This window comes from Podarcis raffonei, chromosome 8 (genome assembly GCF_027172205.1).
Source record: "Podarcis raffonei isolate rPodRaf1 chromosome 8, rPodRaf1.pri, whole genome shotgun sequence".
NCBI classification, from domain to species: Eukaryota; Metazoa; Chordata; class Lepidosauria; order Squamata; family Lacertidae; genus Podarcis; species Podarcis raffonei.
The window spans coordinates 9890005-10032121 of record NC_070609.1 but is presented as its reverse complement, the minus strand read 5'-3'; the positions used below and the strand labels follow the sequence as shown (position 1 = coordinate 10032121).

Genomic DNA, 142117 nt, shown 5'->3' with positions numbered 1-142117 from the left:
CCCTAAGCCACAAAGGGCTTTAAAGGATGAGGAAGCATACATTTTACTTTAGATTTAGTGGAGACAGAGTACCGTACTTGTTGTTTTTTTCTGTCGCCCACCCGCAATCAAGATATACTGCTCTTTTTTGCCCCTTAAAAGCAATTCCTAAGAAAGCAACATGGGATTGGGCACCCGCTGTTGCAGCCCCCTCCCCAATTTGTATAACTCTCCCCCTGTGGCGATGAGGCTGCCCTACTCCCTGATGAGGCTGCCCTACTCCCTGATGATATTCAGACAAGAGCTTAAGACACATCTGTTCACACATCTGGGGGACATCAGTGACTTAACAAGGCAATTCTGGATGCTGCCGCCAAATTGTTTTGAATTGTGCTTACCGGTTTAATTGGATTTTAATGACATTGAAAATGGAGAGTGTTGTGGGTTTATTATGATTATATACAGTCATACCTCGGGTTACAGACACTTCAGGTTGCGTTCTTTTGGGTTGTGGACTGGTGAAACCCAGAAGTACCGGAACAGGTTACTTCCGGGTTTCAGCGTTTGCGCATGCGCAGAAGCGCCGAATCACAACCCGCACGTGCGCAGATGCGGGTTGTGAATGCTGCGGGTTGTGAACGTGCATCCCGCACAGATCACATTCGCAACCTGAGCGTCCACTGTAGAGCGAAGTAAGGGGCAGATGGAGCTCGTCCACCTGGGAAGATAGCCCATCTGGGAGAAGGAAAACTCTGATCCTGAAATATACTCGGAGTTGAGAGTGGATTTCATGCTCTTTATTCAGCTCATAGTGGTGAGGAGGAATGGAAGTTCCCCCAGAATTTCTGCTTTATATACATTATTTACACAATGGGCCCCACGTGATTGGCTCATTCCGGGATTCACCTGTAGGCCAATCAGGTTGCGGATTCACTTCCACCTGGAGCTGGATTGGGTGGCTCCTGTGGACCAATCAGACTGCTGCATTCTGGACCCTATTGTTCTAGGACCAATCAGACTGCTGCCTTTTGGATCCTATTCAACTCAGTACATAACAGATCCTAAACCTGCCTTGCAGGATATCTTCTGGAAAAGAAAAGGCTACAAAAATCCGGAATGGAGTCCTTAAGATGGTAGGATAGCGCCTTCTGGCAACTCCTGCAGCCCAGCTGGTGCCAAACGCCTTGTTCTGCTTTCCTTTGGACCACATCAGCAAGGCTAAGGGGGGGTCTTGTCGTCTGGGCCACTCAGGACCCCCACACACTCTGCCCAGGCTTGCACCCAGGGGAGGTCCCTTCGGTGCTGCTAATGCAGTGCTTTGACTTCACCCCTAAAGGCGAACTCCATTGTCTCTTGAGATGCAAACCACCACCAACAAAATGTTCACTGTCTTGTGGGATGAGGGGGAGTTTATAAATGTAAATGATAATAAATAAATCTGCACTGAACATATATCGTATCACATTTAATCGTATTAAGTATACAGGCTTTCCTTGGTCAGATTTCAAGAAGCTTTAATTTATACCCTTAAGAATTTGAGAAGAGTCTGTTGGATCTGGCAAATGGCCATCCCTTCCTCCTGTGGCAGTGAGTTCCATATGCCCAAAACACGCACACACACACACAGCCCTTCATGGACTATTTTCAGATTCCTCAGACAGAAAATGCACAGAAGCTGCTGGCAACGAAACCTGCCATTTCAAAACAAAACATTAGGCCCGTGCCAAGATATTTGGAAAAGGCTGATAACTCCGCATGGAAACAGAAGCTAATGGGCTGCTTGAAAGAGAAGCAAAACAAGGAAAGACTCAGCCGCTGGAAAGGGGGAAAGCTACTGCAGAGAGAGCATGCTTTCATTTTCCTCTGATGCAACTTGACTTTTGCAAGTTTGTGATCTATGCTCAAATGTATTTTGGAACCAATAAAATTTGCAACGAACTTCAGCTGATTAAAACCCACCCAAAAGGAGTGGCTTGTCTGTTGCTTTTGCTTTTTTGCCAGCAATGGGCTCCAAGCTGCTGGATTCATTCAGGTGATATCAATTTTCTGTATACAAAGCAGCTTTCCCAAAGTGCTCCAATGTCCCAGGCTGGGACATTTACCTACTTAACAATGTGTGAAGTTTGCTGAATGAAGGATTGCGGGGTTGGGGGTTGCAAAATTAGACTCTTTTGCAAAAGGGGGTCCTCAAAAGAGCCCCTCAGAAACTGGCACAAAACATCATCTGCGCTAGTTTGAAATTGCCACCCCAATGGCAACTGTGCATTTTATGTTTTGCACACTTAAATGAATGGATGTCCGTGGAAATTGGACAGCCATTACCTGAAACCCAATGCTCCCAAAAAGAGATTATTGGTGCTGCAAGTGCTCTGAATGGCTGCATGTGAAGAGCTGCCAACTCCAGATTTCTGAATCTCATGCGCAATTTGCTTTCTGATAATCTCTCCCCTCCACTTTTTATCACTCAGTTCCTTGTGCTTCTGACTGTAATATAAGTTTATAGCATCAGATTGGATGTCATGTCTTCCGGGCGTTAAAACAGGCAATCTGTCAGATGTGGCCACTTAGCTACCAGTCCTCTGCATCTCATATCCCTGCTGTGAAGTCATGGCATGCTCAAAAGCGGTCCAACTTCCGAGAAGCAAGGGAGCAGTTCACAGAATGGTGATTGAAACTATGAAGTAACCTTATGATGAGCTCTAGCTTAGTCTCTGCTGATTGAAGTACTACGACTCATGCAACACATTGGCGACGAATATGCACACAATAATTACCAAAATAATTATACATTCTTTATCAATCTTATGAGAAAAATACAAAGTCTTGTGCAAAGCCACAGAAACTTGTGAACTACCCAGTCTAAGACGAACTTATCTGATTTCAATAGATTTTTCAAATGCTTAACTCAGTCTTTTTGTTATGTACTGAAGTTCTCACCCTGGGCCAGCGGGGGGGGGATACTGTAGATAGTTTTCACTCAGGTCCGCATATGCAAATAAGGAATTGAAAGTGACATTCAGGGATTGGATAGTTACAGAAAGTTGTTACTGTTGCTTTGTAGTTGAGCTCTATATAAGCAGGTTGGCTGAATCCTTCGGTTCAGTTCTGTTCTGGCCTGTGAACAAACAAGAGCTGTCTGAAGAATCGCTGTGTCGTCTGATATGTTCACCCACAACTTAACACTTTTGTTTCTATGAAATTGAATATCAATATCCGTATCAAGGCTTTGAGATTAGACCACTGAAGAAGCCTGGAAAACTACTTTGGGAGTGTGCTACCTGCAAGCCCCAGTAAAAGGACCCCATCGGGCCCTTGGACTGCCAGGGCGAAACAGGTGCAAAACGTCGGCACCCTGCCTACAACTTCATTAACATCCATCTACAACTTCACTAACATCTCTCGGTATTGTGAACAACACCAAACTTATCTTTTGTTGGTATCTTCATGAAGAAAAAGAAAACAAAAGAGTGAGTTATGCATTTGAAAAATCTGTTGAAATCAGACATTATAAGTTCATCTTAGACTGGGTAGTTCACAAGTTTCTGTGGCTTTGCACAAGACTTTGTATTTTTCTCATAAGATTGATAAAGAATGTGTTAAGTTGTGGGTGAACATCAGACGACACAGCGATTCTTCAAACAGCTCTTGTTTATTCACAGGCCAGAACAGAACTGAACTGAACTGAAGGGTTCAGCCAACCTGCTTATATAGAGCTCCACTACAATGCAACAGTAACCACTTTCTGTAACTATCCAATCACTGAACGTCACTTTCAATTCCTTATTTGCATATGTGGACCTGAGTGAAAACTATCTACAGTATCCCTCTCCTGGAGCTCGGGTGGGATTCTTTCTCAGCTATATCCTGAGATGCTGGGGGCGGGGGACCTGGGACCTGCCTGCTGAGCACGTTCTCTGCAGCTCTTCCTCAGACAAATCCAGTTCAAATATTATCAAGAAGCCTAGAATGCACATGAACGACTTGTTCCTCCCTCCCTTGTTTTTACCACTGATGTCCGAAATGGGAGACCAGGATCAAAAGAACAGCACAATCTCTTTCTTTAGGCTCCAGAATCCGTGCCGTGCGGCAAGCCATTTTTGAAACCAAGGCCAGCTTCCCAAAATAGTTTTGCGATATGTCAGGGGAGAATACAGAACCCAAAAATGCAAGGGAATCCGACCTGCCGCTAAAGTAGATATTCAGATTCCAGCCGAGACTCTCGTCTTCTTCATAGTTTGTTGTAAGATAAACAGGAAGCTGAGGTGGCGGGGGAACCTGCCATGTAGCTTAGAACAGCCGTCCCCAACCAGGTGCCCTCCAGCTAGGAATACCAGCTGCTGGAAGCCCCAGGGTTGGGGGATGGGGAGGCTTGTGAGTTTCCAAAACGTATCTGGTTGGTCGCTGTGATAACAGGATGCTGGAGCCATTTGCCTGATCCAGTAGGCTCTTAGATTCTTTGTATGTTCTGCATATGGGGCCACATTTGAACCATAATACCTGTGTACTGGAAGAAGCAAAGATCACCAGCGTCAAAGCAATGATTCTTCAATATCAATTTCCTTGGACTGGTCATGTTGTGCGGATGCCTGATTATCGTCTTCCAAAGCAACTACTCTATTCTGAACTTCAAAATGGAAAGCGTAATGCTGGTGGTCAACAAAAGAGGTTTAAGGAGTGCCTCAAGGCAAATCTTAAAAAATGTAGTACAGTGGTACCTCGAGTTAAGTACTTAATTCGCTCTGGAGGTCCGTTCTTAACCTGAAACTGTTCTTAACCTGAAGCATCACTCTAGCTAATGGGGCCTCCCGCTGCCGCCGCACCGCTGGAGCACGATTTCTGTTCTCACCCTGAAGCAAAGTTCTTAAGCCAAGGTACTATTTCTGTGTTAGCGGAGTCTGTAACCTGAAGCATATGTAACCCGAGGTACCACTGTATAAACACTGACAACCAGTTGGAGAACAGCCTTTACCAAAGGTGTCATGGGCTTTGAAGACACTCGAACTCAGGACGCAAGGGAGAAACGTGCTAAGAGGAAGGCACAGTTTGGCAAATCCACACCGTGATCAACTCCTGCCCAGAAACCAATGTCCCCACTGTGAAAGGACGTGTGGATCCAGAACTGGCCTCCACAGTCGCTTACGGACTCACTGTTAAAACTGTGTTTATGGAAGACAATCTTACTTGGCTGTGAGGGATCACCAGAGAAGAAGATGATGATACATTTTAAAGCATGATAATGCCCCTTTAAGCAGTCATGGCTTCTCCCAGAGAATCCTGGGAGCTGTAGTTCGTTAAGGCCTCTGGAATTTGTCAGGTGACCCCTGTTCTCCTCCCCATACTACAATTTCCAGAGTGGTTTAACCATCAATCCCTTTTCACAGGCAAGGCTGGGAATTGTAGCTCTGTGAAGGGAATGGGGGTGGGCTCATCACATCTCCCAGGCCCCTTGACGCACTACAGCTCCCAGAATTCTTTGGGGAAGCCGGCAGTTTAAAGGGGCATCACAGCACTTTAAAGGTATGGTGTCTGAATGTGGACTATACATAGAGAACCCCCCACTTCACCAGGTGCGCAATATGGGTCCAGGCAGGAGCAGGGATGCGTGCCGTTGCCTTGTGGATTTTTTTAGTTTTTGCAGAGGAGGGGAAACACAGCTTCCCACCAACGTACTGTGGTTGGCAGAGGAAGGTTTCAGCCGAAAGGACCATCTTGATAGGGTTGCTACACATCCTGTGTTCAAAGGGATGTCCCTTCTTATCAGGAGAACACGCCGGCCCGGTCGACATTCCAGCTAAGGACACCGAATGCCAGTTATGCCGAACATACCAGGGACGTGGGTTGCGCTGTGGTCTAAACCACTGAGCCTCTTAGGCTTGCCGATCAGAAGGTCGGCTGTTCGAATCCCCACGACAGGGTGAGCTCCCATTGCTCTGTCCCTGCTCCTGCCAACCTAGCAGCTCGAAAGCACGCCAGTGCAAGTAGATAAACAGGTACCACTCCGGCGGGAAGGTAAACGGCGTTTCCGTGCACACTGGTTTCCGTCACGGTGTGCGCCAGAAGCAGTTTAGTCATGCTGGCCACATGACCCAGAAAGCTGTCTGTGGACAAACGTCAGCTCCCTCAGCCTGAAAGCGAGATGAGCGCCGCAACCCCTTTGTCACCTTTGACTGGACTTAACCGTCCGGGTGTCCTTTACCTTTTATCTATGCTGACCATACAGAATGGGGCAGGAGGGAACACGGCTTTCGTTGGGACAAGTGTAGGCTTTCGTGTCACATAAAGCTCTTCTTCAAGCGGAACGAAAAGGGGAACTTGTTCTGAGCTGCGTAATTGGTCGCAACTGAAAATTAGTGCAACGTTCGCGCGAGATAATGAAAGCGCTGTCATGCCACTTTAAACCGTCATGGCTTCCCTCAAAGAATTCTGGGAGCTGTGGTTTGCTAAAGGTGATGAGAGTTGCTATTCCTCTCCCGGAGCTACAATTTCCAGAGTGTTTTGACATTCATTCCCTCTTACCAGGGAACACATATATACACACACAGAAACATGTATTTGATGATGTGATTTGGAGGGGGGGCTATATACACTTTTTCTTTTTTTGAATTTAATTATTTATCAAAGTTCTTATGTTACATCGGTAAACATTATCATATTACATCACAAAGCTTATTATACTATAATTTTCAACATGTATACAAAGTTTATACTGTATACTAAAACAAAACAAAACAGAAACAGAAACAAGGACAAAAAGCTACTCCAAAATCATATATGTACCAACACTTTGGACTTCCTATCTATCCCATTGTATATTCCTTTTTTACAAATGAATGTACTCTTATTATTGTATATTTCTTTACATTTGATCTAATACATTCCTATATCAATATGTACCCTTGGTCTTATTTCTCAACTCAGTCTCTCTCCAACGTCAATCAAATGCTAGTACAGTGGTACCTCGGGTTGCAGACGCTTCAGGTTACAGACTCCGCTAACCCAGAAATAGTGCTTCAGGTTAAGAACTTTGCTTCAGGATGAGAACAGAAATCAGGCTCTGGCGACGCAGCAGCAGCAGGAGGCCCCATTAGCTAAAGTGGTATCTCAGGTTAAGAACAGTTTCAGGTTAAGAACGGACCTCCGGAATGAATTAAGTTCTTAACCTGAGGTACCACTGTAAGCATTTTCTAGTAAGTCTGTTTCCCATACTATTTGGTACCACTGGTCCATGCTTACTCCTGACAAGTTTCTCCAGTGTCTGGCTAATCTCTGACTGTACTGAGGACTCTGTGCCTCCCTGAGCATGAGCTGGCCTGATGACAGCTTATCTCCTCGCATCTGAATCATGGCAGGCCTTTGGTTTGCCATCGTGCCCAGTACCCGCTCTCTGTTGATGCTTTAGTGTAAAACAGGAAGTGGGAGCGGAGAGCAAGCTACAGGAAAAGGCGTATGACCTAACCCGAAGTTCCCATGCAAGAACTGCTTCTTCTCTGTGTCCAGTACCAGTCTGCACCTGCCCCTGACCCATCATAGTAAACAAACCGCTTGCAAACTCAGGAAGTGATGCTGTCACAAGCTTTGCAAATAAACCTCTATGCACCTCCATGAACAGGCTGGCTATGGGGTCAGTATTTATTAGCTGTTTCTGCTGAACATCTGGTCAACTGCAGCTTGCAAGTTAAAGGTGGCCAATATTGGAGTCCAGCATAATTTGGAGGGCGCCGGGTTGGCGTTCCCTGGTGGGAACAGAGGCGATATAAATAGCCGCTGATTAGTGAGTCAAAGAACTCGTGGATTTCCCCGCCGTTCGCTCTCTCTCCCCCTCCTCTGTGGAGCAGCAGTGACACCATGTGGCCAAAATCCAGACTGCACCCTGAGAAATAAAATCCATTCAGGAAGCTACCCTATTAACTGCTGGGTGACAGGAAAGTATTCAGCAGGTGTGCCTTCCTCCTTCCCCACCCTCAATGCATGACGACGAAGGAACAGGAGAGAAGCCGTCCCTGTGTAGTTGCCGCCTGTGGTGTGTTGCACAGGTGAGAACCAGATACTTTGATGTTTGTATAGTCTCCGCGTTTGGATAAAACACTGCAAATTATTGCGACTTGACTCCTGGATATTAATGGCCTGTACTCAGTTTTATATTACTTACAGGGAGGGGTCACGGTTTCCCCACCACTACCAATAAACTGCTTGGGCAAATTTTCAAAAACGTGTTCTTGCTTGAACTGAATCGATTCACGTGGGTCGCAGCGACGGCTGGTGTGGATTCTTGCTATTGCAACTTAATCGTGGCTGGTTTTATGAATATTGCTAGGGCCCTGTAGGCATATGTTAAGGTTACCAGATTTTTTTCAATGAATCCGGGGACACTTTTCAACTTTTGAAAAATGTTGTACGGGGACTGATTTGTAAATTCGGGGACTGTCCCCAGGAAACGGGGACGTCTGGTAGCCTTAGCATATGTGGGAATCTATGAAATTGCTGTGGAGGCCACAAAATATTCATTTCACAGAAGGACTGGCAAGATTCGGACACTCCGCCCTCCCTGCGCAGAAACCCCAGCAAAACACAGACACTCAAAAACACACTCAACAACACAGGCCAAAAAACCCTGGCAGCCAGTCCCCACCACACCTCCCCAAAAACTCAAATAAAAATGTAAAAACAAAAAAATATGGGGATAATTGGGAGGATCAGACAATGTCGTAGTGTAGCAGGAACCCCCCCACCCCAATCATTCTGTTTGTACAAACTTCACACACACACACACTCACACACTACATACGCCACATTTCTGTTATAAATTCATAGAAAAATCAACCATACATCGGATTTGCACTGTTCCATTTTATTTTACTCCATATGACAAGGACTATCAAAGGGGGGTGGCTTGGTCCTGGTCAGCCATAATCCCTTCACCATCCCAGCACATCCACAGGAGCACTGCCCAGTTGCTATGCCAACCCTGATGATCCCAGACAGAAGACAATCAAGATCACAAAGAACTTCCATATGAGAGTGGATTCAGCTTGGACTGGAACAAAGGACAATATTCAGATCTTCACTCAGGGGGCAGGAAACTGCGACTACATTTTGTCTTCAGAGAATAATTCCTGGGGAGGGGGAAAGGGGGAACCAGCCAGGTGACAGGACACTCAGGTTACCACCACAACTCCTCCCTCAACCCCTCCTTTCTGTAATGTATGCATGATGTTTCTGGGGGTGGGCTTGACCTAGGGGATGGGAATTTCAAAAGTTTTTATAAGACCTGGCACACCATTTTTCTGGGTCTTTCCTCTCTCTTGCAAGTGAGGGGAACACCCTGTTGCAACAGTTCAATAAAGGCCAAGCCTACAGGCTGCTGTTTTGCTCCAAGTTATCCTGGTTGGTGTCTTTACTTTTTGTCCAAGGGAGCCCTCGGATTTTTCTGGTAACAGTAGGGAGCCTGTAAGCACTGTGCTGAGGACCCTGGATGTATGTATGCTATAATGCTTGGTAATTTTTGCATGTCATGTATGAATTGAGAAGTTGCAGAATGCTTTGTCTTTGTGCAGTAAAGCCATTGTGCTGATCACCTGCGTATCATTTTTAAGTATTCAAAGCAGCTGAAAAGCAGTCGGCATTATTAGCAAACACACTCATGCTGCAGATGGTGGGAATTGAGGGAGGGAGAGAGAGAGAGAGAGAGAGAGAGAGAGAGAGAGAGAGAGAGAGAGAGAGAGAGACTAGCTGGAGATCAGCCAGTGAGTTCACAACAGAGCTTTAAACAGTCATGGCTTCCCCGAAGAATTCTGTGAGCTGTAGTTTGTGAAGGGAGCCGAGAGCTGTTAAACTCCAATATTCCCCTTCCAGAGCTACAAATCCCATAGTTCCCCGTGAAGGGGGATTGCTTGATAAACCACTTTGCGAATTGTAGCTCGGGGGGGGGGGGAGGTCTTAGCATCTTTCACAAACTACACATTCCAGAATTTGGGGGTAGCCGTGACTGTTGAAAATGATATCATATCACTTTAATTGTATGTCAGGAATGTGGCCAAGACTTTTGAAGACTTCCTGGACACTGCATTTCAACACTGAATTACATGTGCATGATACGAATGCCATATCGCAGCTCAACAACCAGGAGAGATGAGATTCTCATGGGGGCTGGGGGAGCTCATATTTCTGCAACTTTCACATTCTCTTCTTCAAATGGATACTTTCAGCGTGACCTGTTTTCTCGCTCCTCCTTCTCTTGCTTACCAAGAGAGCGGCAGCGTTAACCCTGGCTGCAGATGTGTGGTTCCCAAACTTTCTGGGGCCACTCCCTCCTTGGTTCCATAACCCCATCCCCATCCCACCTAAGAACAACATCATCAACAACAACAACAATAATAATTTATACCCCGCCCATCTGGCTGGGTTTCCCCAGCCACTCTGGGCAGCTTCCAACAAAATATTAAAAACATGATAAAATATCAAACCTTAAAAACTTCCCTAAACAGAGCTGCCTTCAGATGTCTTCTAAAAGTCAGATAGTTGTTTATTTCCTTGACATCTGATGGAAGGGTGTTCCACAGGGCGGGTGCCACCACCGAGAAGGCCCTCTGCCTGGTTCCCTGTAACTTCGCTTCTCGCAGTGAGGGAACTGCCAGAAGCCCCTTGGAGCTGGACCTCAGTGTCTGGGGTGAATGATAGGGGTGGAGACGCTCCTTCAGGTATACTGGGCTGAGGCTGTTTAGGGCTTTAAAGGTCAGCACCTACATTTTGAATTGTGTTCGGAAACGTACTGGGAGCCAATGTAGGTCTTTCAGGATGGTGTTATGTGGTCTCGGCGGCCGCTCCCAGTCACCAGTCTGGCTGCTGAATACTGGATTAGTTGTAGTTTCTGGGTCACATTCAAAGGCAGCTTCATGTAGAGCGCATTGCAGTAGTCTAATAACCAGAGCATGCACCACTCTGGCAAGACAGTCTGTGGGCAGGGAGGGTCTCAGCCTGCGTACCACATGGAGCCCTGCACACAGAATTGACCTGCGCCTCCATGGACAGCTGTGAATCCAAAACGTCTCCCAGGCTGCACACCTGGTCCTTCAGGGGCACAATTACCCCATTCAGGAACAGGGAGTCCTCCACACCTGCCTGTCCCGTTCCCCCAAAACAGTACCCTATACAAAAACATTGTTCATAATAGCCGTATGCATGACCCACTAAGGAGGATAATAACACAAGAAAATTCAGTAACAATTAATTGCACATTTTTTGCAAAAAGGAATTAAAACTATTAGTTCAATTAGTCCAACAGAACTGATGGATTTGATCCAATGATACCCACTTTTTAAAATCTGATTTAAAATCTCCAGCACCCCACTAGGCAAGCTCACCTCCTGCTTTGGGAACAACTAAAGGATCAAAGATGATTGCAGTGTGTCCTGCCATGTAATTAAAGGAAAGACGTGCTGTAATTTTTTGGTGGCATTTCATTGTAGCAGTTTGCATAGGAATTCGAAGCACAGATTTTGATAGCAAGCAAAACTCACCCCCTTCCCCTTTTCGGAGGTGGATACAGTTTCTGTGCCAGTTCCATCTCTTGGAATTCAACCGCAAGGCTACAAAGATCTTTAGACAGCCGTCCAGATCGAGTCTGCAAAGCACATGCAACATCTGATCTTTCTTACAAACAGTTTCAGGTACTGCAAAGCGTCACTGCAACTCCAGTGGTGCTCTAGGGAAATAAGGCCAGCTCTGGGGGTCCTTTGGGGGTGGTATACAGTGATTCGTGTGATGGGTGGAAACGGTGAAAGCCAGTGTGGTATAGTCAGAGAGTGTTGGCCTAACAGGGGTCAGCAAACTTTTTCAGCAGGGGCCCAGTCCACTATCCCTCAGACCTTGTGGGGGGCCAGACTATATTTTTAGGGGGGGAGTGTCATATATCATATATGACATATATACCATATGTCAGGAGTGCTCTGATGGTGTTTCCTGCTTGGCAGGGGGTTGGACTCGATGGCCCTTGTGGTCTCTTCCAACTCTATGTTTCTATGATTCTATGAAATGAACGAATTCCTACGCCCCACAAATAACTCAGAGATGCATTTTAAATAAAAGCACACATTCTACTCCTGTACAAACACGCTGATTCCTGGACCGTCCGCGGGCCGGATTGAGAAGGCGATTGGGCCGCATCCGGCCCCCGGGCCTTAGTTTGCCTACCTATGGCCTAGGACCTTCATGACTGTGCAGCCATGAAGCTCACTGGCCAACCTGGGTCCTGTTGCAGCCTCTCAGTCTGATCTACCTTAAAGGGTCGTTGTGAAGATAAAATGGGAAGACTTTTGGAGGTGCTGTTTGACCCTGGAAGGGCAGCGGAAGAACTTCAGGCCCAGGGATCAAATTGCATCTGTCCAGCCCTTGGCAATCTCTGCAAGCCACGCCCTCTCAGGCCACGCCCCTTCTCTTCAAGCCACACCCCTTGCTACCAGCTGCTCCGTGTCTAGGTGGAATGTGCCCTAGACACTGATAATGTCTTAGCCTGATGGATGGAGGATAGAGAAGAGGAATGTGTGAGTGTATGCAGAATCTAAGCTACTTTAGAAAAGTACGGTAAATATCTTATTCATTGCCCCGCCCACATTTGTCTCTGGCCCCGCCCACTGTAGGCATGTAACTCTCAGAAATGTTGAACATGGGCTCAAAAAGCTTCTTTCTCCCACTGCTATGGGAGTTATGGCCCAGGAGGCTTGAGCCTTGCTGTAACACCCCGGTTCTTGCTCTTTCTCCTTCCATTTAAACTGACATTCCTTAAAAAAAAATATTTTGCACATCCTGCCAAGGAAAATTAAGAATAGGTTTATGTATGCGACAATGGCAGCAAGAGTCTGAATAGCACAAGGCTGGAAGAATGAAGAAATCCCGACAAAAGAACAGTGGCAAGAGAAATTGACGGGCGATGCGGAATTGGCAAAACTGACGCACAAACTACGTCACAAGGATAACTGTGACTTTAAAGAAGAACGGGAACCTTTTACAAAGTATCTAAGGAATCAAAAAAATGAGCTGGACTCCTTGACAGGTTTTGAATAAACATACACAAATTTATTTGTTAACGTAATAGATAGCTTAGAGATTTTTGCACTTTTACAATATGCAGAGAACGATATGTGTTAATAAACCAAAAAGAGGAACTGAGGGGGGAGGGGGGAGGATATGGGGAGGGGAATGGGGAAAAATACAATTGTTGAAGTAATTTGTTATGTGAAAACTGTTAATAAAAATTATATATACATATATATATATATATATATATATATATATATATATATATATATATATATAAAACGTTGTCGTTTAGTCGTGTCCGACTCTTTGTGACCCCATGGACCAGAGCACGCCAGGCACTCCTGTCTTCCACTGCCTCCCGCAGTTTGGTCAAACTCATGTTTGTAGCTTCGAGAACACTGTCCAACCATCTCGTCCTCTGTCATCCCCTTCTCCTTGTGCCCTCCATCTTTCCCAACATCAGGGTCTTTTCCTGGGAGTCTTCTCTTCTCATGAGGTGGCCAAAGTATTGGAGCCTCAGCTTCAGGATCTGTCTTTCCAGTGAGCACTCAGGGATGATTTCCTTCAGAATGGAGAGGTTTGATCTTCTTGCAGTCCATGGGACTCTCAAGAGTCTCCTTCAGACCATAATTCAAAAGCATCAATTCTTCATATATATAGTACATGGACCTACTGTCAAAGCAAAATGCTGGCTGAACTCACCAGCCGCCGACCATCTTAATTCCTCAATGACCAGTGTGGCTCACTGGGTGCCCTTGAGCCAATCACAGTCTCTCACTCTAGCCTACCTCACAGGGTTGTTGTTGGAAATTAAATGAGAAGGGGGAGAAACATGATGTAGGCCTCTTGGAGCTCTTTGGGGAAAAGGGTGGCTTCTTGTTTTTTAGTCGTTTAGTCGTGTCCGACTCTTTGTGACCCCATGGACCAGAGCACGCCAGGCACTCCTGTCTTCCACTGCCTCCCGCAGTTTGGTCAGACTCATGTTTGTAGCTTCGAGAACACTGTCCAACCATCTCGTCCTCTGTCGTCCCCTTCTCCTTGTGCCCTCCATCTTTCCCAACATCAGGGTCTTTTCCAGGGAGTCTTCTCTTCTCATGAGGTTGCCAAAGTATTTGAGCCTCAGCTTCACAATCTGTCCTTCCTGTGAGCACTCAGGGCTGATTTCCTTAAGAATGGATACGTTTGATCTTCTTGCAGTCCATGGGACTCTCAAGAGTTTCCTCCAGCACCATAATTCAAAAGAATCAATTCTTCGGCAATCAGCCTTCTTCATGGTCCAGCTCTCACTTCCATACATCACTACTGGGGAAACTATGGCTTTAACTATACGGACCTTTGTCGGCAAGGTGATGTCTCTGCTTTTTAAGATGCTGTCTAGGTTTGTCATTGCTTTTCTCCCAAGAAGCAGGTGTCTTTTAATTTCGTGGCTGCTGTAACCATCTGCAGTGATCATGGAGCCCATGAAAGTAAAATCTCTCACTGCCTCCATTTCTTCCCCTTCTATTTGCCAGGAAGTGATGGGCCCAGTGGCCATGATCTTCTTTTTTTTGATGTTGAGCTTCAGACCATATTTTGCGCTCTCCTCTTTCACCCTCATTAAAAGGTTCTTTAATTCCTCCTCACTTTCTGCCATCAAGGTTGTGTCATCTGCATATCTGAGGTTGTTGATATTTCTTCCGGCGATCTTAATTCCGGCTTGGGATTCATCCAGCCCAGCCTTTCACATGATGAATTCTGCATATAAGTTAAATAAGCAGGGAGACAATATACAGCCTTGCCGTACTCCTTTCCCAATTTTGAACCAATCAGTTGTTCCATATCCAGTTCTGAATGGTGTCTTATAAACGGAATAAATAAGATATGCCTACAAATCAGCCTAAGTAGATATTTGTGCCATGGCTCCCGCTGCCTCGGTGCTTTTCATCCCCTGACATTGACCCTAACTTTGGAAAGAAAGACTTTTACGGCACTTCAAAAAAACTGCATAGATTTATTGTGGCACAAGCTTTTGTGACCCAGTGAAACCTGTCTGCTCCGCTTTTGTTACAAAGCGCAGTTATGTATCAATAGCATATAAATAAATGGGCTGTCAACTGATTAAAGAGATGATTAATCATCTGCTCCACAGGTGGAAATGCAGGAATTTAACCCCCGCTGTGCTGCTCCTCTGGAAGTCACTTCTAACACTGCATTTCTCAGTCCAAAGGTCAGTTGGCTATATATACATGTCTATAAATATCCCTGCAGTAGTTTTTTTTACGAAAGGAAATAAGATCCTTACACATAATTGGGCCTTTGGCCATTTAAAAAATATATATACTGGTGTTTATAGTTGGAGTGGAATAAAACTAAATTGCATGTTTGTATGTACTGTTTTTGAACAGGGTTTTTTTGTGGGCGCTCTGTTTTGGGGCAGGGAAGGTGAGAGGATTGCAAAAAAGGGTATTTCCATGAAAGTAGCAACCTACAGACCCATTTTTCAGTTTCATATATAGTTGACATGCTGTAGATATCATTCCAAAGACCATTTCCCAAAGTTTCATGATCTGCAAGCAGTTTTTCAAAAAGGGTATTTTTAGCTGTGAGTAAAATAACCAGAAGCATAACATGCAACACCTCTCTAAGGAAATAGGCAGTAGGTTAATGACCTTTTATTGTAGTTTTGCTTTCTCATTTGGGGAATGGGCAATAGGTTTTATGTTTGGAACAAAATCAGATGAGCTTAGGACCATAAAAGTTAATGTTGCTTGAGCATGTTACATTTGTCACAAAACACATACTTCCCTACCCTTCACCATATTAAGAGAAAAACCTATGTTTTAACTGTATTGTCTACCTTTAGGTTCATAAGGTAAAGGTAAAGGGACCCCTGACCATTAGGTCCAGCCGTGACTGACTCTGGGGTTGCGGCGCTCATCTCGCTTTATTGGCTTTTCTGATCAGCAAGTCCTAAGCTCTGTGGTTTAACCCACAGCGCCACCCGCGTTCTTAGCGTTCAGAAAATGTGGTGATATGTTATCTTAAGTGTGTTTCGCATACAGCTTTCTCGTAACACCACAACGTGCAACTTCCACAGCATAAAAAATATATTGTCATGTGTATCAATTAACCCTCTTTTTAGGACCGTTGTAATTCTTTCCTGAGAATTTAATAATTATCCAGCCTATTATTACTTGCGCCAAACCAGCAATACAGGGCATCTTACAGAGTTTTGCAAAAAACAACAACAGCTGCTTAACCTCCATGAAGTTTACAGTCTGAAAGACAAGTCACAACAAGGGTGGCGATGGGCATACAATATATTATTGCTCTTAGGAGAGAATATAATTATATGTTGATCTATTTAATAATTAGATGTCTTTTTTTTAGGTTAATTATAAGAATCTTCAGCCTTGGTATGGCTCAGAAAAGAGTAGGATTTATGTTCCTCTACCGCACTGCCCTTTCCTGAAGATGAACCTACAGATATTTTGCTGGCTCAGCTGATCACTCTCCTGAGCCTAGTGATCTGGTTACCTCTACAGCTTCCAACACACTCTTTCCCCAGTCTTCTCCCTCTGATCACTCAACCCACTACTACCGTAACCCTGGACTCTGATACTTCTTCTCTTGGGTTCCTGCCACCGTTCCTCTACATCCAACCCCTCTGCCACACTTGGCGGCACTGCAGGAGATGCCCCAACTATTATTTCGCCTGGCGCCTTCGTTATACACCTTTAAGTGCCAGGCAAAAATGTTCCTTATAACCAAGACTTTGGCTGATTGGATTGACATCCTATGCCCTTTTAAAATATGGTGGTAGGGTTTTTTGGGAGGGAGGGAGGGGAGGTGTTACTGGGTTGTTACTGCTTTTATTTTGATTGTGTATTTTGTAATAAAGGATTGTGATTTTGGTAAAGGGACGTGGGTGGCGCTGTGGTCTAAACCACTGAGCCTCTTGGGCTTGCCAATCAAAAGGTCAGCAGTTCAAATCTCCATGACGGGGTGAGTTCCCATTGCTCTGTCCCAGCTTCTGCCAACCTAGCAATTCGAAAGCATGCCAGTGCAAGTAGATAAATAGGTACCACTCTGGCAGGAAGGTAAACGGCGTTTCCGTGCGCTGTTCTGGTTCACCAGAAGCAGCTTAGTCATGCTGGCCACATGAGCCAGAAGCTGTCTGCAGACAAACGCCGGCTCCCTCGGCCTATAGAGCGAGATGAGCGCCGCAACCCCAGAGACGCTCCTTCAGGTATACTGGACCAAGGCCGTTTAGGGCTTTAAAGGTCAGCACCAACACTTTGAATTGTGCTTGGAAACGTACTGGGAGCCAATGTAGGTCTTTCAAGACCGGTGTTATATGGTCTCGGCGGCCGCTCCCAGTCACCAGTCTAGCTGTCGCATTCTGGATTAGTTGTAGTTTCCGGGTCACCTTCCAAGGTAGCCCCACGTAGAGCGCATTGCAGTAGTCCAAGCGGGAGATAATCAGAGCATGTACCACGCTGGCGAGACAGTCCGCAGGCAGATAGGGTCTCAGCCTACGTACCAGATGGAGCTGGTAAACAGCTGCCCTGGACACAGATTTGACCTGTGCCTCCATGGACAGCTGCGAGTCCAAAATGACTCCCAGGCTGCGCACCTGGTCCTTCAGGGGCACAGTTACCCCATTCAGGACCAGGGAATCTTCCACACCTGCCCGCCTCCTGTCCCCCAAAAACATTACTTCTGTCTTGTCAGGATTCAACCACAATCTGTTAGCTGCCATCCATCCTCCAACCGCTTCCAGACACTCACACAGGACCTTCACCGCCTTCACTGGTTCTGATTTAAAAGAGAGGTAGAGCTGGGTATCATCCGCATACTGATGAACACCCAGCCCAAACCTCCCGATGATCTCTCCCAGTGGCTGCATGTAAATGTTGAAAAGCATGGGGGAGAGGACCTTCTTAACCGTCCAGGGGTCCTTTACCTTTTTACCTTATTTTGATTTTATTTTGCGACGGTATATAAATTTGATATATTATTTAGAATGGAGCGTGAGAGGCGGGTGCGTGCGCCAAATTTTGATGTCGCACAGGGTGCCACTGAAATTTGACTTGCCAATCCCTGCTCCTCGACTGCTCTCCCCACCCCAGGACTGGGTACAAGTAAGAAGGGAGGCTAGTGGGGACTGGAAGAGCACACCGGCAGCGGGTCTCCCTGGTATCAGGCAGAGGACATTCCCAACCCTCCTTGGAGAGTCTAGAGATTGAAAACCTGTGTTCTTCTGCATGCAGAGCAGATGCTGTCCCACTCAGCCACATCCCCTTCGCACTTGAGAGTGGGACGTACTTCTGAGCAACCACAGCTAGATCTGGAATGCTCTGCAGTTTCCCTGCCTCACCCTGCATCAGAATTTAGTCTTTATAACTTCCCTCTCTTTGGAGCAAAATAGTAGCAACTAGTTTCTCTTCCTCATGGTTTTCTCCCCTGGTGCTCCGCAGGAACAATGGTCAGCAAGCACTGATAAGAGGTGGGAGGGTTTGGGAGTTGCCCCCTTAAAGAATGGCAGATTGTAAAGGATACAATAGACCACCCACTGCAACCTTCCATGGGAAAAATGCTATAAATCCATTTGGTCAAAGGAGCCTGGGGAGGTCTCATGGTTTCACCAATGTGTAACCTGAAACTCCAAAGGTCTCTGGTTGTGGTTCATGTTCATGCCCCCTATAAATCTTGCCTTTTTAATTCCGCCTTCCTACCAGGACCTGGAGAAGGTTCAGGAAATGCAGGGCGGCATTTCAAGTTTTTCAGGTCTGAGTAGAGATGACCAAGGGGTGCATGACTGAGGCGCAATATAATCTTGGACACTCTCCTTCATAGTGAACATCAGTGCTTGGAAAGGAACTGGATCCACTTCAGGTTCGCTCACTCTAAAAAGCAGCTAATTCCTTTCCAGTTCAATTTACAATTCATTTCCCACCCATCCCAGTTTTCAGAATTTTACAACCCACTCCTCTTAAGTATAAAATATACTTTAGGGAGACTGAGAAAACATTAGAACACACACAGTGTAATGTGAACAACTGTTTTTCTGCATTCCCACCCCCAAAATGATTATCGCTATGCGTAAATAGCATCAATCACTTTTCAGATAGTTAAAAATGATAAATGCAATAGACTTAAGTGTAATGACCCCCCTCCAACATATATATATGCCTACTCATAAGTAAGTCCTGTTGATTTCAGCGGGCCTGACTCCCAAGTAAGTGGGGATTGCAGCCTTCATTTTTTTTCGATTCTGCAAGCCTCAATTTTTTAAGAGAGAAAAATTATTTGCTCTTCCTCAACTCTATAGCAATGTTGACGCTTTTGTCAATCTGAAAACTTAGGCAATATTGGCCTATTTTTCTCCGTCTGGAAAATCATTTGCTCTTCCTCAACTCTATAGCAATGTTAACTGTTTTTTGTAGATCTGAAAACTGACAGTGCTGATGACTGGGAGCTGGGGAATCCCCACTTAAAATTTCAGTTCTGCTGCACACTCACTAGGCCAACTTAGCTGAGTCACTGTTCTTTTAGCCTTGGTATTCCCCGCCCCCGCCGTCACCAGTCTGTAATATGGGGAAATTGTTCTGGCCTAATTTGCAGGCCTGTAATAAAAGTATAACTGCTATAATGTACGTGGAACACTTTGAACACCTGAAATGTGCTACATTACTCTCAGCGTTAAATCATAGGTTTGTGATGGATGAAAAGAAAAACCTCTTTCAGCAGCTGATAATTAATTTATATTAATTTCCACAGCGTGGCTTGACAGACAAAAATATAATCTGGAGCTCATTTTTAGATGTAGTACTGTAAGATGCAGCAATATGGAGATGAACCCCCCAAGTTATTTGTGTGATTGCACGACAGCAACCACCAGGGGGTGAGCGACACTCACAAAAAATTGTCAAGAGGAGGTGTGTCTGTTTATAGCAGCGGTCAGACGGAGACCAAGCAAGGTTCAAGCAAGGTTCGGGTAGAGAGGCGACTGAGCTTCTGCACATTCAATAGGAAATAGTTCTCCTGAGACAACAGAACAGACGTTATCACTCCAGACTCCATGTTGGTAGATGGTCCCCATGTAAGACAACAGCATCCCTCCGTGCAAGTATAAAACTAGCTCCTCAGGGAGAAAGGCCACATTCCTGCTGGGAGAGCTTTCTACTTGCAGGGTTTTCTTTAAAATACACACACGGGAAGCACAACACATTAGCAGCACACAGCCTTCTCTGTTGACTTAATGCTGTTGAATGCGCAGCCGTTGCCTGTGGAAAACCCCCTTCAGTGTTAGGTTGGTGAGCACCCCACTGATCTCACACCGTGAGAATAGATGCCGTTTTTAGGCTATCCAGGAGAACAGGAAGACAGATGCTGTAAGAAGTGGGGACTTTTTAAAGTACCAGGAATGCGCTGGGATGTTCCTAACTGTCTTGAGATACCTCTAGAAATCCCCTGTGCTAACATTTCAGAGAAACCTCACCCATGGTCAACCTCATCCAGGAAATCAACAAGGGGTGAGATTATTGGGGGGGGGGGGGACTGTGAAGATTTGCAGGGCAACACTGAGCCACAGGTTTTTTCCTCCATAGCTCATTGGTGTCGTGCCTCCTCCTCCACCACCACCACAATCCCAAGGAGCTAAATGAGATTGCAGTGAGCGTAGCCCACAGAATCTGCAGTTCCAAGGAAAGTCATTTGCTCTGCAACATCTCACAGATAAGGAAGTACACCCAGTGAGAAGTGATTCCTCGAAATGATTGCTCACTTGTGCCATAGAAGTAGTACTGTATTTTTCGCTCTATAAGACGCACCAGACCATAAGATGCACCTAGTTTTTGGAGGAGGAAAATAAGAAAAAAATATTCTGAATCCCAGAAGCCAGAACAGCAAGAGGGATGGCTGCGCAGTGAAAGCAGCGATCCCTCTTGCTGTTCTGGCTTCTGGGATAGCTGCGCAGCCTGTATTCGCTCCATAAGATGCACACACATCCCCCCTTACTTTTTAGGAGGGAAAAAGTGAGTCTTATAGAGCATAAAATACGGTAATTCAGAGAAAAGCAGTGCTTGATTTCTAAGGGGCAGGAATGGGGGTAAGGTATCAGCACCAGGCTTTACTTGCAAGTAAACATCAGAGGATTGCCCTCTCTAAGGTATCATGGAAAGACAGAACAGGCAATGGTTATGGAGAGTTAAAAACATGGAAAGTTAAAAAAACAGAACACTGTAGGGCAGGACAAGGATTTAGCTTACAACCCCACCTACTTTTCTTAGTAAGCAAGCCCCATCACATTCCCTTTGCATTCAAGAGAGTGATATTATGGTGGCAATGTTTCATTAATTGATCAGATTAATCACTGGAGGCTGCAATCACATACGTACCCACTTTCCTCTGAGGAAGCTTCAGTGAATTCAGTAAAAAGAGATGTAAAAGAACTGCACGGTTTATAAAAAAAAAATCTAGTGGACCAAAAACTTGCCCCACAAATAATAGGGCAGGAAACATAAATGTATTTTAATACAAGTGTTTAGAAAACTGCACCTGGTCTTAGCTGTTGTGTTTTGTCACACACAGGTGGCATTTTAAAAGGCTACCATTAGCTACAAATGCAGGCGGGCAACTTCCAACCCCAAAATAACCCAGGTGCTTCTTGCTTCAAAAATATTGTTTCCCCAGATATACAACTTGGAATAACAGAAGTGTAGAGTTTGAAGGGACCACAAGGTTCAACCACATGCAGTATAGGAATCTTTTGTTCAAGGTGGGCTGGAACCCACCACCCTGAAATTAAGACTCTCATGCTGTGTACAAATTGAGCTATCCCTTGATTAAAAACTCATACAATCAATTGACTAAATTTGCTTTCACAGAGCTGCTGATATCAATAAAATATACATAAAAGTTAACAGAGCCACAGAAGGGTTCAGAGCAGGCATGGTTGCGACCATCCTTTAAAGTTGTACAGATACTTTTTATTCTTTTTGTAAACCGCTCGCTGAGGTTTTACTACAATCAAGTGGCAGAGAAATCTTGTTCGATGAAGAAATAAATTTGGACCCAGGGGCTGAGCCCCAAATGGACTGCCTAAATCTGCACAGGATCAGTTCCTGTGGGGTGCACATTCATGTGAACGCAGGGCGCTCTCCGCATCAAGCAAATCCTTTCCAAATGCGTGAGTAGGGGACCAAGCCTTCCTAAGAAAATAATGGCAACCAGCAAGACCTAAACCATGGGTAGACAAACTAAGGCCCAGGGGCTGGATCCGGCCCAATCACCTTCTAAATCTGGCCCACAAACGGTCCAGGAACCAGCGTGTTTTTACCGGAGTAGAATGTGTGCTTTTATTTAAAACGCATCTCGGGGTTATTTATGGGGCATAGGAATTCGTTCATTTCCCACCCCCCCAAAATATAGTCCGGCCCCCCACAAGGTCTGAGGGGCAGTGGACCAGCCCCCTGCTGAAAAAGTTTGCTGACCCCTGACCTAAACCCTCCCGAAGAGGAAGCAAGCTGCGTGCCCGAATCTCCCCAAAACGTGAAATCGATGGGATGATCTTCCCTCCTCTTGCCCAGATGTGATTCCACACACACATACATAATTTTATTTGTATGCCGCCTTTCCACAGTTCAAACCATGCTCAAGGCAGCTTACAATCTGAAAAAAATTCTGAACTACAACTTAACAAAAGTGGCCATGAACAATACATGAGAAATTAAACAAATACTCAACCAAACTGAACAATTTCCACATCAATCAAAATGAGATCTGTAATAAAGATACAAAAAACCCCAACAATAAATACTTCTAAGGCACAGAGAGGTCAAGATCCTGCACACACCTTTCCTTAAAGGGCGCGACCCATTCATCCCTGTGAGGTTCCCCATATAACGTGAGCTCCAAATGAGGGAAACCTCGGTAGTGCCAGCCAGACAGGTGCGCTTGCCCCGGGTTGAGGTGGGACGGGAGAAGGCGGGGGTTCGGTAAACCGGGGGCGAAACCCCGACTGGGCGTGGCCACCCCTTCCCTCCTCCCCTCGGGGGGCGGCGCCAAAGGCGCACCGGGCGATTGCAGCAGTAGCAACGCGCAAGCTGCGGAGACGCAGCAGTTGTCGCCACGGAGCGCGAGGAGCCGCTTCTTCCCCCGAAAGAGACGGGACTGATTCTAAGGCTGAAGCCGATCCAGCGCCGGACGGACGGACGGACGCCTCGAGGAGCCAGAGCGGAGTCCCAGCCGGCGCTTGATCTGCTGCCCGGACCCTCCACCGCCCCATGGGCGCGCCTCGGAGTTCGTGCGCCTTCGCGAGCCTCCTCTTCTGCCTGCTCTCCGGTAAGCCCGGCGCCGTCTCCAGCCGCCCAGTGCCCACCCGCTTCCCTCGCTCTCCTCCCGGCTGGACTCTCCTTCGGCTGCCCTGGATCCGCAGTGCCAGGATCTGGTCTCCTTGGGGATTCCTCCTCCCCAAAAGCGCAGGTCTGCGCCTCCTTCTCCAGCGCGGAGCGAACTCCCCGCTCGCCGGTTCCTTCCCGGCGCCGCCGCCGTCGCACCCTTTGCTTTCTCCCGATTCTGGCTGCTGGCGACCCTCCTCGCTCCGAATTCGATTTCTCCCTCCCGCCTCCGCCCCATGGCTCTCCCAAACCGCTTTCCTCCGCAGCAGCCCAGTTGCCGGATAAAGTTTCTTTCTCCGCCCCCTCCCTCCCAAGATGGCGAGGCCCAGGGAACCTGTTTCTCTGGCTGGGCGCCCTGGGAAAGGCGGAGCGGGAGGAGACGCCCCGGAACACTTCCTCACCTGGCCGGAGCCGGCGAGCTCTCTGCCTTGAGGATCCGCCAGCCCCACCACTCCCCCTTCCTCTGGGATCCTCCCTCGCCCCCTCCCCGCAGGAATCCGGAGAATTTCAGGGGCGGTGGGGAAAGCGAGGACCAGCCTTCCTTCTGCGCCCCCAGTCTCTCTCCCAAGCTCTCTTCCAGCTATTCCACAGCTGCAGCGCCCCGGAATGTTTAGTCTCCCAAGGAATCCATGGCGCTTAGTATTCGGTGTGATCTTGGTTGATTTAGCTCTGTTAGCTTGTTTTCTTTTTATGCTTGGGGTGGGAATAGCGGGAACCTTTGCTGAGTTTCTGATGGGCAGATCTGAATGAGCTCCTTGGGGACTTGCACGCATAATGTAACTGGTTGCATGATCATCACTGCAACCTGTAGATCTCACCCCTGAAATGATCAGTTGCCCAGATCTCCACCCAACCCTGGACTGTAATGTGTTTCTAGTAGGATCTGCTTGTGGCTAGTGTGCTATTTGTCAAATACAGACACACACACACACACCAGCATAGCTCTGTTGCTTATTATTTTGTATCCAGCAGTGATGCCTGGAAGCATTTGCTGTGCGCTCCCTGCTGTTCTCTGGTCTCGATGAAAGGCTGCCTTGCACAGCTTGGTGTAGCTGAGCTGAGCATCTGTGCAGGTAGTTGCTAGGGGGAAGTTCCCTTCTCACCTTCATAGGCTGCTTCTTGAAAGCAGCTTTGCGAAGGAACAGAGGACTCCCGTTTGCAAAGACAATTAAGAACTGCAATGTCTAGATGATAGATCACACGAAAAGGTACCATCTTCCTAACCCAGACCTCCACGTCTAGCAGGGGGGCCCTGGGATTCAGCCAAGGGGCTTGCCAGCGACAGGACAAGATGGTGGGTTCCATCGCTTGTTGTTTGTCCTTGGCGCTTGGTGATTAGAGACGTGTCGCTTTCCGAAAGAGGTCTTAAGGAGTAAGATGAGCCCTGATGGATCAGGCCACAGGGCCATCTTGTCCAGCATCCTGTGATCCCAGTGGCCAAGCAGATGCTGGTGGCAAACCCTTAAGCAGGACCTGAGCACAAGAGCACTGTTCTCTTTTATGGCTTCCGGCAGCTGGCATTCAGAAGCTTTACTGCCTCGGTCCCCCTGTTCCTAGCTGCTGTGACCGGAGTCCTTTGATGGAGAAGACGGTGCCTCAGGTGGTGCCTTGGATGCAGCAGGCATTGGGTTCAATGGCCAGTGATGGAGGAAGGACCTTCTCTGAGGAGCTTCTGCCAATCTTGAGGAGACAGTGGACAGCCTGAGCTGGCATAAGGCACCTTCTGATGTTCCATTGGCTTTTAAAACCCCGTTTCGTTTGGGGAACCTTGTCGACTGCCGATTCCTTGAGCATCGCAGAGGATTCCTCAGGTGCACAATTGGTTTGCAAGGGCAGAATACAAGCCCTCTTTTATTACACCAGGACACAATCTGTTGCTTTTCTGTGGCTGGGTGAGGAAGATGGGCACAAATCATGGCTAAGGGAATTTTGTCTGCCGTGACGCATCTTCTCATCGAGGAGGAAGTTCCATGGAACGACCGCAGTCTGACAAAACGTGAGAAAAAGACGACGGGGCACTTCTGCATTTGTTTGTTAGGAGCTGCTGTCAGATGTTTAGGGCAGGCAGGAGGTGGCTATTGCCATCATGTGGGTGCAGTGGTACCCTTGAGACCTTCTCCTGGCACCCACAAAGCCTCTGAACCGCCCCCCCTGCCACCTTGTGATGAGATGCCAAGCTGGGTTACCCTTTTCTACCTTGAAGAAAAAGGAAGACTTGGAAAATGCATAGCATTCTGGAGCAGGAAGCTGGAAGAGGGAATTTCTTCCCTACTTCCTCTTTCAGCTCTATGTGCTTTTTCAAGTCTGGTTGGATTAGTTGTGCTGAATCTAGCTTTTTATCTTTATCCCTTGGAAAAGCAGAGAAGGTGCATGTGAACATGCTCTTTCTGTCCCTCTTGGGGAACAGGAGAGTAGAGGAGTAGAGGAGACAAATGACCTACAGCACTTGCTCAAAAATCCAGACTTCCTCATGGGCCCAAAAAGCCCAGCTAAACAAATATTTCAATGGTGTCAAAAGAGGACTGGACATGAGTTCATGAGCAGAAGGCCATCAATGGCTACTAGCCATAATGGCTATACTCTGCCTTCAAGATTGCTTCTGAAGACCAGTTGCTGGAGGGGACGCGGGTGGCGCTGTGGGTTAAACCACAGAGCCTAGGACTTGGCGATCAGAAGGTCGGCGGTTCGAATCCCCACGACGGGGTGAGCTCCCGTTGCTTGGTCCCTGCTCCTGCCATCCTAGCAATTCGAAAGTGCGTCAAAGTGCAAGTAGATAAATAGGTACTGCTCTGGTGGGAAGGTAAACGGTGTTTCCGTGCGCTGCTCTGGTTCGCCAGAAGCGGCTTAGTCATGCTGGACACATGACCCGGAAGCTGTGCAACCCCAGAGTCGGCCACGACTGGACCTAATGGTCAGGGGTCCCTTTACCTTTACAGGAGGGGAGAGGGCTCATGTGCTCCAGTCTTGCTTGCTGGTTTCCTATTTGGGTGTGAGAACAGAGTGCTGGACTAGATGGGCCATTGGCCTGATTCAGTAGCCTCTTCTTATGTTCAAATGTTCTAAGTTCCTGGGCGACCTCAGTTTCCCTTTGTTACTCTGTGGTCTGACCTATTACCAGTATGGCTGACCTACTGCCGTGCTTTTTCGGGGATTTATACAGCAATCCATCTTTCCACATTCTTTGGGTGGGTCAGAACGAAATATTAGATAAAATAACGCAACCATCATGCAAAAGTGACAACAATCCATAGAAAAGTGTTGTTTGCATAGAGGCAGTGTGAAATGGTTCACAATCCTGATATAAAACAGTTAAAAAGCCGGGATGATAGCTGGGTAATGTTAACCCTTTCAGTAGGTGCATTATTGTAGGATTTTGGGGGATGAACTGTTGTTCGGCTGTTGGCCATGCCAGTGTTTCAAGCCTCTGGTTGTTGTTTTTTAAGGAATAATGCCCTGACCATTGTGTATTGGGTATTGAATGTGTTTCTCTGTGGAAAACTTTTCCTTTGCCCACAATTCCGTTGTACCATTTTGTTAGGTAGAAATACATCCTTGAGGGTTGGTTTTTAAAACAGGTAACTTAAATTGGCCAGAAAAAGGCCCAGTTCAAAACCATTCATTTAAACTAGCTTTCTCATCTTCTGATTCAGGCATACCCAGGGCAAGCATGCATATTAATTGGTTGCTATAACAAATAAAACCTATGTGCTTATGAAGCACATAAGAAATTTCTATATTTATGCAGAGGCATATTCCAAATCCTGGAGTCATGCAGCTCACATGTCTTTTGTGCTGTGCATGTATATGCAATTGCTTTAGAAGTGCAGTTGTGAATTAACAGTATCTGCTTTGAGTTTTCTGTGTGCATATAAGGATACTAAGCAACATCATTTCCTTGAAAATCGTTCTGCTTATCTTTGGGCCATGGAAATTAAATGTCCATTCATTTCTGGCTGGCAATCTGAAATCATAATTTGGACAAAAATAAACACAATATATCATTTCAGAATACTTCATGCTTTCCCCACCAATTTGTTTCCCACAGAAAAGCAGGCTTTCCTCTCGGTATGTTGAGTCATGGTTTCAACGTGTAGATTATGTAGTTCTTCTTGTAAGCCCCATTGAGTTCAATGGGACTTACTTGCAGGAAAGTATAAATAAAATGCACCCTGTGTTGATATGGATGCTCCATGAATTAACAGCCAGGGTTATTTTATAGCAGGGACAGATCTTCTATTTCATGGGTAGGCAAACTAAGGCCCGGGGGCTGGATCCGGCTCAGTTGCCTTCTAAATCCGGCCTGCAAGCGGTCCAGGAATCAGCGTGTTTTTACATGAGTAGAATGTGTCCTTTTATTTAAAATGCATTTCTGGGTTATTTGTGGGGCATAGGAATTCGTTCATTATTATTTTTTCCAAAATATAGTCCGGCCCCCCACAAGGTCTGAGGGACAGACCCCTGCTGAAAAAGTTGTGATCCCTCATAAGATTGTCTTCCAAGAACGTGGCATTAACGGTGTGTCTGTAAGTGACTGTGGAGGCCAATTCTGCGTCCACACGTCCTTCCGCTGTGGGGACATAGGTTTCTGGGCAGAAGTTGATCACGATGAGGGGTTTGCCAAAGGTGCCTTCCTTTTGGGTCGTTTCTCTCTGAGTTTGTGCTTCTTCAAAGTCCATGACGCCTTTGGTAAAGGCTATTTTCCAATTGGAGCGCTTGCAGGGACAGATAGAAAGATATTAATGGAAACATAACCGACGTTCTGTTTTCCAGAGATCTGATTTGAAATTTTAAAACCCGGCTTCAATCAGTTTTAAGTAGGGATTTGAATCTGCGTTTCCCTGTTCTTCTAAGCTGACTTCACTTAACCGCACCAGCTCTCCTACCTCTGAGGAAAGTAATAAATTTGCAGGCTGTGATGTAGACTTCCCTTTTCTCATTTCTCCCAAGTGCCCAAATACGTTGATTTGTGAGGCGGCGAGCATTTTCTGCTTGAGACAAGCCACTTCCCACTATCATGTGTGGATAAGGTACTGTGGGATCTACCCACAAACCAGCATGTGTCATATGAATGCAAACTTGGCTACTGGGTTTTTTTTGGGGTGTGTGTGTGTTATTTTTTGGAGGCTTTCTGGAGCTTGAGGCTCTTTCTCCACATCAAGATGCGCTTGGTTTGAGAGCACAGTTGTTATTTAGCAATTGTGTTTGTTGTGGGACATCCGGTGTGTCTGTACACGCCTTCCCTTGATGCTGAACTTGGGGTGGTAATCATGAGGTAATTGGTGAGGTAATCATGAGGTATTATTTGCCTTCCCTTTCCAAAGGCAAAGGAGTATCCTCAGGTTCTTCTGGAACCTTCCGGGAGGAAGGCCCTCGGTGGGCACCCCCCCCCCCAGAAACAATACCCTATTTCCGCAGGAGGAAAGTCCTCTGGTTGTTTTTAAGTTGGCAAAACTTGACAAAAGATCCTGATGCGGCTGCCCGTAAATAACAGCCTTCATTTCACCTGCCCGGCCCCTTGAGGAAACATTTACCTTTGCCTACGCCTTAGAAAGTGACGCGTCTGATAGTCATCACTCTGTTTTATGTTTTAGTGCCAAGCAGTGCTGCACCAAACAGTGACCATCGCTCTGGAGACTTTTCTCCTACACTTGTATGCCTTTTTTTGACTCTGGACTGCGGGCATCTGCACTATACATTTAAAGCAGTATGATACCACTTTAACAGCCATGGTTTCCCCCAAAGAATCCTGGGGTGCCGTTATGGGTGCCGAGAGTTGTTGTGGGACACCTTATTCCCCTCTCGGGGCTACAATTTCCCCAAGGTCCCTGGAGCGAGGCATTCAGACACTCTGGGAATTGTAGCTCAGGTTGAGGAATAGCGGTCTCCTAACAACTCTAAGAACCCTTAGCAAACTACAGTTCCCAGGTTTCTTTGAGGGAAGCCATGACTGTAAAAGCAGTGTAATAGTGCTGGACCATAGTGCTGGAAGTGAGAGCTGGACCATCAAGAAGGCTGATCGCCAAAGAATTGATGCTTTTGAACTATGGTGCTGGAGGAGACTCTTGAGAGTCCCATGGACTGCAAGAAGATCAAGCCTCTCCATTCTGAAGGAAATCAGCCCTGAGTGCTCACTGGAAGGACAGATCCTGAAGCTGAGGCTCCAATACTTTGGCCACCTCATGAGAAGAGAAGACTCCCTGGAAAAGACCCTGATGTTGGGAAAGATGGAGGGCACAAGGAGAAGGGGACGACAGAGGACGAGATAGTTGGATAGTGTTCTCGAAGCTAGCAACATGAGTTTGCCCAAACTGCAGGAGGCAGTGGAAGACAGGAGTGCCTGGCGTGCTCTGGTCCAGGGGGTCACAAAGAGTTGGACACGACTAAACAACAACAGTGCTCTAAATGTACAGTGCAGAGAAGGCCTCATATGCACATGCTTTTTATCTCCTGCTCACTTCAGCTGCTCTGAAGTGAATTTGCTTCAGCGTCTTTTGATGGAGGAGCGTCTTTCTGAGGGAAGACTAAGGCGTATTTCAAAGCTTTCCAAAAGGGGACTCTGTGCTCGGTACTTTCCCCTCAGTTCCTGTCCCCCAAAGAGCTTGATTTTTTACCGGAGAGGGGAACGCACTCTGCGCATGCTCAGAGGGTCTGAGTTAACAGAAGCTGTAACAGTAAAATGATAGCAATCCTATTGACAAGTACAAAAACGTAAACTGAGGGGGAAGGGCAGGCTTAAACTGGTGGGCTCCTTCCACAAAGGGGAATCAAAGTAGTAGTAACTTTTGTACAAAAATAGTGCTTTTGTAGAGGTATTTCTATAGCATCTTCAAGAGCCCTTCTAATCCCTCCCTGAAGACTCCTCCACAACGAGGCAAGCTTATAAAACTGTAAGACCAAAGAAGTGGAAATGCTTATTCCTTGAGCATTACCAGCTGGCTTTGTGTGTGCGTGTGTGAAAACTGTTATATGTGTACATAAAAGCGTCACCAATGTGCTTAGCTCACATACAGGGGTAATTCCAAATGCCCGTCATCTAATGGGTGTATAAAAAAGATATGCATGTTTCCTGTTCCTCACTTCCCTACCCCGCTGCCCTGGCCCAGCAGTAAAAGAGTTCGTGGCAACTTTTTACATGGCCTGTGTCCTTGCAAGTGTGCTGTGGATCCCTTTATGCAGTTTGGGTTAAATTTTTAAAATATGCAGGGCGAGCAGACAGGGCACAAGCCGTTCTAGTTTGGGTTTTAAACCTCTCAAGTCCTGCAAAACAGCAGCAGCACACCGTTGCATCTGTCCAAGGCTGCTGGTATAGGAATTGGGGCTTCTTTTTCTGGCTCTGTTCAAAACTGTTTTCACCAGCACTCTTAGGGTGTCATGCATATATTGGTAGCTTGGAGTAGGCGCCACCAGGCATCAAAGACATGCACCTTCTGCTAATGTGTACAGAAGCCTAGGAAGGAACCTTATCTCTTCATTCTGCACAATAAGGTCCTTATGTCCCATGAATTCGCAGCCTTCCATTTTGACTGCAGTCCTGTCTGCGCTCAGTATCTTGAGTTTGCTGCTGGAGGGGTGCAGACTTTTGAAATTGGGGTGGGGAGTGTTTCAATTACTACTTGGCTATGAACTTCCGTTGGATAAAAGGCCATTCTTTCAACCTGAAAGGGTTTGAGAGCAAAAGGAGACAGGTGGGACTTGCAACAGGTTATTATTTATTTATTATATTTGCATTAAGAGCCCTTCAGCCGCAGATCTCGGGGCAGTTCACAACATAAAAATGCAACATAAAAGCACAAAGTGCATGATTAACAACAACAAACCCACAAACACATTTAAAAGGGGGTGGTGGTATAAGATATTAGTCAGCCAAAGGTCCAGTTGAAGAGGAAGGATCTATAACAAAGGCACCAGGCGAGCCTCTCTGGGGTGAGCATTCTGCAAATGGGGAGCCACTGCAGAAAAGGCCCCTTTCTTGTGTTGCCACCCTCTGGGCCTCTCATGGAGGAGGCACACAAGGAAGGGCCTCAGATGATCATTGCAGGGCCTAGGTTGGTTCATATGGGGAGAGGCAGTCCTGGAGGTATTGTGGTCCTGAGTCACTGAAAGCTTTAGAGGTCCAAACCATCTCTTTGAATTGGGCCCGGAAACTAATGGGCAGCTGCTACAGCCAAAATCGGTGCCATATGCTCAAGCCGCCCCGTCCCAAACCAGGTTGCTTCTGTGCCCTCCTCAAGTTATGCCTTCCTCTAGGGTGCTGAGCCGTAAGGAATTGAAGCAGGGCATTCTGCTTCTCGCAACCCTTTTCTGTTTTATTTTCCCAGCTCATGGCCAACGTGCCATAGCTGCCAGAGCATACTCCATCTTCAGTGGACTGTGTTATTGCCTCTGTGTTTTTCTTTTTCGAAAGGTTTTTTTTTCCCCCCAGGGTGGTGGTGGGGCGCTACTTCAAATCTCAGAGCTCTCCCGATCACTCTCCTATTTTGGCTACAGTCCAGTCTGTACTCCATATTTTGTGTTTGCTGTTAGTGTTAAGGAAGTGCAGTAGTGTGTCACAGAGTATTGCGACATATTTCAGACTAAATAGCTTCTAGCAGTTCCTGTTATTTGGCGGGGAGAGGTCAGCAGTAAAAGTATGTGTGCAAAATTCACCTGTGACGAAGAAGTACATTTCCCAAATGGGGTGTTGGTGGGTGTACGTGCGCACGCGTGTACACAGACACACACACACAAACTTGCAAAGCACAGTGCTACTCGGTGAGGCTTTGGGTTCAGTGTTTTTCACTTTGTTCCCGCATTTTTCCTCTTCTTGCTCTTGAAAACTGGCATATGTGTGTGGGTGAGGTGACCTGACATTTGGACTTGAAATGTAGAAATAGTGTCCTGCACGTTGCACACCAGACGTCGTTCCTGTGTTGCAGTATTCAGTGGAGATGCCATCCTTCTAACAGAGACATTTTAAGCCAAAGGCATCACTTTGCTTACATGGTGAAAATGGACCATTGTTGTTGTTTAGTTGTGTCCGACTCTTCGTGACCCCCTGGACCAGAGCGCGCCAGGCACTCCTGTCTTCCATTGCCTCCTGCAGTTTGGTCAGACTCATGCTGATAGCTTCGAGAACACTATCCAACCATCTTGTCCTCTGTCGTCCCCTTCTCCTTGTGCCCTCCATCTTTCCCAACATCAGGGTCTTTTCCAGGGAGTCTTCTCTTCTCATGAGGTGGCCAAAGTATTGGAGCGTTGAACCTGGGACTTTTTGCATGTAAGACAGATGGATGCTCTTCCACTGTGCTAGCCCTTCCCCAAGTTCTCCAATGATGCCATACAGCGGCCACATTCACACATTCTTTTAAAGCACTGTGATACCACTTGTGGCTTCCCCCGGAGGATTCTGGGAGCTGTAGTTTGTTAAAGGGTCTGAGAGTTGACAGGAGACCCCCCCCTACAGTTCCCAGAGTGGTTTAACTATTGGGTCCCTCTTAACTGGGAATTGTAGCTCTGGGAGGGGAACTGGGGCCTTCTGACACATCTCAGCACCTTGGACAAATTATAGTTCTCAGGTTCTTTGGCGGGATAGCATGGTGTGAGTGTGGCTATAGTGAGGCCCAAGCAGACCAGTTCCTGATTAGTTTGTTCTAACCCATCTTGTTCCTTCGCAACAATGGAGAGAAAGACTTGCATGATGAAACTAATGGCACCTCTTTACTAGACTTGTGTGCCTCTTAAGCTGGGCAGAGACGCTGCTTTGCTTGTAATTAAGTTAAAACCATGTGCATCATTCGCCTTCCTCCTCTCATGTTGCAGAGAGCATCTTTTAATCACATACATGCACCCTCCTATAAATGCTCAAAACTATGACTGATGCAGAATTCTCTTTGCTGTCTCTCTTCCCCCGCAGTGCTGCGAGCTCACTCACAACCCCCCCTCCCCGCCCGCCCCCAGATAGGTCTGAAAATATTTCCCCTCTTTGCTCCCATCCTCCACCCATTTCTTCCTCCCTCTCCTTCCCTCCCTTGTCTGCCCAAGAGCCAGAACTCATCATTAGCATGAGAAAAGCGGACTGGGAGCCATGCCCCTGAGGAGGCAACTGCAGCAAGGACGGGGTTAACCCTCTCCTGCCTCTGCTGAGTTGAGGTTTGCTCACCCTGGGGAGAGTGCTGGTGGGGGGGTGTGGCTTTGGGGAGGATTTTTTATTTTAGAAGCCCGGTTGGCACCCACAGGGTAATTCTGGCCCCTCTCTGCCCTTGCCCACACCTCAACATCCCCACACCCTTGTGTTTCTTGAATCCGCTGTCTCCTGCTTGTTGACTCACCCTTGCCCCAAAGAGCTACGATATCTTGGCAGGCTTCCTTACGTATCTAACCCTCCTATGTACAAGAGTCTCAGTATGCCAGGACGTGGCTGACATGTTGTGCTGTGCAGCTTTGTGCATGAAATTTAGCAAGAGAGCTTCATCTTCCGTGTCCCCGTGGCTACCCAGAGGTTTTTTGGATATGCAGCTACCTTGGATAAACGTGCCGGGAACCTCCTTTAAAGCACATTTGGAGCACTAATTTAGCAGTCACGGCTTCCCCCTCCCCACAAAGAATCCCGGGAACTGTAGTTCACCCCTCACACAGCACACTTAACAAACTACAGCTCCCAGGTTCCTTTTTTTGGCGGGGAATAGTTTGAATATACAGTGGTGCCTTGGGTTACATATGCTTCAGGTTACAGACTCTGCTAACCCAGAAATAGTACCTCGGGTTAAGAGCTTTGCTTCAGGATGAGAACAGAAAATGTGCTCCCGCAGCGCAGTGGCAGCAGGAGACCCCATTAGCTAAAGTGGTGCTTCAGGTTACGAACAGTTTCAGGTTAAGAACGGACCTCCGGAACGAATTAAGTACTTAACCCGAGGTAACACTGTATTCTGTAGATGTGGCTTCAGTGATTTTTAACCTGCGCATAGGAATGGCGGCATTGACTTTCCTGGTTTTCCGAACCTTACTTTGGGGGTGTGGCAGGGGGGAGGACACACCTGGGACGTTTTGAAAGTATAGCTAGGGCTGCCATATGTCTGGATTTTTGGGGGGACATTACTGGGATTTCAAAGGCAGAATTGACGTCCAGGGGGAATTTCCGCTTTGTCAAATGAAAAAACAGCTCAACAATTTTGGGGGTTTCCTAGAAAAACTCAGCAACTGCCAGGGTGTCCTGGTTTTTACTTTTTGAAATAGGGCAGCCCTAGATAAAGCAGATCCTCTGGCACTGAACTGCAGCCCCTGTTCAGGTTTGGTGAGGGTCTCCACCTGTTGGTGTCCATTCTGCAGATGTTGCAGCTGCTGTTGTTGCAAAGGAGGCCACCAATTCACTCTGTACACGCCTGAGAGCACCCTCTTTATTTGTTCACATAGCCTCAATATGTCGGGACTTCCAGGACAGGTGCCTGTCGATGAGTTCAGGCTGGGATCCAACCCAGTCAGCCTTGTTCCAGCCCATCTCTTTGTTAGGCTGGGAGACAGACAAATGAGTTGTGTCAATTTTGTCCCAGGAGCCAAGCCGGCAGCGTCCAGCTCCCTATTGCTATGGCAACTGGAGTCTTTCTCGTTCGCCTTCTCCTTCCATACTTCTCTGTGAGGCAGAGACAAGCTCTTTTCTTCTTCTTCTAGCAGACCTACAGGGGATCTGAACACCCTGTGAGGTCTTCACGGGCGGACCCTGTTTTGGATGAAGGATATAAGATGCAAGTATTATTATTATTATTACAGTGGTACCTCACAAGACGAATGCCTCGCAAGACAAAAAACTCGCAAGACGAAAGGGTTTTTGGTTTTTTGAGTTGCTTCGCAAGACGATTTTCCCTATGGGCTTGCTTTGCAAGATGGAAACGTCTTGCAAGTTTTTTTTCCTTTTTCTTAACACCGTTAATACAGTTGCGACTTGACTTCGAGGAGCAACTCATAGCACACGGTGTGGTAGCCTTTTTTGAGGTTTTTGAAGACTTTGGTGATTTTTGAAGCTATTCCAAAGCTTTCCCGAAACCGTGCTTCACAAGACGAAAAAAATCGCAAGACGAAAAAACTCGCGGAACAAATTAATTTCGTCTTGCGAGGCACCACTGTATTATTATTATTGTTGTTGTTATTATTATTATTATTATTATTATTATTATCATTATTACAATTATATCCCACCTTTCATACAAGGAGCTCAAGGTAGCATATATGCCCCCCCATTTTAACTTCACAACAACCCTGTCAGGTAGCCTAGGAAAATCCAGAGCTATTACCCCCAGAATGTGTGTGTTTTTACATTCAAGGCATTAGTGGATGCTGAAGAAAGCCCCAAGCCAATTCTTGACACAGATATGATGCTGTTGATTGATTCACCTTGCTTCCTTCTCTCTCTCTCTCCCTCCCTCCCTCTTCCCCACCACTTATTTTTACTTTTTGTGCTGTTCTAAGTGATTGTGTAGCCTCCACAGAATTAGGCAAAGTACCAAGCGACGCATAAATTTGCTGTATATGAAGGAACCCCGCAATTTCCAGGAAGGATTATTATCTCCAGGTATTGTTTGGGGGCTCAAGTTGGGAAAGTGGGGATTGTGGGTTGCTATGCTTGCTGACCCATCTGTAAGCCAGGCAGTGTCCAGAGGTTTTCTGTTGTTCCATGTTTCGTAGATTACTGAACAGGCCCTTCTCCCACATATGGAAAAATGTGTGAGCTCACTGGGGTGTGTTTGCTAGGGGGTCCTTAGCCAACCCATCCACTGATCCTCACGTGCTTGAGATTTTGGGCCAATACACCTGACGTCTTTGCTTGCTTTCCTTTGCTCTGTTCTTTGCTTATTTAGCATGCTTTGGCCTTGCTTGGAACCAGACTGCCATTGGCTTTCCTCTTTCTTCCAGCTGTGATCGGGGGGGGGGGAATATGTGGTGTCAAGCCTGGACTTGAATGTAAACTGGCATCCCAAGATGTGGGGGAGCTCCCCCCCCCCCCGACCTGTGTATAGTGGTACCTCGGGTTAAGAACTTAATTCGTTCTGGAGGTCCGTTTTTAACCTGAAACTGTTCTTAACCTGAGGGTACCACTTCAGCTAATGGGGCCGCTACACCGCTGCCGCATGATTTCTGTTCTCATCCTGAAGCAAAGTTCTTAATCCGAGGTACTATTTCTGGGTTAGCGGAGTCTGTAACCTGAAGCATATGTAACCCGAGGTACCACTGTATTCAGTTCTTTCTGGTGCAGAGGTTCAGATTATCTGTGCTCCACAGGGCTGTCTTACCCATAGGTGCTAGGGGTGCGGGGAACCTGGGCGCCAGGCTCTCAGGGGCACCAGGCCAAGAGTCCAGGGCTGAGATTTGGAGTCCGGGGATTGGGAAGAACTGACAACCAGTTCTGATTGGAGCAGAGCCCATCGGAGCGCCGCAGCTCTTCTGCTGTGGGCAAGCAAGGCGCTGAGGCAGCCGGCCGGCTCCGCCCTCCCGCGCGCCTGGGATTGGCGGGCCGTCGAGAGGCCCGTCCAGCACACGATGCTCACATGAGGCACCCGGCTTCATTAAGCCGCTGGCTCGGGCTCGACTGTTGTTGTGCTGGGCTCTGCTTGCCCCCCCCCAAGTTGCCCCGGCCCCAGCCTTGCTCTGCTGCCTCCGCCTCGGGCTCCTCTGTTGCTGCTGAGGCAGCCAGCCAGGCCAGCTCTGCTGTGCATGTCTCTCTGGCCCGCCCTAAAAAAAAGTCAACAACTTTGGGGTCCCCCCCCTAAAGAAAAGTCGACAACTCTGGGCAACGGGGGTGGGCGCTGGGCGGATCTTTGCACCCTAGCGCCACATATGCTTAAGACGGCCCTGGTGATCTATCTGGAGTGACCAGTTTGGCATGCCTGTATGTGTATTCTTCAGTTTAAACAAGACCAGAGACATCTCTTTCCTCTGTCTACCCCATTACCAACAGACCTTAATGAATCTTTTGCTTATTCCTCCTTCACTGGCCTTCCCCTCAACTCTTCCCCTTCGCCACTGTTTTGCTTTTTCCACAAACCAAGCTTAATCCCAGCTCAGGCCATGGCTTTCTTTCAACTGCAGATAACATTCCTGAGCCAGTCTTCCATTTCTGTTTGATGGGCTCTGAGATATAAACAGAGGTGCGGCTCCAGTTGTCAGGCCTGACAAGAAGCGAGAGGGGAGGCTTTGGCTGAGTCCTGGAACGACTGTGTTCTGGCTGTGACTACAGAAGCCAGGCTTTTGCAGTAGAGACAAGAAGTGGGTTCGAGACTTCTGGATAACCAGACCACAGTGTCATCCTAATTTATGGGGAATTCGTCTCTGCATTCCTTGCGGCGGTGCTGTTTGGAATTGGCTGGCCATTGGGAAACACCAGAACTCGCCATGAGTGGCTGGTTAGACAAAATATGGGACATGGCTTTATCTGAACGTATATAGCATTATTAGTACAGTCATACCTTGGGTTACAGATGCTTCAGGTTGTGTTTTTTTGGGTTACGGACCCGCCAAAACCTGGAAGTACCAGAACAGGTTACTTCTGGGTTTTGGCGGTCGCGCATGCACAGAAGCGCTAAATCATGCTTTGCACATGCGCAGAAGCACTGAATTGCAACCTGCGCAGACGCGGCGCTGCTGGTTGTGAACGCGCCTCCCGCATGGATCACATTCGCAACCCAAGCGTCCACTGTATTGCGTACTTAGAGGAACTGCTAAAACAGTCAATTGTGAAAGCATATGGAGGACTTTTCTGTTGACCATAACTAGGGGTGGAATCCTGATACACCCACCACTGACTCAGATTTTTTTATGAAGAGGTTATATGCAGGCACTGCCCTTTTTAATTTTCCACTGAAATACTGCAAGGGCACAAATGACACAATGATTTTCGATATAAATTTATTTATTGTATGAGACTGATATGTTGATTTTACGTAACCCAAAGACTCTTGTTTAGTTGACATGTTTTCCCTGCCCGAAAACAAAAAAACATCTGCATCTGCCCTAGTTTAGGAATCAGGACTTGATTCTCACACTTCTACACAGCAAGCTGGCTTGCAAGGTTGAAAAAGTCCACAAAGCAGAGAGAGCTTTTTTGGGGGGGCTCCAAATACAGTGGTACCTTGCAAGACGAAAGGGTTTTTTGGTTTTTTGAGCTGCTTCGCAAGACGGTTTCCCCTATGGGCTTGCTTCGCAAGACGGAAACGTCTTGCAGGTTTGTTTCCTTTTTCTTAAAACCGTTAATACAGTTGCGACTTGACTTCGAGGAGCAACTCATAGCACGCGGTGTGGTAGCCTTTTTTGAGGTTTTTGAAGACTTTGGTGACTTTTGAAGCTTTTCCAAAACTTTCCCGACACCGTGCTTCGCAAGACGGAAAAATCGCAAGATGAAAAAACTCGCGGAACGAATTAATTTCGTCTTGCGAGGCACCACTGTATCCACTTCCTCGTATCACTTGCACTTTTACAGATGCTTTATGCAGCAAAACAACACCTTAAAAAGCATAAAAGTGCTATTAGTGGGTCAGGTGCAAGTAATCTTCAGCCCAGGTCAGGTGCAGCTAATCTTTAAGATGGGAGAGCATGTTTTGAGCTGAGCAGGGGCTGAAAAGCCAGGAGCATTGGCCCTCACTGCTAGTTCAGCAGAGGCTTTTCTGATTCACTTCTCCAGCAATGGGGGTTCTGTAAGAATCCTCCCTCTATGTACCTGAGCTGCACATTTGTATGCATGAGCAAATGCAGACAGGGATGGAGGCCTCTGTTTATGCTGGAGAAGAGGGGCTTACAGAGCCCTGTGTGCTTGTGTAGGAGAAAGTTGCTATGGTGCATGAAAAGGAATGGGAAAGTCAAACGAGGGCCCATCTGCTCAGTTCCTGTGAACTGGATTGCCGGCTCTACCATTAGGCAGAGTGGAGTGGCCACTTGACAGTGCGGGGGATGGGGAGGAGAGCAGCAAGATGTGTAAGGACAGAGTGGTTTGTGTCACATGGCCTGCCCTGTACCTCTTGCCTTCAGGTGCCATGGAGGATGCTATCCTATCACCAGTCTTGGAAGTAAGATTCAGTCTGAACTTCTTTTCACCTACGTCCAGTTTGAGATGATGAGGCCATTGAGAGGTTTGTGGAAGGTTCTATGCTTGGAGGCCTTCATGCCTGGAACTGAACTCTCCTCTCTAGGAATGTCATTGCCATTATCCTTTTGTAAAGGTAAAGGGACCCCTGACCATTAGGTCCAGTCGTGACCGACTCTGGGGTTGCGGTGCTCATCTCACTTTATTGGCCGAGGGAGCTGACATACAGCTTCCGGGTCATATAGCCAGCATGACTAAGCCGCTTCTGGCAAACCAGAGCAGCGCACGGAAACACCGTTTTCCTTCCCGCCGGAGCAGTACCTATTTATCTACTTGCACTGGCGTGCTTTCGAACTGCTAGGTTGGCAGGAGCAGGGACCGAGCAATGGGAGCTCACCCCGTCACAGGGATTCGAACCGCCGACCTTCTGATCAGCAAGTCCTAGGCTCTGTGGTTTAACCCACAGCGCCACCCGCGTCCTATCCTTTTGTACTGAGATGTTAAGGAATGGTTGAAAATGGACCTCTCCACATCCCTTCCCAGTTGTCTCTGTGTTTATGCAGCCAGCGGCTCCTCCCTGTGCAAAGTGTGTGGGGACAACAGGAGGTGAAATGACTGGTTTGCAATTCCTTGAGTCCCTACGCAGCAGATGACTTAGCTGATGGGGCAACTGGGCTTCCTATTCCTGTATTCTATTCTCAGTAGAGGTTATTGTGTTCCGAGTTCCTTGCTGGAAAAGGTGGAAATGCTGCTGCTTCATTCCTCCTAAGCTTTGCTTCTGTTTTCCCACAACTTTCAGACTTTGCCGGGTGGAAGAGGAGGGGAGGGGTGGTTGAAAGAGCAGAACACAAAGGACAGAGAAGGAGCTGGCTGCTCGATAGCGAGAGCTGAAAAGATGAGCTGTGAAGCGCTGTCTCTGCTTGTCGAAATCTCCCCGTGGACTCTGCATTGCCTTGGGCCCAGTGGGATTAGGAGAAGAGTAATCTTAATGGACGTGGATGAGCTAAGCTTCCTTTCCATTCCACACACTCCCTGCACTGAGCTAATGCTTGTTCCTCTTGGAGACTCGCTTGGGCTTCCATATTGGTGCCAAACCAAGAGGCAATGGCGCGAACCAACACAACTGGTGCCAGTTGTAGAGGCGACTGTGAATTGGCATGGTTCGATATTTGGCACTGACATAAGACCTGAACCCTGTTTACATCAGGATGGTGGTTATTATTTACCCCTAAAGTTACCAGAGGGGAGGCGGGTGGCGCTGTGGGTTAAACCACAGAGCCTAGGACTTGCCGATCAGAAGGTCGGTGGTTCGAATCCCCGTGACGGGGTGAGCTCCCGTTGCTCGGTCCCTGCTCCTGCCAACCTAGCACTTTGAAAGCATGTCAAAGTGCAAGTAGATAAATAGGTACCGCTCCAGCGGGAAGGTAAACGGCGTTTCCGTGCGCTGCTCTGGTTCGCCAGAAGCGGCTTAGTCCTGCTGGCCACATGACCTGGAAGCTGTACGCCAGCTCCCTCGGCCAATAAAGCGAGATGAGCACCACAACCCCAGAGTCGGCCACCACTGGACCTAATGGTCAGGGGTCCCTTTACCTTTAAAGTTACCAGGGCAGCTTACAACTATTAAAGCAAAATGTTAAAACAGCCCAAAACAACTCGCAACCACAGAAGCGATGTGGGTCCCAGAAATATACACCTCAGTTGTTAAAAGTCAGGATGAAGAAGTGTGTCATTAGCATTCAGCCCAAAGCTGTGTAAAGAAGGTGTCAGGTACACTTCAGTGAGGAAGGAGTTCCACAACGTATGGGCTGCCACAGACAATGCCCCTGTCCTGGGCAACCATCACTCCGAACCACTTGACCAATCGTGGCACCCAAGGGGGTCTTTAGGGAGGGAGACATTCTTTCAAGTATTTGGTGCCTGAGTCATTTAGGGCTTTAAACACCAGCATGTTATTACGGCATGGTGATTATTAATTAAATTTATATCCCTCCCTTCCCCCTGAAAGGGCCCAGGGCAGCAAACAACTAGTAATGAAGCATCTTAAAAACCATTCCAGCGCAGACAGGGAAGGGCCTCAACTTAAAAGGCTTGTTGTTGAAAGGGGAAAGTCTTCAGGAGGCACCCAAAAGACAACAGAGGTGGCGCTTGTTTTAATATCCAAGTTCATGAATGGGAGTCCACTTAGAGGCTTGCAAAAGCAGAAATGATGAATTTTGGCAGAACATAGGGAAGTATGGGAGGCCCTGCTACCGTGACCCTACTTTATTTTCTTCCCTTTCATGTGCTAAGTACAGTGGTACCTCGGGTTAAGTACTTAATTCGTTCCAGAGGTCCATTCTTAACCTGAAACTGTTCTTAACCTGAAGCACCACTTTAGCTAATGGGGCCTCCTGCTGCCGCCGCGCTGCCGAAGCACGATTTCTGTTCTCATCCTGAAGCAAAGTTCTTAACCCGAGGTACTATTTCTGGGTTAGCGGAGTCTGTAACCTGCAGCGTATGTAACCTGATGCGTATGTAACCCGAGGTACCACTGTATACTCTGTTTGTGATCTGAACGAGGTGCTAGCGGTAGTTCAGGAGTATTGGTATACATTTTCAAAAGCCTAAAGAAGGTGTTTCGGATTGTGTTCTCAGAATGTTGCCCCGCACAAGAGCCTCACTCCTTAAAGTATGCAGACTGCAGCTGACGTTGCTAAGCAAACAAGGAAACTTATTCTCATTCTCTCTGTATTTGTAACTCCATAAAGATGGGGCACATAGCTAAAGGTTTGGGGTGGTGGGCCTGTGACCCTTCAGGTGTTGTTGGGCTACAGATCCCACCCTCATTGGCCGAACGGATGCCTCTGTTCTCTTTGAAACAGTACGCCAGCTTATCTTTTAAATCCGAAAAAGGCATTTAATAAAGCAAAACGGCCTCAGGTTTTCCAGAAACGGCAGCTTATTCGTGCTCCGTGCGATTTGCAGAAAGATTGACTCGGGCGTTCTGGAGGCGTGACCTTGCGAAGCCTCTTTTCTTCCTCTGATCTGATCGGTTTCCTCTGCTCTTTTCCAGGGGGTCTGGGTGGATGGGTAGGAGGACTGGAGACAGAGAGGCACAAGCTTGAGAGCTCTGTGCATATTCCTTCCCAGACCCTGGAGGACACCTGCCCCGTCAGCCTCTTCCTCTCACCTGCCTAGTTCTTTGGGTTGTCATTTAAGATCTGCCTTGGCTGCTCCTTGCTTGGGTTGTTTACCATTTTTCCCTGGACGTGGGGCTTGATAGCTGGGAGGTTGTTCCGTGCTCCCGCCCTCTAAAATACCCTCCCTGCAGCTTGCTCCATTTAACCGCTTTGTTTGCATGCTGCTGAACATCAAACAGCACTTTAGGCTCTGCCCTTGGCTCCCTCCCTCCCTCCCTCCCTCCCTGCCCCCAGCTCGAGATTTCTCCTGTATATGTCTCCTGTTGTTTGTACACACGTGCACACACAGTCTTTCTTTATTTCAGCCTGCAACGGTAGTGGTGGTAGGGTGACCTAGTTAATTCTCCCAGATAATTTGCATGTATATTAAGATATGTAAAAATCCATCCCCTCAAGGGACGCTTGGTCTGTGGCTAAGCCGTATTGATCGTCTCTTGACGCCCGTGTTCTTCTTCGCAGCAGCATCTAGCCCGGTTTCTCTCCCATAAGCAAAAGGCCTGGTGAGCTGTTTCCCCGGCGGAATGGGGGTGATAAATCGCCAGCTCTTGTGTGGATGCAAATTGATTAAACCTGTGGTCTGCGAGGCCTTCCCCCGCGAAGGGGATTTGTGGCTGAAGAAATATTTCTTAATCCACAGACAAAAGCTGGAAGAGAGAGGGAAGATGGAGCTGGAGCAGGAATGAGATGGGGAGCTATCTGAAAAGGAAGGGGGGGTAAGGTGGAATTAGGCCTATGCCCTGAGAAGCTTACAGTATAAAGTTGGGGTAGACAGTGCCATTCCCTCCAGATTTTGTTGTTGTTGTTGGACTCCGTCTCCCATCATCCCTGATCACTGGCCGTGCTGGCTGGGGCTGATGGGAATTGGAGTCCAGCAACATCTGGAGGATGGGAGGTTGGTGTAGAGAGGTAGGAAGGACACTGATAACAGGATGAATGTGAGGAAATGTACCTTCATTTACTGAAGTTGAGCAGTCACCAAGCTGGTTCCCATTGACATCTTGGCACCTGTGAAGGCTTTTGGTACTTAGCAAGCCTTGGGTTAAGCTTTGCCTTGAGAGTTTAGTGCAACATGGGTGAAACCCAAAGCCCCACGCTGTTCCTTCGCAGTGAGAGGGCCAGTACCGCTGCTTATGTTCAGAGCAGCAGGAATCTTGTCTTGGCAGCACCTGCCAAGTTGGGGGGTCCTTTTCTCCTTTCTGGCAGAAGTGACAGCTGCCTCTGTCTTGGCAGCTGGGCAGGCATGTGTTGAAGCTGAAGGGGCTGGCATATTTGCCCTTCATGCATGTGTTAGCAGTTCCCTTCTGCAGAAGACGACTCTTTCAGATGCAGTAGCTTGCTGGGTGAGAACATTTGGCTTGGACACTTACTGCCATCAGGGGTAGTGGACCTTCTCAGGCACGAAGGCCTTGAGGGAGATCAGGTTGAAATTAACATAAAGACCTTTTCTGGCTCTGTATATGCTCTACAACAGGAGTGTCCAAACTTTTCAAAGAGGGCCAGATTTGATGAAGTGAACATACGTGATGGCCTTCCAAAGGGCCGACCGAAATAGTTGAGCTTTTTTTAGGATTTTATCTCAGGAAATAAACTGCCACAGGGGCTGGATTAAACCGACCGGCGGGCCGGATTAGGCCCCCAAGACGGATTTTGGACATGTCTGCCCTACAACAACTCTTGGAGTTTCCCTCTGCCTTTTCCTTTTCACCTTTCGGTGCAAGTCTTTGGTGCTTCAGCTAGCACGCCAGAGTAGATCAGCGTTGTCAGGCTGCCGTCTTCCACCCCCGTGACGTCTTCTGCGATTAGGACGCTGTTCTTGGATAACTCAGAATTGTTATTCATTTGACTTGTAGCTTCACACCATGCTCCTTTTACCTTCCCCAGCTTCTGGGCAAAGAAATGCATGGCAGTGATGGAGAAGAGCTGGCTCCATTTTTGACATTTACATACCACGTCCGCTTTCCTTCAAGCTGGGGAAACGGCTAGCATTGGTAAAAGTGTTGTGTTCTAATCTAAATGGGATGGCAAGCTGGTAGTTTCATCAAACTTGTTCTCTTTTATTCCCATTTTGTAAAGCCTAGACAATACCAATTGGAAATGGATAGGGGAGCCCATCTGTCAAAATCCCTTGTGTGGTTTTCCTGGTCTCACCCCCTCTCCTCTGTTTCAAGTTCTCATTCTTGGGGATTTAAAAGGGGAGTGCAGGTTTTAAGAGAGCCCTCTAGAGGCTGAAATGGGAGTGCAGGGGCTGCCTCAAAGCGCTTTGCAAAAGTGCAGTTTGAAACAGCTTGCTTTTCTCCTTTAAGTGAGTTGGCATGCTGGCTGCTGCCACTGCGCCCTTAAAGGAGAAGCGTCAGCTGCTTCAAACAGCACTTTTGCAAAGGGCTTTAATCCCTGCCCCTCCTACTGGGAACAGGGTTTGCAACCAATGCAGGATTAAACCCTCTCCTTCCACCAGTGATGTCAGCTGATGGGCAAGTGGACATGGTTTGGGGAAAATGGTCCTCCAGGCCAAATTGGACTCTGTGACAGGCCAGAAATGGCTCAGGGAGCAGAGATTCCCCACTCCTGATTTACACCGATTTACACCGATTGGAGACAAAAACATTTCCCACCTGGGAGAGATGGGTTCATATTTTTCTATTGCCTTAAAGGACACTGAAGCTTTGTGGTCATTCTGCAGAAAGAGTGATCCGCTACAGGAATTCCTGGCTGTTGTTGTTTTAAAGAATTATAAACTATTTAAAGCAATAACGATCTTGTGAGTTTGACGACCTTACAGTGTTTTGCACAGCCACTTAATGCGATACCCCATGTCTGCGCTGCGCGGCATGTAGAAAAATGCTGAATAATTTGGGTTTTTTCTTAAAAAAACAACACTTTCCTCCCTTGCCTTTTTGTCATGCTGAGGTATGGAGTCAAGAGACGGGGAGGAGGAGCTGCGTCCTGCTGTCAAGTGGTGAATTGGCAAAGGATTTTTGGAGACTGGGTGCAGAGCAGAACTAAGAACAAGTCTGGCAGCGCTTGGGTTTTGACAGCTTCCCTCCATTGTTGTTTTTTTGTTCCACCCATCTACTCTTCGTCTCTCTTGTTTCCAGTAGCTATGATCTTGACTTGTGCTAAAGCAGGGCTCCTGTTTCCTAGCTCAGTCCAGAGACTAGTCTGTCCCTGGCGTGCTTGAGCTCTTGATCCTGAACCAAGTTGCAGCCCTGTCTTCGCACCGGCCGTTCGTCTCCATCCTGCCCCGGGACATGAAGCGAGCCGCTCGCTGTCCGCTTGCCCGACGCTTGCAACTCCGTCAGGCTGCTGCCCTCATTCGCCACCCTCCGCCGCGCTCCCGTGGCAGCTGCCACATGCTGGCTTTGGGTGGGCGGTGGGGGCAGCAGCACCAAGGCGGCTGACTGCTGCTTTGCCGAGGCACTGTGGAACCCAGCTGGAAGTGGCTTGTTCACTTTGCAGCCATGGCTCCTGTCCTCTCCAGTCAGCTCATGAAGATCTGACTCCTCTGGGGAGGGGGAGATGCAGGCTTGATGCTTCGTGTTCCTGGGCATCTCCGCGCAGTCTTGGATGTGTCTGCTTGTCCTAGACTTGTGGGAACACTTAAGATTTTTGGGGGGGCCAGCATTGTGCTTAGAGTGGGCGCTATTGGCCCACTACAGTGGTACCTCAGGTTAAGTACTTAATTCGTTCCGGAGGTCCGTTCTTAACCTGAAACTGTTCTTAACCTGAAGCACCACTTTAGCTAATGGGGCCTCCCGCTGCTACTGTGCTGCCGGAACCCGATTTCTGTTCTTATCCTGAAGCAAAGTTCTTAACCTGAAGCACTTTTTCTGGGTTAGCGGAGTGTGTAACCTGAAGCGTATGTAACCTGAAGCGTATGTAACCCGAGGTACCACTGTATTTATTCATTTTCACTTGACTCATTGTTTTGCCGTGCAAAACAAATTGATCAGAATCGTTAAGTTTAAATAGGTTTGCATTTTAATTCTTTAGTAAGGTTTATAGAGAAAAATAAAAAACTTAATAACTTCCCTTTTTTAAACCAAACCAAGACTTTTATATATAAACACCATAAAAACACAAAAAAGGTGGGGGGAGAAAAATAATAGAAGGAAAGAGAAAGAAAGAATAGAAAAGAGGGGTGTTATATTAAATTGGATGAAGTGAATATTGTTTTTATACAGCGGACAGATGAAGAATTGGAAGTTCTTTACTTTCTGAATCTTATTTTTCTATCTTTCAAGTTTAAATGGGTTTGCACATCACCGATATATTCGCCTTTTCTGGGCACAATGAGGAAACAATTGAGATAAAACCCTGCTGTTCGTTCTAGGAGAGAGATAAGCTTTAACATTTCCTCAGTTCTCTTTATCGCTCCTTATTACAATAGAACGACATATGAAATGTCACCAAAAGATAAATAAATGTTCTCATTAGGAAAGACCATAGCTCAGTGGCAGAACCAATATACCTTGGTTGTCAAGCTTAAACCATTCCGGGAGTCTGTTCGACTCCTGAAACCGTTCGAAAACCAAGGCATGGCTTCCGATCAGCTGCAGGAGCTTCCTGCACTCAAGCAGAAGCCGCGTCGGATGTTCGGCTTCTGAAAAATGTTCGCAAACCAGAACACTTATTTCCAGGTTTGCAGTGTTCAGGAGCCAAAACATACAAGTATCAAGGTGTTCGAGAACCAAGGTACGACGTACTTAGCCTGCAAAATGCCCCAGGTGTAATCCCTGGGAAGGCTGGAAAGCTGCTGCCAGTCTGTGTTGACAGTACTGAGTTAGATGCACCAGTGACATGACTTGTTATAAGGCAGCTTCCTCTATTACACAAACCCGCCTATTAAATTTGGCCCCTGTGCAAATTTTGTGCGGCTGATATATTGACATATTGTGCAGCTTCTAAGGACATGAGTAGTGTGCGAGATCAGACTAAACGTCCGCCCAGTCCAGTGGCCGACCAGATGCCTTTGGGAAGCCCATAATAAGCAGTTCATGAGTATTCTCCCTGCTTGTGATTCACAGCAGCTGGCATTTAGAAGAGCATGATTTCTGACAGTAGAGGTATTGGTCTTGAATACCTCTTAAACAGCCTGATTAAATCTTTGAGTTAAGATAACCAGGGTAGTCTGGTGGGTGATGCTGGATTTGTATTTGGATTGAGCACCGTGGGGACTTGGGTTTTGCAGAAGATGCTGTCTCAGTGGGCTCTCTGGGCTCTGATGAACAGGCAGCTGTTGACCAGAGGCAGAGGACATTTCATAGCACATTGCTGTTCTGTGCAAGTGCAGAACGCATCTAGAATTCCACACGCTGAGAATATGAGCTAAGTTTGCAAGATACGCTTGGAAATGCTGTGTGTGTCGTGCCCTTTCCACACCCACCCCAATCGCTGGCAGTCTTATCTGGTTTCTGAGATTGCATCAGACGTTAGCTGCAATACTTTCAAGACCATCTTTTGTAGCCTTAAGGATTAAAACCTGATGCATTTCTAACATGAAGGTTTGGATTCTGTGGAAGACGTATTGTGTACCTAGCACTGTGTGTGTGTGTGTGTGTGTGTGTGTGTGTGTGTGTGTGTGTGTGTGTTTGAATTGCAGAATATGCATTGCCCAGTCTTGTAAGCAACTTCACCTTTTGGGGTGCCCCTGCTACTTCCAGCGTGGCATGCTGTGGCTTCACCCCACAGGGACAGATATTAGGTTAGTCTGCAAGATGGGAAAGGGAAGACAGAATCATAACTCTCACCCCACTTCCATACACATGATAACATGCTGTTGATCTGGATTCCTGAAATTGAGGGAATGTAGCTTGGAGACTCTTGAGAGTCCCATGGACTGCAAGAAGATCAAACGTATCCATTCTTAAGGAAATCAGCCCTGAGTGCTCACTGGAAGGACAGATCCTGAAGCTGAGACGCCAATACTTTGGCCACCTCATGAGAAGAGAAGACTCCCTGGGAAAGACCCTGATGTTGGGAAAGATTGAGGGCACAAGGAGAAAGGGATGACAGAGGACGAGGTGGTTGGACAGTGTTCTCGAAGCTGACAGGATGAATCATAGAATCATAGAGTTGGAAGAGACCACAAGGGCCATCAAGTCCAACCCCCTGCCAAGCAGGAAACACCATCAGAGCACTCCTGACATATGGTTGTCAAGCCTCTGCTTAAAGACCTCCAAAGAAGGAGACTCCACCACACTCCTTGGCAGCAAATTCCACTGTCAAACAGCTCTTACTGTCAGGAAGTTCTTCCTAATGTTTAGGTGGAATCTTCTTTCTTGTAGTTTGGATCCATTGCTCCGTGTCCGCTTCTCTGGAGCAGCAGAAAACAACCTTTCTCCCTCCTCTATGTGACATCCTTTTATATATTTGAACATGGCTATCATATCACCCCTTAACCTCCTCTTCTCCAGGCTAAACATGCCCAGCTCCCTTAGCCGTTCCTCATAAGGCATCGTTTCCAGGCCTTTGACCATTTTGGTTGCCCTCCTCTGGACACGTTCCAGTTTGTCAGTGTCCTTCTTGAACTGTGGTGCCCAGAACTGGACACAGTACTCCAGGTGAGGTCTGACCAGAGCAGAATACAGTGGCACTATTACTTCCCTTGATCTAGATGCTATACTCCTATTGGTGCAGCAATGAGTTTGACCAAACTGCGGGAGGCAGTGGAAGACAGGAGTGCCTGGCGTGCTCTGGTCCATGGGGTCACGAAGAGTCGGACACGACTAAACAACTAAACAACAACAAAGCTTGGATAGCTCAGTTGGTTAGAACGTGCCACTGATGATGCCAAGGTTGCAGGTTCGATCCCCGTACGGGACAGCTGCATATTCCTGCATAGCAGGGGGTTGGATTAGATGACCCTCAGCGTCCCTTCCAACTCTACAATTCTGTGATTTGAATAGCAAAACTGAGAAATATGGGCTGAGATGCCCAAGTATATTATGCGGTTAATCCTGCCAAATTCATCAAATGGTTGGTCTCAAAGTAGTTGCAAAGCAACGTTTGGCCGATTCAGGGTGTGTGGTGGGCGGTGGGGCATGGGGAGAAGGGACGAGGCTTGGAAAACTTTGCACAACTTTGAATGTAGTACTTTTCCTGTAGTTGCATGGCTTGGGCTGGGCTGGGTCTACTTCGTACCTTTAAAATTGGTTTTAAAAAGCCATATTGTGCAGCTTGGGTAAACGCATGCAGATTTATGCGCAGGTTTCTTCAACATCTGTCTCTGAACAACTTATTCCGGTTTGATTCATCCAGCAAGGAGCAGCGGAAAGCTATGCATAGTGCTGAACCCTGGCTTCGTCTTCGGAGAATCGCAGCACGTGTTGCCAACTCGCATAAGGCACGAGTTCGAGAAGCTTGCAGGGGTTCTCGTCACTGAAACTTGAACTCTGCGGCCAATATCCCCGTTCTCTGCTTCTGCAGAATTGTGGGAGGCTTGCGGCCCTGCTCTCTGAACTGCACCGAAAGTATCTGTGGCTTAAAATGTAGGACTGTCTATTTATAGCTGCTCGCGAAAAGTGCGTTCTTCGATATACCCACATCCTTCAGGGCTGCTTGTTCCCGCATCTCCCCTTTTTGCCCTCTTTTTAAAAACCCACCCACCCCCATGCGAAAGCTGAATTTTTAATGCTCCTGCCTTACGCTCGATCTGTTTTCTTATTAAATTAAGGGGAGCTTCATTCACGCTCTCCGAATTGCCCTGACTGCGGCGTGGGGCTACGGACGGGAATGTCGCTTCCCATTAGGGGCACAGGCCTGTGCGCTTGGCTCCCTGGGATAATTGTCCTAGGGTGGGATGGGCCTCTTAAAACAAAACACAGCGGAAAGGAAAGCCCCTTCAGAATGTGGAAGCTGCCAGCCGGGAGGAGAGCACGGAGGAGTGGGGGCTTTGTTACCCTGCAACTATTTTTATAAAAGCCGAACTGTGGCTTGTCTGTTTCCTTAGCAAAATCTTTCTTTCAGAGTGGAATTGTCTGGCGAAACCAGCCCGGAGCTTTCTTCTCTGGCTTTATACTGGAACACAGAGGAACATAATTACGGTCTATTTTTAAAACTATCCTTCGAGTAAGGACACAAGGGCTGCCACATTGGGGCAAAGCTTTGGTCCATCTCGTCTACCATTCTGCATTTGATTATGACTATCTATTTGCCAGAAGATGCACATAGTAGTGTTGCATGGAATATTTGCCAGGTTTGGCTCGTGTGTGTGTGTGTGTTGTGTACAGTCACCTAGTTCAATATCGCCCAGGGCTGTTGTAGCTGCTGCTTTCTCCTTCTTGAATCGGTTGTGTGGGCTATCCTGCTTAATTGGTGAGTGTGCCACACGTTTCACGAACAAGCTAGCTCAGTCAGTAGAGCACGAGACTCTCAGTCTCAAGGGTTGTGGGTTCGAGTCCCGTGTTGGGCGAAAGATTCCTACATTGCAGGGGGTTCAGCTAGATGACCCTCGGGGTCCCTTCTGACTCTATGATTCTAAGATGATACTTTGGGACTGCTCATGTGGCAGCTTGACCAGAATTCTTTTATTATTATTATTATTTGTGTGGTTCAACACATCCAATAAGGTTTGGCTATAGGGACAATTTTAAAATCAATAGGGAAACACTTTTTAAATTTTCTTTTAGCAAGGGGTGCCAAAAAGGAGATGTCCCTTTTTCAGCACTGCAGAAAAGTTCCCAAATAATGACGAATTTAGGTTCGGTCTTAGTTGCATCCCACCCCACCCCTTTCCCTCTCTGAGAAGCCTGAGAAGTCCACTTCGAACATGAGTGCATTGTGTACCCACCTCAACAAATCAAAGCTGTCTCTTAAAGAAGTTTGTGTTCCATGTACAGCAGAGATTTTTTTACGATTTGGCACAGCGTGTGACCTCTGGAAGATCGTTGCTTCGCTTCAGAAACCTAGCCAAGCTTGCAGAGATGTGAACTGATAGGCTAGGTGTGTATTTCAACATTTTGCAAAAATGAGGAATTTGGTTTCGAAAGGTATAATTTCAGTGGCCTTGAAAACGTGTTCCCTTTGGGGTATTTTTGAGGTGTGTGTGTTTGTGTGGAGAGTAGACACAACATGCCTGCTTGTTAAGATCTTTAGCAGAGATGCTTTGGTTTCATGTCACCCCAACATTAGAAGTACAGTTGTTGGCGACACAGAACCAGGAGTGCATTGACAGTATGGCTTATGGCACCGATACCCAATTTCCAGGCCACAACCTCGCTTTAACCCCAAAATGCTTGGCAACCCATCTCTCTCTCTCTCACTCTCTCACACCATGTGTTTGTATGGCAATGGTGTTGCTGTTGATGCCAGGCTTTAACCAGTGTTAGAAACTCGGATATATAAGCTACGTGCTAAATAGCTCCTTAAACCAAGGTTACAGTGGCTGAAACAGAATGTCTAGTTGCCATTTTGGGGCAAGACAGCTCTAGAGTCTTACTTTTCAAATGGTAGATTGACCATGATTGACTATCAGTTAAGCATCTGGCTAGTTCAGATGAGAACCTGGAGCTAGTTTAAGAACTTTGGGAACTTAAAGAAGAAAAGTCACTTCATCCAGGGACAGTCCACATATATATTGGCCTTTTCCGGCCTCCTTTTCTTAAAGGTGACCGTTCCTGCTCAGGAAAGGCATTTTGGTTCCAGAAACTCATTCCGATTGTGCAGATGAAATATAACTGATAGAATTCTACAGCATGGGGTATTAGTGTGTGAAAAAAGGCCAGATCCAATGATCCTCCAGACGGTGGACATGTCAGGCACCATCCATCCTGGCTCCCAGGCATCTTCACTTGGTTGCAAGTGGTCAAAAGCTAGGTGCAAAATGCGCCTGGCACCTGGCTAATTTCAAACACTGCTCTCTTCCCGTGTGTTTGCATGGTGGTAGCACTACTGTCAATACCAGGTCTGGTTGAACCCCAGTGGCTTAGGTCAGGGGTGTCCAACTTCCAAGAGTGATCTACTCCCACTATAAAAACACTGGCAGTAATCTATCCATTGGATTGACCAAAGTTGTTGAGCTTTTTTCTTCTTTTTCGGCGATCCATCAGGATCACACGATTGACCGGGAGCGCCCAGCAATCGACCGGTAGATCGCGATCAACTGGTTGGACATCCCTGGCTTAGGTTATTATTATTTCGCTGTGCGGTTACAATTATGTTATTCTGCCAGGCTTTTGGCTTTGACTTTTGTTTGTTCCTGGCTCTCTCTCTTCATTTTCACTTGAGGTTTGCTTTGTGCCGTGTTGTGCTCACTAATTCATCCTGTTCTTTATTGTTTCATGCTGTAGCGTATATATAAATTTTGCTACCTTGAAGGGCTGACAAGCAGAGGAGTGGTTCAGAAATGCTTGCAAAAGCTTTCCCTTTCTAAAAGTCTGCTTAAACAAAAACTCAAACCCAGAAGGAGGGCTTAGGAGGATGTGAAGGACCCCAGTAGCACATTGGCTCTGCCTGTGACTTGGGGGGGGAGTACTTATTTTGCATGAATTTATCCCACTTCAATGCAGAGTTACTTATTTGAATATTTAACTCAAGGTTTTGGGATTCAGATTTATGTGGCGCAGGTGCTGGATTAAAATCTGGATTTAATTAGGTGAAGACTTTTGGAAGGGCGGCTGCATATGAGCACAGCCTGCTTAGGGACCAAGGTGAGGTCAAGGTTTTGGGGTTGCCTGTAATTTTCCTGTTTGAAGCCAGAAATGTGTTCATCGCACAGCATTCTTAGTAATAGAATTGATCAAGTTGAACCATTGGAGCCATTTTGAACCTGCACTGACAGAGGGCCTTTTCCAAAGTTACCTCAGCGGCGAGGAAGTTGCTGATGAGAGAGCCAGTGTGGTGTGGTGGTTAAGAGTGGTGGACTCGTAATCTGGTGAACTGGGTTCGATTCCCCACTCCTCCACATGCAGCTGCTGGGTGACCTTGGGCCAGTCACACTTCTCTGAAGTCTCTCAGCCCCACTCACCTCACAGAGTGTTTGTTGTGGGGGAGGAAGGGAAAGGAGATTGTTAGCCGCTTTGAGACTCCTTCGGGTAGTGATAAAGCGGGGTATCAAATCCAAACTCCTCCTCCTCCTCTTCTTCTTCTTCTTCTTCTTCTTCTTCTTCTTCTTCTTCTGATTTTTCTTTTTAACACGGCTCTGGCATTTTAGGAACCCCAAAGTACAGTTAATGGCGCATGTCAGCACCACTTCTCCCCGGAGCTGGTGGAACAAACTCTTCAGGTGGAAGAGCCCTTTTTTTTGCAGGACAGCAACTACCTCATTTTTCACATTTTGGGTTCGGAAAGACCCCTTGTGTCAAACTATGCCACGCCGGAGCACTGGGGTGTGGCGGTGGTAAGATTTGATTTATGTGTTGAATTTATACACCAACCTTCCTCTCCAAATGTGGCCCAGGGCAGCAAACAACAAAAGAGGAACAACATCTTTAAAAACAAACAAAAAAAACACTTCTAGTACAGAATGCAGACTGCGAAAGACCTCAGCTTCTAAGGCTTGTTAATAGAGGAAGCTCTTGGCAGGCGCTGGAAAGACAACGGAGTCTGTCGAACATTCAAGGGGAAGGAGTTCCAGAGGGTTGGAATTCATGCGAAGTGCAAGAACAGACCTCCTGGTAAGATGGCCTTTGCAGGAGGCCATTGCCTGCAGAGAGCAGTGATCGACTGGGCACATAAAGGGAGAGGCGATCTTTCAGGTATCCTGGTCCCAAGCTGCATAGGTTTTATTTTATTTCATTTATTGAATTTATATCCCACACTTTTTCTCCTAGGAGCCCAAAGTGGTATGTACATGGTTCTCCCATTCACTTAATCCCCACTGCAAGCCTGAGAGGCAGTGATTTGCCCACAGTGTTAGAAACTCTCATATATCAGATAATCAACAAAAGGCACCTTAAAGGTTACGGGTCAACACAGGGGAATGTCTATGTGCCTTCCCGCCTGCAATGACTGCTGTTGTTGTTATTGTTATTTATATACTGCTTATATTTTAAATAAAAATTTCAAAGCAGTTTGTAACACGTTAAAGCATAAAATAAAACAATCCATCTTGCCTTCCCCATATATATTTACCTACTTAATTTAAAGATCTTCCCCATAGCAGAAGGGCTCTAGGGAGCCAGTGTAGGGTGGTGGATAGAGTGTTGAGCTCAGACCTGGGAGATCAGGGTTCAAACCCCCACTCAGTCCTGACGCTCACTGGGTGGTCTTGGAGTCAGACACAGCCTCTGAAGCTACCTCACAGGGCCGTTGTGGGGGTTAACTGAGGAAGGGGGCCTGAATCCTGTACTTCTTGGAAATAAAGGTGGAATATAAATGAGCTCTTCTGCCAGAGGGGCCAGCCAGGTGGAGATGGCTGTCACCAACCCGGCACCCAGAGATCTCCACATTGTGGTCGCAATTGTGGACCCACACCAGTCGCAAAATGCGCCGGGCTCATTTCTAACACGGCTCGCCTTGTGAGCTTTGCAGCCAAGTGGGTATTTGAACCCTGGTCTCACAGGTCAGCCAGTGTCCGGTGCTCTAACCACTGCACCGCCACAATTTCCCCCCACCCTAAATGAGCGACTCAGCCCATCAAAACTGAGGCAGTAAAGAGGCTTTCTTGGCCAGCTTGGGGGGGGGGGGAATTGCAGCACAGGCCCCTCCAAATTGAGGCAAGGCTCAGTTTAGCAGACAATGCTGTTCTGCGGGGATTCTGGGAATTGGAGGCCTGTTGTCAGGCAGCTGTGTGTGCTGCGTGTGACCTCTTGCCTCCCTTTTCTTTCTCTCGTTCGTCCTCCTTTCTCTTTTTAGAGCTTCCTTCCCTTCTGCTTAACTTGCTTGGCTAGGCAGGACAGTGTGGATGGAAAGATGAGAGAGAAAGAGCCAGGCAGATGGCAGTAGAGGTGGTGGTGACTAAGCTAAAATCCTGTTTTGATATATATTTATTTTTCGTCCCTGCCTTTTCCGTATGGGAAAAGCCTTTTAGTCATAGCCGGCATTTAGCGGCGGCGGCGGTCACCCGGAACCTCTCACCCCGCGTTTCTCACCACGAATGTGGTTAGGCTGAGAAATGGTGGCCGGCCAAAGGTCACACAGCAGGCTTTGTGGTTGAGCGGGGATTCGAACCCAGGACGTCCTGTCTCCTAGGGCGTTGCGCTCTCATCTGCTATACTTCATCGAGCTCTATGCGTTCCCAACTCCTTCCTTCACTGACTGCCTTTCCTTTCCTTAGACGAAGAAGAATTGCCAAACTAACGATGGCTGCCCACCTTCTCTCTCTCAGTGGGCCAGGAAAGACGACCATGGTATACTGACAACCAGGGTTAGAAACTGAGATATATAATCTAATTGCCAAACCTAGGTTCTGGTTGCCACAATGGAATGGCTAGGCACTCTTTTTCTCCCCAGTGGAATTTATTTCATTTTATTCATTTCATTTGTATACTGCTTTGTACTTCGGGTTACATACGCTTCAGGTTACAGACTCCGCTAACCCAGAAATAGTACCTTGGGTTAAGAACTTTGCTTCAGGATGAGAACAGAAGTCGTGCTCCGGCGGCGCAGCAGCAGCGGGAGGCCCCATTAGCTAAAGTGGTGCTTCAAGTTAAGAACAGTTTCAGGTTAAGTACGGACCTCCAGAACGAATTAAGTACTTAACCTGAGGTACCACTGTATTCAAAGAACAAATCTCAATGCGGTTTACAACGCATCAAAACATCAAATGAAGCAATCCAGAACAAAACAAATTTCAAGCTTCAAGGAAAAATATTTCAGATATTTCTCTAAGTGATGTTTTGCTTTCCCTAGTCACCAACCCGGCATCCAGAGCTCTCCATGTGGTTGCGATTGGACCCGTGCCAGTTGGAAAAAGCGCCTGGCGCCTGGCTAATTTCTAACACCGCTGGCAACGTTGATTTCCTTGCAGGTCCCGGGTTCAGAAGGCCCCACCTCTGCAGAACCTACCCCATGCCGATTCTTCCAATCCTTCCTTTTTTCCGCTTTGCCGTCTGTGAGCTTCTGCAACCGCTTGTTAGCGCCACAGCATGCTAAAGGCAGGTCAGGTTCGAGAGGAACTGGCACGCAATTACACAACCATCTCATTAATCCAAAAGGCCTTGGGAACATTTTTTTAAAAATGCTGGGCAAACAACCTTTAAAGAAGCAGGAGCGAAACTGGCATTGGGTTGCATGGGCGTTTGAGGCCGGATAGGGAGTCCAATAATTTGGGTTTCGTCTCGTGTCTCCCTGCACATATGTTCTGGGAATATGGTCTAAGGAAGTCTGAGCAGTGTGAAATACTTCATTTTGCAACTCTCCCCCGCCCCTTTATCGCAGCACAGTGAGCAAAACTGGTATCTTTCTCTCCCCTTGGTGCAATCTGCCATCATGTTTCTGATGTGGATTTGTATAAAACTTTAAAAGGTTATTTATTCTTAAGGCCAACTGTTAGCCGTGGGGGCATCTTTGACAAGGTTATGAATCCATATTACTTTGCACATGCATGCTTTTTTACACACAAAGACACACACACACACACTTAACACACTTCCTCCTGCAACCACCTCTTTGTGATGTTATCTCGTCTTGCCCCAGTCTCTCTTAGCTGTTTGGGCTGGGGGCTGAAACCTGCAAACTGCCAACCACACATCTGCGCAGCAGCCCTGCTTGCCATCTGGTTGGGTTGCCATGTCCTGTGGGGCTGGTGGACAGGCTTAGCTCCCAAGGCCTCTGCATGTAAAACCCGAGTGGATTTGATTTCGTTCAGAAAGGCTTGAGTTGACCATGGTACCGACTTGCTCCCCCCATCTTTTTAACTGTTCAAAGTGCTTTAACATGCACTATTTCGGTAATCCTTACAAAATCCTGCGTGCAAGACCAGCATTTGCATAATGCAGATGGGGCGATGGAAGTGAGAACACTGTGGCTTATCTCAAGGCCCACAAGTAATGCGGTTTGCGACAGAGGTGAGACTGGAACCAGGGATTTTGTCTTGCACATTCAAGGCTACCCTAATTTAAACGATGGTGGGATTTCTTTCTCTTTTTTAAAAGGTGCTGCAAAATGTTTATCTTCTGAATGCTGTCACTCTTCCTGGATTGGGAGATGCAGCCAAAGCACTGAATATGCAAACTGATTTTTATTCCCCCCCCCCCCCCTGCACAGAACCCCACCCTCCAACCAGCAGGGTTTAAGTGAGTTCTCAGAAAGAACAATCTCAGTAGGATATATCACGACACAGTTCATAGGTCAGCAATGGCTTCCCTTTTTCATTTGTCCCCATCTTAAAATTATGGAGGCTGGTGCTGCACCAGAGGAGCTGTCCTTGATGTGTGTCTGATTTCTCTCTGCCTGCTCCCATATTTTTTTTTTGTTAATAAAAAAAGCCTTTGCTTTTCACATTGTGTGCTCTCCCTCTCTCCCTCCCTCTTCTCTCTTTCCCTTCTGCTTTGAAAAGCATCTTCTAAGCCAAACAGGAAACCATCTGATATGGTTTGCGGGTAGCAGGGAGAAGAACAATAAATGTGTGTGTTTTTTAAAAAAAAGAAAGAAAAGAAGAAAGGACAGTCTGAATGGTGGGGGCAGACAGACTGTGGGAACCTCAGCAAGTTAACCTCTGAGCTTATCTGTTCTCTGGTACAGGTGTTTTCAGACCCTGAGCTCATTGTCTCTTGTCGCTGATTGATGGGGCTTCCTGACTTTCTGTGTCTGAATGTGCATGCAGGAAAAAGGAACTTCAAAACTGGGGTGGGTGGGTCTTGTGGTACTTCTATTTTTCTGCCACATCTCTCCCTCATTCCATGAGGCCTTGAACTTGTATCTTTCGCTTCTATGCCTCCCCTTCCAAAAAAAGCCCCCCCCCACCCAGGCTGTTCTTTTGCAGGTGCAAAAGCTGATAATTGAGTCTACAAGTAGCTACAGTATGTTCTGTTGTTGTTTCGTCGTTTAATCGTGTCCGACTCTTCATGACCCCATGGACCAGAGCACGCCAGGCACTCCTGTCTTCCACTGCCTCTCGCAATTTAGTCAAACTCATGCTGGTAGCTTCGAGAACACTGTCCAACCATCTCGTTCTCTGTCGTCCCCTTCTCCTTGTGCCCTCCATCTTTCCCAACATCAGGGTCTTTTCCAGGGAGTCTTCTCTTCTCATGAGGTGGCCAAAGTATTGGAGCCTCAGCTTCAGGATCTGTCCTTCCAGTGAGCACTCAGGGCTGATTTCCTTAAGAATTGATACGTTTGATCTTCTTGCAGTCCACGGGACTCTCAAGAGTCTCCTCCAGCATCAAAAGCATCAATTCTTCGGCGATCAGCCTTCTTTATGGTCCAGCTCTCACTTCCATACATCACTACTGGGAAAACCATAGCTTTAACTATACGGACCTTTGTCGGCAAGGTGATGTCTTCTTTTTAAGATGCTATCTAGGTTTGCCATTGCTTTTCTCCCAAGAAGCAGACGTTTTTTAATTTCGTGACTGCTGTCACCATCTGCAGTGATCATGGAGCCCAAGAAAGTAAAATCTCTCACTGCCTCCATTTCTTCCCCTTCTATTTGCCAGGAGGTGATGGGACCAGTATGTTCTGACTTGCCCCCAAATATCCTTTATCTTTCCCCAATCCCCATTGCTCTCCCATATCCACATCTCCCCTTGCATTATATTCGGTGGGGCAGCCAGAGCCTGGTTTGCACATCATTTTTTAAACCACCCTGAAACCAAATTATGGCTTAAATGTGAACGTTCAGCTTGCCAGGTGCTTGTTTGCGAAATCTCAGGTGCTGCCACACTGCTGGGAGCTAAGCCGCTGTCTGCCTTAGTATTACGCCCACAACCCCAAGCTCATGGTTTGTTTCCCTCTGAACAAACCATAAGGAGGAGCCAAGGTTAGTTCCCGGCTTACTGCTCATGGTTTGTTTGAAAGAAACCAAGCACAAGCCCAGGTTTGGAGGCAACACCAAGCTAGACTGTGGCTGGGCTCGCAGCATGGCAGGACTGCAGGAGGAGCAAAAATCGCCTGTGATTTCAGTGCTGCTTGTTCACATTTTTAACCTTAGTTTTCCCTTTGAAGTGATGTTTGAATAAGGCCAATTTGGTGGAGGTGGAGAGAAGGAACTGTTGCAGGTTTGTGTGCTGAATGAAGGACTTTCAAAACTTTCTCTCGCTCTTTTTTTAGCAGAGTAGCAACTCTGCGACTTTTTTCAAGTAACTCTCTGGATTCCAGCCACTATCTTTCAGCTAAAATGGAAAAACCAGGTTCTCTTGCTTCCTCCTAATTTTTGCCTTATTTTTTTTTTTTTTTTGCTGATGCTCAGGTTCTGGCCGGCAGGTTCTGGTGTGGTAACCCGTCTCCTGCCCCCTGCCCCGGTCTGTGTGGCTGTGAACTGTTCCATCGCCTGCCTTTCCTCTTGCTTCTCCCTCCATCCAGACTGCTTTGTAACAAAGCTCCATAATGCGAACCATTGTTCTAAACTGATAAAATATGACCCTGGTAAATGTACCGCGCCGGCAGCTTTTGTCAACAGGGGCTCTATGTGCCTCCCCACCCCCTGGCACAAAATGGAGCTGAAATCTTTTGGCTTGCAGCCTGTGGGGAGATGGATGGCTTTTGGACCCAGGACTGCGGGGTTCCGGTTGCAGCCTGCATTTAGAAGGGAAGCAATGGGGGATTAATAACAGCCGCACGACTGGGAAATGGCTTCCCTAACCTGTTTCTGCTGGGCTGTGAAGTGTGAAGAGCTTATTAGTTGAAATGTTCCATACCGAACTCCCCTTCTCCAACACACGCATCTTGTGCCGCCTCTGGGGTGAACACTTCCTTGTTGCTTGTCGCCCCCCCCCCACAGTCAAAAACGGGATGTGTGTTGCAACATACCTGAGCCACGTGGGACGTTGTAGTACAAGATGTAAGCAGAGTTCCCCAGGAGGCAGCCTGCGAGACGGGCAGAGTTCTGCACCCCTTGGATTTCAAGGACACACACCACTGATTTGGAGAGGGAGGGGATGGCTTTGTCGTCCTTCTCTATGCTGCTCTATTAGGTATTGGCAGCAGTGTTAGAAATTAGCCAGGCGCATTTTGTGGCTGGCGCAGGTCCAATTGTGACCACGTGGAGAACCCTGGGTGGGCCAGGCTGGCAACAGACATCTCCATCTGGCTGGCCCCTCCGGCTTTCTTAAGCAGGTCAGCAGAAGAGCTCATTTATTGCATCCGTATCCCACCTTTGTCTCCCAAGAAGCACATGATTCAGGCCCCCTTCCTCGGTTAATCCCCACAGCGACCCTGCAAGGTAGGTTAAGAGGCTGTAAGTAACTCCAAGGTCACCTCTTGAGTGTCACGACTGAGAGGGGATTTGAACCCTGATCTCCCAGGTCCGAGTCTGACACTCTAACCACTAGCCCACACTGCCTTCCTAGAATCCTTTTGCTATGAGGCAGCTCTATAAACTAAGGAGTTAAATAAATAGGGAGAAAGCAACATGGCACTTAGAGAAGGATCTGAAATGTTTTCCTTGAAGCTTCAATTTGTTTTATTCTTGATTGTTTTATTTTATGTTTTAATGTGTTGTGAGCCACTTTGCGATTTTTTCCCTTTAAAATATTAAGTAGTATAGTAAAGGTAAAGGGACCCCTGATCATTAGGTCCAGTCGTGGCCGACTCTGGGGTTGCGGCCCTCATCTCGCTTTATTGGCCAAGGGAGCTGGCGTACAGCTTCCGGGTCATGTGGCCAACATAACTAAGCCACTTGTGGTGAACCAGAGCAGAACACGGAAACGCTGTTTACCTTCCCGCCAGAGCGGTACCTATTTATCTACTTGCACTCTGATAAGAATAAACCTTGCTGGGGGGAATTGTTGCGTAAGCACCATAACCTACGTTTAGGGTGCCACATTCAGCAATTATGGTGCCCTTTAGCGATTACCTTCTATATCTATGAGTTTCCAGGGCTTATTTTCAGCCGGAAGTTGACGGAACTCTGTTCCGACACCTCTCAGGTGGGCACCACTGCCGTTATAAGAGAACAGGGAATCCATTCGTAGTGAGCTCCGGTATCTCTTTTTCTAGAAGAAGAAAAAAGTGCTGTGAGTTTCTAACACTGGTTTGAAGGATCCAGCCGATACCCTTGCTTAATCCTGCCAGTGCGCGATAGCTGAAGACATTTTGCTGTCTTGAGGCAGCAAACATAAAATGCCAAACAGCTTGCCGCTCTGAAACGGTCCCTTCCAAATCTGCTGCCCTGATGTGAATATGGCCATTACCGTATGTGGCGCAGGCCCCATCCCTGTTTTAGATTGCCCTAAAACTGGGTCACCTTAACTCTTCCCACCCCCCTCCACCTTTATCTGCAATGTGTGCCATGCTGTCCTTGTGGTTCGGCTGTAGCCAGACACTCTCCATCTGGCCTGTCGCTGCTTATGGTCTTTTGTGGGGGGCAGAGAAAGAAGTGTCAGGTCCGCTGCTGGGCATGTCGGTGGTGGTGGGGAGCGAGTGGCCGTGGCGGCAGGTGAAGCTTATAAAAATGGGTATTTTAGCATTTGCGGGCAGCAGGTGCAAACTGTTGAGTTGCACTTCGTTCCTGCCAGTATATTATTAAGGAAACACACAAAGCGTCCCGGTCAAATCCTTTCATAAACAATAACGCGAAGCACACCTAAGCTAAGCATTAGTTGGAGCCATAATGGTTATGAGCTGGAAGTCCCCGGTTGAAATCTCAGCCTGGCCATGAACTCTCTCTGGGAAACCTTAGGGAAGCTGCCATTTCTGGTCCTTGGTGTCCTCCACTCCGCTCCCTCCCCACTGCAATATGGGGATGATAGGTCAGTATTATCTACAGGCTTATTGTGAGGATTATGGAGATAATAATATATGCAAAGTGCTTTGAGCAATGTAAATACTAAATGCTTCTATTATTACTGCGAATGCAGCCTGGGTCTCTCCTCCCTAGCCTCCCTGGAATAGCTCATCTCACTCTTTTGAGACAAAAGGTTGTGCTGAGTAATTCAAGGGTAGCCAGTTTTATGGGATTAATTTTAGTTTGGGAGAGCTGTGTGCCTGGAAAGGGAATAAGCAGGGCTGTGTTGATCCCATGTCACCTGCCAGAGCTGGGTTTTGGCACCTGATGACGAACTTGGTATTCTTTGACTCTGCTTCATTATTATTTTTTTAAGTTTCTAGTCCCTGTGGCTGGGGGGGGGGGTGCGCGCACGCTGAGTTTTGAAAATGTGTAGACGCCGTCCGGTGGAATCTACTTTCCACTTGTGTTGGGAAGGTCTCGGCGATGTATCGATAGGTTGTCGAAAAACCTGTTTGAAATCCGTATCGTAATATCAGTTTCCTAATTTTTCGATCTGGCAATGTATTTCGACTTATGATGTGTGTGTGCGTGCTATGCAAAAATCACAATGTGGGGGAAACCGTGAAGTCAGCCAATGCTTCTACATAGCTCCATCCTTATTTCAGGCATTGTGATATACAGTGGTACCTCTGGTTACATACGCTTCAGGTTACAGACTCCACTAACCCAGAAATAGTACCTTGGGTTAAGAAATTTGCTTCTGGATGAGAACAGAAATCGTGCTCCGGTGGTGCGGCGGCAGCAGGAGGCCCCATTAGCTAAAGTGGTGCTTCAGGTTAAGAGCAGCTTCAGGTTAAGAACGGACCTCCGGAACGAATTAAGTACTTAACCCAAGGTACCACTGTATCAGTATATTGTGATGTTTAGCTGGTGATATGTCGCGATGTTGAAAACCAGATATCCAGGCCTACGGTTAGGACATTTTGTGATTTTGTGTGGTACGTGTGTTTTTACAGGGATTCGGAGCCTCGTACAGTGGTACCTTGGTACTCAAATGGCTTGGCTCCCAAACAAAGCAGCTCCTGAACGCCGCAAACCCAGAAGTAAGTGTTAGTGTTCCGGTTTGCAAACGTTTTTTGGAAGCTGAACGTCTGACACACTTCCGCTTGAGTGCAGGAAGCTCCGGCAGTTGATCAGAAGCTACGCCTTGGTTTTTGAATGGTTTCGGGAGTCGAACGGACTCCCGGGACTGATTAAGTTTGAGAACCAAGGTGCCACTGTATAGCTTTTTCGCTCCAGAAGCAGAATCAAAACATGAACAGCAAGATGCAGACTTCATTTGGTTGTGCATGGCTTTCTGTGAGAAGAGCGCTGGAGTTAGGTCTTTTGCAACAGGTGCTCTTGATGCAGATGTTTAGCTTTTTGGGTGAATTAGTGCAAAGTTCACATTCGTACACATCTACGCAGCACTCCCGGGGTGCAGAGGGCCGAAGCACAGATTGCTACCTTAAGGGTCTCTAAGTTTGCTTATATTTCTCTCTCTCTCTCTGGTGACTGCATCCTGGGGGAAGCATCCATTTTCGCCATTTAGCCAGTGAGTGCATTGAACAAAATGGGCGCAGGAGTGTGTGTTAAATGGAGCATGTCTCAATTTGCTATTGTAACCCAGGCAGCCCAAATGCTGGTGCTAAGAGTCCCCTCTCTGCGTGCATCTGCGGCTTGCTTGGCCTGTGTGTGTCATTTGACTGTGCTTCACCCTCCAGGGGCAGAGTGTGGCAGCACTTTGCAAACTGCACACTCTCCTCCCTTTACTTATTCATGGCCTGCCCGTCGGAAGAGATCCTCGTCTGCCGAGTGGTGCTTGGACAGCCTGGGATTCTCAAAAGGTTCCTGCTAACCTGAATCTGACAGTCAGTGATTCAGCAGCGCCGCTTCGGCACAGAGAACAGAAGAAAGCCCCTTTTGCTAGTTTTGCAGTGGTTTATAGAGTTGCCCCTTCTTGCAGAAGCATCCTTTCTCCATGCTTAATCCCCGTTTTGCTTCCTTCCTGGAGTCGGGATGGGGAGCCACCAACTCTCCATTGGTCAAGGATTGCAGAAGTTGTAATCAACCATGTCCGAAGGGGCGCAGGTTCCCGACCCCTGGCCTGCAGTGTTCCTGCTTTTTGGAGCTGTGTCGGAGCAGTGTATTGTGGGAGGATTCCATTTTGTCCAATCATGGATGTGCGTTGAGGCACTGTGGTGCAGCCACACAAGTTTGGGCCTTACAGCTGGGCTGTATATACACGGTCAAAGTGTTCCACTCCCTGTAATAATAATAGTAAAGGTAAAGGGACCCCTGACCATAAGGTCCAGTCGTGGCCGACTCTGGGGTTGTGGCACTCATCTCGCTTTATTGGCCGAGGGAGCCGGCGTACAGCTTCCGGGTCATGTGGCCAGCAAGACTAAGCCGCTTCTGGCGAACCAGAGGAGCGCACGGAAACGCCGTTTACCTTCCTGCTGGAGCGGTACCTATTTATCTACTTGCACTTTGACATGCTTTCGAACTGTTAGGTTGGCAGGGGCTGGGACTGAGCAACGGGAGCTCACCCCATCGCGGGGATTCAAACCGCCGACCTTCTGATCGGCAAGTCCTAGGCTCTGTGGTTTAACCCACAGTGCCTATAATAATAGTAGTAGTAGTTTATTATTTACACTCGGCCCATCTGGCTGGGTTTCCCCAGCCACTCTGGGCAGCTTACAACAGTATACAGTGGTACCTCAGGTTACATACACTTCAGGTTACAGACTCCGCTAACCCAGAAATAGTACCTCGGGTTAAGAACTTTGCTTCAGGGATGAGAACAGAAATCGTGCTCCGGCGGTGCGGCAGCAGTGGGAGGCCCCATTAGCTAAAGTGGTGCTTGAGGTTAAGAACAGTTTCAGGTTAAGAACGGACCTCCGGAACGAATTAAGTACTTAACCCGAGGTACCACTGTATTAAAATACAATAGTCCGTCAAACAGTAAAAGCTTCCCTAACCTTCCCTGTTAGTGAATTATTTGTGACCCCATCAGCAGGGCCAAGGGTGGTGGTCTTGTCGTCTGGGCAGGCCAGGACCTCCATACACACTGCCCAGACTTTCGCCCCAGGGCTGTCACTCCAGTGCTACTAATGCAGCAGTTTGTCTTCAACCTCGGAGGTGCACTCCATTGTCTGTTGAGACAGACAGATGCCAACAACAGTACAAATTAGGATTTTTATGAACGTTCCTTGGAAATGTTCAGGGGGGGACAGATCTGCTCAAGTTTTTTAAATCTTCCCAACCACATGCACACCGCCATATGTTGTTGCTGTTAATTTGATTTATATACCTCTCCTTAGCCCAAGACCTTAACATTAAAAACATAATTTGCATAGTATGATAAAAAAATGTTATAAAACAACCGGGGGGGGGGGCGGGAATGGACCAAACCAACAGTCATAGATTGTTTAATGGCCAAAGTCCCAGGCAATGAGGAATGTTTTTGCCTGGTGCCTAAAGATGTAGTGATGGCGCCAGTCGAGCCTCTCTGGGGAGAGCATTCCAAATAGGGAGCCACCACAGAAAAGGCCCCGCTCCCATATATGGCTGGATCTGGAGCAGGGGTAGGCAACCTAAGGCCCATGGGCCGGATGCAGCCCAATCGCCTTCTCAATCCGGCCTGCGGACGGTCCAGGAATCAGTGTGTTTTTACATGAGTAGAATGTGTGCTTTTATTTAAAATGCATCTCTGGGTTATTTGAGGGGCATTGGAATTTGTTGATTTTTTTCACCAAAATAAAGTCCAGCCCACCACATGGTCTGAGGGACAGTGGACTGGCCCACGGCTGAAAAAAGTTGCTGACCCCTGATCTGGAGGGCCACAGGTTCACCATCCCTGAGTTAAAGGTTGTATATAGCAGCAGGAATATTGTATGTGTTTAGATACTGTTGTCAAACTTGTTTTATCTGCTTATTTATTTATTTTTAACCTCCCCGGCTGTGTTGGAGAAAGTTTGAGAGACTTTTTTAAAAAAAATATCTCTATCCCATCCTTCCTCCGCCAGGAGCCGGGCTGCTGCTTAATAAATTAGCCTCTTGGAGACTTGAGCAACCCCGTTCTAAAGGGAGGATGGGACAGGATTCTTGGCAAGGTTAGGATATTTCCACTCCTGGAAAGAACAACGGTGCTTTTAAGAGTGTTTGTTGCGATTATCTCTTCAGTGTCTAATGCTTGTAGTGATGTTATCAGCACAGTTCCGTCCTCCCTCCTCCTCCCTTTATAACATTAATTTTCATGTAAAGGAATCTCTGTGTTTGGCATGCAAACCTAGACTGTTGTGAAATGAGCCTCTTTTCTTGACAAAGTAATAATCATAAATAAATAAGAATAAAAATGTGCCACCCTCCATTGAGACCATTCCATTGTAACTATCCGACCTCCCAAAATTTCAACACCTCTTGCGATGGTTTGACCCCTTTTCCGTTTTAACAGTACAAATTCTGCAAACGCCCTCCATATCTCCTCAAAATCATTTCTCCTGCCTGTTCCCCATCTTACCTTAACGACACATGTTAAATTATCGTTAATAGCTTATATGCCACACCTCTTTATACCATTCTTCCATTTTATATTCACCTTGTCGTTTCCACTTCCTAGCTATCATAATTCGTGCAGCTGTCAATAAATTTGTGAGCAAGTCCTTTGTAGGCTGCGAACCTTCCACCCCATCGTAGATTGATAATAACGCTACCTCTGGACTTGCGGTCGGGAAATGAGCCTTTTTGAGTGCGAAGAACTCTCAAGCTGGGCAAAATGTTGGCACATTTCCTACACATGTGGGCCCAGTGCGTGTGGTTCTGCCAGAGGCAGCTGCTGCTGCACCACCTTGTTCTAGAAGGGCGAGTCAAGTCCGCCCGACTTGTCTGGCTTTCCATTGCAACCCCATGATTAAGAGGTGGCTGTCAGATATTACTCACAGATTTTTTTATGCAACGTGCAAAGTGCTTTTGGGTTGGTTGGGCGGATGTGGCAGCTGTTTGGTGCGGGCCTCTGTCACATGGGCCTGAGACGCTGAGCCATGCTCTGGTATGCGTTGCTCTGGCATTGAATGTGGCCATTTCTGTGGCCACATAATGACCAGAGGCGATATACAGTGGTACCTCGGGTTACATACGCTTCAGGTTACATACACTTCAAGTTACAGACTCTGCTAACCCAAAAATAGTGCTTCAGGTTAAGAACTTTGCTTCAGGATGAGAACAGAAATCGTGCAGCAGCGGCACAGCAGCAGCCGGAGGCCCCATTAGCTAAAGTGGTGCTTCAGGTTAAGAACAGTTTCAGGTTAAGAACGGACCTCCGGAACGAATTAAGTACTTAACCCGAGGTACCGCTGTAATGGCAGTACTTTCAGCTGGGAACAGATCCTCCATGCCCTTTTTGTTAGGATATTTCCGTTCCACCTTAAAAGGGAGCAGGCTTTGTGAGTCACAGAGTCTGCGTATTTCCTGTTCACAGGATTTTTATGTTTTCAGTTGCTTTCGTTTCCTTCTTGTTGCCTGAGCATACCAATGCAGGCTGTCATGTTTTTCTTTGTTCTGACCAACGCTAAATAAACTGTCCCAACACTTTTGAGCACTTCACCTCCCCTGATGATGAGGACAAACCTGGAGTTAGTGTCAGAAGTAGGAATCGCGTGTCAGCGAAGTTTAACTCTTTATTCAGAGAAACCAAAACAGCACAGGCTCAGATCTCTTCTCGGGAGGTCTCGCCCCAATGAGGCAGTTGCGAGGACTGAAGGTCCTTGACTTCCCACAGCTGCCTAAGTCTCCAAGGTTCACCCACCAAGCAATCTGAGACTGTGTCTGTGTGCCACCAATCTCTCCTCTGCTCTTTTTAGTTCTCTGTGTGTTCTGGGAGACCAGAGGGAGGGGAGCTGGTTGCAGCAGGAGGCGGAGACTCCCTGGATTCTCCAGCAGCCGGCCTCATCTCTGTCTCCTGCCTCCCCTCCTCTCCAGCTGGGGCCGATGGGAGTTGTAGTCCAAAACGCAAGGTGGGCATCAAGTTGGGATAGGCTACTTGAGACAGATTGCAGAATCCAGATTTTTGGGAGCAGAATTTTTTTGTTTTGTTTTGCTGTATCTTTTTAAAAAAGCAATTATACCCCGCTGATGGGGGTTGCAGTCCAAAAAAACCAGAAGGGCACCGTGTTAGGGGAAGCTGGTGGAAAGTACAGTCATACCTCGGGTTACAGACGCTTCAGGTTGTGTTTTTTCGGGTTACGGACAGCTGAAACCCGGAAGAACCGGAACAGGTTACTTCCGGGTTTCGGCGGTCGCACATGCGCAGAAGCGTCGAAACACAACCCGCGTGTACGCAGACGTGCTGCTGTGGGTTGCGGACGCTGCGGGTTGCAAACGTGCATCCCGCACGGATCACGTTCACAACCCGAGTGTCCACTGTATATGAACCAGCCAAACTTGGAATTTTTCCCTTGCATAATTTTACTTTGTGGAAAGGGGAAAGGAGCTGAAATCCAATTCCTCTCCCCAAAATTTATGCACAGCCCCACCAAGGCTTTTGCACAGGCACGACCTACATGCTCCCAGGCCGTGAGGCCTCTTATCACTTCAAACTAAGGCTTGAAATCCTTGGAGCTGAATCCTGCACCTGATACCACATTTGCTCTTTTTCTCCCTCTCTTTGCCGCCCAGCTCCGCTTGTTCTGCATTATGCAGCAGTATTTCACTGTAGGCAGAACCACAAGCCAGTCTGCAGATGCCGAAGCTTCTCCTCCATCTGTTTGCCGATCAGCTTGCTGCTCCCCCTTCCCGGGGACCGCCTGAAATCTGCATCACCGCTTCTCCTTCCCCTCTAGATAATGGCAGGAAGACGTTGGGCTTCCTTTATTGCATTGTCAATTTTCACATGCTTCCCAGATGGCAAGGAAACCCCTGGTTCGAATCTCGGCTCCGCTAGTCACTCACCAAGGAGGTGTTAGGCGAGGCTCTCAGCCCGAGTTTCCACTCTCTGCAGCAGAGGGAATAACGGTGCAAAGACGGGGAAACCTGTGAGTCTACAGGTGTTGCTGGACTCCCAGCTCCCATCATCTCTCACCATGGGCCATGCTGGCAGGTGCTGATGGGAGTTGGACTATGCTTACTAGATTTTTTTCAGTGAATCCGGGGACACTTTTGTTGTTGTTGAAGCTGAGTAGCAACAGGGAGTCAGTAGTGGGGAGGGTGAGGCATCCCCAGTACTGGGCCCAAGCACACATGCATGTTGTATAAATGCGCAAAGCCCTTCGTTCGTACCCTGCGAAACATAAATGCGCAGAGTTGTTGTTTTTATTTTATTTTTTTTATAAATGTTTATTAGAGTTTTACAAAAACAAAAAGTTCATCATTTCACATAGATCATTCCATTAATTAAAGCCCACAGAAAAAACAGAAAACAAAAATATATAGCAAAAAAGAAAAATAGAAAAAAGAAAAATCCACTTTAAAAAATTACAAAGTTCCATATCCCTCTGTCCTGACCTCCTCACATCTCCCTTTTTTGTGTTCCTCTTTATTCCAATCTATTTCAGCAAGTTCAAACCCTTTATTCATACCATGCTTACAATTATGTTTTTCTAATTATTATGTCCCAAGTTTTCGTTATCTTAGCCCATTCCTCATCTTATATACTAGGACATAATTTTAATCTGTTCATAACCCCCTTCTCCTTTTTGAAATTCTTCTTTTCATTCACATTTAACCAAATCCCACATGCCCTGTTACCTTCACTTCCCACATCATGTTAACACTCGGACATTTTGCAATATTTTTGTAAATAGTCCTTAAACTTTTTCCAATCTTGTTCCATCAGTTCTTCCATCAGAGTTGTTGTTTTTAAACTGGGCAATGGCACGGTGCCTGCCCATGACTCCCAAGTCTTCCCCAATCTCCTTCCCCCTTCCCTCCTGTGTTTTGACAGATCAAGGGAGTCACAGGCGGGCGGCTGTTGCCCAGGAGAGGCCACCCTGATAGTGCAGTTGGCTCTGGCTGGCTTCAGGAGCTGCCTGCTGCCGTGGCACAGGAAAAATGGCGGGTGCCATGGCAGCGAGCAGCTCCTGAAGCCAGCCAGAACCAACTGCGCTACCAGGCTGGCTCCGGACTGCTGAGGCTGCCGCGGCCACGTTTCCCGGGGACAGATTTGCAAATCCGGGGACGGAATTTGTCCGGGGACAGATTTGCAAATCCGGGGACTGTTCCCGGGAACCGGGGACGTCTGGTAACCCTAAGTTGGGCTGCCAGCAATATCTGGTTCCCCATCCCTGCCTAACAAAGCTGTAACTAGACAATGCAATGTGAGCAGACACTTTAAACATTTGAAAGGTATGCAAGCCAGGTTATCTGTGTCCAGATAAGGGTGTAGCTGGGCAGCTAGATGGCCACTTGGGCTTCCAGGGACAGAACTGGATCCAAGAGAAGCCCACCCTGCTCCAAGCTGCAAACTTGATCCTTTTTTGGGGGGGGGGTTGCAGCTCCTTCCACAGCTGGCCGGACACACTTTATCTGAGTTCAAGAGCCTCTTACTAACAGAATTTCTGTCTCATATGCACTGGGCTTCAGCTTCTTTGCTTCTCATTCATTACCACGATATTTTTATTTAATAATTAATTTTATTTCTATACCACCCTATACCCGAAGGTATAATGGATTGACAGGAGGCAAGAGAGCGGTGGGAGGCACCAGCTAGGGACCCCCCTCCTCCCCCGGGGAAGAAGGCTCAGAGTCCGGGGAGTGGTGGTGGGACGACCCTGAGTAATCAGAGAGAGAAGACTGGGAGGAGGAAGCTGAAGAGGTAACAGGGTTTAGTGAGCAGGAAGAGTCTGTGGCAGAGAGCAGTCCAGAATTAGAGGCAGAAGAGGAGGCTGGAAAGGAGTAGGGGCCAAGAGGCATAGATGAGTCCTCCTCCTGCAACCAGCTCCCTTCCCCACTGGTCTCCCAGAACCCAGAGAGGTGTGAAGAGGGAGGAGCAAAGAGACTATCAAGGCAAGGGTATGTTTGCCAGCCTGCTTTAAAACCGTGGCTGGCCCCGTTACTTAACTAGCCGTTTCCCTTCTTCCAGCTGCCATCGCCCAGAGGGTGAAAGTCCTGGATGAGGTCACGGGCTACCTGGGGCAGGAAGTCACCCTGCCGTGCAACTTTGTGTCGACGGGCAACGAGATCAAGGTCAGCCTGGTCACCTGGATGAAGGAAGCCGCGGGCAGGAAGCAGAATGTGGCCGTCTTCCACCCGGACCACAAGCCCAACTACCCGTTGGAGACGGAGCAGGGGCGGATCCGCTTCAAGACCCAGACCCTGGAGGACGCTACGCTGATCATCGGCCCCCTGCGCATGGCCGACGAGGGCACCTACGCCTGCGAGTTCGCTGCGTACCCCTTGGGCAGTGAAGACGGCACCACCAACCTGGTCGTACTAGGTAAGGGCAAACCCTTATGCAGAAAGGCAAATGTGGGACCCCCTGTAATGAACTGCGCTTGGTGAGGCTGCAGACCCCTGCAGCTGATCAGGCTACCCTGGAGTGAGAGAGAGCACATCCCACCAGAGGAGCTTCCATGCCTGTTTAAGCTGGAGGTTAAGTCCTTGGGGTGCTGGACTCCAACTCCCATCAGCCCCAGCCAACAAGGGTCAGTGTTGAGGGATGATGGGAGTTGCAGTTCGGGAACATTGGGGCGGCCACAGATTCCCCACCCTTGGCAAACAGCCCAATTCTACGCTGCCCTGGATATTTTCAGTGGGAAGATGGTATAAAAATGTCTTAAATGGTGGGAAGAACTTACCCTCATCTTACTTCGCATCTACAGCCATACCTTGGTTCGTGAACGACTTGTGAGTCGAACATTTGGGCTCCCGAATGCCGCAAACCTTGAAATGAATGTTCCAGTTTGTGAATGTTCTTCGGAACCTGAACGTCCGACGCGGCTTCCGATTGGCTGCAGAAACTTCCTGCAGCCAACTGAAGCTTCCTGCAGCCAATCGGAAGCTGCGCCTTGGTTTCTGAACGTTTTGGAAGCCAAATGGACTTCTGGAACGGATTCCATTCGACTTCCAAGGTACGACTGTATATGGGATGTTCGGTGAGTTCAGAGTTTGCAATGGGCTTCTTCTTTCTCCATGCCTTTTCCCCTGTAAGGCAGTTTAGTCCTGGACAGGGGTCAGTGAGGGAGCTTTGTGACTTAAGCAGGGATCTAGCCCAGAGCCTCCCCCTTCGTTAGGCTCCTAGCCCAACCCTCTAACGACCACACTGAAGAATATTCTGGGTGATGTTGTGCAGGGTGCTGGTTAGGCCTATGGAGTCATGCTCCCCCTCTCCCCGATCTGTCCTTCCCAGAACTGGGAAGGAGGACTGTGGCTCATTCTGCCTGTTATTTTTGGAGATGCAAATTGCCTGCATCTGGCAGTATTCTGACGGGAGGGGAATCTGCACATTTTTAAATTGCTTCCTCGGGGCCATTTCTGAACCGAGCCTCTTTAAACGCTCGCGCGCCCCTGTGTTGCGAGGTAGCGCCGTGTCCCGATTCCTCGAATTAATTATGGGCAATTCATTGTAATGTTCCGCAACCGGGGAGCGTAATAACAGCGGTAATAAGTCCCTACCTAATAGGCTGCTTTGCAGCAGGGAGAAAAAAACAAACAAACCCCAAAGGGCTTTGGGCAACAGAGACCCAACAGGGCTTTGTGCTCAAATTACTGCAGTTTTCTTGCATGGCTCAGCAATAAAGTCGCTGGACTGTCATTTAGGACTCTCTTCGCCTTTAATCTGAGCATGGATGGACCTCCTGGGGGTGGGGGATTCCCACTCCCCCCCCCCCATCTTTTCTACCTTGCGGTCTCATTAGATTGAGAGCTCCTTGCATGACCTATCTCTGAGGGGTTTCTCCTTTTAAAAAGCAAGGGCTGTGTGTTCTGTGATTTCTGCAGCAGCTCAGTGTGGAGCCGGGTGACAAATCCTGCTTACAAAAGCTCTTGGTTTGCATTTTTAAAAGACCGGGGTGGGGTGGGGGCACGTTTTCGTAGATGCTGCAGCCTCAAAATCTACATGGAGGCATAAAGCTGACGGTGGTTTGAGGTGGCAGAATACAGTGGTACCTCAGGTTACAGGCGCTTCGGGTTGCAGACTCCGCTAACCCAGAAATAGTACCTCGGGTTAAGAACTTTGCTTTAGGATGAGAACAGAAATCGTGTGGCGGCGGCAGCGGGAGGCCCTATTAGCTAAAGTGGTACCTCAGGTTAAGGATGGACCTCCAGAATGAATCACCATATTTTTTGCTCTATAAGACACACCAGACCATAAGACGCACCTAGTTTTTGGAGGAGGAAAACAAGAAAAAAAATATTCTGAATCTCAGAAGCCAGAACAACAAGAGGGATGGCTGCGCAGCGAAAGCAGCGATCCCTCTTGCTGTTCTGGCTTCTGGGATAGCTGCGCAGCCTGCATTTGCTCCATAAGACGCACACACATTTGCCCTTACTTTTTAGGAGGGAAAAAGTGAGTCTTATAGAGCAAAAAATACGGTAAGTTCTTAACCCGAGGTACCACTGTAATGGGATATTTTTGGAGGGGGGGTCGTGGGGGCTTTATTGCCTTGCCCCTCCTCGTGAGTAGCAAGACCAGAATAAGTTACGCCAATTAGAGTGCTGAACTGTATATACAGTCGTACCTCAGAAATCTAATGGAATCCGTTCCGGAAGTACATTTCGACTTCCAAAATGTTCAGAAACCAAAGCGTGGCAGGAAGTTCCTGCAGCCAACCAGAAGCTGCGGAAGCCCCGTCGGATGTTCAGCTTCCAAAAATAGTTCGCAAACCGGAGCACTCCCAGGTTTCTGGCGTTCAGGAGCCAAAACGTCCGAGAACTAAACTGTTCGGCTTCCAAGGTACGACTGCATAAAGGCTTCATAATTCTAATATTCTAGTGCAGGAATCTGCACAGCTATAAACCAGGCCTGCGTGCTTTCTGCCTGGAGCAATGAAGAGTCCATTTTTATTTTTATTTTAATTAGCCTTTAAAGATTACGGAGATTCTAGCCCCTGTGATGATGGGGAAACCTTGGAAACTTGCACCAATCAGGCCATGGGTAGATCTGCATAACTTTCCCCTCTTGCACAGATTTCTCCCGCCAGCATTATCTTTACCGGAAGAAGAGAAATCCAAACTAATTTAATCACTTTAGAGCCACGAGTGGCAGCAATAACAGCTTGAAAGTGTTGCAGTGGAGTAGCTGGCGAACACTTTGAGGAAATGACCCTCAATTGCGGGGAATCTACAGGTAGCGGCGGTTCTTCCGATGCAATAGCTAAGGTTCGAAATGTGGCCGGAATGGAGGTTTCATGTTTACTCGATGCAAATAGGCCTTAATAGAGGGCACGCTTTTGAACTGAGCAAAGGGGGACGAGAGCCAGCAACAGCAGCTCCTCCCGTTCATCTGCGCCAATCAGGACGTGGGAAAAGACTCTTTCAAATCCCTTTCTCCCGTATGAATAGCAGAAGCCTTGACAGAGCTGTCCTATTATTAGGCAGTTCATTGCGTTTCCAGGCACAGGCAAAGGGCACTTCAATTCTGTCTCCCTTGCATGCAAGCAGGCTTCCAGATGGAGAACAATTAACTTCGGAGTCACTCCTTTTATTAACCCTGTTTACTGCACTACGCCAGTTCGTACAGTCAAATCAACAGGGAGAGCTTTTATTTTTCATCATTTATCATTTTTATTGTGTTACTATTGTCTACCACCATTGTCTACCACTCCGAGGTCACCCAGTGAGTTTCAGGGCTGAGTGGGGATTCGAACCCTGCTCTCCCAGGTCCTAGTCCATCACTCTAACCATTACGCCACCGTTTTCTTCGGCTGTGGGGGGAAGGAGTGCATGTTTCAACCTTCCTTGACTGAGGAGAACCCGCCTACCCCCCCAAAAAAACCCCAGTTGGCGGAGAGTATTTGATCCCTGACATGCTAGCTTTCTATGTGGAGGGAAGTTTTTTTCTGCCACCAGGGAGTTCCAAACACATGCACTCAGATTTCTTTCTCCCCGCAGTTCAAAAGTGGCACAGTCCAGCCCTCCGCTCTGTTTCATCCCCCAACCTCTGCCTCTCTTCCAGCTAAGCCCACAAACACGGCCGAAGCCCAGGAGGTCAAGGCTAGCAACCTCGAACTCCCTGTGGCTGTCTGCATCTCTGACCGGGGGAAGCCGCCGGCCCGCATCACGTGGCAGTCGGGGCTGAACGGCAACGCCACCGTCTCGGAGGTGACCAACGCTGACGGCACCGTCACCGTCACCAGCTACTACCGCATGGTGCCCACCAAGGAAGCCAACGGGCAGCGCATCACCTGCATTGTGGAGCACAAGACGCAACCACAGCCAGAAGCCCTTCCGGTGGTGCTTTCGATATTGTGTGAGTGGTGCGGCCTGGCTTTGGGGTTGGAGGTGGCTAGGGTCTCGAGGTGGGCCCCTGCGGAGGAAAACGCTCAGAGAGCCCGGGAGACGTTGACTGTACACCCCCCCTTCATTTAAAGGCTGTTCTTTTCCCCCTTCCATCAAGACCCCTGGGAACTGCAGTTTAAGGGGTCCGGGAATTGTAGCTCTTGTGAGGAGTAACCTATAGTTCCCAGGGTTCTTTTTTCTGGAGGGGGTGCAGAATGTGCTTTAAATGTTTGGTTTGTACACAGCCTTCGCTTCTCTGCTCTTATTTCCTGACCCTAGAAAAACTTACAATCCTATACTTTTAGTCAGGCGTAGGCAAACTCCGGCCCTCCAGATGTTTGAGACTACAATTCCCATCATCCCTAGCTAACAGGACCAGTGGTCAGGGATGATGGGAATTGTAGTCCCAAACATCTGGAGGGCCGGAGTTTGCCTATGCCTGCTTTTAGTGGCCTGGGATGTGGAAGGGAAGGTGAATGAGGATTGGTCTTTGAATGCTGGTTTGAACAATCTCTGAACTTATTTTTATTATTATTCGCTTCCACCCTGAGGTTGGGGGGTGGGATGGGGAGCAGTTGAAGTAAGGCGTCGCTTTGCAAGCTGTGGGAAACGAGGATGCCTGGGTTCCACCCCTAGCTTTGGGTAGCGGAGTGGCGCCTAGTGGTTGGAGCACAAGTTTGGAGGCATGTTGGAAGGAGGGGAATGATACCTGGAGGTTGTGTTTTGAATCCCACCATTTCTCCCCAAGCTGCCCAGAGCTGCAAACCCGCGGGCGATGCAACCATTTAAAACACCCAAAGGCAATTCTGATGCAGAAACAGACTGGGAAAGAACTATAGCTAATAAAACACTCTTCAGGAGGTGAAAAAACTGAGAAAAGGACCTGGGGAGATAGCAGAAGCTGTTCCCTGCTGTAGGGTAGGGAAAGCAAAGGGAAAAGTGCTTGCGGGAAAATGCGGAGCTTGTGGGGATATTCGCAGGAAGGCAATCTTGGCTAGGGGAGAAAGAAGAAGCAGGGGGTTGTGAGTCTTCTCAGGGCCCGCCGCCAAAAAGACAGGAGTATCCTATCTGGCTTCTCCTTGCAGATCCTCCTGAGGTCACCATAGAGGGATATGATGACAATTGGTATTTGAGCCGCAACGAGGCCACGCTCAAGTGCACCGCCAAGGGGAACCCTCCGCCCACCGACTTCATCTGGAGCACGTGAGTCCGAAACCTCTTTCTCTCTCCCTCCCACCGCCAGCCAGTACACACGGCCCGGCCCCTGAGTGTGCCCTTCCGTGGAGGCATTCACCTGAAGCCGGCCAATTAGGACTTCTGCACTTTGATGAGCTTTGAAGTGCATCCCTGCACTTTCTCAGGAGTGGTGCTGATGAAAGGCTTTTCCATGTGCCGCAGTTCCTGATTTCAAGAGGGAGGATCTGCACTGAGTGACCATATGTTCTCCCTGCACTGTTTGGGACGTTCAGAATTTGAAAGTCTGCCCGGGAGGGTCATCTCAGCTCCCCAGATGTTTTGAACCACATGTTTTGAGCCCCACCCAGCATAACCACCAGCAGGTTGGGGGTAAAGGGAGTTGTGATCCAAAGCACCTGGCTGGAGACAGCTTCTTTAGAAGATGCCCAGTGAGTGATGGCTTCCCACCCTCCCCCCAGGCTTCACTTCTGTGTTCACAAGAACTAGAAACTTGCGGCTTTTTGTTTTTCAATGCAAGCTGCTCCTGGCAATTACATCTACAGTGGTACCTTGGTTCTCAAACTTAATCCGTTCCGGAAGTCCGTTCCAAAACCAAAGCGTTCCAGAACCAAGGCATGCTTTCCCATAGCAAGTAATGCAAAATTGATTAATCCGTTCCAGACTTTTGGAAACAACCCCTAAAACAGCAATTTAACATGAATTTTACTCTCTAATGAGACCATTGATTCATACAATGAAAGCAATAAACAATGTGGTTTCCAAAATAAGTTCGCAAACCGGAACACTTACTTCCGGGTTTGCAGTGTTTGGGTTCCATGATGTTTGAGTACCAAGGCGTTTGAGAACCAAAGTACCACGGTATTTTATGATAGGCCTGAATAGCTTGTGACCCACTAAGCAAAACACAGCCATGAATGGAAGCCTATCGTTGGCCTTGAGAGACAATGGAGCGCGCCTCCGGGGGTGAAGTCTCACTGCTGCATTTGCAGCACCAAAGTGACCTCCCCGGGGTGCAAGCCTGGGCAGTGTGTCTGGAGGTCCTGGGCTGCTTAGATGACAAGTCCAAAGGAAGGCAGAGCAATACGTTTGGCACTGGCTTGGCTGCAAGAATTGCCGGAAAGAGGCATGCAAGGCGCCATCTAACCATCTTTGGGACTCCACTCCAGATTTGTGTAGGGTTTACTCCTCAGCCGGAGGTTTAGGATCAGAGTTTTCCTTCTTCTAGATGAGCTTACCATCCCGGTTGATGAGCCCCATCTGCCCCTAGGAAACTTACTATTATTATTAATTTGAAAAAACCACCAGGGGTTTTCTGCCTGCCTCGGGCTGCAAGAAGACAAAAACATTTTCAAAACGTGTGGGATTGGTGGCTTTCATTCAGTTCAGTGGGTTGAACGTTGCACAGCCTGCTCCAAAGAACTCGTAGGCTGTGTTAAGCCTCTTCCTCCAGCCTGTGGGAGACAGCTTCCCCTTTCGGCACAGAATGAGGCTGAGCCGGTTCTTCTGGCTCGCCAAAGGAAAAACACCCTCCCCAGATGACTCTGGCTATGGGCAGGGGAGGGCCAGGAAAACAGGGCTCCCAAGTTCTGCATGACCTTCTGTAGAGCACCTTGGGACGAGGGGAGAAAAGCAGAGAAGCGTTGCAAAGAGGAGGGGGCTTAGGTTTTGGTGTAGTCCAGGGCTGTACACATGGCATGGCATGCATTGGAAAAAAGGGTATCCTGTTTTGTACTGATAAGATGCTGTAAACAGTGAGTGCCAAATTAAGCTCAAAGTGGCACCAGGAAAAAAATCGCTCATGTGCTGCTACTCCATGTCTTCAGCTTACATGCAGTCCTAATATAAAATGATATAAACCTTCATAGCAGGGATGAGGAGCCTGTGGTATTATCAACATTTTTGTACTCCCACAAGCCCCAGGGCAGTGCAGCCATTGGTCAAGGCTGATGGGAGTTGTAGTCCAGCAATATCTGGGGCTCTGCAGGGTCCTCCTCTATCTTCTCTGGGATGATTTCCTCTTTAAGTTTCATTGGTAGGCCCTTTTTCTCCTTCCCTGTACCATGCATTCAGACTGTCCTAGACTGGTTTCTCTGCCTGGGGTGTCCAACTGTTGTTGGACTACAACTCCCATCATCCTAGACCACTGGTTCTGCTAGCTAGGGTTGATGGGAGTTGTAGTCCAACGACAGCCGGAGACCCAAGGTTAAGAAACACCATAGATTCCGGTGTATTAGGCGACTGGGCGTATAACACGGCGCTGCCAATTTGGGGAGGGGTCGTCTTATACGCTTCGGCAGCTTCCTTGGGCAGTGGGCAGCGGGCTCCACGCCAGGAAGAAGCTGCCCAGCGATGCTAAGCCGGCTTTGCTGGGTGGCTTCCTCCTGGCGCAGAGCAGAGCGCGCTGCCCATTGCTGTTGCAGCGGCAGCTTCGGCAGCTTCCACAGCAGCAGTGGGCAGTGGGCTCCGCGCTGGGAGGAAGCCGCCCAGCGAAGCCAGCTTAGCATCGCTGGGCAGCTTCACCGGGCAGCTTCCTCCCGGCGCAGAGCGGAGCCTGCCGCCCACTGCAGCCATACCCGGCGTATAAGCCGACCCCCAGGAAAAGAGGTTAAAAAGTCATCGTATACGCCGGAATCTATGGTATGTATAGTATGAAATTCGTAGCATTCTCTTCTTTCTTTAAAAAAAAAGAAAAGTTTCTGATTGTCGTGGCTTGTGGAGAAAAGCTCACACAGCAGCGGAATACATTTATTATCATTATCACTATTGCTATCATTTATTTGTATACTGCTGTAAACGCACAGGTGTCTTGCATCCTTCAATGCAAAAGACACACCATGTGTAATGGGTTCTTACAAGGGACTGTTGGGAGTCTCCCAGATTCTGTTTCCTAGCTAAGTCTTCTCTCTCTCTCTCTCAATTGTTCCCATTCAGGGCCAATGGGCCTCTCCCAAAGACTGTGGAGGTCCAGGGCGACATACTCTTGGTGCGCAACGTGGATGCTTCGGTGAACACCACTTTTAGATGCCAGGCCACCAATCGCGTGGGACAGGTTTCGACAGACCAAGTCATCTTTGTCCGAGGTGAGAATCGTGGGGTGTCGAAGGTCTTGAGTGTGCGTGGAGCTTTTGGGTGAAAGGACTTGGATCTGGTGGCCTGGTGTTTTGCACATATGGGGAATCTTGCTGCTGTCTTTTAAAAAAAGAAAACAAAACTGCTTTGGGGGCCAGCTGTTTGTACATAATATGTGCTTCCTTCTCTGGGCTGAGAGCTGAAACTCTTTAGAACTTGCACGAGATTACTGGGCTGCACCATTTTCAGTTTGAGACGGAGGATGTGATGTTTAGAGTGCTTCTGTTATCCTCTCCCCGCCCCCCCGCCCCCCAAATCCTTGTATACATGATACTAACATGTCAGGGAGAAATCTTTAGACTAGGGGTGGGGAACCTGAATCTCCCTCCAGAGATGCATTTAGGGGAGCGCAAGCGACAAGGGGACACCAGATTTGCTGAAGTTTGAGATGTTGTTGGACTGCAACTCCTATCATGGCCGTGCTGGGTGGAGCTGAACAAGAACTGGAAGTCCCAAATCTGGGCCTCCACACCATGTGACGTCCTTCTCCTGGTATTTGTAAATGGTTCGACACATGTTTACGTCTTGGGAATGCAGCAAGCCCGCAACTTACGTGCATTTAAACCGTGTGCATTCAGCCAAAAAACAGGATGGAAAGAGGAGTCAGGATTCCAGGGAAAACGACTTTGGCAATCCCACCCAGGGTTGAGCCCACGCGATTTTGGCTTGAGGCGGAACGTTAACTCCTGTGTAAGTTGCGGGCTTACTGTGCATGTCCCGAAAGCTGAATGCATTGTGGAAACGGGAAAGCAAGGAGCGCCACAGGGGCTACTCGGCTGGGTGTATTGTGGGTGTAAGTTGTGGCACAGGCTGTTCCTCCGGCTGGGTGTGTTTTAGGTACAGAGGCAACATGCTAGGCCGCATCATGCTTGGGCAGGCCTGCGTGGAAGAGCTACTCCCTGGACCCTCTAATGTCCCAATTCTCCTCGGACAGCAAGGGGGCTCCTTTGAAGGAGGACCCTTCCAGATGGATAGGGGAGGCGGGGGGTCCCCGAGACCCTGCCCGTGTGCTCTTCCACGGCTCCACCTGCAGCTCTGCCCCTTCCCCAGCGCTGGCAAAGCCTAGTGATGCACTTTTCTCTGAGTGACACCCCTCGTCTTCCTTTTTTTACTCAGACCAGCCGGCGAAGAGGCAGAGCAGCAGCGCTGGAGCTTTGGCCGGGTCCATCGTGGGGGGGATCCTAGCCCTGGCTCTCCTGGGAGCCATAGTCTTCTTTGCTGTGCGTCGCCACCGCCACCGGGGCACCAAAGGCTCTTACGACCCCAAGACCCGGGTCTTTGGCAACGGGACAGCTCCTCCCCCAGCCCGCGACTTCACCGAACTCGACCGGCCCCTCAAAGCCGCCCCGGGGAGGGGGCCGGAGGACGAGTACGAGGAGGAAGATGAATGCGAGGAGCGCCTCCCGCCCTACGGCTACCCCTCCCACCGCCTGGAGGGCGACGAGGAGCAGTACGACCAGTTGGGCCCCATGTTGCGGCTCAGCTCTCCCCACCACGGCTACGACTTCGACGACATGGAGTCCCAGCACGACGGCTCCATCATATCCAAGACAGCTGTATACGTGTGAGCCCGGCCTTGGTGGCATTCCTAGATGCCGGGAAGAGAACTTTGGCCTTCGCAAAAGACACGCTTAAGAGAGACTCTACGAAGTTTTGTTTTGTTTTTTTAATTTATGGGCCCTGCGTGGCCAGACTCTGCTGGTGGGGCAGCAAAGCCTCCCTCGACTTCGAGAGGTGAGGCAGCCGCAAGAGACATCCCAGGGGGAGATTTGTCGGAACCCCATGAAGTTGGGGGGCTGCTGAAAAGGGGAAACTTATTTTTGCTTTCTTTTTTAACAAGGGGAGGGATGGGGACGGGACACTCTTTACCCTGAAGATGTCCCTCTTCTTCGACCACCAGGAGACATTTTGCGTGCTGCTGCCTTAAGAGGATTCGACTTCTTGCTTTTTTTGTAGTACGTGTTAGAGGAGTTGCAGAGCTGACTGTAAAAACTGGGCGTGGGGCAGCTCAGGAAACAAACACACCTAGCTTCTCCTGCCGCTGGCGAAAAGGACCTTTGGGCACAGCATGCCTTGCGTGACACCCCCCAATCTGGCAATCTTTAATCTCTCTCTTTCTCCCCCAATGGCGCTCTCTGGTATCTTTTTGGTGCTCTTAACCGGGTGGTCTTGGCTGGTGCTGAATCCTACCCCCCAGCCTGGTGCTTGGGAGGAAAAGACCAGGCTCCTGTCTAAAAGTCCTGTCTCTTCCTTGCCCTTCTCTGCACAACCTCCACCCTGCCTGTCTCAACAGGTAAACAGGGCCTGCCTGCTCTTCGGATCGCCCCCCCTTCTTTCATCAGGGAACAAGGCCAGGGTTGGGGGAAGGAGAAGAGGGGGCACAGCACCACTCGCACTGCCAGCCCCTGGGCCTTGCTTTATTCCAAAAGACTTGCTTATCTGTTTGCCGGGGGTCTGTCCGTCCCCCGGTTCAGCCTGCCCCACGCCCCCTCCCCATAAACTCCCCTGGATCGTTCACCATCATTGTGTGCGTTGTTTTCGGTGGGGTGGGGGGGTTCCTGTGGACTTGTTTGGAGGGTCAGGAGATGGGTCCCTCTTCCTCTCTCTTCTGCACTACCCCCATGCTGTGCCTTAACGAGGACCAGCAGGTTTCCCCCTCCTTCATACATACCCACAAATGTCTGTAAATACCCCCCCGCCTTTGTGAAAAAGGCACAGATTTATTTTCGTACTTTTGGTTTGGCTTTTTTTGTGTCCCCGGTGGGCTCTGTCTCCGCATTTGAGTGTAATTAAAAGATGTATCAAAACCGAACTCTCCTTGCCTTCCTGTTTTGGGGTTTGTCTGACAAGGGGAGGTTTGGGGGTTGATGGCGGGAGGAACCCCTTAAGTTGCTGAAGCAGAAGGGATCCTTGCCACGGTGACACCGAATCCCTCGCCTTCTCGCAGCCGCATGAATATTTAAAGCCACCTTGCTTGGTATAAAATTAATTGCAAACGAAATGTCCTAGAGGCTCCAGCTGAGTGACTGGGCTGTCTCCTCTGAGTAGGAGAGGAAGTGCACGTTGGGGACAGGAAGTTTTGCGTAGCCGAATTTGATCCGCAGAAGAAAGAGCAATGTTGGCCTTCTCCACCCCAGTCCTGGAGGGGCATCAAAATTCTGGATTCTTCCTTATTGTGAAGTGCTGTCTATTGTGATTTTTTTTAAAAATCATTTCTACAGAGGCAAAAGGTACTTCCTGATATACAGTGGTACCTCAGGTTACATACACACTTCGCTAACCCAGAAATAGTGCTTCAGGTTAAGAACTTTGCTTCAGGATAAGAACAGAAATTGTATGGTGGCGGTGCGGCAGCAGCAGGAGGCCCCATTAGCTAAAGTGGTGCTTCAGGTTAAGAACAGTTTCAGGTTAAGAACGGACCTCCGGAACGAATTAAGTACTTAACCTGAGGTACCACTGTATTTTCAAAGGAAGAGCAGAGTGGGAGGCACTAACTGCTTGTCGTACTGTGAGCAACTTCCCAAATACAGCCATAAAAAGTGGTTCAGGTCCCTAGCCTCTCTGGATGCTGTCAGACTCCAACTCCCATCATCCCTTGCGAGCATGGCCTTTGGTCAGGAATGATGGGAGTTGTAGTCTAGGTTGGAGGGAGGGGTGTCCCTGCTCTAAATGGTTCCTGCAGATGAATATATATATATGTTTTCCTATTTACTGGATTTATATACTGCCGGTTCACCAAGACGGTTTCCAGTTTCTGAGTTCTCTCACCCAAGTAACCCTGTCTCCCAGCCCCTCTTCTTTATCACAGGGCTTAATGGTGTCTGTTGGCCCTATGGGATGGCACAGTCTGACTGGAATAGGTCCTGGCGGTGTGTCTGCCTGCCTGTTGTTATTATCAATAATAATACTCATTAATAATGTTGAATGTCAATATGGTTTGCAAAGTTGCCGGCATTGGTGGCCTGTTTCGGCCTCCCATTAATCGACACTTTCCCCCTCTTCCTCTCTGAATTCGGTCAAAAAATCTCACTGCCTAGACCTCACGGCTCTGAGGTGAAAAGAGAAGTGCATCAGTAGCTCTGCTTGTTGCTCTTTTGTAAACAGCTGGCGCTGTGGTTAAACCACAGAGCCTAGAGCTTGCCGATCAGGAGGTCGGCGGTTCGAATCCCCGCGACGGGGTGAGCTCCCGTTGCTCGGTCCCTGCTCCTGCCCACCTAGCAGTTCGAAAGCACGTCGAAGTGAAAGTAGATAAATAGGTACGGCTCCGGCGGGAAGGTAAACGGCGTTTCCGTGTGCTGCTGTGGTTCGCCAGAAGTGGCTTAGTCATGCTGGACACATGACCCGGAAGCTGTATGCCGGCTCCCTTGGCCAGTAAAGTGAGATGAGCGCTGCAACCCCAGAGTCAGCCACGACTTTACCTTTTTAGACAACCGCAACAAAATGTTGCAGCAGGGAGCGCTTTACCTTTACCTTTATGCTCCTTCAGCTAGGAAAGGTACGTTACGGTGCGATAAATAAAAAAAATAGTTTAGTTTGGTTAATGTGTATGGGTTTTGCACCTCCTCGCTCTTATTGCACTGTTAAAACCAGCCTCCAAAATACCTCCCCATTGTTTTGGACTGGGCGAGAGTGTTCCTTAGCAGCAGGCGCCTGCTGTTTAGAACCGGTCTGATCTGTCGCCTTTTTTTGCACGTCTCCATGACCACCTGTCTGCCCCAGGAGGGAGATCGGGTTTCCTTCAAAGCAGGAACAGCAGGTATGGCCCAGGTGCTGTTTTGGAGAAACAGAGGGCAGTTTAGGGTGCCTTGCACTGTATACAGGCATCTGTGACTGCAGGTGCAGGCAGTGAAAAGACTGCTTTGAATACAGGCCACAGCGATGGTAGCATTCACTTCTGGGGCAGGATTTCTGTGTTAAAAAAAAAAAATCGAAAAAAGACCCTGCCAATGTTTTTCCCACAGCAGCCTGATGCATTGAAATATGAGCTGTGAATTTTTCTCGGTCACTTTATCCTCATGCCAGAAAAAAAGCCTCACCAGCTTAACATCTGTGGCTGCTAATAGAGGAACAGGAGGCTGTGCCAATGAATAAGAAACACACACAACCTATTGATGTAATGCTTTTCTCCAGTTCTGTAGGGAAGTGAGCTAAAATTTTATCTTTGTAAGCAGCTTGGGGTTCCCCCCCCCCAGAGAGTTCAGTTTAAGGACCATTTTGATACAAGCACCGCCACTGAAGTAATTTATTCCTTTTTTAAAAAAAGGGGGGAGGGGATATGTGTGTTTTTCTCAGGTTAAATATTTCAGTGGAGGCTAAAATGCCCATAAAGACCAACACAGATTTCCAAACTGTCGCTTTAACTCTTATTTCAAGGAGAAAATGAGTTGGAAGTCAGATGAAAGCAGGAGTAAATCTTCTCCTGGACTGGTTGCAGGGTTTCTTTTTGTAATAATAATAATAGTTAAAATATTAATAATTAATAATTTATTATTTATACCCCGCCCATCTGGTTGGGTTTCCCCAGCCACTAAGGGCGGCTTCTAACAAAATATTAAAAACACAATAAAACATCCAAACATTAAGAACTTCCCTAAACAGAGCTGCCTTCAGATGTCTTCTAAAAGTCAGATAATTGTTTATTTCCTTGACATCTGATGGGAGGGCGTTCCACACGGCGGATGCCACCACCGAGAAGGCCCTCTGCCTGGTTCCCTGTAACCTCACTTCTCGCAGTGAGGGAACCGCCAGAAGGCCCTCGGTGCTGGACCTCAGTGTCCGGGCAGAACAATTGGGGATGGAGACGCTCCTTCAGGTTGTTGCCAGAGTTGGGCCTGATCTACCCTTTCCAAGGATTCCTCTGCCCAACAACAGAGAGAACAGCTTTCTCTGAATGGGCCGAGGAGAGTTTTGCGACATCTCCACGTTCCTTGGTACGTTCTCAGACATGAGTGGGGTGGGTGGGCCTGAAACCTTCCTGTTGCTATTGGGCTCTCAACTCCAATCAGTGCCAGGCAGGGATGGCCAAGCCAATGGTCCAGGATGAGGTGCAGCATCAAGCAACATCTCTACTAAGAGGAAACTCATTCTCACAAGTGTAGATCCTTTAAATAACAGCGGCAGGGTCTCTGCGAAAGTAGCGGTAGGCTAGGGTAATCCCAAGCTTTTAAGGGACCCCTGACCATTAGGTCCAGTCGTGGCTGACTCTGGGGTTACGGCGCTCATCTTGCTCTATAGGCCGAGGGAGCCGGCATGGCCAGCATGACTAAGCCACTTCTGGTGAACCAGAGCAGCACACGGAAACGCCGTTTACCTTCCCACTGGAGTGGTATCTATTTATCTACTTGCACTTGACGTGCTTTCGAACTGCTAGGTTGGCAGGAGCAGGGACTGAGCAATGGGAGCTCACCCCGTTGCGGGGATTCGAACCGCTGACCTTCTGATCAGCAAGCCCAAGATGCTCTGTGGTTTAACCCACAGCGCCACCCGCGTCCCTCATCCCAAGGTTTGCAAAAGTACAAAAATGTTAAGGATGTGTGGAGGGAAACGCACTGAAACCACAGCTCGATAAGGGTGTTAAATTAGGAAGGTGTTAAAATGGAGTATCCTGAAAATAGGCATGGCCAGCCAGCCAAAAATCCTTCACAGGAGTGCTCCCTGCTGCAACATTTTGTTGCGGTTGTCTACTCAAGTACATAGAGCATGGAAGAACAGCACGGGAACAAGGCATGGCCTTGTGGAGTGGGTGCTTAACCCTGCTTCCTTCTCCATGTGCACATTCACAGCACCTATGATGCAAGCAGGGCTGAGGGGTGCATGGCATCCCCAACTCCACCCCAGGTTAATCCTCTTGGCAAGGGAGGTCTTAAGCTCAAAAGGAAGAGCCTTGGCGGATTGGATTTAAAGCCCCACCCAGCCTTAGCGCCCAGGCAGAGCTCACAAGCAAGGCATGAAAGCAACCAACACCCCTCTTGTCCTCTGCCTCTGAACCACAGAGGTCCTGTTTATCTGGCAGGCCTAGTGGTGTGTTGACAGGCCTGTCTTTCCTGATTTCGGGCCTGGTTTGCACGGCATGGCACGCCGAACCTTGGCTTAAATAAAAGCATAAAGTAGTTCGAAGCTGCTCTCCTGGAACTGCACAGTCTCGATAAGCCTCAGTTTGGCTTAGGGTGTCATGCAAACCAGGCCGTTGTCCAACCTAGCCTTTATGAACCTGGTTGTTGGACTACAACTCCCATCAACCCCCAGCCAGTAGGTGCTGGGCAGGGGGCTGATGGGACTTGAAGTCCAACCAAGTCTGGAAGGCACCAGGTTGGCAAAGGTTGGTCTACCTTGAGTGTTTCCCAAACCTGGGTCTCCAGCTGTTTTTTGGACCACAACTCCCATCATCCCTAGCTAGCAAGACCACTGGTCAGGGATGATGGGAATCGTAGTCCAAAATCTGCTGGAAACACTGGCCTAACCTATGACTTAGATATTGCTGGACTACAGTTCCCATCACCCCTGACAACTGGGTCCTGCTGTCTGGGGCTGATGGCAGTTGAACTCAAGAAACATCTGGAGGGCCATAGGTTCCCATCCTGGGGCCTAACCCTTTCTCAACCCCATTCTTAAAAAAAATCTGAGGTAGAAGGTACCATTACATCACATTCTGGCAGAAAATCTCATATTATGTGTTGTGACTGAAGTACTTTTGTCTATCCAGAACCAACGGGAAGGTCTCTCATATACAGTGGTACCTCGGGTTAAGTACTTAATTCGTTCCAGAGGTCCGTACTTAACCTGAAACTGTTCTTAACCTGAAGCACCACTTTAGCTAATGGGGCCTCCCACTGCCACAGCGCTGCCGGAGCACAATTTCTGTTCTCATCCTGAAGCAAAGTTCTTAACCTGAAGCACTATTTCAAGGTTAGCGGAGTCTGTAACCTGAAGCGTATGTAACCTGAAGCATATGTAACCTGAGGTACCACTGTATAGCACAGTGGGGAATAGTGGCTTTTAGCAAGTTGGGCCCCTGAACTTCTGGTAGGTTTGACAGCCCAAATACTTGCACTTCCTAGATTCTGGCATCTTTCTTTCCCTCCAAGCCACCTCCTTGAACTTGTCACTCTGATCTCTCTCTAGGTACCTTGTTCAAAAGCAGTAGGGCTGTTTGCCGCTCTGCATTTAAAAAAGAAATCAAAGCACTGGGCTTTTAATTTATGCATCCTGATAGGTGCAAAATTTCTTACTTTGCCTAAATGCTCATATAGCATACTTCGTTCTCAATCTGATACAGTGGTACCTCAGGTTACATACGCTTCAGGTTACGTACGCTTCAGGTTACAGACTCCGCTAACCCAGAAATAGTGCTTCAGGTTAAGAACTTTGCTTCAGGATGAGAACAGAAATTGTGCTCCTGTGGCACGGCGGCAGCAGGAGGCTCCATTAGCTAAAGTGGTGCTTCAGGTTAAGAACAGTTTCAGGTTAAGTATGGACCTCTGGAACGAATTAAGTACTTAACCCGAGGTACCACTGTATTTGTGAGGGATGTCAGTGATTTAGTTTTTTAAAAATCTGTTTGCCAAGCAGAAACGCTCAAGGGGTGTGTGAATCACAGCCAGGGAGGGATGTTTCCTGGGGGGAATCTTGAGGGCCACATAGAGAAGACTAGAAGGCCGCATTTGACTCAGTTGCCTAGGATTCCCCACCCCGGCGTGGTTCTGCCAATCTTGTAACACCAGGATGTGTATGATTGACATACCCAGGCAGAGCCCTGACACTTAGAAAAAGGAGAGGCTGGGGAAGGGTTCTGAAATTTTGCTTCCCTGTCACTTTCCTATAAATCTTTCTTTCACCCTTCAGCGGAGCATGGCTGTTGGACACCTGCCAGCGGCCTCATTTTCGCTCACCTGCAAGCCCAGCGCTTCATCTGCAAGCGGCTTGCACGGTGGTTATGAGCGCGAGCTATGAGCCCTTGGTTTCAAACAGATGAGTTTCGCCACACGTTCACAGGCTTTTGCAAAGGTGCAAACTGTCTTCTTGGCCTTGTCTGTAACACATTGCTGGAGCCACCATAAAGGCTCGTTGAAGCACTTAAGGGCAAATGCTTAATGTGCGATAGAAATGAAATGTTGGGGTTCGAATGGGAGGTGCTAGTTTAGGGGTGAGCAACCTCCGGCCCTCCAGAGGTTGGTGGATTCCCAACTCCCATTACCCCTAAACGGTGGCCACATTGTCTGAAGTACTATAGGTTCTCTGCCGTGTAATCTTTTTGGTTAGCCCACATTGCGTGGGAAAGGGGGTCCCTAGCAGTTACTCCACATGCAGTAATAATATTATTACCGTATTTTTCGCTCTATAACACGCACCAGACCATAACACGCACGTAGTTTTTAGAGGAGGAAAACAAGAAAAAAAATATTCTAAACGAAATAGTGGATATATGATTTTTGTGGTTCATGCTGTGGCCACAGACATGTGATCTGACAGTGAGTTTGGAGTAGCCCAATGCAAAAATCCTGAGGATCTATGTGGATCCATGCTTTGTAACCACAGAGGAGGGAAGGAAGGGGAACCATGGATCCTCTGCTCACGACTGCAGCAGATCCCCCCCGCCACTCGCAGGCATTCGCTCCATAACACGCACAGACATTTCCCCTTACTTTCTAGGAGGAAAAAAGTGAGTGTTATGGTGCAAAAAATACGGTAATTTGCACTTGTTCAGAACCACCCTCAAACAGCTGTTTCAAAGCAAGCTGCGAAATACGGCTTGAATGTTAGCAAACAGAACGTATTCATGTTTCCCAAGTGCTGGTAGCAGCGCTGAGGTAGCTGCCAAAAGTGTGGCCAAAGTCTTCTCCAGATTATGTTTTAATCTCTTGCCCGCTGGCAAGGCCCTTCTCTAGGTTTCAGCTTTCATCTCTCGCCCACTGGTTGTCCCAACCCACTTTCGGATCGCCGTGGGGCCTGATCCACATAAAGCCTGGCGTGAATATCGGGCTAAGTCCTTCCACGCCAACAGGGCCTGCCGCCGAAGCCCGTGACGGATTCTCCCGGTTCTTCACCACCCAGGCTGCAGCCTGGGAAAGAAGGAGGCGGCAGCTGTTTTTGCTTAGGCAATAAAAAGTGCTCAAGTGTCGGACTCTGTGGAGAAAGGTCAAAGGAAGGCCACTTGGAGATGGCTCCTGATCCCTAGCTGCTTTGGGGTGTGGCTCCTGCTGGGCACACGAAACCCCCAAAGACCTTTAAAAAATGAAAGAAATAGCGTAATTCGAGTCTCGGAACGGGTGTGTGCTGTCAGCAAGGCCCTGTTTATGAATTTGAGAGGTTTAAGCCGTCTCAGGCGCTGGCTTTCAGATTTCCTTGCCCTGCTGGTGAGGAACCTCTAGATCAGGATTTCCCAAACTTGGGTCTCCAGCTGTTTCTGGACTTCAACTCCCATCATCCCTGGCTGGCAGCACCAGTGGTCAGGGATGATGGGAATTGTAGTCTAAAAACAGCTGGAGACCCAAATTTAGGAAGCACTGCTCTAGATGATGAGAAGGATTTTGGGAATACAGTACAGTGATACCTTGGGTTACAGACGCTTCAGGTTACAGACTCCGCAAACCCAGAAATAGTACCTCGGGTTAAGAACTTTGCTTCAGGATGAGAACAGAAATCGTGCGGCAGCAGCGGGAGGCCCCATTAGCTAAAGTGGTGCTTCAGGTTAAAAACAGTTTCAGGTTAAGAACGGACCTCCAGAACAAATTAAGTTCTTAACCCGAGGTACCACTGTACTAATAATTTATTTTTGGGGCCCATCTGACTGGGTTGCCCCAGCCACTCTGAGCAGTTTCCAACAAAATATGCAAAAACACAACAGATCATCATACATTAAAAACTTCCCGGTACAGGGCTGCTTTCAGATGTCTACGGCTGAGTTGATATCGGGGGTGATAGCCGGTCCTATGGGACCTAACCATCACTCCATGTTGAACTTGAGAAATGCTCTAGAGGTCATTGGTTTCCAATTAGCTAAGTACCGCAGACCCTCTGTTTTTCAAAAGCCAAACCATGGGCCCCCCACATAGATTTTTATATATCTATGGTAGTTTTTGTTATGTGAACGGAGCCACGGACCCCCTGGGTGGGCTATGTGAAACTCCTGAGGTCTGCGAACCACCAGTTGGAAGCCACTGCTCTAGATTATACCCATTGCTCTCCTCCAGATCTGCATTTCAAAGGAAGACCCAGGGACGCTTGTTTAGGATCGCGGGGAAACGGTTGATAAACTTCCATAGGATGCTGGAGTTTCCTTTGATCACGTTCTGAAAGCAGCCAGCTTGGGGCACGTATCTCTATACTTGTTTTGGACCAGCACTCCCATTGGAGTTGTAGTCCAAATGGTACGGAGGGCACCAGCTTGGCGAAGGCTGATCTATGCAAATCGGCAGCTGCAGATAAAACAGTCACCTTGCAGTACTATGAATTGCCCATGGGCACAGCTTCTGGTCCTTTAGAGTCCAAACCATGTGGGGGGTTCCTTTGGCCCTCCAGATGTTGCTGAACAGCATCTTTGGCCAATTGGCCACTTGTAGTTTGGGAACATCTGTATGGCCAATGGTCCCCCTGTGCCTGATCTAGACAGTGACTTCAATTCCCATCAGCGTTGGCCATTGGTCACACTGGCTGGGGCTGGTGGGAGTTGGCGCCCAATTGTAAATCAGGATTCCACCTCTCCTAAACTTGTCTAACATGTCCGTTTGTTTACCAAAAGCCTTAATCATTGAGCTGAAAGAGACTTGTGGGATTGTTTGGGTTTGTTTTGTTAAAAATCAAATTTTAGCTGTGTTTAAATTTGTAATCAGACTAGCTTTAGCTATATTGTAAGCCGCTTTGTGGGGATTTTTTGCCTCGAAAGTATAAAAACCAATATAAATAATAATCCAAAACAAAAGAGTGAGTGGACCTCAGTTTCCACAGCCTCTGCCTTCAATGAAGAATTTGCTGCACACTTGCTAGGTTACAGTTCCTAAAATCCAGGTGGGAGTGTCAGTTAAAGTTGCTTAATTTATACTAGTAGATGTACCTGGAAAAGTAAAGGTAAAGGTACCCCTGCCCGTACGGGCCAGTTGTGTCCGACTATAGGGTTGTGCGCCCATCTCACTTAAGAGGCCGGGGGCCAGCGCTGTCCGAAGACACTTCCGGGTCACGTGGCCAGCGTGACGAAGCTGCTCTGGCGAGCCAGCACCAGCGCCGCACATGGAAACGCCGTTTACCTTCCCGCTATAAAGCGGTACCTATTTATCTACTTGCACTTAGGGGTGCTTTCGAACTGCTAGGTGGGCAGGAGCTGGGACCGAAAGACTGGAGCTCACCCCACCACGGGGATTTGAACCGCCGACCATACGATCGGCAAGTCCTAGGCACTGTTGTAAATAAAAATATGCCCTTTTCCCTTATGGGGTATCCAAGAGCCCATTTAGAGTCCTTACATAGGTTCCCTATTGGTAGGAGAAAATAACAGAGGTCAACCAGAGAATATTGAGAAGCAAAGCAGCCAATAAGCTTGATCTTTATTGATCTGTTGCAACAGGGTACTCCCCTCACACGCAGGAGAGGAAGAGGACCCCCAAAATTGCTGTGCAAGGGCTTATAAAGACTTTTTGAAATTCCCATCCTGTAGATCAAGACCACCCCCAGAAACATTATGCATACATCACAGAAGGGGTGTAACCTAAGACCACCCCTCAGATACATCCCACCTACATCACAGAAATTTAAATGTTGTGTTTCTCTTGTCCTTATTTATCTCCTGTCTGGCAGGTTACTTGATTGGATTTCCTGGGGAGCCTGGCCATTCTTTTGTAGTGGTAAAATACTTATTTCCTGGGCCAGGTCACAGGCTCACACCTTATTCATATCTTAAATGTGTCCTTAAGACAGGATTTGTGAGGAAAGAGACAATGGGGAGACTTTTCCAGTTTGACCTTGCAGAGAAAACATTTGGTCAGTTTAGGAATCAAAATGGTTCCAGGTTGGCCTTCCTGTGTTGATCTATGTATGTGCGGTTATGAACATTGCCATATATCTAAGACCATAAAATTCCTATCACAGCACTGAGGTTTTGCCCACAGCGCCACCCGCGTCCCTATAATGTTCTGAGTACACCCATTGAAATTTGAGGGCGTGCCTAACTTTGTACAGCTCCGATTCACTGTTAATGCTCAGCCCTCTTACGAGAAATCAGGCAGTTTTCCTTATAGCTGTGTTTTGGGATATTAATAGACGACTCAAGATAGCAGGGTATAATTAACCTTGTGCGGTCACAGAACCTGGCAACTTATCAGATATTGTAGGAAAAATTCCACACAGGGAACTGAAACTGACCCGTTGTATGTCTGGGCTGCTTGTCTTTTTTTTGGACTGAATACCCCACAGCTGGGTGCAGATTTCACCTGCACGTTAAAAGAAACAGGGCCAGCTCCCCTGCCATTAATTCCAGTCGGTGACAGTAAACTTCGGTGGTAGCTATTGAGAGCCTTTAGCCCCCACAGATTTGACAAACCCTTTTTTGAAAAACACCCATGTTATCAGACAGTGGGGGTGAGTTCCACAGCCCAACTATGCACTGTGTGAAAAAAGTACTTTGTCTCTTCTGAATATTACAACATTCAGCTGCGTTGAATGTTTTCTGGCATGGAGAGATAAGTGACAGAACATTTGTGCGAGTGGCAGAAAGGACAGCTTGAAGTTAAAGTTTTACTTTCTTCACCTGAGAAGAATGTACAAACAAAGGGCTCAGTTGACACAAGAGGAGTTGGTGGTCAGGCTTTGGTTACGAAATGAAACATGCTGGAACCAGTGTTTCATCTGTAAGAATGAGAGGTACCTAGAAGCCCAGAACCTAGCAGGTGGTTACTTGGTAGAAAGGCTCTCTGCACATGCTCAGAGACACGCCCATGAAGCAGGCTGCGAGTGCGGAGTTAAGATTTTTTTAAAATGCGGTTAGGCCTTTCATAGAATTGTCGAGTTGGAAGGGGTCATGAGGGCCAACTCCCTGCAATGCAGGAACACACAGTCCCCCATCCAATTTGAAACCAGACCCTGCTTAGCTTTGCAAATGTGCTATCGGTTTTATTGCTGCACAAATCAGGCCTGAGGGGGCCGTGCATCAGAATCTAAAATAGGTTCTGGGACTAGTGTCCAAATAACAATAACAATAACAATAACAATAATAGTGTTAAAGTTTGTGGTAGCCTCTTTCCACAGTCTCTAAAACAGGGGATGGAAATCCAGTGGCTCTTTGGGTGCTGCTGGGCTCCCATCAACACCCAAGCCAGCAGAGCTAGCAGTCAGAGATGATCAGCGACATAATTGCTTCTTCTCCCATTGCGATAAAACTCAGCTGGAGGATAGGTAAGGTTCCTTTGGGTTGGGGTCTCCCAGTCTTGGCAGAGTTTCTGTTCCCAACCTTTGTTCCCTCCTGGCTGGGAACAGCAGTACAGTGGTACCTTAGGTTACAGACACTTCATGTTACATATGCTTCAGGTTACACACTCCGCTAACCCAGAAATAGTATCTTGGGTTAAGAACTTTGCTTCAGGATGAGAACAGAAATCGTGCAGTGGCGGTGCGGCGGCAGCAGGAGGCCCCATTAGCTAAAGTGGTACCTCGGGTTAAGAACAGTTTCAAGTTAAGAACAGACCTCCATAACGAATTAAGTTCTTAACCCGAGGTACCACTGTATTGAGAAAAGTCACCAGCAGAGGAGGGAAGATGAACACCTAGCATTGCCAACTTTCGCAGCATACGCGAACCCCTGGAACCATTAGGTCCAGTCCTGACCGACTCTGGGGTTGCGGCGCTCATCTCGCTTTACTGGCCGAGGGAGCCGGCGTACAGCTTCCGGGTCATGTGGCCAGCATGACTAAGCTGCTTCTGGTGAACCAGAGCAGCGCACGGAAACACCGTTTACCTTCCCGCCAGATCAGTACCTATTTATCTACTTGCACTTTGACGTGCTTTCAGACTGCTAGGTTGGCAGGAGCAGGGACTGAGCAACAGGAGCTCACCCCGTTGCGGGGATTCGAACCGCCGACCTTCTGATCGGCAAGCCCTAGGCTCTGTGGTTTAACCCACAGCACTACCCACATCCCTGCATGAAGCCATAAGCAGTGCCAATGCTTTATCTCCTTCTTGTAAAAAGCTTCACTCGTTTTCTGAACACTGCTGTGGCCTAGGCAGTTATTATTTTTCTGGCCAGTTAGCATATCCTCCTATTCCACACCGGGGTAGCTGACCTTTGAGATGTTGTTGGCTGTCGGCTCCCGTCACCCGCAGCCAGCGTGGCTGAAGGTTTAGGGTGATGGAAACCTTATCTGCGGCAACATCCAGAAGGCCGCAGGTTGTATATTTCGCAGAAAAGTTTCCATGGATGCCTTGGCTTCAGATCAAGATCCTTTGCAGCTTGTTCCATCGATAAATCCTGCTATGTGTGATGTCAGTGTTGTCTCCTGCTCTGCATAGATATATTTCTGAGTACAGTGGTACCTTGGGTTACATACGCTTCATGTTACACACTCCGCTAACCCAGAAATAGTGCTTCAGGTTAAGAACTTTGCTTCAGGATAAGAACAGAAATTGGGCTCCAGCGGCGCGGCGGCAGCAGGAGGCCCCATTAGCTAAAGTGGTGCTCCAGGTTAAGAACAGTTTCAGGTTAAGAACGGACCTCCGGAACGAATTAAGTACTTAACCCGAGGTACCACTGTACCAGAGGCTGGACACAGCAGGAGAGGAAAGCCCTCTTGTGCCCGGGTCCTGTTTCCAGGTTTCCTGCAGGTATCTGATGGAGAAAACGCAGGATAGCTCAGTTACTTAGGGCATGATGCTGATAATGCCAAGGTTGCAGGTTTGATCCCCGCATGGGACAGCGGCATATTCCTGCATCGCAGGGGGTTGGACTAGATGACCCTTGGGGTCCCTTCCAACTCTACAATTCTCTGATTCTATTATTCTTACCTCTGCCCCACTCCTGGCTTGTAGCACAGCTATTACAGGCACAGGACTTCAGTCAAGGAGGAGGAGGAATGCAGAATGATAATGAGAGAAACGGTATACATATATATTGTCTCAGTCCTCCTTACAGTAGCTTGTGGGGCAGGGCGGTACGGTACGTATTACCATATTGCAAGTGAGCAGCCTGAGGCTTTCAAAAGTGCCTTTCCCGAGGCCAGGCAAAGGCTTTTAAACCTCGCCTTCCCTGCTCTCAAAATTCAGGTTTCCCTTGAGCTATTATGCTACTCCGGCGCCCTTCAGCCAACCTGCTATGGATGCCGGCACCGACTCTGGGGAAGTCAGACGAACTCGCTCCTCTGAGACTGAAAGTGCGGCTGAGTCTCCTCTTTTGTCTAGTTTCATGTAAACACCAGCGGAGAGATTCCCAAGGGTGGGGTTGATACTCAGGGAGCCCTTCCTGTTAAGGAAATGCGGCTGAGAGGGGTTTTATTTAAAGAGCAAAGTGTACCCAGAAAGGGTGCGGCCGGTGACCCAAACAGCAGGTCAGCCCAGCTGGCTAGCTCCGCTGTTCGGGTTGTGTTCTTGCCTTTCCCCCACCTCTTTTTCTTTTCTTCTTTTTGGTTTATGCCAGTGGAAACGAGCTTGCAAACCATAATAAGGAGAGCTGGGAAAACAGAGGCAGGCCAGCGGGGCTGTTTACATAGAGCAGCGGTGGAGTTTGCTCCCCCAGGTGGCAGTGATGGTCAACTCTGAGGCCTTTAAAAGGGTCTTGGACAAATTCACAAGGGTTAATGCTGTCAGTGGCTGCTAACCACTATTGCTGCGCTCTGCCTCTGTGGTGGTCAGACTCAGTTTGCTCCTGAATGCCAGTTTCTGGAAACCGCAGGAGCTCTTACGCCCGGGTCCTCTTGTGTGCTTCCCACGGATATCTGGCTGGCTGCTGGGAGAACAGGATTCTGCACCAGATGGGCCGTTGGCCTGATCCTGCACCACTCGTCTTAGGCTCTAGCTCAGGGGTTCTCAGACTGTTTTTCCTCTGGGCCACACTTTCGGAATGAAAATTTGCTCACTCCACTCCCCCCAAAATTTTATTGGTAAGGAATGCATTGGAAAATAAAAAGAAAAGTGCGAAGGTTACCTCTCCCCTTGATATGGATGGAAGAGGTACTAGTGACCTGTACAACACGCATATGGTTAAGGCGTTACCACTTACTTTGTGGCATCTAGCCAAGTTTATTTCCCCTCCCCACAAGCTGGATAGCTCAGCTGGTTGAGCATGAGACATGTAATCCCAGGGTTGTGGGTTCGAGACCCGTGTTGCTTGAAAGATTCCGGTTCCTTGTGGCCCCTTCCAACTCTACAATTCTGTGATTCCAGTGCTTGAATGAGAACACAGAACACAACTGCTTCATAATATGATCATGGGACGTGCAGAAAGTATAAAACAAAGCAGCTGTGTAAGAACAGGAATCACTCACAGAACTATTCCCTTGATTGTCCTTGAATCTCCCCGCCACACTTGCCATCCTCTCCGGCCCACCCCAGCGTGGAATGCCGCACCCTTTGAGAACCACTGCTCTAGCTTCTCCTCTCTTCTTGACACCATCCGCACTGGGAGATCTCTGCCACATCCCTTCCCCGTGGCCCCTGCGCTTTTCTCCTGAACAGGCCACCACTAAGAGCAATGCCATGCGTTGGGCAGGTGGCCTTAACAACCCCTCAGCCGCCAGAAATCTATGGTGTGGGGGCACTCTCCTGCAGTGCTACACCTGTGGGGCTGCAAAAACCTTCCCTGTTGAATTTCCACTTGTGCAGCGGCCAACGACACAGGGATCCTACTGGGGGGGCGGGGGCAGGGAAAGCAAAACAAAACTGGCATGCAGATTCGAAAAGGTGGTGCTTATCCACCCTGCAATTTAATTAACCGTGGCGGAACAGACTCACGCCTGTGATTCCTGGTGCCAGGTCTCTCTGGGCTTCCCCGAAGGCAGGGGTGGCCAACTCCCAAGAGACTGTGATCTGCTTACAGAGTTAAAAACTGGCAGTGATCTACCCCCTTTTTGGGGGTTCGGGTCAAAGTTGTTGAGCTTGTTTCAGGGAGGAGGAAAGCCCCGGTTTGGGGGGGCTTCAGGTCGAAGTTGTTGAGCTTTTTTGGGGGAGCTAGTGATCTATCAAGCAGGTGCGGGTGGTTAAACCACACAGCCTAGGACTTGCCAATCAGAAGGTCGGCAGAATCCCCGAGACGGGGTGAGCTCTCATTGCTCGGTCCCTGCTCCTGCCAACCTAGAAGTTCCAAAGCACGTCAAAGTGCAAGTAGATATATAGGCACCACTCCGGCGGGAAGATAAACGGCGTTTCCGTGCGCTGCTCTGGTTCGCCAGAAGCGGCTTAGTCATGCTGGCCACATGACCCGGAAGCTGTACGCCGGCTCCCTCGGCCAATAAAGCGAGATGAGCGCCGCAAGCCCAGAGTCGGCCACGACTGGACCTAACGGTCAGGGGTCCCTTTACCTTTACCTTTTAGTGATCTACCACAGACGTCCAGTGATCTACCAGTAGATCACGATCTACCTGTTAGACGTGGCTGCCCTAAGGCACCGGTCACTGAGGCTAAACCGTGGCCTTCAATCGGGATGGGCACATGAGACTAGGCTTTCTCTGCAGTGAGCAGGGGCGGGTGAGAGCGAAACTGGACTTTGCATGGGGGCGGGTGGAACAGAGATAAGATAAAACTTTTGTTCCCAGTTCTTTGGAGCATGAGAGAGCCTGGGAGAAAGTGGGGGCAGGGAGAGAGTGAGAGCGGGAGGGTGACTCTTCCAACAGGCTTTTGTGAGGTGTGGGCTGATGCCCGGGTCTTTGTGGGCGGGGTGGTGGTGGGGGCACAAGCGGGAACCGAGTGGCTCAGATGTGCCGTCATCCCTCTGGAATTTGAAACCTCCCGTGCTCAGCTAGAAAGAAAAATCGCCTGCGTTCTCCCTCCCACATCTCTTCTCTCAAAACCACTCTCCTTCCTTGAATGGCTAAGTTTCACTCTCATGCAGGCCAGCCTCCCTGGCCCCTCCTGGGTGACCCTTTCAAAATCACAACTCAGCCCTGACTCACTCATCCTTTCCCTTGCCTCTGACCTGCATCATCGCATAATGAGCAAGCTCCCCAGACAGGTCCTTCTGACTGTGCCATTGGAACAGTTTCAGCATCTGTTTCCTCTGTTTGTATATATCAATATCTGATAAGGGGTATGATCCTCCCCAGCGGTACCTGCTTGGCTGGTAAAACTAGGGCCTTCTCTCCTGCTTTCGGCTCCGCCGCAAGACTGTCTGAACCGCAGCTTACCAAGGATCTGTCCTGGAAAGAACTGGCTGCCCAAAACTTCGTCCTGCAATGCAATAGGAGATATATAAAAGCCCTGAACCTCACTGCTCACTCCCAGGGTAGTGAAAATGGTTGGCATCCGTGCCCAGCTGGTGTCCACAAACAGAGACAGCTACTTGAATCGCTAGGAAGATCTGGAGATCTTTATCTCATTCTGTAACCCTTCCACCACACCAAAGATTCCCCAGAAAAGCTGACAAATTATCAGTTTTAAGTACAGTAGTACTTCTGGTTATGAACTTAATTCGTTCCGGAGGTCCGTTCTTAACCTGAAACTGTTCTTAACCTGAGGTACCACTTTAGCTAATGGGGCCTCCCGCTGCCGCGTGATTTCTGTTCTCATCCTGAGGTAAAGTTCTTCACCCGAGGTACTACTTCTGGGTTAGCAGAGTTTGTAACCCGAGGTGTTTGTAACCTGAGGTACTACTGTATTCACTTTGCCTCTGAATATCATAAAGCAGTGTTTCCCAAACTTTGGCTCTCTAGCTGTTTTTGGACTACAACTCCCATCATCCCTAGCTAGCAGGACCAGTGGCCATGGATGATGGGAATTGTAGTCCGAGAACAGCTAGAGGCCCAAGTTTGGGAAACCCTGCTGTAGAGCAACTCTTGTATGAGGACAGGGACTTTTTGGTTTAGAGAAAAGGCAAGTAAGAAGGGTAGGGTATAAATAATAAAAATTGTTGTTGGGTGGCATGAGAGAAGGCTATTAAAGTATGCCAGGCATTGGGGAACAGTTTTTCTCCCTCTCTCATTATGCTAGAACTCGTGGATGTTCAGTGGAAGATATCAGACGGATAAAAGGAAGTCCTCCTTCATGCGGCACATAGTGAAACCTGTGGAACTCTCTGCCACAGGAAGCTGTGATGACCACCAACTTGGGTAGTTTTAAAGGAGGCCTGGACAAATTTGTGCAGGATAAGACCATCAGTGGCTGCTAGCCATGCTCTGCCTCCACAGCTGGAAGCAGTTACTGGAAACCGCAGGGTGGAAAGAGTTGTCCTGCTAGCAGGTTTCCCACAGGCATCAGATTCATACCTGACAGGTGCTCAGCATGACTTGGGTACGCCCAGTGTCCCAGGGTTATGTGTGACCAAGCACTGCAACACAGACCCATTTTTCAGACTGGGACACCGAGGGGAATCGCCCGGCAGAAAACGATGGTGAAATAGCATGCCATGCCTGCCGCAAGAGTGACAGCTTGTGCAACCAATGCAGCTCTTCCTGTTTTAATAGTGCCTTGCGATGCCAGTCAGATAGGCGGGGTGCTCTCTGAAAAATGATGTGCGATAATGAGGAGAAAGGGTTAAAAAATGACTGCACAGTTGTTCACCAAAATTTCACTCTTACACATTGGTCAGGGCAGGTGATAGTTTCACTTGTGGGCACTTCCTGTGGACATACCATCTTTTAAATTTATTTTTGCAAGTCAATTTCCCCCATTAAACTTAATCTTTACATATGAATTCCAGATTCCAAATTTCTTAGACATTTCTTTTTATCTTCCTGCCTTTTCCTGCTGTTCCTGATCCCATCCAATCCCATTTATATACTGCATTCTAATAAATCAGAATTCTTCTAATTTCAAATATCTATTTCAAATATTACCAATTTTCTGCTGCTGTTCATATTCCAAGTTACTGTGGAGATATGACTTCCAGGCCTCATGTTCTGCCAGCAACAGAAGACGGACCATCTCTGGCCTGGCTGGGCAGAGACAGTGCAAGGCTCCTCTCCACCTGCCTTTCATCGATTGGACACATTTTAGGGGACCCCAGGCCAGGTTCCTCGTGGTTCCTTGAAAACCTCAGCCCTGCTCTCTGAAGGAGTGTCTTCACCCCCATCGTTCAGTGAACCACCATCGTTCACTGAAATCAGTACCGAGGGCCTTCTGGCGGTTCCCTCACTGCGAGAAGTGAGGCTACAGGGAACCAGGCAGAGGGCCTTCTCGGTGGTGGCGCCCGCCCTGTGGAACGCCCTCCCGTCAGATGTCAAGGAAATAAACAACTACAGTTATACCTCTTGTTACGTTCAGTTCAGGTTATGTCTTTTCAGGTTGCATCCTGCGGCAACCCAGAAGTACCTCGGATTAAGAACTTAATTCGTTCTGGAGGTCCGTTCTTAACCTGAAAGTGTTGTTAACCTGAGGTACCACTTATCTAATGGGGCCTCCTGTTGCCGCCGCACGATTTTTGTTCTCATCCTGAAGCAAAGTTCTTAACCCGAGGTACTATTTCTGGGTTAACGGAGTCTGTAACCTGAAGCGTCTGTAACCTGAAGTGTCTGTAACCTGAGGTACCACTGTACTGGAAAGGGTTATTTCAGGGTTTCGCCGCTCGTGCATGCGCAGACACTCAAAATGACATCACGCGCATGCGCAGGAGCGGTGAATTGCGACCCGCAGACGCGGGTTGCGTTCTGCTCATGTTGCGAACGGGGGTCTGGAACAGATCCTGTTCGCAACCAGAGGTACCACTGTATCTGACTTTTAGAAGACATCTGAAGGCAGCCCTGTTTGGGGAAGTTTTTAATGTCTGATGTCTTATTGTATTTTTAATATTTTGTTGGAAGCCGCCCAGAGTGGCTGGGGAAACCCAGCCAGATGGACAGGGTGTAAATAATAAATTGTTGTTGTTGTTGTTTTCACTGCACAGCCGGGCTGTGGCCAAGACGTCTGTGACAGATTCTTTCGGCTGGGTGGGAGTGGATGAGTGGGCTTGATCAAATTGCATCTTCTCTCTCTCCCTGCTTTTTGTGATCCTCTGATTTCATATTCCGGATGTGTGGCTGTCATATTCCCCCGCAGTCATAGGCATTTCTAAGCTCGGAACAGTCTAATCCTTTAAGCCTCCCCGAGTAAGAGAAAACATTTCCTCCTTTTCACCATCTTCCCACGTCTTCTCTCTCCTCCGTTTTCTCGCTTCCTCCCCACGCTCTTAAAACACAGCCATGGCGAACCCAGTGCCCCCCAGATGTTTCGAAGCTGCCCTCCAAAACACCAGCAGGGCGCCAGGTTGACCAAGCCTGCTCCGAGGGAGGGAGGGCAACCCAGATCTTGCAGCCTCGCTTCCTCCTCTTTGTACCCGTGCCAGGAAGTTGTACATTCTCTCCTTCCCCTCCTGGATTTGGGCATCCTTGGCTGCGCCCTGCTCCTTGCCAGCAGGGCCGGCGTCGAAAGGATTCCTTTGGAAACCTGCTCCTCTGCTTGAAAATAGTAATTTCGAGCCGCCACGAGAGAAATCCACGCGCCGGCACTTGCTCCAAGCTGGCCCATGCATAATGGATGGGGCTGTGGGTAATTATGGGTCGTCCCAGGAGAGCCGAGGAGGGGATCAGTTAGTGGATGAACACGCCAAGCTGGCAGCCAAAAGATGGCACGCGGAGGTCTGCCTTTCACCTCTCAATCTCGCACCGCTGGTGCTTTTCCTCCCGACACGAAGGGAAGGTGACAGATGGCCTTGGCTGGGAAGGAAGGAGTTGGCCGCAGTTGCCCTGGATCTGGGACGGCGGGGGCAGAGAAGCCTGCGACTCTCCAGCTGTTGCAGAACTACAACTCCCATAAGCCTCAGCTGTTGGTTGGAGCTGATGGGAGTTGGAGTCCAGCAGGGCCTGGAAGGGCAAAGGTTCCCCAGCCCAGGTCTAGAAGGAATGAGATTTTTTTTAAATCTGCAAGCTGCCTTGTGTTCCTGGCAGGGAAAATGGCGGGGTAGAAATAAATATATAATAACAACAATAATATACAGTATCAAGGGTGGGGAAGCCTTTTCTGCCTGAGAGCCATGTTAGCCTCCTGGGGGCCACATTCCAGAAGAGCAAAACTGGGTGGAGCAACAGGTTATCATTGCTATTTTGTCCATTTATATCCTACCCTTCCTTCTGAAGGAAGCCAGATAGAAGAGTCTTGACCTGAAGACAAGAGGTGTCTGCATGCAACAGTGCATTCCTCTCTCCACCCAGGCAATGAAGCGTATTTATCACCATCCAAAGATACCGGGTGGCGCTGTGGGTTAAACCACAGAGCCTAGGACTTGCCAATCAGAAGGTCGGCGGTTCGAATCCCCGCGACGGGGTGAGCTCCCGTTGCTCGGTCCCTGCTCCTGCCAACCTAGCAGTTTGAAAGCACATCAAAATGCAAGTAGATAACTAGGTACCGCTCCAGCGGGAAGGTGAACGATGTTTCTGTGTGCTGCTCTGGTTCGCCAGAAGCGGCTTAGTCATGCTGGCCACATGACCTGGAAGCTGTACGCCGGCTCCCTTGTCCAATAAAGCGAGATGAGTGCCGCAACCCCAGAGTCGGCCACGACTGGACCTAATGGTCAGGGGTCCCTTTACCTTTAAAGATACCTGTATAGCTCAGTTGGTTAGAGCATGGCGCTAATAACGCCAAGGTTGCAGCTTCGATCCCTGCATGGGATAGCTGCACATTCCAGCATTGCAAGAGGTTGGACTAGATGACCCTCGGTCCCTTCCAACTCTACAATGCTACGATTCTGTGATTCTATATATCCCAAGCAGACAAAAGCACTGGAGGGAAATGTGGGTCAGGGCCCTGTGGAGTTTGGCCTGGGGATGCCCAAACTTTTTTCAAAGAGGGCCAGATTTGATGAAGTGAACATGCAGGCCGACCAAGGTTGTTGTGGTTTTTTTTAGCATTTTACTCCAGGACATATACTGCCACGGGGGCCGGATTAGGCACCCAAAACGAACTTTGGACATGCCTGGCCTAGGGAGTACAGTGGTACCTCGGGTTACAGACGCTTCAGGTTACAGACTCCGCTAACCCAGAAATAGTACCTCGGGTTAAGAACTTTGCTTCAGGATGAGAACAGAAATCGCGTGGCAGCAGCAGCGGGAGGCCCCATTAGCTAAAGTGGTACCTCAGGTTAAGAACAGTTTCAGGTTAAGAACAGACCTCCGGAACGAATTACGTTCTTAACCTGAGGTACCACTGTATTTTGACAGCCAAGCAGAGAGGTTTGGAGGGCCATATTTCACCAATACACCTAAGGTTCCTCACCCCTCCTTTAATTAGTGCTGAAGATTGCCAACTTTTCCCCCTTGCCTCTGCTCCTGCGCCTGTGAGTGCCACTTGATCTGCTGGCTTTTGAAGTGATTGTGCTGATCGTCCTGCCATGAAAAGCTTTGCTTTCAGGTTTCTGCACTTTGGGATGCTATTAAAGGCACAGCAGCAAGATGGGTCAGGGCTTTTTTTTTAAGCCTGCTGTCGACTAATTTCATTTAAAAGTGCTCCTCATGCGTTGCCTCATTATCCCCATGTACATTATTCTAACAGTTCTGTGAAGTAGTAGTTATTATCATAATGCCCAAGGGAGCCGACGCCGATTTTGTGCAAGGCTGCCCAGTGAAAGAATGCACGAAGTCTGAACCAGAAGGAGAGAAACATACATAAAAATTGAGCCCCAGGTAGCCAGGACAAGGGTTCTAGTCCTGATGGAGTTTCCACTGCAAGGGAGGGGACAAGAGCACACTTTCTCTGTGGGTTGAGGGTGTGTATGTGTGTTTTGCTTCCTTTCCTTTCCTGATGGGCCTTGCACAAGCTTCTGGCATGTGATGGGCAGAGCCGGAATGCCCTGTGCCATGAAAAGCCCCAGAGCGTCTGATGGCAGTGACGAACGACAGGGGTTGTCGCCTTCTTAAGCAGGCGGAAATTGAGCAGTGGGCGCTTTGCCTGGCAAGGAAAAGTGATGCAAGCACACACAAACACACATGCCTTCATTTGCTTCATTTCTTCCTGGCAGGCCAGTAAAAAGGTGCGGTCGCAGAGACCCAACACGTAAGAACATAACCTATGGTGAGTCAGGCCAATGCCCCATCTCAGAGTGGGTGGTGCTGCGGTCTAAACCACAGAGCCTCTTGGACTTGCTGATCGGAAGGTCGGTGGTTCGAATCTCCAAGATGGGGTGAGCTCCCGTTGCTCTGTCCCAGCTCCTTCCAACCTAGCAGTCTGAAAGCATGCCAGTGCAAGTAGATAAATAGGTACCACTGCAGCAGGAAGGTAAACGGCGTTTCCGTGTGCTCTGGCTTCCATCACAGTGTCCCATTGCGCCAGAAGCGGTTTAGTCATGCTGGCAACATGACCCGGAAAAGCTGTCTGTGGACAAACGCCGGCTCCCTTGGCCTGAAAGCGAGATAAGCGCCGCAACCCCATAGTCACCTTTGAATGGACTTAACCGTCCAGGGGTCCTTTACTTTTTTTACCCATCTCGGTCTGTATTGCCTGCCCTGACTGGCAGTGACTGTCCATGCTTTCAGGCATAAAGGTAAAGGGTAAAGGGACCCGTGACCATTAGGTCCAGTCGTGGCCGACTCTGGGGTTGTGGCGCTCATCTTGCTTTATTGGCCGAGGGAGCCGGCGTACAGCTTCCGGGTCATGTGGCCAGCATGACTAAGCCGCTTCTGGTGAACCAGAGCAGTGCACGGAAATGCCGTTTACCTTCCCACTGGAGTGGTATCTATTTATCTACTTGCACTTGACGTGCTTTCAAACTGCTAGGTTGGCAGGAGCAGGGACTGAGCAACGGGAGCTCACCCCGTTGCAGGGATTCGAACCGCCAACCTTCTGATCGGCAAGCCCTAGGCTCTGTGGTTTAACCCACAGCGCCACAGGCATGGACACCCCTATTTTCATCAGAGAAAAGTTGGAGGGTATGCTTTTTACCCAGACTGTGTAGAAAAGCCAAGTGTGTTTGTGTACGCATGTGCGGTTGGACGGGTGGGAGAACAACTCAAAGGGTTGTTTGAACACTCTCTTGAAATCGTAAACGCGCCTACTGGCCAAAAAGGTCAGTGACCTTAGCTTAACCACTGGACCTGATTCTTTATTTTTTTTCAGTAACCCAGAAACTTCCCATGCACCTCTACACACACACACACACACACAGAGAGAGAGAGAGAGAGAGAGAGAGAGAGAGAGAGAGAGAGAGACTCACACTCACACACTGTAGCCATCAGGCCTCGCTCTCTTCAAAGCGCTGAGGAGAGATGAAAGGCAAAATCCCGGCATTCATCCCCTCTCAGGGCTGCCTTCACCCTTATGCTTAAAACATCAATTGTGTGCCGAAGAAAAGCTGCGCATTACAGGCCGTATGAATTATGCACGCTGAGCTCATTCGCCTCCATACATCTCTATTTTGCATAATTTATATCGCTCCTTGCTAACCGCGGCGAAAGGAAGGCAACCTGGCTAGCGGAAATCCTGATCTGCGCCTTCCGAGATTTCATCGGCGGTTCACCCCTATGCTTCCGAGTGTTGAGAGCTAGAAACTTGGTGGATAAATATTGATTGCTTGCAGCCATTTGTTGCGTCGCAGGCAATTCAGGGAGTGGCAGATATATATTTGTTGAAAACTACGATGGCTGAGATTCTCCTGGTGTTGATGTGCCTGATTTTGCACAGGGCAGTTGTGCAATGGATGATGTCGGCCTGAACATTTTAGCTTTAGTTGTTTTGTTTGTGCTTTTACTTGACGTTTTATCTCGTGAGCTGCCCTGAGATCTTGCGATGAGGACGGTGCATAAATCTAATAGGTAATACAATAATAAAAAACAATGCAGCCCTCTCTAATCAATATATTGCCATTCCTAGAACTAGACTTGGGTCTTGGGGGAGCCTCTTGTGTGTTCCCTCCCATGGCCGGGAATTCAACTTGGAAGAATGCTTTGCCCTCATCCTTCCCCAAAGGTCCAATCCCTGAAACTGCAGTGGGATGGGTGCGGTGGGGGCACCAGGGGAGAGCAGAAACCGGGCTGCTTGCCTTCCCTCTGTGGTGTGAATCACAGTCCATTCAACCTTCCTATCTGCCAGTACAAACCCCCTGCAATTGCTAATCTGCAGCGTAGAATTAAGGTGCCACCTAGTGGTTGAAGATTGCAGAGTAAGAGAAATAATAATAAAAACACAATCTAGAATCCTGGCCAGTTAAAGCCCTGTTCTGGGTTTACACGAAAACAGTAAGAAGCGCCTACTGGATCAGGCCTGCAGCCCATATAATCCAGCACCCTATTCTCACATGGGATCACCCAGGGAAATCTGCAAGCTTGACCTGAGCCCAAGAGAGACCCTTCCCTTCCATAAACTAGTGTATCTGAAGAAGTGTGCATGCACACGAAAGCTCATACCAAGAACTAACTTAGTTGGTCTTTAAGGTGCTACTGGAAAGAAATTTGTTTGTTTGTTTGTTTCCATAAACTGGTATTCGGAAGCTTTGCTTCCTCTGGCTGTGGAAGCAGAGCACAGCCATTGTGTCTGGCAGCCACTGAGAGCCCTCTCCTCTATGAGATGCAGGGCTGTGTGTCTATAAGAGCCATGAGACTCTTAATCTCAGGGCTGCGTGTTCAAGGCTCACGTTGGCCAGAATGATCCCTGCATTGCAGAGGGTTGGACCAAATGACTCTCATGCTTTCTTCCAACTCTACGATTCTACGATCACAATTCAGCAGAAACAATAGCGGGTCTTGCGGCACCTTAAAGATTTAGACATGTATTCAGGGCATGGTGCTTTGCGGACTAGATTCCACATCATCTACAGTGGTACCTCTGGATGCGAACGGGATCTGTTCCGGAGCCCCGTTCGTATCCTGAAGCGAACGTAACACGTGACTGCGCATCTGCGTGGTGCGTTTCACTGCTTCCACGCATGCGCGTGACATCATTTTGAGCGTCTGCGCATGCGCGAGTAGCAAATCCTGGAAGTAATGTGTTCCATTACTTCTGGGTCGCCGCAGAGCGTAACTTGAAAACGCCCAACCTGAAGTGTGTTCATTCTGAGGAATGACTGTATTGCATGAATTGTTATCTTTGGATGAGAGGAATATATACAGTGGTACCTCGGGTTAAGAACTTAATTCGTTCTGGAGATCTATTATTAACCTAAAACTGTTCTTAACCTGAAGCACTACTTTAGCTAATGGGGCCTCCTGCTGCTGCCGCACCGCCGGAGCACGATTTCTGTTCTCACCCTGAAGCAAAGTTCTTAACCCGAGGTACTATTTCTGGGTTAGCGGAGTCTGTAACGTGAAGCGTATGTAACCTGAGGTACCACTGTATAGGCACATGGGCAGAGGTGGGGCTCAGTTTAGCGCAGCCAATGGCCAGGAATGATGAGGGACAGAGGTTTCCTGCCCCTGCCGCAGAGAGGTTGTAAACACCGGCGTCCAGTTAAATGCTATTAAATGAAAAAAAATACGGGCCAGGAACTAAATTATGGCTTAAAACCTGTGCAAAATCAGCACGGTGACCATTTGCAGCATCAGTAATTGGAGACCACACATTCATCCTGGCATTTGTTGAGTAGATTTGACCCCTCTAGTCGAAGTAGAAAACCACTGTGTCCGTTCACACCCAAACAGGCTCAAGCTGTGCGTCTGCCAAACCCGGCTCTCTGAAAACCTCAGAGTTCCTTTTCTAGCCACAGTTGTTCGGAGGGGAGGCTTGAAAACAGGTGAGCCCCACTTGGCCAGCTGAAATCTCAGAAGCAGCAGTTGCTGAAAGAGACTTCCAATAACCAGAGGCCTTGCCCCATCCCCATGTTTGTAGGAAATTGTGGAAAGGAAAGGAAACCGTGCTTGGAAAAAATGTTCCATTTAACATTTGTTAAAAAACCCGAGGCATTTTTGTTGGGGATTGTAGGGAAAGACCTGCCAAAAAAGCTGAAAAACATCTTCATGTATGCAACAACGGCCGCAAGAGTTCTGGTAGCACAAGGATAGAAGACTGAAGAAACCCCAACTAAAGGATCATGGCAAGAAAAATTGATGGACTATGCAGAACTGGCAAAACTGACATATAAGCTACGGGACAAGGATAACTGTGACTTTAAGGATGAATGGGAACCCTTTACAAAGTATCTGAAGACGCAACAAAGCGAACTGGACTCCTTGGCAGGTTTTGAATAAACATTCACAAACTTTTTATTGATAATAATCAGCTAAATAGTTTGAGGATCTATACAACTTTGTAACATGCAGAAAACAGCAGTTTCAGGGAAACCAAAGACTGGAACTGAGGGAAGTCGGGGGGTGGGGGTTGGGTGGGGTTCTGTGGGGGGAGGGAGGAAAAATGGGGGGGGACCAAGGATGATATGTTTTTGGATAATATGTCTTGTTTTAATTTAATAAAAAGAAAACCATGCAAACGCTCTCTCCCTCCTTTTTTTTGCGTAAGTTATACAGGTCGCTGAATTCGCCTTTTCCTGTTGCACAGTTTGGATTACCTTGGTGCAGGATTTATTTTTTTAAAGAATGATTTTCACCTGTGAGATCTGCTTGGTGGAATTGGGTGACTCCAGGTACAGATGACAGTTGGGCGGCCATCACCCTCAGGCCTGCTTTTAAAAATGGGTTTTGGTGCCAGCTCCACGCAGACTTATCCTTTGACCTGGGAAGGAGCCCAGGAGCGGGGAAGCTGCAGCCCTCTTGATCTTGTTGGGCTACAACTCCCATCATTCCTAAGAACATAAGAAGACCCCTGCTGGATCAGACCAGTGGCCTGACGGAATCTGGAGAGCTGCAGCCTCTCTGCTCCTGGGTGCCGCAGCGGTGGATTTTCTGAATGTTTGAGGAGGGTTTTGATGTCTTGCGTACGTCAGAAATGGGGAACTTGTAGCTTGCCACATTTTGCGGAACTACAACTTCCTTCGCCTGTCATGGCTGGATGTAGAGGAGTGGTGGGAGGCTCCAGCTGGGGAATCCCCGGGGGAAGAAGGCCCAGAGCCAGTTATTGATGGCGAGACGGCGGTGTCTGGTCAAAGGGTGCAGACTGGGAGGAGGAGCTGCCCGAAGCTGAAGAGGCAACAGGGTTTTGTGAGCAGGAAGAGGCTGGGGCAGAGAGCAGTGCAGAATCGGAGGCAGGAGAGGAAGAGGGCCAAGAGACAGAGATGAGGCCGGCTGCTGGAGAATCCAGGGAGTCCCTTCCTCCTGCTGCAACCAGCTCCCCTTCTGCCTGATCTCCCAGAACATGCAGAGAAAAGAAGAGGGCAGAGCAAAGAGAGACAAGACGATGGAGCCTTAGGCTGTTGGGGAAGGAACCAGGGAAAGGAACCTTGGAGAAGAGTAGGAAGGTGGGGACCTTCAGTCCTCGCAGCTGCCTCATTGGGGAAAGACCTACTGGGAAGAGTTGCTGGGATCATTCTTCTTCTTCTTCTTCATCTTCATCTTCTTCTGTGATCCCTCGTAACCGAGTAAGATTGTCTTCCATAAACACAGTTAAAACAATGAGTCCGTAAGTGACTGTGGAGGCCAATTCTGGATCCACACGTCCTTCCACAGTGGGGACATAGGTTTCCGGGCGGAAGTTGATCACGGTGTGGATTTGCCAAGCGTGCCTTCCCCTTAGCTCGTTTCTCCCTTTAGTCCTGAGTTCGAGCGTCTTCAAAACCCACAACACCTTTGGTAAAGGCTGTTCTCCAACTGGAGCACTCGCAGGCCAGTGTTTCCCAGTTGTCGGTGTTTATCCTACTTTTTTTTAGATTTGCCTTGAGAGAGTCTTTAAACCTCTTTTGTTGTTCTCCAGCATTATGCTTTCCATTTTTAAGTTCGGAGTAGAGTAGTTGCTTTGGGAGACGATCATCAGGCATCCGCACAACGTGACCCTGCACTGTTTTGGTTTCTTTGAATAAAGAGTTAACTTCAATGACACAGGGTATTTTTTTTTACTGACATACGCCTGACTCTGGCTCCAGACATCACCCCTGGTCTTGGCCATGCCACCCAACAACACCTGCAGGAACAAAGCTCCCCCACTCCTGAAGCAGCCTGATGCGCAACACATGTTCACATGGGCCTCCGATTCACAGCGTTGCTTGCTTTCTTTCTTTCTTTTGTCCAGATAAGCCCAACCTGGAAGGGGCAGGCACCACAGGGGGGATCATTGGTGGCCTCATTGCGGCCATCGTGGCCGTGGCTGTGGTGGCTACCGGCATCCTGATCTGCCGCCAGCAGCAGAAGAACCGGATGGATCGCGAGGAGGACGAGTAAGTGACTCAGTTTGCTTGAGGCTGAGGGCTAGGATCCAGATAGGGGACCTGGGAGATGGGCAACGGGGCATGGCAAGAAAGGGATAACCTCTCCTTCTCCTCCTGCCATGGTTGGTCTGGGTTCTGGGTTCAGATTGGGCAGGTGAAGTGCCGTTGGCAACAAACACCACAGGCTTGCACAAGTCTAACTGAAACAAATGAAAATGGTTTAGTTCATTAATATTTATTTATTTATTTATTTATTTATTTATTTATTTAGACATACATACATACATACATACATACATACATACATACATATCCCGCCCATCTGGCTGGGCTTCCCCAGCCACTCTGGGTGGCTTCCAGCAAAATATTAAAATACAGTAATCGAACGAACATTAAAAGCTTCCCTAAACAGGGCTGCCTTCAGATGTCTTCTAAAAGTCTGGTAGTTGTTGTTCTCTTTGACATCTGATGGGAGGGCATTCCACAGGGCGGGTGCCACTACCGAGAAGGCCCTCTGCCTGGTTCCCTGTAACTTGGCTTCTCGCAGTGAGGCCGCAATAGAGAATCAATATGATGGGTCTACAATGCAGGAACAGCGACCCAAATTTCTAGGGGATTGGCTCAGCCTTGGCCAACCTGGTGGCTTCCAGATGTTTTGCGGTCCAAAACACCTGGAAGCCACCGGGTTGGTGATGGATGTAATTATTTCTGCACTTTTCCCGTCTGCATTGTTTGCCTAGGTCCTTTGCTATTCCTTTATCATAGGCCTACTGTTTTGATTCTCTATCGCAGGGGCTCTCTGTCCTGCCAGATGCTGTTGGACCACAGCTGCCACCAGCCATTGACCATTGTCCAGCGCTGGGTGGGCTGTTTTGGGAGACGCAGGTCAGCAACATCTGGAGGACCAGAGACTGGGTGTCAAACCCTTTAAATCTGGCCTACCATCTTTTGAGTAGGTAGCCCTTTTCGCTGGCATCTCTTTACCCATTGGGGTGCAAATCTGAACTCAAGATTAACACCCACTACCTACAGCAGTGGTATTCAACCTTTCGGAGTCCATGGCTCCCTTGACCCACCTAAAGCACATTAAAGCACATTATCTCCAGCCAGCCAGCCAGCCCTGGTAGTCAGTAGTTTGGCAGCTTACATCCTCACCTGACCGTCTTCCTTCCTGCCATCTTTGCAGCCAGGAAGGGCCTCCTGCTTACAAGCCGCCCCCACCCTGCCAGTTGTCTGACGAAACAGAACCGGTAAGTATCTGTGGCTTGAAGTAGCCAGGATGTGCTCCTGACACACTGGGTTATTTTTTCAGGCTCTGTTTTGGGGGGAACAAAATTATAACAGGGTCCCCATGCGAATTGCAGGTGTCAGGTGATAACTTCTAGGGTAGATCTAGGGCCCGGGACAATAGTGGGTAGGACCTGTACCAAAGGGAGATGGAGTCAAATCCTTCCCAGCTCAGCCGTAAAACTCACTGGGTGCCATTGGGCAAGGGAGGCTCTTTCTGTTTGACCCTGGTGTTAATGATGGCTCACATTTCCCTGTATCTACAAATTGTTCTTCTCCACCCCTGGCCCTACCTGCCAACTGCATGAGGTACTTTAGGCTAATAGACACTGGCTGGCCCAACATAGACCCCACCTCCTGCCCCCAAAGAGCTTCTGGCCGAAGTGGGGTGTGCTGCCTGGGACTGATAGGAATTGCAGCACAGAACCTCTGGAGGGTGCCAGGTTGTTGAAGACTGCCCAAAACGATGTCCTACCTACCTCGAGCCACAGAAGCTGCCTTTGTAGCTGGAGTTGGCCAAGGTCCCTCCCAGGTGTGGTGGGAAATGGCCAGAGAATACAGGGAGCAGACCTTGCAGGGCTCAGCAGCAGCTACCTGGCCATGTCGTCCTTGGCGCTGGCCAAGCCACCCCTGCGCAGGCAAGACCCGTCCTTCGCATGCTTAGCAATCATCAGCCTACTAGTTTCCAGGGCTGTTTGTACTCTGTGCTGAAAGAGGATGCTGTTCATCATCATCATCATCTCCCATCTGACTGGGTTAGAATAATAACAATCCTTGAATTGAGAAAAGCTGGATTTTAATGTACCTGTTCACTGTTGAAGTGTGTGCAATATCTGTTGCTTTTTGCTTATTCCCTTCTGTTTCTGCTCTTCCTGGGGCCAGGCCAAGAGCTCAGTGGGGCAATGCATGTTCTCTCTGTCGCTGGAAGCCTTATTTGCTCCCTCTGTCTGCTCTTGTGCTCAGATCCTGCTTCTGGGCTTCTCACCTGACTGGCCACGGTGGGAACAGGATGCTGGATTCAGTGGGCCTCTGATCTAACCCAGCAGGGCTTCTTAGGCTGTGATTTCAGCAGGCGTTGCCCACTCTCGGGCAAAGCTCTCTTTGCAAACCATAAGGCCTAGCAACTTGCTTTTTAGGAAATAAAAACCAGAACGCTGGGAGTCTCCAATGAACGTTGGCTCCCAGAGCAAAAATCTGTGTGGTGCTTGCATGAAATGGCAGGATACGCATGCCCCTGCCATGGCTGGCTGAGGACGAAGGGACGACGGAGGCTTTGGTGAAGCTTTTGGTCTTCCTGCAGCCTGTTAGGAGGTGGCTGGCTGAGTCTTAAGAAGCCCTTCAGACAGGCAAAGGCGGCCAGGGATGGATGGGGAGGGAACTATCTGCAATTCTGCGTGTGCTGGCGGCTCTCTCCCTCTCTGGCTGAGAGTATCCTGGAATTTATTCTGACTCTGGGAAGGGAGCTTTTTCTCTCTCTTGGCTTCCTCCGGCAGTTCAGGCTGCCCCCTCCCGTCTTCACCCCACATCTCTGGTTTATTCCAGGTTCCCACTCCCAGTGAGGCTGAGAGTATCCCGCTCAAAGCACCCTTTTATGAACCCAGCACCACAGACGATCTCTTTGGCGGGGTCGCTGCCACCACAATGGAGGTGAGGGGGAGCCCGTGCCAAGGAGTTTTCTCTAGGGAAGAGCCCGCGTTGAGCACAAAGGGTGCAATCAAGGAGACCGAGCCCTCTGAAACGGGATCCGCTCTGACACCCTGAGATTCAGCTTCTTGGGTTTGCCTTGGAGAGAAAACCTAGCCTGTTAAGTTGTGGGTGAACATATCAGATAACCCAGCGATTCTTCAAACAGCTCTTGTTTATTCACAGGCCAGAACAGAACTGAACTGAAGGGTTCAGTCAGCCTGCTTATATAGAGCTCCAGTACAACGTAACTGTAACAGTTTTCTAAAACTATCCAATCACTGAACGTCACTTTCGATCCCTTATTTGCATAACTATCTACAGTATCCCCCTGCTGGCCCAGGGTGAGAACTTCAGTACATAACATAGCCCGTGCTGACCCCAGGGCCCCATGTGGAAGATCAGTATAACACACACACACACACACACACACACACACAACTCCCAGGATGTATCCTGCCCATCTGCGATCGCGCCTCTCAGAGCGTGGGATTTGGTTGTCGAGTGCACACCAGAGAATCCTGAGACTCATGGCTTCCTTTTTGTTTTTAAAGTCCTCAAAGTTTCTAGTCCTTATGGCTGCAAAACGTAGCAATTAATTTGCAAACTTGTGAGCAAGGCTTGGTGAGTTTTCTACAATATAGAAAGGGGGACCAAGCAAGATGAGTAGGGAGCAGAGGGCAGGGGGCTGCTTCAGCATCCCTCCTTTGCTACACACTTTTGCAGACACAAAAGCGTTACACTGCCTATAATCTGAGGCTGGATTCTCAGCAGCATTGCTTAGGATCCTGGCGTTTGCCTCTTGGATTGCACGGTGCTTCATAGTGCTGGTCAAAACAGATCTGTCCTTCAAACTAGCTGCTCCCACAAATGGGGACCTGTGTTTCCAACACAATTGGGCGAGCTGCAGATATGTTTGTTTGCCAGGTACTCTTCAGAATCAAGAGGGACGCGGGTGGTGCTGGGATCTAAACCACAGAGCCTAGGGCTTGCCGATCAGAAGGTCGGAGGTTCGAATCCCCGCGATGGGGTGAGCTCCCGTTGTTTGGTCCCAGCTCCTGCCATCCTAGCAGTTCAAAAGCATGTCAAGTGCAAGTAGATAAATAGGTACCGCTCTGGTGGGAAGGTAAACGGCCTTTCCGTGCGCTGCTCTGGTTCGCCAGAAGCGGCTTAGTCATGCTGGCCACATGACCCGGAAGCTGTCTGTGGACAAACACCTGCTCCCTCGGTCTATAGAGCGAGATGAGCGCCGCAACCCCAGAGTCATCCGCAACTGGACCTAACGGTCAGGGGTACCTTTATTTTACCTTCAGAATCAATATACTAATTCTGTGCACATCAACAGGCAGCACCGAGGGCCGGCCCAACCATTGGGCAGTGTCAAATGTCCACCTCAGACAGCTGAATTGTGGTGTTTTGAAGGGGCCATGAACTGTTGTTTATTTTATTATTGTATTAAGTCCCAAAATATTTTGGTGAGCTTTGGAGGCCTTGACTTGTGAGGGAGGGGCAGCATTTGTTGCTTTGCCTCAGGCAGAAAAATGTCTTGGGCCAGCCCTGATTACAAGAAAGAACAAGAAATAGCTGCCACATAGTCTGTGACACAAGTCCCTTGTGGCACGGCTCTTAGGGGGCGTGTTTATCCAGCCCCCACAGCTTTAACTAGGGCCCTCCTAGTCTGGGGCTCAGGCCTGGCCACATTAGCTGAGCTCAGCACAGAGAGAGCATGCAATGTTGACCCCTGTGACTGGCAGCCAGGATGACGCCTCTGGGTTGGCCTGGCCTGGCCACCATCACACCATACATTTAAAGAGCTATGATACCACTTTAAACTGTCATGGCTTCCCCCAAAGAATTCTGGGAGCTGTAGTTTGTTAAGGGTCCTGAGAGTAGTTATGTTATGTACTGAGTTGAATAGGATCCAAACTGCAGCAGTCTGATTGGTCCTAGAACAATAGGATCCAAAAGGCAGCAGTCTGATTGGTCCTAGAACAATAGGATTCAGAATGCAGCAGTCTGATTGGTCCTGGAACAATGCAGCAGTATGATTGGTTGGCAGGAACTACCCAATCATGCTCCAGATAGAAGTGAATCCACAACCTGATTGGCTTACAGTAGAATTCCGGAATTAGCCAATCATGTGCAGCCCATTGTGTAAATAATGTATATAAAGCAGATACTTTGAGGGGACATTCATTCATTCCTCCTCACCACTATGAGCTGAATAAAGAGCATGAAATCACTTTGCGACTCTGAGTATATTTCAAGTTAGGAGACCCTTTTTTCCAGTCACATATAGGCACTTCCCAGAGTTCCCTTTGCAGAGGGATTGATTGCCAAATCACCCTGGGAACTGCAGCTCTGGGAGGGGAATAGGGGGTCTCCTAGCAATGCTCAGCACCCTTAGAGAACTACAGCTCCCAGAATTCCATGGGGGAAGTCATGACATAGTCATCAGGCCCTGGCTTGGTCATCAGAGCAGCATGGTCTCCACTTCAGTCCAGATTTGGCTGCTCCTGTCTCCAAGCCAAAGCCTCCAGCTCTGGGAACCGAATTCAGGAACCCTGGTCCACCATCACAGCCTCCCACCCACCTCAGTGTAAACACTGTGGGATGCAAGAAGGGATGTGGAGGGGGAACAGCAGTTAAGTAAATATCCTCCCCTCCAAACCACCAATCCATTCCTTCCCTCTGCAGGAGGCCCCGCGATACCACGAGCTGCCGACGCTGGAAGAGCGAGAGGCTGCGGCAGACGCTGGCCCCAGCATGGAGGACGAATATCTGGACCAGATCAACCCCATTTATGACGCGCTCTCCTTCGCAGCCACGGAGGAAGAGGCCGCCATGGCTCCCATGCCCACCGACAAGGCCTTTATCATGTCCAGGGCTATGTATGTCTGAGCCCTGAGCCTGGATTTCCACCCGAGGCCCAGAGATGAGGATGCTATATCTCGCGCTGGACCTGGAGAGATGTCGCTTCTTTTGACGCTATATCCCGTTAGATGCCCAGCGTGGTTCCCTTGAAAATCCCGGGTTTCTCGTGTGCCTTAGATGGGCAGGAGCGCGTCCTGCTCCAAGCAGGCCTTCTCATTCCTTCCGTTCCTTCTCCAGCAAGGCCAGAGCTGTCCCACCATGCCAAACACACGTAGTGCCTTCATCTTTTGTCTTTTGAAATAGGCCTGGTGGCGGCTTATACCCTCCCAGCCTCCCCTAAAGTCTAGTGGGCCTTCCTTAGCCAAATTTCCCTGACCCTGAGCCATCTGGCTGTCGGACAAATGCTACGTTTACAGTAGAATCCAGAGTCCTCAGAACCACTTCCCATGCGTGGATGCAGGGGCCAAGTACCTCTTGCAGCTTCTCCCCCCGTGGAGCTAGCTTTTGACTCCTGCCAAAGCCAGTTGGGGGTGGTGGATTTTATACCTCCTTAGGTACCCCCCCTTCTCTTGGTGCCCTTGTATTAACGTCTCCTGCCTAGAGGATGCCTGGCACCTGGTAAAACTATGACTCCTGGGCTTTGCCACTTCGTATTGCAGATGGAGGTTTCCCGATTGCTCCCCGCCACCCCCAAAAGGGAAAAGAATCCTACACATAGAAAATGGGCATGTTGGGAAGAAGTCTTGATTAGACTCCCCCAGCATCTAGTTTTCTCTGGGTGGAGAGTTTTCCATGTGTGTTGGGGTGGGGGAGATTCAGTCGCGCAGTTCCGTCTGCACTCTGGAACGCAACAACATCAGACGAGAGCTAGATCAGACTCCGAGATACGATTGGATCTTCACATGACATGATCACACCTTAGGTGAATGTTTAGGCTCCTTCCAGAAGGCACAAGAAATGCCTGCCAGGTGCCTGGCAACCACCACCACAGTGTTAGCCATCTTTGGGGTTTGACATGCTAGATTCCTCGGCCACGGGGTGGGCAACTAGTCGCGGGTACTCCGCTTCTCATTGTGTCCTCGAAACAATCTTGGCATGCGCTCCCGACTGCGCATGGCGTCTCCCACCAAGCACCCGAGAGTATTGCTTCCTCCTTGCCCTAATACACTGCCAGCCCCAGGGAGTTCCCCATTTGAGTGAGTGCAAAAGATAGGGTCTATTGCTGTTGAAAGCTGAGCTCTCCTCCCTAAGCAACCATATGCACACACCCCAGGAGCTGTCAGCTGCAATAGAATACGTCTCGTAGCAGAGAGCCAAGGGCGAGTGGCATCTCCTTCTGCGGCGGTATTCAAGGGGTGGCTGGGCATGTCTTTGCAATGACTGCTTTTTTAAAAAGGGACTAGGACATCCCTGCTTGGACTACCTCCCAACTGCAGTGTTGAAGGTGCCAATTTATCACTAGGCCAGGGATATGAGCTGTGACAGCCTTTTTAGCAAGGGGGTTGGAAACGCTGGTATCTGTGCATAACGATCTCTCGTTGGGTCTGCGGCACGTCATCAGGACTCGACCCCATACCAAATCCTGGAACCTGAAGGGTGGCAAGGCAGCTTGTGCTGCCCCACTCGGCTCTGGCCAAAGGAGGGAACTGCAGGGAGAACAGCAAGGAAGGATCTTCACATCAGTTGGGCAAAGTAAGTCGTGTGGCAGCTCCCTATAAAAGCTGCCAGGCGCAGGTTACTGTTGCTGTGTTGCTGGCAAGAGGCCATTTTTGTCCACAAGCCCAAGTTTGGAGTGCTGTGCCTGATCTCGCCTGTTACCCCAACAAGGACCAGTTAGGCAGTGACTGTTGCAGTACAACGTCGCTGTGAAGCCTTCAGGTGTCTGCAGCACATCTGGTAGTCAGTCAGTCAATCAATCAATCAACCTCCCATCTAGATTTAGTCACTGTCCAGAAGTTTGGTGGGGACCTTATGGACCTTTAGTTGTTCTTGGCCTCCCAGCAGCTTAGTCCGGCAGTGCCTGGAGGTCCCCTGGTCTCCCAGCCCCACATGAGAGGACACACTGAGATCATTCCATGTTTCAGAGTTTCTACTTTTGAGTGGGGAGGTTGGTGCCACAAACTCGCACTGGCATAATTTTCCTATAGCTCAGGCTCCGGTTGCTACTTGAATTGTGAATCTGTTCCCCAAGGGCTCAGGAGCCGCCCGGGCTCCTGATCTGAAAATGTGAAGGGTTGTTTTGTAGGTTTGCTGTTTTTAGTTGTTGCCTTTTTGCCACTGCTGCTGTTTCCCCTGGGCGCAGGTACAGATTGGCGCTGCAGGATTTTTTATTGTGATTACGATTGTTTTTTACTACCTGTTCCTCTTGACTTCACTGATTTTAACACTAATGCCATGAATCTCAGGGTCTGAGGGAAGGAATGATTGAAACACAAGATGCCTTTTCCCCTCAATGCCCTTTTCGTGCCTTTGCTTGACGCTGAATGGACAGATCTCAGTGGGAACACAGATGGACTTTCTTCTTTTTTAAATAAACTTTTTACTGATGTTGTTTCTTAAAAATAAATGTTTTTCAAACCCTCGTAATGATAGCATCATGCTTTGTGGCTGAGGAGGGTCCGAACAGTTCCAGATTTGTTATCTTGCCATGGGCTAGGTGTCCTGGGGAGGGTTCGGAGACGTCCACCGATTTGACGCCTAGATAAATAATGAGCCTTGGATCACACCCACTACATACATAGAAAGCACGAGGCTTCCTCACAAAGACTCTTGGGAAGTGCCGTTTGCTCAGGGTGCTGGGAATTGTAGCTCGGTGCAGGGTAAACTACAGTTCCCATGAATATATATTGGGGGGAAGAAGCAATTATATATATATATATATATATATATATATATATAATATATATATATATATATAATATATATATATGGGGAATATATCAACATTCTGGGCGTTGGCCCGACTTTGAGGAAAGGCGAGGATCCTACAAGCCTCCCATGTGGGTAACTATGGAAACCTTCGGCGCGCGGAACCTAACGGCGCTCACAAAGATGGCGCCGCCCGTGAGGTTTTTTTCCTTTACTTCCTCCCACCTATCAAACTCTATGGTTTTTTGCGGGCCACTCTTGCCCCTTAAGCTCTGTGGCCACCTGACCTTGCTCCTGTTCTCCGCAGCTGACCTTGCTGGCTTAGCGGGGGTCGCTCCGCCTCTCCATTAAGAAAAGCAGCCAGTGACAAGGCGGCAGGGAACCCTATCCCCAGCGCCGTTCGAAAAACAACCAATGGGGACGCGGCGGCCCCGCGGAAAAGGAGACCAATGGCCGAGAGGAGCCCGGATTCATTCCCATAACCGGCCCAATCGGGGCGGACGGCACGGCGAGCACAACCAATGGGGAGCTTTTCCTTGGAGCGGAAGCGGCGGGATACGGCCATGCCTGCGAGCCACGGAGGGGGGCTGCCTGAGGGGGCGAGGCTTGTGTGCGCAGCAGCCAGTCGCGCCACGGCGGAGGGCGAGCACGGGCGGCGCTGGCCAATGGCGGCGCCTGGGGGGCGGGGTTTGTGGGCAGGCGGGTTCGGGTGTCCCCCGGCTCCGGCTCTCTCTGCTGCTGCCTCTCTTCCTGCCGCCGCCGCCACCGCGTGAGTTGGGAGCCGGGCAGGAGAGTCCGGGGCCGGAGGGCGGCGGGGCTCCGGCGGGGCGGGAGGGTGGGAGAAGCAGGGGGGGGGGGAGAAGCAGGGCAGGGAGGGCAGCTAGGCAGCCAGGGAGGGCGGCAGGCACGCGAGGGGAGAAGGAGGGGAAACCAAAATGGAGTCTGCAGTGAGGGGAGTGGGAGGGAGGAGCTCTGGGAGAGGGTGGGCCCAAGGGTGGGGGAGGGGAGGGCCCAGGGGTGCTGGTGGGGGGTGGGGTGGGCCCAGGGGGTGGGAACCCCTCCTGCTGCGAGAGGATCTCCCTCGGCCCAAGCCACCGGTTCCCGCTTTCAAGGGAATGGCCGCAGCTCGTCGGCAGAGCATGTGGCTTCCTCGCAAGGAGATCCCAGGTTCAAGTTGCAGCATCGCCCCCGCTCCCCCCAGGTATAAAGCTCCTGCCTCAAATTCCAGAGAGCCCCTGGTGGTGCATCAGCCTGTAGCACCATAGCCTGAAGTGAGGAATCATGGAAAAGATTGTTTCTAGGCTTGTTCTGAGTGCGATGTTGGTGTGTCTTTTAGAGTGGTCTACAGCTACACGCAGGGCTTGCCGATCAGAAGGCCGGTGGTTTGAATCCCCGCAATGGGTTGAGCTCCCGTTGCTCGGTCCCTGCTCCTGCCAACCTAGCAGTTCGAAAGCACACCAGTGCAAGTAGATAAATAGGTACCGCTCCGGCGGGATGGTAAACTGCGTTTCCGTGCACTGCTCTAGTTTGCCAGAAGTGGCTTAGTCATGCTGGCCACATGACCCGGAAGCTGTACGCCGGCTCTCTTGGCCTATAGAGCGAGATGAGCGCCACAACCCCAGAGTCGGTCAGGACTGGACCTAATGGTCAGGAGTCCCTTTACCTTACAGCTACACGCACATCAGATCTGCCAGGGTTTCAGGCACGAGTTTCCCCTGCCACTTTCTGGAGATGCTGGGGAGAATTCTGAATTGGCCAAAGCCTCATCGTAGAGCCACCTGGAAGTGCCCCCCGAGCACCAATGGTGATCTGGCGAGCGCTAACTAAGTAATAGAGCATCTGCTTTGGATGGCGAAGGGCACAGGTTCAGTCTCCCGGAAACTCTAGGTAGGACTGGGAGAGTTTCCCGCACGCCCTGGCTGAAAACTTTGAGGGCTGTTGTCAGCTTTGTGGTGCATCAGCCTGGAATAGGATAGAGGGGAGGACTTTGAATTTACAAATGTTTCATTGTGTGGAAGTCCTCACCACTCACCACAGGTGACCCAGTGAGCGATTACCCAGTGGTTAGAGTATCTGCTTTGGATGTGGAAGGGGACAGGTTCAGTCTCCCGGCAACTGCAGGTATGGCTGGGGAAAAACACACACAATTCTGAAACCCTGGAGAGCCACTGTCAGCCAGTATGAACTGGACTGAACTGGGTGGATCCCCGTGGTCAGACGTATAAGGCAGCTTCCTACGACTGCAGCCTAACTGCAAGTCCTGGAAATGTCAGCTCAGACGCTTGCACAGGACGGCAGTCTTGAGTATCGCAAGCTTCCCCTTCTTTTGCTCTTACTGTACTGTAAAAGCATTTCAGGCCAGGTGGTTCTTGGCATGTATACCCTGATTCTTCAGAAGTGCCCCCTTTTTAGGAGAAAGGGGCTCAGTGGTAGGGCAAACGTCCCAGTTTCGGTCCTCTGCATCTCCTGGTAGGGCTGCCAGTGCCCCATGCCTGAAACCCTGGAGAGCTTTTGTGAATCAGTGTACACAGTATTGAGCTAAATACTCTCAGGCTTTTAGGCCACTATTATAAGAGCTTTATACTGGGTTGTGCTGCTGATCTATGTCCACTCACCCCTAGACCACCCTTCCCCCAACTGTGGGTCCCTAGATGTTGAACTACAGCCCCATAGCCTGAAGCCCCATAGCCTGAAGTGGGGAAGCATGGAGAAGCTTGTTTCTAGACTTGTTCTGAGTGTGATGTTGGTGTGTCTTTTAGAGTGGTCTAAACACATCAGATCTGCCAGGGTTTCAGGCAGGAGTTCCCCCCGCCACTTCCTGGAGATGCTGGGGACTCTTTGATGTGGAGCATGTAGCTTACAACTGAGCTACAACCCTGTCCTATATTAAGCCAGGATACTTCTCTGTCTCTTCTGTTGATGAGTCCTGCCACTGGTCAACAACCAGTGGAAGCAGATTGACCCAGGCCATTGGTCTGCTGCTTTGAACCTGATACTAGGAATTGGTGGCCATATTCCAACCTTTGCTCATTGCAAAGCATAGGCTGTCACATTGAAGAATGGCCATTTCTGAAGGCCTTGAACAAAACCTTCCGCTTGAGCAGTTCTTTCCTTCTCCCTAGCTCCTCGCCATGGGTAATGTCCTGGCTGCCAGCTCCCCAGCGCCCCCTGCTGCCGTGCCAGGGCCAGGTTCTGGCCTCGTATCGGTTCCACCGGGATTCTCCATGCCCCCTGTCAGCGGGCTGGTTCCCCCAGCAGCAGATCGTGCCACAGAAGACAAGTGTGACCAGCTTCCCAACCCAGGCACCTTCGAGGAGTGTCACCGCAAATGCAAAGGTAAAATGCTCCACCAGCACATGGCAAAGGAAGGCAGCATCTATCTCATGGGACTCTTGTACTCCTAAAACAAAAGAAGCTCATGTCTCCGTGTTGTTGGATTTCCAGCTTATTGAGTTCATATTTTGCCATGCAAGTTGCATGTTTAGAGCATGTCTCTGGTGTGTCTGGTCTGTGCACAGACTCTGGGATCCTCTCTTGGATTTTATTTATTTCATGCATATTGCATGTTCCATCATGTAAAATGAAAGCTGCATCTTAGGGGTTTCCCAGGTGGTGTTTCATCCAGGCACTGAGCAGACCCAGATCTGTTATGCGCCTTTGTTTTGGATCCTGGGAGCATGGAAGTAAGACATGCTCTGAGAGTGCTCCCATCAAAATAGTGAGAACCCCAGTTTCTTTTCTGAAAGCAAAAGCTGCATTGCTACGTTTTCACGATAACCTAGCAGCGATGTGTGCTAAAGACTTGGTTAGCCAGAAGGTGGGCAGAGACCCTGATCTGTTATCTCTTCTCAGTGGCTAAGAGGGAGCTGCCAAGGCAGATGCCAGTTCAAATCTCCCCTTGGCCATGAACATGGGTAGGCAAACTAAGGCCCGGGGGCAAGATCTGGCCCAATCGCCTTCTAAATCCAGCTCGCAGACAGTCCGGGAACCAGCATGTTTTTACATGAGTAGAATGTGTCCTTTTATTTAAAATGCATCTCTGGGTTATTTGTGGGGCATAGGAATTCATTAATCCCCCGCCCCAAATATAGTCCGGCCCCCCCACAAGGTCTGGGGGACAGTGGACCAGCCCACTGCTGAAAAAGTTTGCTGACCCCTGGCCATGAACTTACCACGTGACCTTAGCCATGCCTGCCTTATTTCGATGTGCAATATGGGGATAGCAGCGCTGGCATTATTTGTAAACTTCTTCTAAGAAAAACTGAAAATTCCTTGCTGGCTTTCAGTTGTACATCTGTGCAGTGGAGTTTAGTGTGTGGGACTGAGACCTGGGAGACCAGGGTTCAAATCCCCACTCAGCTGTAAGGCTTGCTAGGTGATCTTGGGCTAGTTACAGTGCCATCCTAATCTACCGTGCAGGGTCTTTGTGAGGATAAAATGGCGCAGGGACAGAAACCCTCTAAGCTTGAGCAGCTTAAAGTGACATATGTATAGGTGTGAAGGTCTTTCACTTTTTAACAATCCTTGATTTTGTGGTAAATGCTTAATTCTTTTTATTAGTCCTCCTGCTTGCTTTTCTTTCATGATGGATCATTATAGAGGCTTTCTGTGCTTTTCTCATCTGATCTCCCATCCAACCACTGACCAGGCCTAGGCTTGGCTTGAGCAAGGCTGCTATATGCTATGGTGGTCACACCAGACTCTGGAACGTGGCTCTGTACAGGCAGTGACCGTTTCATGCAAGGGTTCCGTTCCCGGCCCCTGTGTGCATAAGCATGCCCCTTCCCCCGTTCCACCCCCGTTCTACCCTCTTCCAGGTGAAAAGAACTGGCATGTCAGTAGTTGCACGTCAATTGGACACGCCTAAATGGCCGCCACCTGTAATCTGTCATGTCCTCCGGCTGTGCAGAGTACTTACATAAATAGCTATCATATAATTATTCCAAAAACCTTGCAGACACATTTTGAGAGGGCATCGCTGTTCCAGGGGCCAGAGAGAGGCTGCATTTTGCCCCTGTGCCTTTGGTTCCCCTTTCCTAACACAGGGTGTATATTACTTGTGATATGGCCAAGGATAGCTTGGCCAAAAAATTCCATTCCTTAGGCAGGAGGTGTCAGAGGGGCTGTCACTTTCCCGAAGCTGCTTTCCATCTTCGCATGCGCTTTTTAAAAAATGATTCTAGTCCAGAGTTAGGGAGACCATTTCCTTTTGACTTCTTGTTTCTTGTGTGGAAAAGGCTAACAGTAGGCACAATGTATCGGGACTAGTTTCATTCATTTATGTAGCGTGAATGTTGATAGTCCCCCTTGCTTCCTTCAATGCCGAGTGCCAACTCTTCATTTAAACAGTCTAAGGCCTGGTCTCACCCATGCTGTGGGACGAGGTGGTTAGATCAACACGGACTGGGCTAGAGGGTCGGTGGGAATCACTTTGTGTGTGTGTGTACCCCTGCATGGAAAACTTGCAAGCGAGAAACGAGCACATTCCGGGAGTGTGGGTTAGCTTGGAACCTTTCTCCCTTCCGTGATAATTTAGTTCAGGGACAGCCAATGTAGTATCCTCCAACTCCCATCAGGCCCAGCCAGTATAGCCAGTTGTCAGGGATGATGGGAGTTGCAGTCCAATTGCACCTGGAGTTCATCACACTGGCTACCCCAATTTTGTTATTTGATTTGCAGGAGGTTTCCCCCCTCCCCCTTAATGCAAGGAAAGCATTCAAAAATAGCAGTTTCCGCAGAGACACACAGCCTGAAGTGGTGCATCCTATTCTACCAATTCATTCAGCTGCCTGTGTACACTAGACCAGACTTCAGCTGGTGCATATCAGACCTGTTTTCCAAAAGATGTTTGCTTTCTTAGGTTTCTTGCCAGAGGCCTGAAGGTTGGATCTCATGGCTCTGCCTTCTTACCCGTGCCGACACCCAGCATGGAAAACATTTCCACACACTCTCCTGATTGCCTGTAGCATGTCCTGCCTTTCATTCAAGCAGCTCAGGATTGCAGGTGCTGGGTTCTCTCTCATTAGCCTTGCAATGAGAGGTAGGCTAGGCCCAGAGTGCGGCCAAGTGGGAATTTGAACGCATTCCTTGTAATCAGACACTGGGCATCTCTGGGAGAGGCCCTAATAGCTCTCGTTTTGAGCAAGGGAAGCTTGAACGGCGATAACGTGACCATATGATGATCTGACACCCTCTTTTCTCAACTTTTCAGAATTATTCCCCATCCAGATGGAGGGCGTGAAATTGACTGTGAATAAAGGTCTCAGCAACCACTTCCAGGTAAGAGTGACTCCTTTGAATTTGCAGGCAATCTCACTCTAGAGATCTTGGGTTGCATCTAACTAAGTCTTGATTTCAATGGGCTTACTCAGTGAATGAATTGGATAAAAACCTATTGTAACAGTAAGCCATGGTTTGCAGCACACAAGCCTGTTTTTAGTCCTTAGTAATTTTTGCAAGCAATATTTTGCATTAACCTGTGCAAATGTTGATGTAACTGCCTATCCAGTCCTATCTGTTCTTGGTATTTGTGGTGCATCAGCCTAAAATATGAGAGAGAGAGAGAGAACATTCTGAACTGACAAAGGCTTCAAAGTGTGGTCACCTGGAAGCAGTTGTCACTCACCCCAGGCGATCTGGCAAGCGGTTGCCGAGGGCTGTGGCTCAGTGCTAGAGTATCTGCTTTGGATGCAGAAGGACACAGGTTCATTTATTGGCATCCACATGACTAGGGAGAGACCCCTGTCTGAAATACTTGAGAGCTTTTGCCAGTCAGTGTAGTCAGTGTTGGGCTAGATGGACTTACTTGGTATACATTGGCTTGTTGTGTTCCTACATCTTATTTTCACATTGCCGTTTCACACATTTGTTGCCTTCTTAAGGTCAATCACACGGTGGCTCTCAGTACGGTTGGCGACTCCAATTACCACTTTGGGGTGACGTATGTAGGGACAAAGCAGCTGAGCCCCACAGAGGTAAGTTTGCAAGCATTGTGGTGGGGAGAAACAATAGGTGCTGTTTTTGTGCATATTAGGCAGCTGAATAATTGGGTCATCCTGACTGTCTCTCATCTGTCTCAGTCAGGATCACTTTCTCCCATTTTATTTATTTAAAATACCATTTAATCTCCCGCAGCAAAAGGTTTTGGGATGGCGTGCAAAAGCACAAACAACTTTTACACGACATAGAAACACGAATCTGAGATCCTTCTGGCCATAACTTTTGTTACTCAAGGTTAGAGAACGGGTTATAAATATTTTAATAAAATAAAGTTGAAACAAAATGAAATCAAACAAAATGTATAACTCAAGTTAAAATAGTTTTATTTGGGTACTCATTGATTGGTAATTTGAGGGTTCTTGATAATAGAATCATAGAATTGTTGGAGGGACCTTATTGGTCATCTAGTCCAACCCCCTACAATTTGTGCCTGTTGTTCTTATTCTTTCTACTTTACTTTGTTCTCTGAGTTGTATTTCATGTAATTATGATAGCCTCCCTTTAGACTGTACCTTGGAACAGAATTCGAACAGCTTAGTTCCCGAATGTTTTGGCATAAGTGCGCTACCTAAACAAGTTACTTATTGGTTAGCCTTTGAACGTGCCTTTGTTCCTCTCTCTGCCTCAGGCCTTCCCCGTTCTGGTAGGGGACATGGACAACAGCGGCAGCCTCAATGCACAGATCATTCACCAGCTCACAAACAAAGTTCGCTCCAAGGTGGCCTTCCAGGTACTGAGTTGTTGGCTGAGCTCCTCCTCCTCTTCTCCCTTCCCACAGGTCCTCCTGCTGCTGCCATCTTCTTGCAGATCCAGGCCTTGCAGTATGCCCTGGGCCCTTTGGGTCACGGGGTATGTTGCTGCCCTGTGAATGAGGCTTGTAAATATCCCTCTTTTCCTGATCACCTACGGCGAGCAGAATTGCCTTCAGGTGACCAGGGAGGTGCCCTGCACTGCAAAACTAGATTCCCATTTAATTTACGACTACCAACTGACTAATGGACTAATAATCCCTGTCCATTGCTTAGGATTGGTTGAGAAGACTTTCTTACTTTATTTTTATATTTTAAATGCAGCCTCTCCCCCTCTTAGTCTGCTCTCTCCACGGTCCCTCTTTGATTTGGGGATTTGCAAGGGTGGGGAAAGGGATTGGCTCTGGGATTCCCTGTTGTATGACTTGATAGCGATTCAGCCTCTTGGCGTCTCCTCAGAGAAGATGTATCTGCATGCAAGGCCAGGCTGTGTACTTGAGATCTCTTAATGCCTTGACAGTAAAGTAAAGGTAAAGGTACCCCTGCCCGTACGGGCCAGTCGTGTCCGACTCTGGGGTTGCGCGCCCATCTCGCTTAAGAGGCCGGGGGCCAGCGCTGTCCAAAGACACTTCCGGGTCGTGTGACGAAGCTGCATCTGGCGAGCCTGCGCAGCACACGGAAACGCCGTTTACCTTCCCGCTAGTAAGCGGCACCTATTTATCTACTTGCACTTAGGGGTGCTTTCGAACTGCTAGGTTGGCAGGCGCTGGGACCGAGCAACGGGAGCGCACCCCGCCACAGGGATTCGAACCACCGACCTGACAATCAGCAAGTCCTAGGCGCTGAGGTTTTACCCACAGCGCCACCCGCTTCCCCAAGTGGCTACCGGCAACTGACTTCTTGCCCCTTGTGTCTCCCATCACATGGTGGTTCAATGTGGCCCTTGTGTGTCAAATTCCTTGTGCCAAATAAAACAAATGTTTCTCCTCCCCCTGGCCATCCAGACGCAGCAATCAAAATTCGTGAACTGGCAAGTGGATGGGGAATACCGGGGCGCAGACTTCACTGCAGCCGTCACGCTAGGGAACCCCGATATCTTAGTGGGTTCAGGTGAGAAAGCTCCCATTCTCCTCTCCTCATTAGACTGGCCTTTGGCGTGGTTCCCTCTGTCCTGAGGGTGTGATCCACATGGCTGTATTTCTACCTGTCAGGTCCTGACCAATCCCCTCTCCTCTCCGCCCCACAGGGATCCTGGTAGCGCATTACCTACAGAGCATCACACCTTGCCTGGCGCTGGGTGGGGAGCTGGTATACCATCGCCGCCCGGGAGAGGAGGGAACCGTCATGTCGCTTGCTGGGAAGTATACAGGTACCGACACAGCCTGCCAGATCCACCCGCAAAACAGTTCCCGCAAAGCATCTCGAAGCAATTTCACAGTAAAAACAGTTTCATACGTAAAAGCCGCACAGATGCGGAATGGTATACAGAATTTAGGGCCTATTTGAACTCTGTTCTGCATATCTCACTGCTTGGCTCTCCTTGGCACCAGTGTACACACAGAAGATTAGGGTTGTCTCTCAAAAACAGAGGCAGAAAGGATTAGGCTGCAATTTTCAACTCCTTTAAAGAAAAAAGATAACATTCCTGATTCTCAACATGCGATTAGGGGCGGGGGTGACCAGTGCTAGCTTGAAGACCTTAGCCTTTGCAGGTTTACTTAAGAGATAAGCCACGCTTGATTTTTGTGGAGCTTTAAATTTTTTTATTGAATTTATATACCGCCCTATACACGGAGATCTCATAGGACTTCAGCCTTTGATGTTCTGGGCACTAGAAAATAAAAATCAAACTATGTCCACGCTTTTCCTTGGACTTATTACATGAATGATGCTGAGAGGTCAAATGCAGGAAAATGGTGCTCTCTGTGGCCTTGTTGCAGTTGCTTAAAAAATATATATGCTGCATCATGTATTTGAAATGCCACCTTTCTGCCTTGTTGGGCCCCTAATGCTTAAGGCCTTTAATCTTGCTGTGGGTCAGGGCGGGGCCAGGACAGATGACCTCTGCTTGCCCACCAGGTCTAGTATCCTGTTTCCAACAGTGGCAAACCAAACGCTGCCAGGAAGCCCATAAGCAGGGTGCAAAGGCAAGAGGGCTCCTCAATATTTTCTGGTTTAGAGCGTGGTGCTGATAATGCCAAAGTTTGCAGGTTCAATCCCCGCATGGGACAGCTGCGTATTCCTGCATTGCAGGGGGGTTGCACTAGATCAGTGTTTCCCAGACTTGGGTCACTAGCTGTTTTTGGACTACAATTCCCATCATCCCTGATGACTGGTCTTGCTAGCTAGGGATGATGGGAGTTGTAGTCCGAAAACAGCCGGAGACCCAAGTTTGGGAAACAGTGGACTAGAAGATCCATGGGGTCCCTTCCAACTCTATGGTGGCTGCCTGTAGCTTGGAGGTGGGGAACCTCTGGCCCTCCGGGTACTGCTAGACCACAACTCCCATCCCCGTTACTGACCGTTGGCTGTGCTGCTGGGGGCCAATTGGTGTTGGAGTCCCAGCAGCACCTACGACAGGGGTCAGCAAACTTTTTCAGCAGGGCGCCGATCCACTGACCCTCAGACCTTGTGTGGGGCCGGACTATATTTTTTGGGGGGGGAAATGATAAAAGAGCCCCACGAGCCCCGGTGGCTACTTACCTGTGTCTTGCGAGCAGCAGAGGCTGATGGCAGTGGGATGATGAGCGGCACACGAAATGGCTCTGGAGGGGGGTTGCTTAAAATGGTGGCCGCTCAAGCGCTGCTGCTGCTGGCACCAACACAGCCCAGCCCCCTTCCTCCTCTAGGCAAGGCGGGGAGAAAGCAGGAGGAGGGAGGGACAAGGTCCCGCCATCGTTGTTTGAGGGAGAGGGATACACACAGTGATTCCCGGACCATCCGCGGGCCGGATCCAGAAGGCAATTGGGCCTGATCCGGCCCACAGGCCTTAGTTTGCCGACCCATGACCTACGAGGTCACAGACCTGCCACTCCTCCTTTTTCAGCTGCTAAGGACCAGTGACAGATCCATGGAGGAAAAGGCCTAATATTTTCCCAAGGAGAGGCTGGGTTCCTGGGTTCTCAGCGATTCTTTCTCTCTTTCCCCCCCTCAGCGCCTAACTGGATTGGGACTCTGACGCTAGGGCAGGCCGGAGCACACGCCACGTATTACCACAAAGCCAGCGATCAGGTTAGTGGCCTCTTGGTGATGGTTTGTGGGGCAAGAATAAAGCAAGGAAATAACTGTTGGTGCGAAGTGTTCCTTCCTTGAACCACCTCCTCATCCTCCCTTTCTGTGTCCTTTCAGTTGCAAGTGGGGGTGGAGTTTGAAGCCAGCACCCGCATGCAGGACACGAGCGTGACGTTTGGCTACCAGCTGGACCTCCCCAAAGCCAACCTACTTTTCAGAGGTACGGCATCCGTCTCCATCCTGGTTTAGACCGCATGTTTCTACCCGAGGATAATGAGGCGTGGTGGGGAGACCGGCCGCTTGAGAGTTTCCCTTTTTGCTTCCGTTTTGAGTATGCTGATTCCTGGCTAGCTGGCACCCGCCGTGTGGAACGCCCTCCCATCGGATGTCAAGGAGTTAAACAATTACAGTGGTACCTCAAGTTAAGTACTTATTTCGTTCCGGAGGTCCATACTTAACCTGAAACTGTTCTTAACCTGAAGCACCACTTTAGCTAATGGGGCCTCCCGCTGCTGCCGCACGATTTCTGTTCTCATCCTGAAGCAAAGTTCTTAACCTGAAGCACTATTTCTGGGTTAGCGGAGTCTGTAACCTGAAGTGTATGTAACCCGAGGTACCACTGTATACGACTTTTAGAAGACTTCTGAAGGCAGTCCTGTTTAGGGAGGTTTTTAATATTTGATGTTTTATCATATTTTGTTGGGATCTGCCCAGAGTGGCTGGGGAAACCTAGCCAGATGGGTGGGGTATAAATTATTATTATTATTATTATTATTATTATTATTATTATTATTATTGCACAGCTGTGGGCAGAAAGGACCCCAGGCAGCCTCTGAATGCTAATGTATGAACACGATGCCAGAGAGAGAGGGACACACGATTCCACACAAGACAAAATACAGTTTAGGCCCGCCTCGTTCTGCCGGCCAGCCTCCACTGCTTCTGACCATGGCTTTCCCCCTTCTCCCTTCAGGCTCCGTTGACAGCAACTGGATCGTAGGAGCAGCCCTGGAGAAGAAGCTCCTCCCCCTGCCCCTCACGTTGGCGATGGGCGCCTTCCTCAACCACCGCAAGAACAAATTCCAGTGTGGTTTCGGCCTGACCATTGGCTAAGCCCGCCAGCCCTTCCTCCTCCTCCTCCTCTTCCTCCCACCGATTCAGTGCAGCTCGCACCCACTTTGCCCCGCCACCTGCATCCTCCTTTGGCTAGGGGTCGCCTCAGTGGGGTGGGCGTGGGGGGCCCGGGGAGCATAGGCGCGAGGGGATGGAGCAGGACGCGTCAGGGTGCAGCTAGCTGGTTCTCAGGGAACTTGGGGGCAGGGGTCTGCGTGGGGCTTGGGGGGCTTCTTCCTGTCTCCCCCTCTGGGCTTCTGCCCCCAAGGTACGGTTTTTTTTGCAAGAGCCAAAGGCGCCCATGACATAAGCAGTTGCAATCGCTGCTCTGCCTGCCTGCTGCCACTAGAGGGGGGTGCTGCTTCGGGGATGGGGGGGGGAAGGCCTCTTCTTCTTTCTAAGGGGATCTGCGGCTGCTGGCGCGGCAAGAGGGGGGCACAACGGTTTGGGCTTGGCATGGGGGGGCGGTTCCTGCACCCAGGACGGGGTGCTTTGCGATGGTTCTCTCCCCCTTCGCCTTCCCTGCTTTTCCTTTCTATTCTGAGAATTCTTCCTGACCCCCCCAAGCCTGGAAGGGCAGAGGCAGGACTTTTGAAGATTTTTTTATATATAAAAAAATGTCAGTGTATCCTAGTCTTTAGCCTTCAGGGCTTTTAAAAACCCACCGCCAGGACTCCCCCAAACCTTTCTGCAGTGAGTCTGTGGAATGTTTTGGAACTCACAAGCTGCCCTCGTTTTTTATTATTATTAACATTATTCCACCACCCCCAAATCGAGTCTCCTAGAAGTCCAGGATTTCATTTTTGTTCGGCTGCCTTCTGCTTTTCATTCAGTCTCCCCTCCCTCCCTACACCTCCACCTCTCCCTCCACCTGCCATCAAAGGTTCTTCAGGAAGAATGCCCTCTGCTGGACGTCATGGCGCCCCTCGCCCCTCGCCATCCCAAACCTCACCTCCTCTGCACGGAGAAGCTCCACGGGACCATAGCAAGAGAGAGAGAGAGAGACGCCTGCCTCCCGCTGCTGCCCTCCTGCGGAGGTGGCGGGGGAAATCTCTGCATGCCCTCCTCCCCTCCTGCCGCCAGAGACTGAGTGTAAATCATGTTTATAAGTTAATGGGAATGAGAGTATCTTTTACAGAAGAAGAAGAATCTGCAAGGCAAAAGCTGCCTCCCTCCACTGCAAAGTTGGGAATATCTGGTTCCTATTAAAACGAAAAAAACATCAGCCACTCTTCCTGCTTGTCTTCCTCCCCCTCCCCCCCCAATCTCATAACACTGGTCTTGAAAGACCTACACTGGCTCCCAGTACATTTCCGAGCACAATTCAAAAAGTGTTGGCGCTGACCTTGAAAGCCCTAAACAGCCTCGGTCCAGTATATCTGAAGGAGCGTCTCCACCCCCATCTTTCTGCCCAGACACTGAGGTCCAGCCCCGAGGGCCTTCTGGTGGTTCCCTTGCTGTGAGAAGCCAAGTTACAGGGAACCAGGCAGAGGGCCTTCTCGGTGATGGCACCTGCCCTGTGGAACGCCCTCCCACCAGATGTCAAAGAGAAAAACAACTACCAGACTTTTAGAAGACATCTGAAGGCAGCCCTGTTTAGGGAAGCTTTTAATGTATTATTGTATTTTAGTGTTCTATTGGAAGCTGCCCAGAGTGGCTGGGGATACCCAGCCAGATGGGCGGGGTATAAATAATAAATTATTATTATTATTATAGAGGAGGGAGCTGTTGGAGATCCACGACCAAGGCTTTTTGGTGCAAGCTTGGTATGGTTCCAGGAGTATGATAAGTCCTGTGAATTGACATTGGTGGAGTCCAGTGACCATGGCCTGAGCTGGGCTCTAGAAAGTTCCCAGTCAGTGTGCATCTCTGCCAGGAAGTCAGTTGGTGAGAGTTAGTGCCGTGGACAGATAAATGAATTTTGTCCTGGGCGACTTGGGCTCACATACCCACTTGGCCAACAAAACTCTCTGCTTGCCCTTAAGCTGAGCCTGTCCCAACCTACCTTGCAGGCTTGTTGTGAGAACGAAAACTAAAGAGGTGATGGGAACTCCGCGAGCTCCTTTCCGTGGCCTTGTTTGCATGTCACTCTTTAACCATATAAAATAACTTGGTTTAAAAGTGAATGTATACTTTGCTGCTCCTTCCTGCAGCACACCAGAGAGGAGACAAACCAAAGGCTGGCTTCATGACTAACATTGGTGGGTTGTTTCCTCCAAACCAATGGAGCCAAGAAGAAACTTGTCGTTTGTTTTGAGAAAACAGAATATGTGTGCTGCTTCGCAAGTATCACTGAAGCCAGTCTCTGCTTTGTTTCCTTGCCGGTGTGCTGAGCAGCAAAGTGTATTCATTTAGTTTATTCTAAGTTTAATGAAGGGACGCGGGTGGCGCTGTGGGTTAAACCACAGAACTTAGGACTTGCCGATCAGAAGGTCGGCGGTTTGAATCCCCACGATGGGGTGAGCTCCCGTTGCTCGGTCCCTGCTCCTGCCAACCTAGCAGTTCGAAAGCACGTCAAAGTGCAAGTAGATAAATAGGTACTGCTCCGGCGGGAAGTTAAACGGTGTTTCTGTGCTCTGCTCTGGTTCGCCAGAAGCGGCTTAGTCATGCTGGCCACATGACCTGGAAGCTGTGCTCAGCCAGTAAAGTGAAATGAGCACCACAACCCCAGAGTCGGCCACAACTGGACCTAATGGTCAGGGGTCCCTTTAAGTTTAATTCAGGTATTGCCAACATAGTGTCGTCATCCCTGACCTGCAGCTGTTGCTGGACATGCATGCCCCCAGGCCGTTGGACGTGCTGTCTGCAGCTGATGCCAGTTTTTGGCTCCCCAACATCTGCAGGGTCACAGGTTCCCCACCCCTGATTTAAAGTGATGTGAGACCCAGGCCAGTGTTGGATATCTATTTGCGCAACGGCCTTGATTCTAACCTGCTTCACAAGTAGCTCAGGAAAGGGCTGCTGAGATGAGCAGTGTGAAGCAGTTCGGATTACTCAAAAGGCAGAACATGAAAATGGTGGTTGTTTATTGCAAGGCAAGTATACCTTTGCAATCCGAAGCACAGAGCCTCCACCCCCAGGTGGTCTGGGACTCACCTGTGTGTGAAATGCAGCCATTTCACCTGAAAGCAATCAGGGCCATTATATAACAAGTTTTAATTAACGCTTAGTGACGTGTCCAGTAGCTTTATGGTTTCCTCCACTCTGGGAAGTGGTGCTCATTTGTAAAACGATGGCTTAAAGGGCAGCTTGAAAAAGAGGACAGATTATTAAAAAGCTCTTTGCTTGGACAGAATATTCTGCAGGGACAGAGTAGAGAATTAAGCACAATATATATATCATAAGCAATTTTCCAGCTCTGATGCCTAGCTGAATATGATTTATGATTTGGCAAGGCTGCTTCCAAAGCAGCAAAAAATGCATTGTTCAGAATTTGGGAGGGTCAAAGGACTGTGCTGCCTCTTTCCATAATACAGCAATGATAATTTTATTATTTCTACCCCACCCATCTGGGTTGCCCCAGCCGCTCTGGGCATTTGGGGCAACCTCCATGACCAATAGAAGTACCCCTACACTCCCCAACTGTAAAATCTGTCAGATAATGGAGGTTTCGTTGGAACGCTGAGGTTCCTGCATGCTGCATTGGTAAGGCTCACATGCAGATTCCGCAGCGATTTGGTGGGGGACGAGCTTTTAAAAAGGCAAGCTCCATTTCCAAAGTAATTGGGCTAGCAAATCACTTGGGGTGACCCAGATGCTGGTGGCTGAGAGTGAGCCTGACTCTTGCGCCCCTTGCACATGAAGACTGATTTGCAAGAGGAGTAGCTGTTGGAAGAGGGATGCAGCCAAACAGCTGATTGTGGAGAGGCAAGACCTCTCTGTCTAGACAGCCCTCCTGCCTTTCACCTCCTCACCTGAAAATATGGGCTGCTGGGGGCCCTCTCCTTTGTTCACCCATCTCCCCGCTGGCTCGGCAGAGGTGCCCGGGCACTCCTTTCCCACCTGACGCAAGAATTGATCCGCTCAAAGGTGGCCAACCGTGGATGGTTAAAAATGGGCAAGGCAGCTGACCTTGTGTGCTCCTGGCGGAGGCCACTCCAGGTGGAGAGTTTGGTAAGGGGGGTGCAGTCTAAATCTGGTCTGACAGCTGATCACATTTATATTTTAAAAAACACACCCTGATGAGCCATGGGATGCAAGCCAAGTGCTAGAGCACATGATACTTTGAAGCCTGGTGGCAGTGATAAAATGTTAAAGGAATAATCCTGTTTTCTGGAATTCCTTCTTCCCAAAGGAAGGTCAACAGGGAGACAGAGGAGGAGGAAGTTGACAGGCCCTGGGCTGGTGCTTACGTAGGAAGGTAACAAGGGATGCGGGTGGCGCTGTGGGTTAAACCACAGAGCCTAGGACTTGCTGATCAGAAGGTTGGCGGTTCGAATCCCCGCGACGGGGTGAGCTCCTGTTGCTCGGTCCCTGCTCCTGCCCACCTAGCAGTTCGAAAGCACGTCAAAGTGCAAGCAGATAAATAGGTACCGCTCCGGCGGGAAGGTAAACGGCATTTCCGTGCGCTGCTCTGGTTCGCCAGAAGCGGCTTAGTCATGCTGGTCACATGACCCGGAAGCTGTACACTGGCTCCCTCAGCCAATAAAGCGAGATGAGCGCCGCAACCCCAGAGTCGGCCACGACTGGACCTAACGGTCAGGGGTCCCTTTACTTTTTAACCAGGTGAGGCCACACTGAGATTGATGGAGTGATGCTCCACCCTAATGCCTTCCTTGTGTCATCTTGCAAATTTGAAACCTGCAAGACAGTGCACGAAGGTGGGAAGACAAGGACCGCCAGAGAGTCCAAACTAGGCCTACTTCTGCTCTGGTAAAACTCTGCGTGCTCAATCTGGTCACAACATGAACGTGGCAAGCTGCCTTCTACCAATCCCATTCACCTGGTTCGACATTGTCCGCACCGACTGCTGGCAGCTCTCCCGGGGTTCAGGCAAGGGACTCTCCCAGCTCTGCCCGGAGATGTGGGAATCAAACCTGTGACCTACACACAAAGCCGATGTTCTGCCACAGAGTCATGGCTGTTGTGCCATGAGGAATGAATCAGAAAAGGCAGCCTGGTTGTGAAACTAAGAACCGTTCGGACCCTGTGCTGTCCTTTTGCTCCTGTTCATGGTTCCCAAGTCCACAAACCTTCATCCCCTCGTCCTTGCACTGCAGGGGGGTTGGGCTAGATGACCCTTCGGTGTCCCTTGCAACTCCACCGTGCTTTGATTCTATGACCTCTACCCTTCCTAGCTCACTGATCACCCCGGAGGTAATTCAGGGACAGTGCCCTGGCTCTGGGAGGGGCCTGGTGGGGTGGCAGTCGTGCCACCAGGTCTGCAGATGCGATTCCCAAATTCTTATCTCCTGCTGATCCAACTATAAATATAGACACAGGCAGAGAAGCTGGCCTACTCAAGAGGAGCCAATAGCCTGCAGAGCTAGGTAAGGAGAGCAGCCGCTTGGGTGGGGTTTGAGACCAGTGTGGAACTGGATACAAGCAGAGTTTGACCAGATAGAATTCAAATTTCCTCTGGTTCCTGATTTCTCTGCCATCCGAGGTAAATGTGTGCGTGTCTGTGTGTGTGTGTGTGTGTGTGTGTGTGTAGCCGTTTCAGTTTATAGTGACAAATGGGGGAGGGGAAGGAGAGATATCCATATACATAGAATTGTTTCAGAAGTTTTAAGTCACTTGTAACCAAACTTCGTAAACAGTTGATTAATAGCGGTGCAAATGTTTGAAGAAGGGAGTTGATGATCCCGCCTCAAGTCAGGTGGTGGATTTCACTAACACAAGCAGATTTCTAGAGGGGATGGCAGTTTTGCCCTAATCCCACACAGGCAAATAATGCAGTGGAATACTGAAGCCACATGAACAGGTTGTTAAATCACTGTTGCCAGTAGGGCCTGGCGCCCACTGAGGCATGTAGGGCCGGAGGCCAACAGCAGGTGGCGCCGGAGCCAGTGACTGGCAGAGCCAATGTTTTCTAGTTTTGCCCCTGCCCTAATCCCTGCTTCAGGGGCAGCACTGAGACTAATAAGGAGGAAGCTGACTGGCAGCGCCACCCTCTGGTTTTAAGCGAGAAGACAGGCAGGTGGGGGTTGGCTGGTGATAGGATCAAGGTGTAAAGTTTCGGTCAGGGATGGGCAGCTGACTATTGACCATGCTGGCTGGGAGATGATGAGTGTTGGATTCCCATAGAATTGGGAGGGCACCAGGTTATGGATAGCTGCCCCATGCCTCTAGCAACAGCTGATCTGCAGAAACCAGCTTTTTTTAAAAAAAATGCAGGCAAGGTTCTGCATCATTAACGTAAAGGTAAAGGGACCCCTGACCATTAGGTCCAGGCGTGACCGACTCTGGGGTTGCGGCGCTCATCTCGCTTTACTGGCCGAGGGAGCTGGCGTACAGCTTCCGAGTCATGTGGCCAGCATGACAGCCACTTCTGGCGAACCAGAGCAGCGCACTGAAATGCCATTTACCTTCCCGCCGGAGTGGTACCTATTTATCTACTTGCACTTTGACGTGCTTTCGAACTGCTAGGTTGGCAGGGCAGGGACCAAACAACAGGAGCTCACCCCGTTGCAGGGATTCGAACCGCCGACCTTCTGATTGGCAAGTCCTAGGCTCTGTGGTTTAACCCACAGCGCCACCTGTGTCATTACTGCATCATTACTGCCTGGCTATGTCTGTGGATCAAGTTGCTTACTGAGGTGCAGGGGCAAAAGCTAGTGGGAAAGTGGGCAACGCTGTAGGAACTTGATAACCTTTTAACTTTGGGCAATGAATTCCTAAACTTAAGGCCTGAACCCCCCTGGAAAATACTACTAGTATTCCCCCATCCACCTTTTGGTTCTGGAGTCAAATCCTTTTATACGATCACATTCACACCCTTCACCCTGAGGTCCCAGGGGAGCTTGCAACCACTGAAACAGAAGGGGTCCAAAGTTAAAGAGGTGCCTCATCCTCGTTCGCAGAAAGCTGTCTGACGAAGGCGCCAGTCGCACCTCTGTGGGAAGGGGGGATTCCACAACTTAGGGGCTGCCCCAGAGAATACCCTCTCCTGGGCCATTCACCCCCCCCCCCGGTGTTTTTGAGGGCAGGGTGATGGGTGGTAGCGAGCGGGAGAGAGGCCAGCGGGCCCTTCTCTTGCCAAACTGCTTTGGAGCCCCGAGTTAATGAGTGACAGGGTCAGAGTGGTCAGCCTGCCCTGCCACCCCATAAATGGATGCCTTTCATCTCTTTTCTGACATTCCCCATTATTCTGCCTTTCCAGTGCCTCCCTGGGCCATTGCACCATGAAGCTTCTTGCTGTTTTCCTCAGCTTGGCCGCCGTCATAGGTAAGTGGGGTTCCCTCTGGTTAGGCATTCCCCTCCTGCCTTCCCCTCATACAGCATTGGCAAACACAGCCAGGATCTAAAAAAACCTTTCAATGCAGTGAGTTGGGAAAAATACCGTATTTTTTGCTCTATAAGACTCACTTTTTCCCTCCTAAAAAGTAAGGGGAGATGTGTGTGTGTCTTATGGAGCGAATGCAGGCTGCGCAGCTATCCCAGAAGCCAGAACAGCAAGAGGGATTGCTGCTTTCGCTGCTCAGCGATCCCTCTTGCTGTTCTGTCTTCTGAGATTCAGAATATTTTTTTTATTCTTTTCCTCCTCCAAAAACTAGGTGCGTCTTATGGTCTGGTGCGTCTTATAGAGCGAAAAATACGGTACCTACCCTGGCCCTACACCTGTGGTTTTTAACAGCTGCATTGGGAGCAGAAATCCCACAGGTGCAGCTCTTCCTGGCACATAGAAAGTGGATGAGATGTTATCTGTTGTATTTTGACCCATCGTGTATTAATGAAAAATGCAAGGCTTCAGTCAGGAGGTGAATAGTGGCAGGCTGGATTCAACTAACCCACCCCACTGGCAGAAGCTGGTACAATGGGCTTTCTCCCCCCATGGACCCCTATGCCTCCCCCAAATCTCCGGAGGCTCTGGTGAACCCCCCAGAACAGCAACTGGGGAGAGGAGAGGGGAGGTGGTTCTGCAGGGCAAGCAGAAATTCCTGTGTTGACAGAACTATCTCCTTAGCGCTGCATTGAATTCCACCCAATAATAACAGCAGCAGTTTGATTTGCAAGCCTGTGTAATGCTGATGTCAGTTTGGGCAATTCCAAAGGCAGAAAAGGCAGGGCGTGAGTGAGTCCCATCTGCCTGTAATAAAGGTATATCCCACCCTGTTCTGTTTCACAGAGACTAGAAACGAGTCTCTGGTAAAAACTATCCTCAGCATTTGTCTTCTGGAGCTCTTGATAGAACTCCATCCCAACGGTTGCCATTAATTTGATTATGAATTGATTTTAGAATGAGTTGATTTTAGAATGCATTTCAATTACCGTATTTTTTGCTCTATAAGACTCACTTTTTCTCTCCTAAAAAGTAAAGGGAAATTTGTGTGCGTCTTATGGAGCAAATGCAGGCTGCGCAGCTATCACAGAAGCCAGAACAGCAAGAGGGATTGCTGCTTTCACTGCGCAGCGATCCCTCTTGCTGTTCCAGCTTCTGAAATTCAGAATATTTTTTTTCTTGCTTTCCTCCTCCAAAATCTAGGTGCGTCCTGTTGTCTGATGCATCTTATAGAGCGAAAAATACGGTAATCGATTGTGATTTTATGCAAACTGTGTTACTTTTACTGTTGTTAGCTGCTCTGAGCCCGGCTTTGGCTGGGGAGGGCGGGATATAAATAAAAATGTTATTATTTTTTTTTTATTATTGATGTGAATCTTCCCCAGATCACAGAATTATAGAGTTGGAAAGGGATCCTGAGGGTTCAACCTCCTGCAATGCAGGAATCCTGCCTGCAGTTGTCCCTGGGTGGTCTTCATCCATCACATGGTGGCTTAACTCTCTTTCCTCCCCAATTTCATGAAATTTGCCCCTTCAGTTCAACTAGGGCACCCAGGGTACCTAACAACAATACTATGAAATATTAAAAATTACAATAGACTAACAATAACTAAAAACAGCAAGCCTGTAAAATGGGGAACGGGAGAGATCCCCAGCATTAATAGATCTAAGAGCGAAGGTAAAAGGATGGAAAATGCGAAGGCGTAGAAAAATAAAAAGACCCCTTGCCTGGCATGGAAATAATAAAGGACTTGGCCTTGGGCAAACCTCTCTGGGGTGAAGAGAGACTTGCAGTTCCATAGGCAGGGCGGTAACCACTGAAAATACCTTTTTCTGGCTGGCGCCCTCTTTCCCTCAGAAGGCAGGAGCGCTTGGAGAGATACCCCTGAAGATGATCGTGATAACCAGGCACAAAGGTCACTGATCCTCGTGATCCTTTGAGACCGGCCAAAATCAAAACACCACAGAGATGCCCAAACAGGCCACGTCAAATAGTTGTGGCTTCTCCCAAAAGAATTCTGGGAGCTCTGGCAAAACTGACATACAAGCTACGGGACAAGGATAACTGTGACTTTAAGGATGAATGGGAACCCTTTACAAAGTATCTGAAGACGCAACAAAGCGAACTGGACTCCTTGGCTGGCTTTGAATAAACATTCACAAACTTTTTATTGATAATAATCAGCTAAATAGTTTGAGGATCTATACAACTGTGTAACATGCAGAAAACAGCATTTTTAGAGAAATCAAAGACTGGGACTGAGGGAAATTGGGGGTTCTGTGGGGGGAGGGAGGAAAAATGAGGGGAATAAGGATGGTATGTTTCTGGATAATGTTTTGTTTTAATTTTGAATTAAAAAGTTA

At 48.8% G+C, this 142117-nt stretch overlaps 3 protein-coding genes and 1 non-coding gene across 6 annotated transcripts in view; all 4 read left to right on the top strand.

Moving 5' to 3' along the window:
- The first annotated feature begins 23050 nt into the window (after window positions 1–23050).
- NECTIN2 (nectin cell adhesion molecule 2) lies at window positions 23051–118068 on the top strand. 3 transcript variants are annotated; one of them, XM_053397837.1, is made up of 9 exons: window positions 23051–23340; window positions 71498–71851; window positions 75530–75823; window positions 76938–77055; window positions 79981–80129; window positions 111373–111517; window positions 112695–112758; window positions 114338–114442; window positions 117176–118068. In XM_053397837.1, the coding sequence occupies exons 1-9, from the start codon at window positions 23283–23285 to the stop codon at window positions 117377–117379; spliced, it is 1491 nt and encodes a 496-aa protein (XP_053253812.1). In that variant the 5' UTR covers window positions 23051–23282; the 3' UTR covers window positions 117380–118068. The 3 variants fall into 3 exon arrangements, with proteins under 3 accessions (XP_053253812.1, XP_053253814.1, XP_053253813.1); XM_053397839.1 differs by lacking the exon at window positions 114338–114442; XM_053397838.1 differs by lacking the exons at window positions 111373–111517; window positions 112695–112758; window positions 114338–114442; window positions 117176–118068 and adding an exon at window positions 81295–82990.
- LOC128420449 (U6atac minor spliceosomal RNA) lies at window positions 97268–97395 on the top strand. The gene has a single exon (XR_008332051.1). It is a non-coding gene; the product is annotated as a U6atac minor spliceosomal RNA (small nuclear RNA).
- Window positions 118069–122287: 4219 nt separating the features above from the next.
- On the top strand, window positions 122288–132413 carry TOMM40 (translocase of outer mitochondrial membrane 40). Its single transcript, XM_053397829.1, has 10 exons — window positions 122288–122341; window positions 123343–123556; window positions 126432–126499; window positions 127102–127194; window positions 127848–127949; window positions 128973–129078; window positions 129215–129337; window positions 131123–131199; window positions 131317–131419; window positions 132173–132413. Exons 1-10 carry the CDS (start codon window positions 122303–122305, stop codon window positions 132310–132312), a joined length of 1065 nt encoding a protein of 354 aa, XP_053253804.1. The 5' UTR covers window positions 122288–122302; the 3' UTR covers window positions 132313–132413.
- A 7042-nt stretch (window positions 132414–139455) lies between these two features.
- LOC128418296 (apolipoprotein A-I-like) overlaps window positions 139456–142117 on the top strand; it is a 7016-nt gene continuing 4354 nt past the window's right edge. The window contains exon 1 of the mRNA XM_053397823.1: window positions 139456–139698. Within this exon, the coding sequence (XP_053253798.1) occupies window positions 139656–139698 (43 nt within the window). The 5' untranslated portion in view covers window positions 139456–139655. The remainder of the gene's footprint in view (window positions 139699–142117) is intronic.

Bases quoted from the DNA above. Each gene is read 5' to 3' on its own strand.
- NECTIN2 (XM_053397837.1), top strand. From the start codon at position 23,283: ATGGGCGCGCCTCGGAGTTCGTGCGCCTTCGCGAGCCTCCTCTTCTGC. The intron at 112,759-114,337 runs GTAAGTATCTGT...GGTTTATTCCAG, and splicing joins TGTCTGACGAAACAGAACCG to GTTCCCACTCCCAGTGAGGC. The intron at 114,443-117,175 runs GTGAGGGGGAGC...TTCCCTCTGCAG, and splicing joins TCGCTGCCACCACAATGGAG to GAGGCCCCGCGATACCACGA.
- TOMM40 (XM_053397829.1), top strand. From the start codon at position 122,303: ATGTGGAAGGGGACAGGTTCAGTCTCCCGGCAACTGCAG. The intron at 126,500-127,101 runs GTAAGAGTGACT...TGCCTTCTTAAG, and splicing joins GTCTCAGCAACCACTTCCAG to GTCAATCACACGGTGGCTCT. The intron at 127,950-128,972 runs GTACTGAGTTGT...CTGGCCATCCAG, and splicing joins GCTCCAAGGTGGCCTTCCAG to ACGCAGCAATCAAAATTCGT.